This window comes from Perissodus microlepis, chromosome 5 (genome assembly GCF_051167445.1).
Source record: "Perissodus microlepis isolate ML-2025 ecotype Zambia chromosome 5, ASM5116744v1, whole genome shotgun sequence".
NCBI lineage: Eukaryota > Metazoa > Chordata > Actinopteri > Cichliformes > Cichlidae > Perissodus > Perissodus microlepis.
Window position 1 is genome coordinate 6,661,645 of NC_140465.1, and position 144,179 is coordinate 6,805,823.

At 40.3% G+C, this 144,179-nt stretch overlaps 1 protein-coding gene and 1 long non-coding RNA gene across 10 annotated transcripts; both read right to left on the bottom strand.

Annotated features, from left to right (window-relative positions):
* Positions 1-5,307: 5,307 nt before the first annotated feature.
* On the bottom strand, positions 5,308-8,206 carry LOC146386466 (uncharacterized). Its single transcript, XR_014800172.1, has 4 exons — positions 7,703-8,206; positions 7,176-7,328; positions 6,717-6,804; positions 5,308-6,117 (listed from the first exon to the last, which is right to left on the bottom strand). It is a non-coding gene; the product is annotated as an uncharacterized LOC146386466 (long non-coding RNA).
* Positions 8,207-19,796: 11,590 nt separating this feature from the next.
* chl1b (cell adhesion molecule L1-like b) lies at positions 19,797-94,687 on the bottom strand. 9 transcript variants are annotated; one of them, XM_084927538.1, is made up of 31 exons: positions 94,250-94,687; positions 54,833-55,014; positions 52,196-52,213; positions 50,460-50,568; positions 50,091-50,281; positions 49,354-49,476; positions 48,292-48,462; positions 47,954-47,977; positions 47,738-47,849; positions 47,122-47,303; positions 46,100-46,231; positions 44,748-44,888; positions 43,719-43,830; positions 43,305-43,471; positions 43,054-43,219; positions 42,817-42,941; positions 42,358-42,459; positions 41,834-42,031; positions 41,539-41,609; positions 40,543-40,765; positions 38,154-38,269; positions 37,683-37,887; positions 37,340-37,462; positions 31,824-32,003; positions 30,584-30,613; positions 29,724-29,795; positions 27,326-27,433; positions 27,005-27,166; positions 26,493-26,624; positions 25,429-25,501; positions 19,797-21,421 (listed from the first exon to the last, which is right to left on the bottom strand). In XM_084927538.1, exons 2-31 carry the CDS (start codon positions 54,930-54,932, stop codon positions 21,217-21,219), a joined length of 3,873 nt encoding a protein of 1,290 aa, XP_084783664.1. In that variant the 5' UTR covers positions 54,933-55,014; positions 94,250-94,687; the 3' UTR covers positions 19,797-21,216. The 9 variants fall into 9 exon arrangements, with proteins under 9 accessions (XP_084783664.1, XP_084783656.1, XP_084783657.1 ...); XM_084927537.1 differs by lacking the exons at positions 27,005-27,166; positions 27,326-27,433 and adding an exon at positions 25,207-25,286 and having other exon boundaries at positions 21,322-21,421; XM_084927530.1 differs by lacking the exons at positions 27,005-27,166; positions 27,326-27,433 and having other exon boundaries at positions 94,250-94,686.
* Positions 94,688-144,179: the final 49,492 nt, after the last annotated feature.

Here is a 144,179-nt window from a genome sequence, read left to right on the forward strand (position 1 = left end):
AATTGTTTACTAAATGTTTGAGGTGTGAAATAAACCGCAATTGAGCAAAATATGGGTGTGTGTGTGGTTGGAGGATGTGTTTGTGCGTGCGTGTGTGCGCGCGCGCGAGGGGGGGCGCGAACATTTTTCTGTAAAACAAAGGGGGGCCCAGCGAAAAAAGTTTGGGAACCACTGATCTATTTGATGATGATTCTCTATGTTCCAGCTTATTCTGGTTTATTTTTGGTTCTGCCCGTGTTAAGTCTGTGTTGTCTGCGTCCTTGTGTATTGTTTCCTGTTTTATTTTGAAAGATTGTGTCTTATATCAGTGTGTCCAGCTCTGCTCCTCCTGTCTCATTAGCCCCAATTTCTCCCAGCTGTGTCTCCCTCCTGTTACCCATTCCCTGATTACCACCCTGTGTATATTAGCCCTGTGTTTTCCTCAACCCAGTGTCGCGTCGTTCCATCAGATCATGCCTGTGTGTTTCTGGTTCTCAGTGTTCGGTGTTCTGTGTTCTGTTCATGTTTTGTGCTTTGCCAGCAATAAAGCTGTGGTTTTCTGTTGAAATTTGTCGCCACGAGTCCTGCGTTTGGATCCTCACCTCCGCCTGCTGCACACAGAGCCCTGACAGCTCCGTCTCCAGCCTTGGTGGGGTTGTTTTCATATTGTTCTCTTCCTCTAGTGGTCCATTAAGAAGACTTTATAAAAACTTTAGGGAAACCCATTCCTTGTTTATTTTCTTCACAGCAGTAGATTTGTGATAATAATTTATTTAATTTGTAGCCTTGTTGGTTTTTTACCAACTGATTAATACAGTGGAAGTCCAACAGTCACTCTCCTTTGTAGTTCTTTTTTGGTCTCCCATCTGATATTTGTACTATTAAATCCTACATTGTGTCACAACCTTGTTCCATTTTGTTTTCTCTGTCTGGGCTGTACTGGAGCAGACTACCGATACTGAATTTCACATTAAAAACAATTAGGTGCTTCAACAAATCATATTGAATCGCCCTAGATTCCTTATGCTATTATTGCACACTTCCCAGCATGATATACCTAGTGTCCCAATAAAACCTTAGCATTTTGTCTAGAATCTTTATTAAAGCTTTTTTGTAAAGTTAAAACAATTCTCAGTATGTATTTATAATCATGAACATGCTCTCTGGTTTGACAGGAAGAAAGTAGATATCGGTAGAGCCGGTGCCACGCATGACAAATTTTTGGTGAGAGGATGAGAAATAGGACTTTAATGTGAATGCCAGAGATGAACTCTAAAGGTAGACCAGCATGCTAATGTCAGGCTGAGAGGTGCAGTGCCTGTGGACATTTTACTCTAAAACAGACTGTAAAGGACAGATAGTGAGTTTTGACAACCCTGAAAAATAAATACATCTTTAAAAATCTCACCTCCGGAGGTGAATTTGTAGGCTGCGCATCAAATTCCCCACCTTCTCAGCTCCCTGGAGACTTATTACGGCCGGTTTGCACTATGTGTCAGCACAAATAAAATCGTACTTATTATTTCTTTGCTTACTATTTTATCCGCTTTTTCCCCTCTGAAGGTCAGAGGCATCAGATCCTAAATTGCTGTGACTGTAGCGTGCTGAGGCTGATCCTCTCAAAGTAGGAGGGCGTTTGCCATGTTAGGAGCTCGGCTCAGAGCTTATCCTGCGGTAACCGATGTGAAAAATGCAGACCGAGTCTCTGAAAGACCTGCTCCTGCCTCTGCCCCTAGGCGAGGCGGCCCATGCAGGTGGTTGGCGGTGCAGGTGAACTCGCAGCAGATAACACGAGTCCTCTTTTGAATGGATCAGAGTAGCCTTTCTAACAATGCTGTAGCAGCTGGAAGCCCGAGGAAAGGGCCAAAGCGAGCTCCAGGCCACTCAAGACAGGGAGTCATTAGTCTTACCCTGAGCTAAGTCCGGAGCCCAGGGGAAACACTTCGCTTCATACCAAGCACAATGTCAGAAAGAGGCTTTGTCTGATTGATTGCACTACAGCTGTTTTTATAGGATAACATAAATTACTGAAATTAAAAGGGCCATTCTATAACTTACGTACATTTAATGAGGACAGAACTGGCCATGTAGTGGGTCTGCTGACCGCATGTATTAGCGAGGGCATTGGATTCATAGGTTCATAAGCCAATGGCTGCTGCAAAATTAGCTTTATTCATTAGTTTGAGCATTAGTTTTCATCCTGCTTTGCTTGATGCATCACTCTGAGTTATTTCCCCCCTTTTATCTTTTTTTTCTTTGCCCCAAAAATGCAATGTAGAACAGGTAAAATATCATTAGGTCATGCAGTTTTCCCAGAATTCCTAGCTGAGCTGCAATAAAATTTTATTTAAAGGAGAGTTGCTAACACATGCATCAAAAGCCCACAAATTCTAATCTGGGTATCTCCATTACACTCCCCCCAGATGGCCCGTAGATTAAACTGCTACTGCCCTGAAAAGCTTATGACAACAGATACGGTACATTAACATATGTAGCACCGCACGCTTACATTTAGAAGTCTATTTGTCCTTTGCAGAGGACGCTGTATCCAGGGTAATAATTGTCAAACCCAAACAGAGTGAATCAGGACTTTGCAAAGAGCCATTTGGACAATAAAGGAAATTTGTTCAGTGCCCTCAACAGCATTTCAGTAAATAATACAAGCAGCTCTGAAATTGCATTGATATTAAACTCAAGCTCAGGGCAGTTGCTCGATTACCCTTTTTTTTTCTCTCCTCTCTCTCTATCATTTACTTAACATGGTGATATTTACTGTTTCTGAACATCTGCTTGTAATTTAATCATCATTTGAACTGTTGGCTTCTTAATATCATCCATTAATCTGGCTGTTATATGTTATTTGTGTTGTGACTCGTTTTACAGCTTAATGTGGGTCATATTAAATGGGCTAGCCCTTTAAGAACTTAACGTTGTATTTGTCATTTTTCTTTTTAGTTTTGTACTCACACAACTCTGGCAACAGTGCTGCTAACCCTGCATGTCATTAAGTGACTTCCAAAGCCCTTTTTTTAATATGTAAGTGTGTCAAAATCAGGGCAGAGCTGTTAACTCGTGTGTTTGGGGATTTTGTCAATGTTACGAGTGCCTAAAAGTGTTTAATAGTCGCGGCATACAGGAGGCAACAATAAAAGTGAATTTTATCAGTGAGTCGAGAGATGTCTAAACCATTTTATTCTATCAAAAACAAACTCAGAAGCAGAACTTGTATGCTAATGAAAAAAAGATAAGTCAAATAATCAAACACACTCCTTTCCACCAAGTAAACAGCCACACAAACGCTGCTGGCATCTCTCGCTCAGCTACCACTGAGCGGTCCCTGATGACTGAGTAGAGTTAGCTGTGTGCAAACCACCAGCTTCACAGGAAAATGACACAAGAAAGAAAGAGAGAGACCATCGATGCCACCCCCCACCCCCGGAAAAAAAATCCACAGTAGGCCTAACAGGCCTATGAAAATTCACTTATACTCACTGGGATGCATTTGAACCTGTGCGAGACTTTGGAGACCGCTCACATGCAATCTGCCTAGTGGAGGTAATGCTTTGTGTAGCTCAAACACTGATTGGTTGAAAATCTGAACAGAAACGTAGCTGAATTAACCCTAAAACAAGAAAGAAGCCCAAAAATATGCTCATGAGAAACAAAGGCAAGCACAGTTTGTGATGTTTGACAGAGGCTAAACTGAAGGACCTACAAGGGTACGAACATAAGCCAGAGTGGCCACTATTACTAATTGTTCCATGTATTTTTGACATTGTCCACTGCTGGCAGTACACACTAACAACATGTAGGCTGTCCTCGACATGATCACACCTTTAAGTATCTTGGTAGCACCTACAGACTTGGAGCTGTAATCATGAAGTGTATAATGAGCATTTTCACAGTGGAACGGAGCAGCTTGGCTTGGAAGTGACTGCTAGTTGCTGATATAGTTTTAATAGGCTTCATTTCACTCTATTTCATACTTGTTTCATTTACAATAGTGTGTTTGGGAACAGGAGAGAAGTAATCAGTTGTCAAGAGCTGACACTGACTGACACAAGGCATAATGGAAACACAACACAGTGCCACGAATATACTAATTAGTGGATCACATCATCTTTACGCTTTGGGATTTTTCATGCAGGCTTCAGTCATTTTCCACAGACCATAGTTAGCAAAAAATAAAACAGAAGGAAACTTACCTGACAGGTTAGTATTTAATTAATCCAAAGGAACATCCAGACTAGACTTCCCGTAGCTTGTTTTAACTCATAGCTTTGCCATATTAGTCAACATAGTGAATATGCTTTAGTAGGTGAGCCTAATATGCTGCTCAGGAGGTGTTTGAAGGTTCTTAGGGTCCTTTATAGGCATCCAGTGAGATGCCCTGTATATGCTATAGAGAATGTATGCTGGCCATCAGATGGCAGGAAACTGTTGCTGTTGCCATCTGTTGGCTAACTCATTAACAGACCAGTGACTCATGGCAGTTATTACAGTTACCAATCCTTAGCTAGATATTACAATGCTACTCACACTGACATATTTCATGTGTCAGGTTACTTAATTACCCGATGTAGATAGTAATCTGTTACATTACACTGAAAAAAATATGTTGTTGGATTTACTTAATTCAATGGTGGACATTTGTTGCACACAGATGTTTTGCTTTGGCAGCAACTTAAACAATTGAGTTAAATTAACACAATCTATTCATGCTCAATAAACCTGTGCAATTTGTGTTGATAAAATGTGACTTAAACATGTTTTGATGAAGTAATTTGAGCTCTTGGAATATTTTAATCCTTCACAATTTTCTCACTTTATCCCAACACCATTCAATAACTTTTACCCAATACTACTTGGTCACTTAAATACTACATGTTATCTTCAAATTACATTTTGCTATTATATTCTAGTATCAAATACACAATTTTCAAATGGAGGCCTTATAACAGATTGTATTGTTCTCTTCCAAGATGGTTGCTGGCATCCACCAGTAACCTTTCAAAACAACATGTCTAATTTCACTGCATTGACAGTAGGTACAGAATTAAACTGACATTACTCCTCTACTGAATCTATATAAATCAACAGTTAAATAATGTCAGTTCTTCCGTGTTCTCAATCACAGCAAATAAATTAGACTGTATCTTTTGAAAAATGTTGGGAAAGAACAATACAAAACATTCTATTTAAGGCCTCTGGCGTCAAGATTCAGTTAAACAACAATTATAACTAAACAATTTGAGGTAACGTTAGTTTCCATTAACATTAAATTAGGTTACTGAATTGGCAAACACCTTCCTATTAACATTACCCATTTTACCCCAATAACTAAAGAAATTAGCACTTGCAGGTCAAAACCTTTATTCAAGAGACGCAAAAATAACATTGATACAGTGACTGTCAAAAATTCCAGCACTGATCATACTGTGACATCTTGGTTCAAAACAGCACACTTAGAAATAGTCATCGTTCTTTACTTCAACTGAATGAAACTGAAAATACCATTTCACACGACCCATATGGGATATTTAGACTGTATAACTGTTCACGCTACATCTCTTCACTAGTAAAAGAAAGAAAAAATACAAAGAGAAATTTAAAAATGCTGCCAAACAGACAAACAGAGAACTTGTACAGAGCAAAAGGAAAAACAAACAACAACAAAAAAAATGGCCCTGTCCTCATGGCAGTTGCAGAGTATATAAAAATGAACCCTGCGATCTGTTCCTGGAATTGAGCTTCCAAAATGCAGCAGAACAAGTGTGAGATTTAAATGTCCTCTCACCTAGAGCTGATCACCTTGCATGCATAACAGTGAGCTTTCCTTGCAGGAGCAGTTTTGTCTTAGTTGTGAGCTTTTCTTGAGAGCCGAGTTGCATCCAACTCCATTACCACCCTTTGAATCACCTCAAAAGTGTAGCAGAGTTGTGATGGGTAACTCATATTGAAGGAATAAAAAAGGTCCAAACAGCATGGCTACTGCAAAGGTCACGTTATCCAGATCTTGAAGAACTACTATACCCTCGATGATGATGCCAACATCAGAAAAGTCCTTGCCTGGCGCATCCTCTGGAGACAGATGTTCATTGTGGTTTTCTCAATCTGTGCAGTGGCCTCAGTCAAGTCCTGGTTAAACACATAACATTTCTTTAAGATTCCTTTTTAAACTCATCTCTTTTGAATCTACCAGTTCTAATGTTAGAGTAATTTAAACCAATGCAAGCAACATAGTAAATAGCTATATCCAAAGAGTGGCCTGCCATGTTGCCATTCATGGTCTAACAGAGTTTCTAAGAGAGAGTGAAAAACATAATAATTTCAAATGCTTTACATTAGTTTTTGTTAGAAAGACATCAGACATCAGAAATCCAGGTTATGTCACTCAGAAGATGTTAGAATTTAGACTTTCAGCCCCACAATTTGGTTAGCTGTTGGTCAGTTGGTCTTTTTCTTTTTCTTTTTTTCAAACAAAAGCTAATGTAAATATTGGTGGGATTTTCCTTTGTTCACTAGAATGAAAAATTTTAAGTTTTTTCACACTGATGTGACCCCTAATACAGGGGTGGGGCCTCAAGGGCCGGCGGCCGAGTTCACTACCAGGCCTCATGTGAACTTCAAATTATTAAAGAGGACTACTGGTCCTAACCAGTCCAATGAGGATCAAGTGGATAACTAAATGCATTTTTAAATGTTGCAAAGCCACAATCTACTCATAAAACACTCACCATGAACTCCTGCACCAAGATGTTGCAATTGTCTTTCACACAGATGCGGAGCACTTTGATGAGACTCCCTTTGAGCATTAATGTCATCCTAAAGTATTATAACAAAGAAAACAGAGATTTGTGAACTTTTCAGTAGCACGGAAGAAAATGATCCCAGACAAAAACTCTTGACTTTTTAAACCAGTCAACATGCAACACCAGCATCTACGAAGCAATATCAAAAGTTCCTGTTTGACATCAACTTTATGGATATATAGTTTCCAGAACATATATTTTTAAAAAAAGAAAAATTTTTCTCAGTGGGCCAGTAAATGCATGACGAAAATTATGGCATCCTTTCAGTGGAATCAGTACTCACAGGTAATAGTTGACTGTTTCAATGGATGCAGCATAAAAATCTTTTACTGACCTAATGCAATACATATACACTTTGTAGTTAAAGAATTTTAAAGTTCTTACTGTCATCATGGCAGCTACATCCTTTAGCTTTGTGCCCTGTTCCCCCGATTACTTTGCAAACACTTTCAGCAGACTGTCAGAGAGAAACTCAGCTCCGTCAGAAACCTTGACTGTAAACGCTTCGTTGGGATGCACTGGGATGCTGCATTTTATCTGAAATGACATAAAATGATTTTTGAAATAACAGCAGGCACTGTGCTTGGTTAATCAGTAATGTTTTGTTGAATAAAAACTGTGTTTCCAGATCTTATGGGATTAAAAAAATCCAAAGATGTTTGTTTCTGATTTGCAACCCAACAACCCAAAAGTTACAACCTCATTTTAGTTCAAGTGTGCATTAATGTGAGTCCAGTAATCACCTTTCTGACAATATATACAGGTATAAGTTAAACCTATGGCAGATTTTGGATTTCTCAGTTGTATTAATAGGGTGGTCTGTTTGATTATGCATGCACCTAATAATTATAAAAAACCTATTATAATTAAGTTACAGAAACCTTAAGCGAAAATAGAATATACTTTCTTACCATAACACCTTGAACCCACAATCCATTAGCTGACTCCTGGTGAAATGCAGAATAGAGGTGGTCTCTCAATGCGCAGCAAAAAACCCAAAAACAAACAAAAACAAAAGGACAGCAGGTGAGGGCAGGAGGGGTAGGGATGTAAGCTAGCATAATGCCGCTGATGATATTAGCTAAAGCTGTTCAATGTCCAAAATCTCACTAACACCACGGTGCAGTAAATACACAATGTAACTGAAGAGTCAGTTGGCAAATCTATTCCCACAGAAAACCACATTATGTTATGAGTGCCTCGTAATTAGGTTTAATGTGATATTACGGCTCTTGTGCCAAAGACAAATTCAGATGAAAAAGCGCCAATTCTTTGACAACAGATAAAACAGCAAATAAGCTAACGGCTCTGTTTTAGCATGTTACATGGCGACACTCTAGACGTTTAACTACATTTGGCTGAAATATGGTAAATATTAATTCAAAAAATCAAGACATACCAAAAACATAGAGTTGGCTGCTCGACTTGACTGAGATGGATGCCTTTTTTAAACCATGATCCAAAGCCCGCGAGATGAAATCACGCGTGGTTTCACGAGATTTAACGTTGCTATCTTATTGACTTACTTCACCTGAACATGATATGAACAATTTAATACACCCTTTCTGCATATCATGTAGTTTTTACACTATATAGTTACATTTATCTTTAAAACATGAGGCAATTGTGTTAAATACATGCAAGATGCTTACATAAATCCAAGAGATGGCCAGTCCCTTTTTTTCAGTGTACTTCTGTGTTGATGAGTGGCCTGAGATCCACTGCAGAAACTGCAGAAACCTAAGCCCCACTGAAAACACTGAACACTTATTTTGCTGAAGTATGAACACAAAGAGCAAAATTAGTGAAACAGAGGCCAAAGTGAACTTCACAGTGATTCTGCTGTACAATCAGGCAGGTGTGGAAAAACTACAAATGTTGCAATGCTGCAAATCCAACTGCTCATCACTGTTTTAGATACAAAAAAGAGGTTAGCATAAAGTCTGTGCTGTTTAAAACTAACTCTAAAATAAAACTGACCTCTTCCTCTGGAGCACACTTCTCACACCACTGACCTGATTGATGCTTACTGACTACACGCTAAACGTGTTGCATCAGAGACTTTATTAAACTCTGTATTTGAAAACATAGCCGCGGATTTTCTCGCTGCCATTATCTGACCAATCTGAGATGGTGTGAGTGAAACTCAGCTGTCCATGAAAACAACGTCAACATGTGTGGATGCAGCAGTGGATAGCTGTTACTAGCAGTTTGTGGAGTTTGCCATTTGCTGACTTGTCCTTATCCATTCATTCAATAAAAATAATAATGTTCTTAATTTGACTCTTCAAATGTGTTTCCTGTGTCATGGCTGCAACTTCAAGTGAGCTGGTTGTGACCTGCAGTTGAAGTGCAGATAAGTGAGTTGCCTAGTACAGTAATGTGTTGTAGAAAAACATGCAGAAAAATAATCTGATTATGATTACACCTTATAGAGCTTTGTGTTTCATCAAGTACTTGTGCTACTATACTCCAAAATCACTCTGTGTTTTCATTCTTCCAAAATCTAAATAAACACACATCTGAAATGCCATAACAGCCATCTTTTTGAAGAATAAGGTGTCGCCTTGCTTGCAGCACAAAGCAAGGCATGGTAACATGGCTGAAGATAAATGGAGAAGTGAGGTCAAGCATGAGAGCCACCTGGATCCAAAGAGGCCAGTGCTTCACTCCTCTGACCTGGCTGTGTTGGGATGCATCCAGGTAGATGCAGAGCTATCCGAGATGTTCTAATACAAGCCTTCTGCCTGCCTCTCCTGGGTACCCTGCTACCTTTGCCCCGCCACGTGTTCCCCCGTAGCCTACATTTCCAAAACGGTGCCACGCAAGCCCACATTCAGCATCTGTCTGTGCTAGATATGTCAGTCTGCACCGGGCCCTCTCACAGCACCACCGCAAACGCCGAGAGGAAATTCATGCACTTCAGGCTTCCCACACCTCTCCACTAAATTATCACATCCCCAGAAAGACAGTGGCATGCTGCCTGAGAGTTTGGATTACGTATCATCAAGTGCTGGGCCCAGACAGTTGACATTTCTGTGTAATCATCATTACTCTCACAACTGCTTCTCAAGTAGGGTCACAAGGTAGCCAGCGCTGAAGTGTCATACAATAAATGCTATGTAAATGCTTGAATGTTCAAAACGTTTCTTGTCTGAAGAAGTGTATACTCAGATGACTGTATAGTGAAGCTCTAAAGATGTGGAGAAACCTTGGCGATGAAGCAGACGGGCTGAAATGGTGAGGATCGTGTTTATTTTCATTTTTTCATATTTATATCCTGTTCATAGCCTGTACATACTTATAGTTATAGCATATTCATAACATACTTCATACCGTGTACATATTACATACCACAATAGACCCATTTCTGTAATATACTCACATATCTATATTATTGCTAATATATATTGTAATATATCTATATCATGGCTAAAGCACTTCTGGATGGATGCAAACTGCATTTCGTTGCCCTGTACCTGTGACATGTGCAATGACAATAAAGTTGAATTCTATTTTATTCTATTCTATAATTAAAATCCTCATAATGAACAGTGGCTGGAGGTGTTGGAGAAATTCATTCTGGTGTTGCTGTAGCTTTTTTAACATTATAGTTTCATACCCTGCTAAAAACTTTACTGTGCAGTTTCCTGGTGATGTCCACCGTGTTAGCCGCAACAAAACATGTATTCAAGGGTGACTTCACAGATTTTAGATTAAACTTTTGGTTACCCATTTTTATATAATAGATTAAGGTTTCCTGTGCCTGATATCTTTTTAATCAGACATTTATCTCAGACTGCACTGAGTATCTTGTTTTCTTCAAAGGGCCCCTTCCACAGGAGTCAGAGAAAAGCCTTTTCAGTCGTGCCAATTTTGGAAGAAACTGAAATGCATTGAACATCTTTAAATTTTATCAGTGTAACTGAAATCTGTACATGGGGATTGTTCTTCTTTATGTACACTGCTTTTTGTTTCTGTTTTTTTTTTCCAAGATGAAACTAGCTTCTAGAAGTGCTAACACTTAAATTACCTGATCTGAGAAATGTCACAGCCCAACAGGCCCTAATTTAGTTGCACAAATACTTCACAGCCCTGTGTGCATATTCAACTAAGCGAAAAGGACGAATCAGGAATTCAAAAAAAAAAAGAAGTTTTGCTTCATTTCGACTCCCTTTTTTTTTTTCAAAAGTTGCTGCTCTCAGGGTAAAAATGTGTTGATGAATGAAGCTCTCATGCAAAGTGAGTTGCTGACAGTTTTGGAGACCTAAGGGAGCAATTCATTTGCAGCACAAGTGTGATATGTTGAGATCAGTCCCACAAATGTCCCAGACGCCTGAGCACTTTGAAAGAGTAGCAGGCCTGTGCTGGCACTGGAATTTCAACAGCACTCCAAGTAAAATGGTGGTCTACAGAGCAGAGCTCCTCACTGCCACTGCGACGCAGAATTTCTCATCACCTGATTGTATGAATCAGACATCCACTGGTTTAATTTCTACTTCTGATGTATGATGGAGACTGCAGCAGGCCATGAAGAGGCTTTACATTTCTGTCTCTTGAGGAAACAGATCAAGGAATACTGGAATGGCTCGGGGGGAATCATGGCCCAAAAACTGGCAGAGCCATCAAAGGCTGGAATCAAACCAGAGTTATGTGAACAGTTGAAAAGGTGCTTTATTAATGCCACTACAAACTGCTGGAAGAATTAATTCATGAAAGTATATTTTAGGAACACTAGAAACTCTTCAAAAATAGTATGTAGAGCTTCTTAAACTTCATTGTTGATAAAAGACATAACAATGAATAATTGGGTTTAGTGCCGGATTCATACTGGAGACGCATATTAAATACTCCACCCAAACATGCAGAAATCTTCATTATGAGGCCACCTGTCTTTCAAGGAACATATTGATTATTGTGCAAAAGTCTCATGCCACATCCATCCATCCATCCATTCTCTGCCACTTATCCTTTTCAGGGTCGCAGGGGGAGCTGGAGCCTATCCCAGCTGTCTTTGCATCCAAGGAGTCAGACTTTCTTATCATTTTTTTCTTTAATTACTTTGTTACTAGCAGCCTATACTGCAAAAACACATATTTTTTTTTCCCATTTCTTTAGCTGAGACTGTGAAAAATGGAATAAAGAAGGTGTAAGTTGGCACATATATATACACTACGGGTATATATTGAAATGAAAGTATACTACAAATAAGCAATTGGAGTTAAAAAAAAAAAAAAAGAAGAAAGAAATCATGGAATCAATTTATAGATTCTAAACTTTTGACTCATCAAAGTAGCCGCCTTTGGCAGATATAACAGCTGAACACACCCGTGTTCTTTCTACAATAGAAGTCAAATATTCTTCAGACAGTTCTTCCCATATCTGCTGCAGAAGTTCCCATAAATGTGACACTTGTAGGTTGCTTTGCTTTCACTCTTCTGTCCAGTTCATCCCAAACCAGCTTGATGTGGTTTAAGTCTGGAGCCTGTGCTGACCACTCCATGTTTTCAAGCTTAGCATCTTGTTCTTTTTTCCTGAGGTAGTTCTGTCATAGCTTGGACTCGTGTTTTGGGTCATTATCTTGCTGTAGGATGAACCTCTGACCAACTAGGTGCATAGAGGGTACTGCATGGCGCTGCAGAATGCTGTGGTAGCCGCTTTGATTCAGGCTGCCTCTCACTCTGTACAAGTCACCGACCCTGGATCAGGCAAAAAGTCTCAGACCATCACACTGTTGCCACACACTGTGGAACCATCCTTTCACCTACTCGATGGCTTACAAAGATCCTGTGTGATGAACTGAAGATATCAGATTTTGATTCATCCATAACACCTTCTTCCAGTCTTCAGTAGTCCAATGGTGTTGTTTCAAGGACCAGGCAAGCCAAGTCTTATTCTGACATCTTAACAAAGGCTTTCTTGCTGCAACTCGTCCTGTCAAACCTGCAGCTCGAAGGCTTCTCTTCACAGTTGAAACTGAGACTTGCTGCTACGACCACTATGAAGCTGTGCTTGAAGCTCTTGTCCTGTGAGCCGCCTATCACGCAAGCTGTTAACTCTCAGAAACTTGTCCTCTGATTCAGTTGTGGCTTTGGGTCTGCCAGACCTCTTCCTGTCAGAGTTTCCCAGTTTCTGAGTCTTTGATGGTGAAGGAACTGTACTCACTGACACCTTGAATTTCTTTGCAATTTCTCTGTAGAAAAGACCTACATTTTTATGTGTTATGATGGTCTGTCTCGCTTCCACTGTTAATTGATTTTTTTCCAACCATTTTATATCAATACAATTCATTCTGCAATACGATACTGTTCAACTGATGCTCACGAGGGTATGGTACCACAGTGTGTTCAAACTTTTATGTGTTTTTATGCAGACAGAGGGGGTTGTAAGTATTCCAGAAAAGTTGAAGTACCTGTAGGAATTGGTAGCACCAGCTTTCAAGGCTTGATCAACCTTCATTGCTGCAGAACAGTTTTATATTGTCAACCCATTTTGTTTTCCCTGAAAAAGGTCTTTTTGTATAATTCTGAAATGTACATTATGTATCTGCAAGTCATGTCCTTGCAGATACTATTCATATAGGACAAAAATACTATTCAATAGGAATAGTAGTCAGCAAAGACCTGATACAGGAAGAGATCTGGCCCTTTAGCTGATTCATCTATTGTTCACTTCAAAAATCAGAAATGCTTGCAGTTGAAGGGTGGATGTGAAGAAACCGTTCTGATGAAAGGGAAACGAGGAGGGAAATGAATAAAAATTGGAAATTTGTGGTTTAAAACATAAACAATACATATAGAGGAGCAGTGAGTGTCTGCAGCTGTCTGTAAAACACAGTCATGAATTGGGGCTGCATTTTCAGCCAGTGGTGTTGGAGATCTTATCAAATTTAGAGAATTATGAAAACATAAAAGCACCATCAGATTTTGATCCACCATGACTGTACCAGTCAGATGCTTATATCCAAGATCTAATTGGCAAATCTTCATTGTCATTGTGGCAGTAATCCAAAACACACTGCCAAAGCTGTAAAAGCATACCTAGAAAAACACAAGTAGAAAACTGTCAGTCATCAATTGGCCTCCTCAGAAGCCCGGACCTCAACATTAATGAAGCGGCGTGGAATCATCTCAGCAGAGAACAGAACAAAAGTCCACCAGCATCCAAAGAAGAGCTTTTAATATCCTGAAGAAGAAGACGGGAGAAAAAAATGACTAGGAGCATTCAGGCTGCGCGACAGACAAATATTTATTTTAAGCCTTGTTAGAAAAACAGCTTTTGCCTTCTATAGTATATTTGCATGTATATTTACACATTAGGAAAAGTCACCAAACCTGTTTACCATTTCCCAGGCTAAATATAAGAAATGGTGAGTGGCTCGAGACATTAGTAGCTGGCATCAGGCGATACTTTTTCAAATATTGGGTTAGTATAAAACTCCAATTCTGTCCCTACAAGAAAGTACTTCCTATGGCTATTGGATCTCAAGTTAACTATGTACCTTTTCAAGGGCTAAAAAGATACGTATGTATGTTCACAAGCTGTGAAAGGTACCTACTTTAGCAATATTTATAGAGCAACATTTATATTTGTTGATAAACTAAGCTGCAAAACTGCCACCAGAAGATCAACACTGGTCTCTGTAATGTACAAACCACAAGGGTATGAGACAGTATGGTCTTATTTCAGAAAGTATCACCCCACTGACAAGCCATTGTATCCCTAAAGATATAATAAGGTACTTTAATTTCTGAGTGTGTAGCATGTGGCTGTGTTATCACCTCCCCGCTAATTGGAGCCAGTGTTTCCTTTGCTTTGGTGATGTCAGCCTTACAGCATTGTTTCTGGGAACATTGGGGGGAAATTTATATTGAAGGATAAAAGAGTCCATTTTTCCTCTTTACTTAATGCACTTTTTTTTCTAGCACAAGACCTTCGAGGCAATTCTGACGTTCATTTGAGACTTGTATTATTTATAACTTTGATTTAGATAAAACACTGTTGGAGTGCTTTGTCTGGTGAAAAAAAAGTCTCTCTCACATCACTGCAGCTCTTAAAACTCCACCTTGTGGTTTAAGTCATTGACCCTCCCTCTCCTCTATTCATCGTTTAACAAATGGCGATGCCCAGAGAGAGGCTTGCCTCTATTCCCTGCTGCGCTTTCCATTAGAAGTACTGACACACAATAGAGCATTTTTAAGCCTTTGACATTGCCATTGTAATGGACTGGGGTCATGGCATGATATGTAGGATGTAATGCATAAAACGCTGGTTAAGTACACACTGCTGTTCTTTATGGCTTTCAAATTATAGGGAAATCTTTTCACCTTTGTTCAAGGTGCTGCTGCACAGGAGTTCACATGAATTCATTATCCTCGCGTTAATCATGTGACCCCGTGACCCAGCGCACACAGCGCAGGGATACTCATTCATATATAGCAGACCCAAGGTTCCATGACAAAGCAACATTTATTGGAAAAGCAATTAATTGAAAAACACACAGTCAGAGCAACGTCGGCGCTAGTGTCACTGCTGTCACCAAGTGAATTCACTATATGGATTTCAGACTGCTCTGTGACTATTTCATACAACGTGATTTTCACAGGTTGTTTTCAGGAGTTTGACACTTTGACACAGCTTAGCATAAAGACTAGAATTGGACCGGTCTGTTATTGAACTACCGCTTGAAGCTCTGTGCTGGTGCTGGGGACCTTATTTGGTAAGGTTGACCTGTAATTCACTATGATAAAAACTAGAACTCTAATTCTGAGTAGCCTGAAAAAAGAAATGAATATTTACCAGAGAAATGGAATGGCCAATTCTTTAACCACAACTCGAATACAGCTGAATGTTGAACCAGAGAAGGGCACCCATCTGTCACTTATAGCAGTGACTCCCCTCAGCTATGTATAACTTTAAGCTTTCAATAACATATTTGCTGAATGTTCCTCAAAAGTTAAACGAATATGAGCTGTATATGTTTAAAACACACTGATAAATAACATGTTAAATGCACATTCATCATGTCAAAAATGAGAGATATGGATCAGTTGATTAACATATGCTGACTGTATTTCTTTCAGGCTAGGAGGAGAGAGCAGAGGAGAGGAAGAGCACGGCAGATTAATGAGACTCCATAAGAGCAGGAAAGGTGAAGAAGAGGCAGACAGAAGTGACGGAGTTTAAAAGGTGCCAAGATCGTAGAGTAGAAGCAGGAGCTCTGAGACCAGGGTTGGTAAAGCTCAAAACTGAACTAAATCGTTCACGTGTCAGCATACAATCTCACAAATGACTGCTTCACCAACATCTTGCTTTTATTTATTTATTTTCCGAGGTTCTACGGCTGCTGCTTAAAAAAATATCAACAAAGGTGAAGAACACACTTTTTAATTTCAGCATCAACCTGATTTGACCTTAAGGTACAGCCCGGTGTCTGACATTTTCCATAAAAAGAACATTTTGGTAAGGTTCATGGAAAGTTCAGGGTTTTGGATAAAACTTGTAATTTTAATTAAATATTATAAAAAAATCACATAAAAAATGAACACTAAGGGTATGGAATCGACAAGACTAAAATACATTTAAGAGGAAATACTAAATTTTTGGAACCATGATAAGTGGATGTTTATTATAATGTTTCCGGTAATAATATCTTGGGTAACTATGACAACTCTTAGATCTAACGCGTCTAAGCCCAGTGCTCAAGAGAAATGCTGAATTTTAGATAATAGGAGAAAAACCAGTGGGCATTAAGCTGTCGACAGAAGCAATACAGATAAATATAATGTACCTAGATGGAACCGAAAAGTGCTTTTCAAACTTTCCATGATCATTTTGCGTCTTTTCCCCTCAGTGAAACAGTCACAGTTAGAATCTGCTGTGCAGTAATTGATCCAAAGAAGCCTCAGCTGCAGGTTTCTAAGTAGCAATGATGTAAACTATCAAACTGCTGCTTTCAAACAGCAGGGAGAATCCTGACAATTAGAATCAAATTTGTTGATTTTCCAGATTGAGTGTCACAAGAAGGCAGACATCTGAACCATAAATGGACATTTACACAACTCAGTCAAATGTGATTACGTGTAATGTTTCTGTTGCTCTCTTGCCTCACGTATAAATAACAAATAAAGATTAAACATCAGAAGCATCTCCAGCCACAAATTCCAGAGTTATATTTATACTTGCACCATCTATAAAATTCAATTCACTGTGAATGCAAGCATTGTATATGCACAGTTTTCCTGCATATACAATACCTGCATGACTTGCTAATACTCAGAGGAAAACCTCTGAGTATCCTCTATTCACATCTATAAAGGGGATTCATAATGTGTATGGGGCTGGGGCAGAGATATCATCATGCAAATGCACTACTAACATTTAAAAATAGGTGTCTGCTATCTATCATGCAGTGATTGTGAGACTGATGAAATTGACATTTTTCACATGCTCTCCTAGCACATGTCCATTTCCTCATGCAATGGAAAACAAATTCCTAACTGATATCATCAGCACTTGTAGCACACATGGACACGGCAGAGCAGACTTATTCAGACCAATCAGGTGAAAGTGAGAAGTGTCTACAAATTGTAATGTAAAATTACAGTTTCCCACACAGTATAAATAGTACAAAAATAAAGTGTCCCATATTTGTGCTGGTATGTGGGCATATTCTGTTGCCTAGCAATTATGTGCAAGCATCTCAGGTTATGTTGCAATGCAAATTTCTAATAACTACAGGAAATAATTTAGTAACGCAAACGTTAGTCACGGAGTTCCACATGGTTCTGTGCTGGCTCCATTACTCTTTACATTGTACATGCTTCCCTTAGGCAGTGTTTTCAATATATCAATTGAAAACACTGCATACATGATCATTGCTATGCAGATGACAAACACCCTTATTAATCTGTGGAACCATGCAGAAATGCCTTCATTCATTTGTGCCAATATCACTAAAATTAGAAACATCTGGTCTCAGACTGATGCTGAAAAACTACTTCCTGTATTTATTACTTATAGATACTGGACTATTGTAATAAAGCTTATGTGTTAGTTTAATAAGGAATCACTCATGTGCCAGCTAGGTTATTCATTACATCACCACCACTTTCCCATGCTGTCAATGTCAATACAGACATCTTTACTTTAGTCCAATCATCTTCTTGCCTGCCTTCTTTGAGCCAATCAGCCTCCACTCCACATTTTTGTTGTCATTCTCCTTTTTAGACTCTCACTCATGCAACCCACCTCCTCTAATCGCCACCTCACTAGGAGCTCCATCCAAGCCTGAATCTTCATCTTCACCAGCACTAGTGTCCAGACACCAGTGGGTCCTGCTGTAAATCCTATCACCGCTGGGACTTCGTATAGGTATGATGGGTCATCGTCAAGTATGTTGATTAACTGCTCTATCTCAATAAACCATGTTCAGTTTTTCTGAGTGACCTCTACTTATTGAAATTCATAATTAAGAGGTTGTTCTCAAAGCTCTTTGAAAAGCTTTCATTTGATCCAAAATGGTGCAGCGAGAGCATTAACTGGCGTGCAAAAAGAGACCAGATTTAGCATTGCTTTATTGTCTCCTTGTTAAATCCAGAACTACATTTAAAATCTGCCTTCTCACATGCAAAATCTTAAATAATACGGGCGTGTCATATCTTGAAGTACTTAATTATCCAAACAGAGAGTTTTGCTCTCAGACTGCAAACTTAGTTTTCAAAAGTGGACTGGGAGGTCTGGTATGGAACCTGTCGTAATAGCTGTGTGGCTGACATGCATCCAGTCTGGATTCAGGAGATAGAAACCCTCTCTAGACTCAAACTTTACTTTTAGATTAAGCTTATAGTTGGATCAGGCAATCCTGAAACATCCCATAGTTATGCTGCAACCTGTTGTGGCAGACTGGTTCTGCTGGAGGTTTCTCTATGTTAAGAGGGAGTTTTTCTTTCCCACTGTTGCCAAGAACCAACCTACTCATTGGAGGGTTGCATGATTGTTGGGGTTTCCTTCTAATATTGTAGCTTGTGCAAGTTACCTTAGAATATAAAGCCCCCTGGAGGTGGCTGTTGTTGTAAATTAGTGCCATATAACTATAATGGAACTGCACTGAATTGAAATTGAATTCTCTTAGTCATGTCCCCACCAGTGAATGAGTAAATTAGCATTTGTGTGTCGCATAAACTTGTGAAAAACCTTCAATGTTGCACCAAGCTGATAGATTCCAAGTGTTTGTAGCCTACAGTGTTTTGGTAAGTAATTTCTTTAATAGGAATTTCTGTTTTTCACTAGCTGTGATGCAATTCGCCTTTCTCTCCAGAGAGCAGTGTTCTTCTGTTGCACAATTAAGCTCTGTAAATAGCTCACCCAACATTGATTGCGTGTGTACAGACACATCCAGCTGTTCATATTGTTTCCAGAGTCGAGGACCTTCAGGATGGCTACCAAAGGGTCCATTACCAACACCTGAAGGTTGCACGTGTGAAAACCGCAGCCGCTCAGCGCCGCAGTTAAAGCAAACCTGGCTGAGTGATGACAGAGTATTTGAGGCAGATGCGAGCCACGCAGTGAGAGTCCTCACACTCACACTCTCCACTCCCTGCTATCAACCATCAGACATGATTACAGCTCCCGCTTCTTGATCCAGTGCCTGGCTGAGCCCACTGCTTTGATTTCTCGAGATTCTCTCCCACAGCCAAAGTAATCTAACAAGATGCTCGACTCAGACAGAGACTTGACCCTGGCGTGGTATTTGTTAAAGTCATGCTACAAATGGGAACAATTTGTCAGACATCTTTTACTTTATTCAGATTGAATGAGGACATTTCACAAGGTAGTGCTTTCTCTCAGCTCATATTTTACTGATGGCTGGAGGTAAAGGCAGAGACTTCAGTCAGGAATTCGTCAGCAGGGACCTACAAATAGTACCGCGGGTAGCGAAAACATTAATAATCTCCTGGCAGTGATGGCTGCGACCAGACAGACAGTCAGACTATTACCCAGATGTAGGAAAGTAAAGCAATTTAATAACATTGAAAAACACCAATTAACATTTATAACATGCAATGCAATGAGTGAACTTTTACGAAACACTGCAGTTTTCCCGATCAGGTTGCTAATGTTAATGAACAACAGAAGTGATTCTGTTTTGGAGTGGCAGCATACTCAAAGTAGGTCTTAACAAAACCAATATAACACTTCACTATAGCACACTGAATTAGCGGTGCAGGTGGATGGCAAATATTAAAACCAGACTGAGTAATCTGATTGACAAAAAAGAAGCCTGTAATCCATTGCAGGTACTTCTGACAGTGACATAGCGATGCCACAGCTTCGATTTGCAGGCTACAAATTAAAAAAAACAAAACCTTAGCTTTTGTTGATATTTTTTCATCATCTCTAAAAAATAATTGACATTGTATTACTAATTTAATAAAGTAGCAATGTAAAAAGGAACAGGCCCTCACTAATGAAAAGATCAACACATCCTTCATGTTTGTACCTTATTGCATTCCTAAGTTTTTCTTTGTATGCTAGGGCTACTTCTTTCCCCTATCTCAGCTTTATTTTTAACAAACTGACAATAAATTGTATTGATCTGCTCATTCTTGGTTTGTAAAACTCAAAACACTGGTGGTTAAATCCAATTTAATCAAGACTGGGTTATGCGTATAGTTATTTAATGATATCAACCTGTAATAGATTACATTTCTGAAACTTTTTACCCCAAATCTGCTGACGCACCGCTTGGCTGTTACAGTAAATATGTGATTTAAACTAACAGCGCAAATGTTTCTAAACAAGGTACAACTAAATAATATATCCTAACATCACAAGGAGATTCAGGAGCAGGGAGTGGTCTTTATAATATGCAATGATATGTGAACTGTCTTATTATTCTGTCAGGTATAAAACCACTGGAAAAAAATAAGTTAATAAGCAAACCTTTATACACATCTTACATCATATTCAATGAATCCATTTCAAATATAAAAGGTCAGTAATATACGTTCCAATTGAAAAAATATCAACTTGATATCCCCACTTTGTCTGTGGCCTGCTACAAGGTGACACCAGAGGCGAAGCTGCATATAACGATGCACGGCGGAGAGGGGAGTACAAACAGTACTGCAGCTGAAGGAAAGGAAATAAAAACAAAGCCCTCTAAATTTTTGAGTAATAATAATTATAAAAAAAGACACTCCACACATACAATATACACTATATATACACTGTATTTAGTAATGGTCATTCTGTTGCAACTTAACAAAACAGAGCTGTATAAAATGAGAATGGCAGTGTGCACTTGGCAACGACACATTACGTTTGACACAGAACTTGCGCTCCGCATGAATAATGTCTGTTTCCTGTTTTTCTTTTTTTGTTCCGACAGCTTTCGTGGAAACTGGATGGCCCGCTCTGCTCCTCATGCCGGGGTCTGAATGGTGGCTTTGATCTCAGCGGACACCCTCTTCTCCTTCCGGCCGGCGTACTCGCCGATAAAGGAGCCGTCTTCGTTGAACTGCGCGTCCTCATCGCCGTAGTCCACCAGGCTGTCCCCGCTTTCCACCGCTTTGATCTCCCTGCTCAGCGAGTGTTGGCTGCCCTTCAGTGGCTTCTCGTCGTTGTCGCTGCGAGAGAAGCACAGTGGATTTAGAAGCACCTCATTTCACCCATGGCTTCACCCCCTTAGCTTGTTGGAGAGGACGGGGCTGCTGCCTCTACAGTGAGCCTCTGTGATTGACATTATCCTTTACCTCTGGTTGACCAATGGGTTATAATCACAAAGATGCACATGTTGAAACAAAATTAAAACACGAGCATACGCGCCTCATTTGATCAAGTGCCAACTGGAGAGCAAATGAGATATTAAGAGGTGCATTAAACTGGTGCTGGTGAGGTTACACACACATGCTGTGGTCTTGTAATGCAAGACAACAGTGAAACGATTACAAAGGATGTACTGTGTAATACAGGGAGTGCAGAATTATTAGGCAAGTTGTATTTTTGAGGAATAATTTTATTATTGAACAACAACCATGTTCTCAAAGAACCCAAAAAACTCATTAATATCAAAGCTGAATGTTTTTGGAAGTAGTTTTTAGTTTGTTTTTAGTTTGAGCTATTTTAGGGGGATATCTGTGTGTGCAGGTGACTATTACGGTGCATAATTATTAGGCAACTTAACAAAAAACAAATATATACCCATTTCAATTATTTATTTTTACCAGTGAAACCAATATAACATCTCCACATTCACAAATATACATTTCTGACATTCAAAGACAAAACAAAAACAAATCAGCGACCAATATAGCCACCTTTCTTTGCAAGGACACTCAAAAGCCTGCCATCCATGGATTCTGTCAGTGTTTTGATCTGTTCACCATCAACATTGCGTGCAGCAGCAACCACAGCCTCCCAGACACTGTTCAGAGAGGTGTACTGTTTCCCCTCCTTGTAAATCTCACATTTGATGATGGACCACAGGTTCTCAATGGGGTTCAGATCAGGTGAACAAGGAGGCCATGTCATTAGTTTTTCTTCTTTTATACCCTTTCTTGCCAGCCACGCTGTGGAGTACTTGGACGCGTGTGATGGAGCATTGTCCTGCATGAAAATCATGTTTTTCTTGAAGGATGCAGACTTCTTCCTGTACCACTGCTTGAAGAAGGTGTCTTCCAGAAACTGGCAGTAGGACTGGGAGTTGAGCTTGACTCCATCCTCAACCCGAAAAGGCCCCACAAGCTCATCTTTGATGATACCAGCCCAAACCAGTACTCCACCTCCACCTGCTGAGTCGGACTGGAGCTCTCTGCCCTTTACCAATCCAGCCACGGGCCCATCCATCTGGCCCATCAAGACTCACTCTCATTTCATCAGTCCATAAAACCTTAGAAAAATCAGTCTTGAGATATTTCTAGGCCCAGTCTTGACGTTTCAGCTTTTGTGTCTTGTTCAGTGGTGGTCGTCTTTCAGCCTTTCTTACCTTGGCCATGTCTCTGAGTATTGCACACCTTGTGCTTTTGGGCACCCCAGTGATGTTGCAGCTCTGAAATATGGCCAAACTGGTGGCAAGTGGCATCTTGGCAGCTGCACGCTTGACTTTTCTCAGTTCATGGGCAGTTATTTTGCGCCTTGGTTTTTCCACACGCTTCTTGCGACCCTGTTGACTATTTTGAATGAAACGCTTGATTGTTCGATGATCACGCTTCAGAAGCTTTGCAATTTTGAGACTGCTGCATCCCTCTGCAAGATATCTCACTATTTTTGACTTTTCTGAGCCCGTCAAGTCCTTCTTTTGACCCATTTTGCCAAAGGAAAGGACGTTGCCTAATAATTATGCACACCTGATATAGGGTGTTGATGTCATTAGACCACACCCCTTCTCATTACAGAGATGCACATCACCTAATATGCTTAATTGGTAGTAGGCTTTTGAGCCTATACAGCTTGGAGTAAGACAACATGCATGAAGAGGATGATGTGGACAAAATACTCATTTGCCTAATAATTCTGCACTCCCTGTATTGTCATGGGAATTCTGCTGACAGAGCTTTTGACATCAACTACAGGAGCACGGTGGACCAGCTAGCTTTTCATAAATTCAACCATAGCCTGATTCTAAGGAGATTATGGAAGCAACTCCTTAACCAAACTTCATGAAACGTGATTGGCCAAATGAAGAAGCCATTACATTTTTGGGACAGGACAGAGCATTCGATTTAGCAGAGGATGTGAATAGTTTCTGAGAGCAGAAAATGATAGATATGCTCGATAAATATAGATGTCGAGACAAAAACCGATGACTTTTAGCTCAGTAAAGTGAATAGCAGCCACCTTATTAAAACACTTGAAACTTTGGTTGGGGCCATTTTCTGTCTGTCCTAGATTACAGTGACGTGATTTACAGCAGAGAGCAGACTTGGCACTCAGTGACTGTTGAGTAGAAATCAATGGGAGCATTCTAAAATGCCTCTGCCATCAAAGAGCCAATCACCAGCCAAACTGGGAAACATTAGAGTCATGCTGCTGCACTGTTGCATACGCTCAGCTGAAGTACAGTTCAGTGGTGCCAGGGAGATTTAATCTTTATCATCCAAGTTTGTTTTTTATCATTGAACGGATCCAGGTTAGGTTTACTTCATCAATCAAGTTTGGGCTCTTTCTCCATTTATTTAGATGGACCTCCAAAATAATTGTCCACATAACAGGCATTGCCAATACATGCTTTTACAGAAGAGTTGCTTATAGACATGCTCAACTTGAGTCCCTCTTTATCCTTTATTATTTATAGTCTTCATCATTGCATCTTCCATGAAAACGTTGGGTAATCAAAGATGGTACGGACGTGTTACTGTTTATCTGTAAGATTCTCACTGCTTCTGTGCTAAACCGGCACACTGGGCCACTCAGCTGCTTTCAGCGTCTGCTCTGACCACCTGGGACACACTGCACTCTAAAAATGAATTTATCACAAATCACAAATTAATAATCACAAACCACCAAATGTTTGCACCTGTATCATTCGTGTCCTTGTTTCCTTCACTCATAGAGTTTTGTTTTGTTGGGTTATTTTTTTTTTTAATCATTTGTACCCGTTCCATTTAAACTGCTGTTCAGCACCAATCTTTCCATAATGAAATAAATTAATATCTCATTATTAACACTCACCCACATCTGAGATTATATATTGTGGTTACTGACCTCATTATTTCCTGCCTGAGGCCAGTGCCTTTCTGTAGTCTTGTGGTCACTGTGAGGTTGAAGGTTAACTAGCACTTAATTTAGCTGAGCAGTACCAGCTTCAGCTTTGACTCAAACTGTGTGCTAAGCTAACAGTTTCTTTATTTTTCACTCCAAACTGTTGTATTAATCTTCTCATCTAAGTCCCTGCAAGAAAGTAAACTAGCACATTTCTAGTTTATTCTTTGGACTAGTTAAGTAAACACAGCCAATCAGTGAAAAGCCGGGCCACCTAGCTCCTGAAGCGAACATGACAAAGTCTAAATGCTGTCACACTGAGCCACTTTTGACTTCATCATATCAGCATTTGTTGTGCTGTGCAGATCCCACTGATTGGAGAATTACACTGGGACTCATACTGCGTTAGACTGTTATGAATTGGACCACTAAAGGATTAATGAAACGTGCCCCGATATTACTGCCCTGGAGATGAGCTGCTTTCAATTACACTGATTGGTTTTAGTGTCCTGCTGTGTGCTGGGCAGCTCGCATTTAACTCCATCCGGACAGAAAATGGCAACTTGTGAACGGTGCCGTGGCTCCCTTTATGATGCAATCTGTCACAACACACCAACACAACACCGTATCTATGATCACAACCTCCTATGAAGGGATGCTACTACTCTGACAACATTGACGTGTAAACAGCTTACTGCTGTTTATCACATACTTTCCAGTTACTCAGTCCATCAAATTTCTTCAGCTGAAGAAGTGTGAGGCTCCATGGGAACCTCACGCGTGCTGGGGTGTCTTTTCAGTGAGAGGAAAAGTGCAAAAAAAACATTACTGAGAGGAGAAGATGGATAAGACCGCTAATACAGGAGAAATTCGTTGGCAGTTGCGCGTGAATTGCAGCGAGGTGATGAAACGGCGCTCTGAGGGTGACGCTTACCTGTATTCACAGAATGTGTCGTCATTCATGCCCTGAGACTCCACGTCTGGGTGAAGGTCTTCTTTTTCTTTTACTGCTCACAAAATAAAGAGGAGATATCAGCCATTTCCTCAAGAGATGACTGCCAGTGAAGATCACTGCGTCCCCCGACTGTTAACACTATCTGAATAAGTTTGAGTCAGTCCCTAATTCCCCACACTTACTCTCCAATGATCAATGCAAGCTTTAGATAAGCTTACGAAATTTTGCTTTTATATGTGTATACATACATGCTCACAAATATATATATATATATATATATATATATATATATATATATATATATATATATATATATATATATATATGTATATATATATATATATATATTTATTTATTGGGGGTCTTTTTTTCCTTAAAGAGGAAAAGATGAAGCTTTGGTTTATGTTTTTAAATCTAAATGTTTTCCTTTTGCGAAGGAAGGGAGAAGGGAAAAAAAGCACATGGCTCAGGCAAATGAAAGAAAAGGTTGTCGCTAATGAGAACTTAATGAGGAAACAAAGGACAGAGCTGCATCTCGCTCTTTATTTCTGCTGACGAGTGAAACGATCGCTGGCCAGACGACAAACCTGAAGGCCATTAGCCGTGAATAATAAAGCTGATAAGGACTCTCGTGTCCCCAGTAGGAGGACTAGTGCTGAGATACCACAGAGCTTCTGTCACTATTCACTATGCAGCCTGCTCATGTGCAGCATTTGCATTTTGTCTTGCTGTGGGCTCTGCACTTTGTTTAGATTGTTGGCTGGAAAAATAATGCAAAATTCAAATGCTGGTCATACAGTACAAATGCTTATTTTCCTTTCAATTCAGCAGCCTATTTTATGTATAAATTTGCATTATAATGGCCGAGGAAGCAAAAAAAAGGGGAAAACGATCATCATACATATTCTGGTAATGGCTTCTGGGATGATTGATCATTTTTTTCATGTCAACAAACAACAAAATGGAACTATAATGATGCTCTGAGCAGCAATTAGTATTCAAGCAAGGTGATGAGCGTGTGTGCTTGTAAAGTGAGGACCTACCGGAATACTTCCCTCCTTTATTTCTGTTGACAAAGCAGGCGATCAACACAATGAGTGTGAGGAGAGCAATGGCGCACATCAGCCCGATAAACCAGCCCTTGGTAGATATTCCTCCGTGAATGCTGGCCAGACCTGAGGAGAACAATATTGGGTGACTTTGACTCGCCTTGGCCTTTTCATCAGGACACTTGATTGAATGTTTACATCGACGGAGCCTATCTGATGCAAAGGCAGGAGGCAGCAGGGCGCGCCGCTGATGGAAACGCTCCAATATTAATATTAAACAGCTAATCCTGCTTGTCTAATTAATCAAGTAAGGAACGCTGTACAAATGTAATTCCTTCTTAGTGAGCCAAATTAAATCCTCGTGACACCGTAAACGACCACACATCGCAGCCTGAGTCACCGTTCAAGGACACGCGCGTTGCACCTGTTCTTTTTTTCTTTAAAAAGGAGGTAAATTAGTTCTGCTTTTTTTTATACTTTAAGCCATTTTTTGTCCCCTTCCTCACCTGTTGGACCTGTCGTGATAACATCTTCAAATATACTAGAATTATAAACCCGGCTGTTAGGAATAAGGCGCACAGTGTACTCAGTCTCAGGTTCAAGGCCGTCAATGATGTGGAAAGTCTTAGAGGTGTTTAAGGCCTCTGTTATCTTCCAGTGACCCTCACCTGTGCAGAGGGGTGAATAATCAACAGTGTGTCAGTACACATGAAAACACACAACCACCTTTATCTAATGTAGAAATGGTTGAAAAGACACAAAGATGCAGATGTGTCACCTACTGTTTCATTCTACTCTACTCATAAACCAACAGAGACTGAGCTTACGGTTGTTCATATATGTGATATAAAACTCAGCATGCTCTCCTCCAGATCTCCAGCTGATATTTGCAGATCTGTCGCTTACAGCAGAGCTAACATTAAACAGGGTCGGGACTGACAGGGGGATAAGACGAGATGAGGAAAAGAAATGGAGAAATGGCAGAGAAGGGTTAGTAGAGGACAAAGCAGATCAAAGTGTTAGCAATCGTGTGTGTTTACAGGATAAAGGATGCTTTCTAAGGAAGAGGCAAGCATGCTCCTTCCTAACACTAGGCATCAATTACGTCTGACAGAAGGGGACGTTGGGTCACTCTCACAACAGGACAAGAGTAATGTGGATAGGGAAATGAAACCACAGGTGGAGCCTGCAAAGCTGAATGGCAATCTACTAAAACCTGAAGAGCGATTTAACACCAAAGACTGCTGCATGATGGACATTTCACACAAGCAGAAATGAATGAAACATGGGAATGAAGTCAAGTTACCCCTACAACATGTTAATAAGACACTTTTTCCCCTGTGATTTATTATGGTTATTTCACAGTCCTGAAAGTTTTAAACTGTTAAAACAGTTTTTGGCCAAACCGGTGTCACTGCCTTTCTGTATTTCATCAATGAACAAACAAAACAAATGTAATCCCAGCAGCTGAAGCCAGTCAATGTTGGGCATTTTTCTAGGTAACTCAAGGTAAAGTGCAAATTATTAGAAACTCAACAAGCAGAAAAGCTTTTTCAGCTTTAATGTTGAATGAAAAAAATATTTCAGTGTTTAATTTAATTTAGTGAATTAATCAATTCACAAAATTTTCAGATTAATAATTAGCTTAAACAAATCCAGTTTTTATTGCTCTCTTCCTGTTAAAGGGGAGTTCTTCCTCTCCACAGTCACCAAGTGCGTGCACATAGAGCAGCGGTCCCCAACCCCCGGTCCGTGAGTCGTTTGGTACCGGGCCGAAAGTTGAGGCTCGGGTGTGAAATTTTCAGGGTTTTTATCATTAACTCGGTTTCCGAGTCTGGGTCTTTTCCCGCGTTGTAGTTGTGTGTCTTATTTTGAAAGAAATGTTTATGCATTACCATAGTGACCAGAGAGCATTAAGGCGCAGAGAGGAAATGCTCCCCTGAAATGTGCCAACTCAATGTTGTTGGCACATTTCAGGAGGACGCTGCTAATAAAGTTACACAATTACACAGTGAATTTGCGTTTATTATTTACAAAATATCACAGTTTTTGTCTTGGTCGTATCATTTTATTTTGTTGTAATTATCCGCGACACCTTAAAGGCTGGTCCGTGAAAATATTTAGTGTGTTCTAGCTTCATCTACCTCAGACATACCTATCAAGGTGATTTTATCCTTCTTATCCTCAAACAGAGAAAGATGGAAAAACAGTAATTGATGAGCATGATTAGTATGGGAAACGTGTGCTTTGACAGCAGCTGTCTAAGCTAGTCAACAAAGCACAATCCACTTCATTTCACCACAGCAAACATGCAAATCTTCATCTGTGCCTCAGGCTCAGGTGCTTTATTTGCTCAGGTGATAATTCAGTTCACAAGAACACCTGTGTCTGGGCTGTCCATCCCAACAACTGCAAATGACACTCTCTGACTAATGTTGATGGATTAGTCACCAGCTATAGCAATTCTAGTCATTGCAAGTGTGTGATGACTTCGACTGACATAGACAATCTGAGTTAAAAATATCCAGAGGCTTGCTGCCGTGTTTTGTCACCATGTTCCTCAGCTTGCTATTACCTTCTGCAGAAAGCAGCTGTTCACCCAGCAGGGAACGAATGCCCTGGAAGATACCCCTTCAAAGTCAGAAATCTTTTTTTTTTTTAATAAGGAGAGACCAGAAAATATTCTGATACAGGAGCTTTCAACAGCTTCCACTTATCTCAGTGTCCTGTAAATATCACCCTCCCAGTATGAGCTCATACTTCTCTGCATGGCTCAGGAGGATGTTTCTCCTTGCTGTTTTCTCTCTGTCCCCGGACCTCTTCTTGTCCCAGAGCTGTGTTGCTGTTTACCCAGTTGAAGATTACATGGAAATGTCAGGTGACTGCTGGGTCAATACACTGCCACACAGAGGGCTGAATGGGGCCCAACAAATCAATCACTTACAATTAGACATATCTGTCCTGTTCAAGTGACTGCACTCCACTGCCACACTGTGGGATCGGGATATAGATCTAGTATGCTAGATTTCCCGGTGGTGTAGCAGAGAAATGAAAGCTTACAGTACAATATGGCTGCCATTTTGCATTATAAACTAGTTGAAAAAAAATTCCTGAAGATGCTATCACATTATAATAGTCAATGCTCCTCTGCATTTATTCCTCAGCCTTTGCTGTCGATGCTGTACGGTTAAGGCTTTGCTGTGTCAGAAAGTGCTGTGGCTCTACCTATGGTGGAACGAGTGGGTTTGGTCACAGGGGACTTTGGAGTGCTTGGAGGTGAGGGGGAAGCTGACTTGCCTGAAAAGAAAAGACAGACCTTGTGGTTATCAATTGGGGCAAGGGCTTGAGGTGCTATCGTCTACTGTTAGCATGCATGCTGTTGTTAAGTACACTCTAAAATTAGTGACTATGCAATCTGAAACACGATCTAGAGTTTCAAAACTGTATTTCACACTTCTGAGATGTGCCTTTTCATTTTTACTCCAATCCAAAAAAAGAAAGAAAAAGGGACAAGCTTATGGCGTGTCTGATGCTCTTAGTGCGGTTGGCTCTTAAGGCATCATTTATTACCCCAGCTTGTTGCACCGAGCCTGCCGTTGCTAGGAGAAAAGTCAATATTCGTTTACAGCTGCTAATGAGCCAAGATTAATATGAATTTATAATTAGGTTACTCATTACCAATTGTTATTAGAGAGGAAGCTGCGAAACTTTATCTAAGAAGAAGTTGACGTTTTTCTAATGAAAGGAGGCATCAGAGTGCTCTCTGCTGATGGCAAGGGCAAACAGCAGACAAGGTCAATTATGTGCAGAGAGGCTGAGTGTTTAGGGCTGCTAACTTCTGCATAGGACAAATAAAAAGTGTCCAAATGTTTGACAGTCAAGTCCCAATGATTTATTCAGCCCTACAGCAGCTACACACATCCATATTTCTAAACCTAAAAGCATGCAAGCACTACTAAAAAACAAAATGGTGAGCATGTCATACTAACATGAAAGTTATTCTATCACTATTTCAGAGCAGTTTGACGCTCTCTATATGTGTACATATGACATGCCACAGTTGCTGCATAAACAGATCTACATACTGAGGCCAACAGCAGGAGCCAAAATGGAAGCTGCAGAAAAGAAAAAAAAGAAAAAAGACAGAAGGGACAAGCATTGCATGGCTAAGCAGACGTCCACATTCACAGGCACATTTATAATACACACTGCATGATCAAAGCTACATCTCAAAGCAATGCACTATTTTAGTGGCATATGTGAAAGCAAGCAGAGGACCATTAAGACAAATCCCCACACACACACGTATGCACACAGTGATGGAGGTGTTACCACAAATAGCTTTCATGCGCAGACCTTGAACCTCTCCCCCGCACATGTAATAGTCTGACAAAATTGCAACTCAATACATATAAAATGAGCCATTCTTCCTGTAATCATCTCTCCGGCGTTTTTTTCCCCACCATGCAAATAAACAACCCCTAAGAGCCAATTAAGTGTCTTTCTGTGATTGGGAGGATTCTTACAGTAAACAATAAGTAATCGCTTGCATATTAAGCACCTGTGCTGCACTTCAAAGTTGAGAGTTCTGCTTTTACATAACACAGCCTGAGTGACATACTACATTCATTTTCTTGTCCATTTGTATTGAAAGAGCCACCTGCTCATTTCTTATGACTACAGCGCATTTAGTGATACTTGCAAAAAGCTTCCTGCTTCAATCACTCGTACCACCGACCACAATCACAGGAGCTTGGCTTGAGTTTGAGCCAGATGAAGTATGGTGTGTGGACCTCGACTAATGATATGTAATTAAAAGGCAAAGATTACATGTTACAAGCTGGCTTATTATGATGACTTACCCGGCAACTCTTTCATGATTGCAGAATTCAGTAATAAAAGCTTGAGTTTCCTTTCTGCTCAAAGCAATTTTCTTTCTCAGCTGATTGTTTCATAGCTCACGCTCTCTGTCCAATCAATAAGCACTTGCTCTCTCATGACAGTGACAAATGAAAACCTCCACTGCAGCCATATGAAATTGTTTATCCACAAAAATTACTTACATGGAGATATGAAAAGCTTGGCTGCTCAGGCTTATATCATATTGCACTAGTTCAATGCCACATCGAAATGGTAAAATGACTCTGTCACCTGCTTTGCTTAGCCTCGGTTCACCAGAGCAAATTGCGCTCCTCAGAGCTCGTCCGCATTCCCAATGTTCCCCCACTGAGAAAGCGCCACGCTCTACCAGCCACACGTCCACGCAAGCTTATCCGGACACATAAAGCCCGATCGGCTCGGCTTTCCGGACCTTCAATCACTCACTTGTTTCCAGGGTGGTGGTGCACTCGTCGCTGACGTCAGGCCCGCAGCCCACCGTGGTACAGGAGCACAGGTAGAACTTGTATTTACTCAAAGGCTCCAAGTCACGCAGGATCCACGTGGTGGTCTCAGGTTTGCTAATATCTACTGTCTGCAGTGGTCCCACTTCTTCTGTGTCATTGACTAGAAGTAAGGCAAGGGAAAAAAAATACGTAAATGTAAGTATTTTGTCACAGTCACCTAACAGAAGGCAAAGGAACAACAAGGGAAAAACTCTTATACTTACACTGCATTACATACAGTGTAAAATATCAGGATTGTCTGCAAAAACAGTGTATTAAGCATAGCCTCTATATAACATACAGACTTAGCCACTGTGACTTCACCCACTGGCTAGAGAAGTCCTGTTGTGAAGCCTCACATTGCTGTGTCTTGCTGCTGATGATCATGTGGATATTCTCAACGAGAAACCGCTCCTGTGGTAGTTATTTTAGGGTATTTTCACACCTGTGGTGCTCAAGTTCATTTAACTTGGATTCTGGTTCGTTTTACATCTTGGTGTGGTTCATTTGTGCAGATGTGAACACAGTAATCAAGACACTTTGGACGGGTTGGTCCAGAGCGGTTTGTTTATGACGTGACTGTGATCTGACCTCAATCCGACCCAATTACCAGGAGTGCATTGCAGGTTCAAGGTAAAAAACTTGCCGTAGCTATCCACGCTTTATATTCAGGAATGCAGCACAGATGTACAAAGGTCAGTACAGACTAGCAACTAGCCGTGACAGAAACGTAAATTCTCCATGTTCTCCAATAGTCCAGAACACAGCACGTTCTTCCTGTATGCTGCTTCAGGCAAACCCGCCACTCCTCATTGCATCTGGTTCATCCACCTTTAATATACAGCTTGTGGTCGCAAGAGGAATTTACTCACTCATTTTAAATTCATACACAGTAAGGATCATACAATGTAACTATGCAGAATCTTCATATTCAATACATGTACCATAGTAAGAACACTTGTTTCACAGATTTCAGTCCCTTGAAAACACAGCTTCCTTACCTAGTTTGTTTTTACATTTGAAGAGGTGTTTTTGCCTGACAGGCAGCATACTTTATATTAGTACTACACTCCCACATTGTTTTTTCCCATCTCCAAAAGGTGTCAGCAATTAGTTCTGCTGGAAGTACTTGTGCACGCTGTATACAGCCTGATGAAACTCAAAGAAGTTTGTGTCTTAGTGACAACATATTTGTTTAACTGCTTTACTTTTCTGATCTACTGATGTGACCACACATGAACATGCATCTAAGCCTCCACATTAGAAAACCATTCTTTCCAGCTTTTCTTAAAATATAATGTCTATACTAAAATAATTCTGGTCATGATAGTTTATCCATACATATAGAGTTTTGATTTCTTTAATTTTGACATGATTGATATCATAATGTCATTACCCTCTTATCCCATACTCTGCTCTTCCTTGTATCCGATGCCTTTTTGTTCTTCTATTTTTTTTTTTTAACTTTTGTCTGAATGACTCCAGTATTTTGACACACAGTGAAATGTTTGACTGTGCCTTGTTTTTGGGGAACTCTCTAGTGGCCTTTCAAAATACTTCCAACTGACAATCACGGGACATTTCAGCTCTGCCAAAAAAAGAAAAGAAAAAGCAAATGTCACTTGTCATTTTGGCTTGTACATTTCCTGTTTGGGCTTTAAAAAAAGAGGCAACTTGTTCTTTGCTTTTTCAGGATTAATCCCTCTATAATGTCTCCATTAACAAAAAAAAACCCCTGAAACAAAACAAAAAAGCAAATTGTGCTCCACTAATTTATGGTTGCAATTTGTTTGAGTTTTGGGTGTGTGCTCTCTGCCTACATTGTGATGGGATCTCATTTTTCACTACGTAAAGCAGCCCAGTAGGTAGGGAGGTGGCATTTATGTTCTTTGTGACAAAAACAAACACAGCAGGTGTTGAGGTGACCTTTGCTGTGAAAGAGGTGCCACGTCACTCAGGTAGAAGGCAACAGAAACAATGACAAGAATGTATTGGTCTGCTTCTCTTATTTGCCTGGATGCTACCCGCTGTTATCAGACATCCTGATTTGCTTTTTTGTTTTTTGTTTTTTTGCTCAGTTTTATTTCCAGGGACAAAACCACTCGATTTTTAATATATTATGCAATCAACTCTGGTACAAAAAAGAGGCCACAAGCATCATGTTTCCACCCTGCGGTGGCATTACTTTCTCACTTTTACGGCAAAACTCGGACCTGACAGCTGGTCCGTATGATCTTATGGAGTGAACTGGCTGAAGGCTTCAGACTTTGGCGCTTCCACTAATGACAAACAACAATATTTCCAAATATTCTTCAGCCTAGCGGGCCAAACGCAGTTGGCCTTGAGGAGCGTGAAGCAAACCAAGACTCTCCAGCACTGAAATGTGACCTGACAGCAAGTGTGAGTTTAGCTCAAATGGGAGAAAAACAGACTGTGTTATAGCCAAGGTCATTTTTAACTCCCACTCGTGTCGATATAGCAGTTCAACGCAGTACAAACTTCACTGGAGCGGTCTTAAGTGCTCAAAAATATGTGCCTATCTCAATCTGCATCACATATAATTGGAAATACAGTGGATATTTTATGAAGCCTTGAGTGGATTTTCAGTGCATAACAGTGAAATGATCTGTGTACTCAGGATTAAAGACTTCAATATGACAAAACAGGTTGAGTATGAGCCCCCATCGGTACTTTTATGACAATCTTATCTTTGCCTTGTCAAGCTCCCTGAGAGACAGTCAGACAGGTGTTTAGCCTGTACTGACATATGATGCCCCGGGCTTTAGAGCGGGTTAACAGCTCTTTAAGGCAATGTGACTATATGCCACCCACTCAAGTTATGAGGGTGACTTTACATTCATACAATCTTTAAGTGATTCAGAAAATAACTTGATAAAAACTTGGTACTGACTGCAGGTAGAGGGAAAATGTTTGATTTCCACATCTCCTGGTGTGTGTCCCACACAACTAGATCTTATGTTTTTCCCCTGCCGACAGTTTATTTTTTCCATTTCAAATTTGCCAGTGGTACTGCAGTGGATCCAAGTAAGTGCAGAGCAGAGTTTGAGGTTGTTTGGCTGTGCAGTTTTCAGATTGGGTATTTTAACAAAAAATTGTTATCAGTGTTTCCCCTAGAGTGGCAGCTGTCCAATCTGTGAGGGGGGGAGGAGGGGATCACGCACACACATAGACACACCTGCGGCCACGTAGTGAACAGGTACACACACACGGACACATTCAGTGAGTATCCTTCAGGCTCTCCTCTTTTCATATCAGCAGCTTCATGATTATGTACGCGTGAAAGATTTAAGGGACATCTGTAAATTTGGGTTACTCTCCCTCTAAAGGGGAACTGCACTAGTTAAAGATACAGTCACGAGCTGATATCACCATCGAAAGGCTTTATCCTAAAAACGTGTTATTTCAAAGCAGGTTAGTTTAAGTGTTTTAAACCCAGCGTCGATCCGGCTTGCGTTAAACAGTGTGTTACAACGGGGCCACTTGTGAAACCGGTGAAATGTGAAGCTATTAAAGGCTGCTGTGAAGACGAGCATAGTCTTAAACAGCTGCGCTGTAGCTTGAGATGACTTGTGTCACTGATGATACACTGACAGCTGGCTGCATTATCCTCAACGTTTCACACATGACTTCCTTCAAGGGGACTTCAAAAAAAGAAAAAAGTCACACTTCAAAGAGTCCATCAGCTTTATTGCTGTGGCACAATGAAAACGTCCTCTCCTGAAATACTGCGTGACGCCGGGTCCTTTTTTGTGCTGCCGCCAAATCAAACTCAATTAGCCGGGAAATGCAGCACTAAGACGTTGTTGGAAGTTAGTCATTAGCTTCGTTATGACTTTTATTTAAGGACAGCACAGTGTGTGCACACGTGGGATGTGTTCAGGGATGATGTCCCCTGGGACAGAGCTACGCTGAGGACGTTTCCTGCAGACAGGATGGGGTCAGTAAAACCGGACCTTAACAGACTGTGACTCAGAGGCCTTGTTCAGCACTAGCCGAGCCGCGATCATGACACAGGCCAGTAGACACCACCCTGACATGGTTCCTATACACACACTCTGACCCCAGCCTTATTAGAGCAGAGCAGCGATTCTTCTTTCTGTGTAAAGGATCATGGGTTAGACAATCACCACTTTCTTCTTTTCCCAAGAAACTGTTCAGGTACTGCACATACTTGTCTGCAGTGCAGTATTGTGTACAGAGATGGGCAGTAACGCGTTACTTGTAACGCGTTACTGTAATCCGATTACTTTTTTCAAGTAACGAGTAAAGTAAGGGATTACTATTGCAAAAACGGTAATTAGATTACCGTTACTTTCCTGTAGGAACGCTGCGTTACTGCGTTACTAAAACCGTGATTTTTTTGCGAGAATGTCTCATGACAGTGACGTAAGCGAGTGCCACGTTAGTGACAACAGCTGTGTGCAGATCAACGGTGGATCGAGTGCGGGAGAGAGTATGAGCGTGCAGCGTTTAAAGCGTGGAAGTACTGACCTTACTTTGAGTTTGATTCCATAAAAAGTGACAAAAACATTAGTGTCTGTTGTGCGTGGGAGGAAAACTTCTTTTTACAGCGAAAAACCCCTAAACTTCCAAGCAAGCACCGAGTGCGCTATGACGTAATGGGAAACTCACAGAGAAACTCGCGGATTCTTCCACTGACCGCTGCGGCACACCTGCACCAGGGTAAACCTCGGCCTACCCCACTCCTGCTTTACAGGTGAAAATAGAGCAACAGGACCGCTAGTCTTTGACTTTATTTATTTTCTGCTGTGTTTTACTTGCATCTATTTGAAAGAGTGAGTGTAAACACACAAAAAAAAAAAAATTATGTGCTGGAATGTGCAGAAAATAGGTTTAAATGTTAAACTAATTTCTTCCAGTCAGAGAATGTTGCAGATAATTAAATTTTTTCTTGATGCATAAAGTTAAAAGATTAAAACTAATAAAACAAGTTTTAAAAAGGGACTTTTCCATTTGATTACATTTATATGATGGATTATGTAGAAAAAGTAGAATTGGGCTGAAAGATCTATCGCTTTATCACCTATTCAGGTTGTAAATCGTGTTTTTAAAAAGTAACTAAATAACTAAGTAATTAATTACTTTTGAAAATAAGTAATCAGTAAAGTAACGGGATTACTTTTTGGGGAAGTAATCAGTAATTAGTTACTGATTACTTTTTTCAAGTAACTTGACCAACACTGATTGTGTAGAGGAAAAGGTTTGAAAGCCGATAAGCATACCGTTAAGCCGATATGCAGTCAGTGTTTTCAAATTGAAATAGATGGCCTGTTTGTTTTCTTTACAGAGTACAAGCTGAGGGTAAACTCTATTAAACACAAGGTGAAAAACACATCATCTTCTCACAGCAATACAGAAACATCACCATTATATGTGTGTTGATTAAGTGTAAGGATGAGGAATAGGGATACGTACTGAGATGGTACTTAAGGAGGTAGCCAATGAGAATCCCATTAGGCTCCAACGGCGGCTTCCAGGCCAGAGAGACAGTGTGCCTCTGTACATCTGTGACCCTGAAATCATGATTTTTCTCGGGGACTGCAAAGGCATGCACACACACACACACACACACACACACACACACACACACACACACACACACACACACACACACACACACACACACACACACACACACACACACACACACACACAGCAAGCAGTCAAATTCTGCAACCCAGTTTACTTGGCTATTATTAGATTTTCCCTTCAGTAGTTGTGAATCAATACACTCCATGCTGTTTTTCCACAATCTTACCTCCCTCTGGGGTTTTGAAGTTGACGGGATGACTGCCTGGGCCGTTGCCCCGCCCGTTGAAGGTCATGACAATGAGGCTGTACTCGGAGAAGGGCATCAGAATTGGTACCGTGGCGTGGTTCTTATCCCCGGGGACTGCCAGCGTGTGTTTATCTCCGGGACTTTTCTTTGAGTCCACCAGACTGCGCAGACGCCACCAACTTATCTACATCAGGAAGGAGGCACACAGAGACATCCTCAGCAGTGCCTACAAGATATCAAACTTTGAACATCATACATATGTACATGTGTGAGGGAATGCTGACTGAGTTAGTGTGATGTTTTTTTTCTGGTGCTGTAAGCAAGAAAACATTGAGCTGGACACCAGTAAAGGAGACAGAGTGAGGTGAGAGAAGCAAATGTTTAGAGCAAGGTCAGTGCCATTCCTTTTAAACTGTGTCTAAAAGCAAAGGTCTGGTTTTGAGGTATTACCCTGTAGCCTCCCAGATGTCCATGTAACTTGTCCTTGTGTACTCGTGTCCAGCTAACCTTGACCACGGAGCTGTTCATCACCTCCACAGCTACATCATCAGGTGCAGCAGAGGGAACTGCAAAGGCAAACACACATTATAATCTACAATAGGCTGCAAGTGAGGGAAGGAAAAACAAACCCAAACAACACAAAAATACAAAGTACTACTCGGCTTGCTTACATTTAGGGATCACTGATTTACTGGAATACCTACGAGGAGGGAACTCTACTTGGAGTCACAAAAAAATGAAAAAACAAACAAAAAACAAAAACAAGTGCTACATTTCCTTAAATCCCATTTTACTCAGGACACAGCAGTGAGAAAGTGTCATGACCTGAGGTGACCTCCTGAGGACAAATCCAAAAGAAAGCTAAACAAAAGAAAAAGAGTAAAAAGTACAGTACATGGTGCTTTCTTCTTCTAGCACACTGCAAAAAATGATTTTCAAGAAAATAAAAAACCCTTGTTTATGAACATGTTTTCTTATTTTTGTCTAAAAAGAAAACATTCTTAACAAGCAAGTTTTGCACAACTGCACAAAATTAAACTTATTCTAGGAAAATATGTCCAATGTTTTCTTAAGATATTTCAGCTCATCTTGAGCTTTCAGTTACAGGGTATGACAATGGTTTGGCTGAAATTCCAGAAAGAGAATAAGATTATTTTTCTCTTATTTCAAGAGTAAGGGCACTCAAAACAACTTTTCAATTTTACGAATTTAAAGACGCCAGGTTAGCTCAATGCGTTCAGCATGCGCTCACATGCCGCATGGCTGAGAGTGGCAAGCCTGGGTCTGACCCTCGGCCCTCTCTCTCTCTGCTTTCTGTCAATTCTTCACTGTAGCTATCAATAAAGGCCAAAAAAAGAACTATATTTAATGACACTAAAATTTGTCCTATAGTAACCTCTTTTTGTTTACGTGAAAATCTAAATTAAGGTGTGAAATCTTAAATTAAGTAAATAATTCTTGAAAACATCTTGAAAACAAAGAAAGGCCAATACTCATTTTCTAAATATCAGAGTGTCTTTCCTTGTAATAAGTCAAATTTTCTTCAATTAATTTTCTTCATTTTAGTCAGTTTTCTCTAGTTAAAAGGCATACAGCAGTTAGATTGTCTTGATGTATGCTCAATCATCCGGGTAAGTAAATCCCAAATTCTTGATTCTGTTCACCTGGACGTAGCGTTTTCAGTGGGAGAAACGTTTCGTCACTCATCCAAGTGACTTCTTCAGTCTCAGCTGACTGCAGGTTTCCCCAATCTTATAAACAGGACATTTGCACAATAACTGAAACTAGCATCACTGAATGAATGAACAATGGGCTGTGAGGTCAGTTCCTCGATCATTAATATGCAAATTGTCATGACCATTGATTAACAACCACTGATCAATGGGTTGTTAACCAAACAATATTTGCTTAACCCACTGACAGATTTTTTTTCTCAAAACAAAACAATTTTGTCAGATTTAAGAATATTTGGCTTATTTCAAGTAGAGCTGTTTTTTCAGTGTACTACAGACAACCCTGAAACTCCAAGTGCAAGTCTAAACGTGAGTCCAAAACCCTACAACAGAAGTACAACAGAATGCATCTTCACAAGTTCACTCAAACATTGAATCTGAAAATACCAGAAGTACAAACAACTGCAAATGAATTAAATTAACTGCTAATTTACACTAACCAGTGGGACCATTATCACCCTCCTATTGAAAACGGTGAAACTAAATTACACATGTACACATTTTAACGCTTACATACATCAATTACTGCATGTTTTGTTAAGAAACTCCTGTAACTGCATGTCTAAAAGAAACAAATATTATATTAAAGTTACACAAATGCCCCAAAGGGCTAACTAGCACAACTTATGATATGATGCTGCTATAGCTAATGTACCAACCTCCTATATGGTTGGATGATAAATCAAAAAATATGCTAATAAATATGAAACTGGTTAGGTGGCTAGAAAACCTAGCAAAAATTTCTTTACACGTTTAGCATAAAGCTAACAAAGGCCAAAAAAGTGAAAGTTTTTGCCAAAGGTCATGTGGGCACAAGAGGTTTAGAACATTTAAACATGTTCATTTTTTCTTTTCTGTTTAGCTTTGAACAAACCGCAGCAAAAGCCAGCTTATTTTTCCCAACTTTTCTTTTTAGAAGGGCATTTTTAGCCATGCCATGTGTTTTGTATTTACCAAAACAAAAACTTTAAAAAAAACTGCTTCACAGAGAGGAGGACGGCTGCAGTAATATTTATTTGCTAGGATGTAACTTCAAACTCCCCTTTCCCACAATGTATTCTCATTTTATTGTGAATACTGAAAAAAAAAAATTAACTTATACTCACAGTCCTCTCCTGAATAGCCAGTCACTAACTTGGGCTCAGGTCCAAAGCCCTGACGATTCTTGGCTTGGATCTTTATTTCGTAGGGAACAAAAGTTGGGGTGTTCTTCACCACGAATGAGTGTCTCTTCACTGTGTGTTCCTTCCAGTCTTCTTCCACATCTTGTCGTCTGTAACTCACCTTGTACTCCAAGCCAGGACCATTGTGCTCAATGGGTAACAGGGGCTGTATCGTAGCAGGAAAAGAAAGAATGGAGTGGGTTTCACTGAGACTTTCATAGTTGCGTAAGATACTTGTTATATTTCACCACGCTATGTCACTCCTTCCATAGGGGAAAAAAATGACTTGTCCGGTGAACATTGCTTGGAACAATGCTTTATCCCACCATCTAGTAAAACAACGGAACAATTGACCTGGTCTAGCAGCAAGGCTTTTCTTTGATATAGTGCTTGCTGAGACTTTATAGATGAAAAGATTCATCTCGTCACAGAAGTCAGACCGTGAGAAATAGAATGAGACACCATTATCCACAAAAGCAAATCATTAACAGTAGGAGAGCTCATAAATCCAGGATTCAGGGGCTACATTACCATGACGGGGCAACCGGATAATAAGTGAAGGAGAGATTCATCTTTCTACAATAAAGGCCAATATATGACTGTGAGTGTTAAAAAGAAATTTTTTATCTTCATAGCTTTCCTTTCTCTTTCTAATCAAAGACAGAGAGCAGCCTTGAATGAGGAACTCATTCATGGACATTCCAGAAAAGGGCTTCTTTAAAGATCTCTAGAGTGAAATATCATAAATGGGCCATTTCTGTTTCTTTAATTCCTATTGGTAATAGCCTATGAAACATTGATAAAACTTTATCTCTGTTCTCAGAAATTCTTTGACTGCTCAAAACTATAACGATGGGAATAATATGCTACGTAAAGGTAGGCCACGTCGCAGAACTTGCAGAAAGAAGATAATAAAAAAGACCAAAGTCTATTTCTTACCTCCCATTTGATATCCATTTCATGTGGCAAATGACCTTCGATTCTGATATTTTCAGGGTTCCTGTCAGGGGCTGTGGAGGAAAAGGAGTATAGATTTTGTCAGCATTGTTAGTGGAAGAAATCTCCAGTGAACGAGGCACATGAGAAAGCAGAGTTTCAACAAGAATGGAATCAATTATGTAGCAGGTCTGAGTGTTTTAAAGTTCACAGAGCAGCAGCATATCAAGTGAGCTGGAAGACCCTAACAAAAGGTACTGCTGGTAAATACTGAGCGATGAAAGGAGGAAACTCAGACCTTCTGGAGGAGTTTTGTATCTCTCTGTGGCCTCGCTAGGACGCCCGGTTCCCACAGCGTTCACGGCGGACACTCGGAAGCAATAGTCGACATTGCCGTTGAGCTTGAGCTCAGCAGAGTTGCGGTTCCCAGGTACTCGGAGCAGCTCCTTCCAGTTGCTTGGTTCCCAGTGGCTCTCCTCGTACTCGATAATAAACTCTGTTGACAGGCATAGAGACAATCAGAGGTCTCCCTCACCGCTATGAATCCTGCCAAAGGATTACTTATCTAACCACCAGCTGTGCAGAAAACGCCTCAAACCCTGCTCTGGGCTTGTACATTCCTCAGGGAGACTAATCATGATTCATGCTTGGATGAACCAATAATGGATTCATATTGTACAAGACGGTATCAAACAAATCTATTTACATGCAGGATGCTGCTCAGGAATGTGTCTGTCATATTAATGGCATTCGCTGCGAGATGCACTGATCCTCTCTGCGCTGTATGTCCTGACACCTGCACACATGGATGCTCCTTTTTACCTGTGGTTGAGCTGTTGTGGTCGTCCCCGGGGACCCATTTCAGCGTCACATTTCTGCCCTTGCGGTTAGACAGTACCAAGTTCTCCGGCGCATCGGGGGCATCTGAAAATCATTGTAACGGCACGGCTTTTAGAAAAAGAAAAAGAAAATCACAGGGACACAAGATCTCTGCAGCAAGAAAAAGACCCGGGGAGCAAATGTTCAATCGTTCCCGGGAGTCAGAGGATGTGGAACCAGCTGCATCGCTGTGCTGCCCATCACTGTTTTCTTTAGACTTTAACATGTCGACAACATCTTCAAAGAAGCTGTGCTAATAAAGCCACGGTCTGCACCTTCATGCTCTGCGCTTGGCTTCCTGACATTTTGTGGCCTTCTCGAATTTGCTGCGCATTAATGTAGCATCAGGGTGCTCTGAACTTTTGACCCCGAAGCAGAAACAGCACTCACACGTAAGCTCACCTAACACCATGAGCAGGGCTGAGGCCACGTCTTGGTCCGCTGGAGTTTTTGCCACACATGTGTACACACCCTGGTCGCTGTGGCTCACATTCATGATGTGAAAAACACCGTTCTCCACAAAGTATCTGTCAGTAGAAACATGGAGACGGGGTATTGATTTACCAAAGGAAAAGGGCTTTTCAGCTGGGATTAGGTCTGCAGTGCTGTTTCACCAAATAAATAAAAAAAAAAATCTACCTTGAATTCTCAGTGTAGTTGAGGGCTATCTCCATATCATCTTTTTCCCACAGGAGCTCAAAGTCATTGCTGAAGGACTTGTCGTACTCCGCCAGGCATGAGAGCTGGGCCGTGGTACCTATTAGGATCCGCTGGTCCTCCGGGACCACTACTATTCGAGTGGGATCTTCCAAAGGAAGGACCAAGTTACTTACATTTTGAGGCCCGTGTGAGGCTGAATACAATTCTTTTAAATGACTAAAACTGTTTACCTTTTACATAAAGCATGGCATTGATAGCAGATGATCCCTCTGTGTTTTTGGCCAAACACGTGTACTGTCCTGTGTCACTCCTCTCCACATTGTAGATCCTCAGTGACCCGTTTTCATGAACAGTAAACCTGGGTCCATGAACAGATTCAGGGGAGTCGTCTTTGCTCCTGGAGAACATGCAAAAGTTGTCAGAGGGGAGAAAAATAAATACAAATACAGGTGGCCTACACTACCACACTATGGCAGCAGTGAAGCGATAAAAGCAGGACATCAGAGCTGAGTGACAGGGCTACTTCAGCTTGATTTGAAGAAATAGCAGGTCGTGGGTACTGAAACAGCCAGTATACTGAGGGAGTGCACGCATCGACCAGCTGAGATCTACTGCCCTCTGCTGGTGAAAAAAGCTACACTTACCAAGTGATTGTAGAAGGAGGAGAGCTGAAGACCTTGCAGTGCATCGTCACTCCCTTCCTCTCCACAACAGAGTATTCCTCCCCCTCACTTGTTAAAATCATGGGCTGCAGATCTGCAAAGACCAGCAGGAGACTCTCATCATAACATCGTAACAGTGCTGTTAGAAAAGCACAATATATTTTTTTCACCGTGGAGGAAATGGCTTCGACAAAAAAAACCAAAAAAAAACAAAGCCAGATTAGGTTTTAAAAGCTGATAAAACAGGAATGGAAATAGGCAGATAACTGTAGGTTAAATGAGGTGACAACAGTGTTGCTTTACCTGTGCATTAACTGTGAGTTTGTTGGGTTTTTAAAAAGGAAAAAACAGAAGAAAATAAAAAAAACGATTGAGCTGTCAGGTTGTCAGAAATGAGCAAATGTGAGAAAGAAATCAAAGCTGAAAACAATGGAATAATGAGTTCGCTGAGTGTGTGCACCTTATCAGTTGTAGCCAAAGCCTCCCATTAAAACGCTCTGTCTCTACTAATTGTTTACAAAGGCAGCAACTGGGACTCAGCATTCAGAGACTGTCCAGCTTTATTAACTCCTGTGTCACCAAGAAGCAACTCCCCACATTTGAGCTGCACAACAGATTTTTTTTTTTTTTTTTAAATCGCTCTTGTAAAGCAGCACATGTTTGTCTTGTGGCACTCGAATTGGTATGGAATTGAGAAGGGACTTGTTAGCATATAAATGGTAGGAGACAGGGCTTGTTGCTCCACAGGGAGAACGGCTATCCTGAATGAAGGAATACAGCTTGCAGACAGCTCTCCTTCCCTGGGCTCCTCACTGTTTTATGGGCATATGCCAGCATCAGCAGCAGCTCTCGAGCTTGACACATCAGTCAGCGATCTCTCTGTGTCTCACAGGGAAGTCTGAACCTTATTCATGTACGCTGCGACACAAATACTTTGTATGGATGGTATTTTCATAGACCTCGGATGGTGAAGCAGAATTTAATAAAACTGTGGCTCGCTGATATACTTACTCATGATCATGATGTTTGCATTGGACAGAATGGTTCCGTGTCTATTGGAGGCCTCACACTGATAGACGGCACTGTCAGAAACTTGGGCATTATGTATAACTATGGTGTCACCAATTACCCTCCTGTTTCGTGCTGGGGACTCTGGAATAATACAAAGGTACACTCAGTGAACACAAAGTTTTAAACCAGCACAATTAAAAAAAATCTATATGCTAAGCTGAAATTCCCAAATTAACTAACATCAAAAGAATATGAAGCAACAATCACTTTGATTTTAAGTCTAAAACATCTATGTGCTTGTTATGTTAAAGTGATGTCGGCTGAAGTTGACCTAGGACCTGGCCACACTTTGGTGTACTACCAGTCTGTACCAAAAGATGGAGCAGCAAACCAACGTAAACTTCTGTTTCAACCAGTTTTAACCTGGAAATCGAGCACATGCAATCATACAAACTCAGATGTTGGAGTTGAGTTGTGGTATCTTTAGTGCGTTACAGAAAAAGTGAGAAAAAACAGGAATTTTTTGGGTTCTTAAGCTAATTAATCACTAAAATCTTTAATCAAAACAGATCTCAACAGATCACATTCATCATCCTTGTAGTATATATAAATATTTAATCATAAATATATGTTCTCTCTATTTTCAATTTTTAAATGACAAATTTAAATCCTTTTATAATTTCATTGAAAAATACTTTGTTACGCATCCATGCAGTACCTTGACGCCCCCACCAGGGGCCTTTTACACCATTGTGTAAATCCCAGTGAACTAACTGGGTACTACAATTGGTTTTATTGGTTGTTTGCTTTTTTGGATGGTTTTTAGGGGGGTTGTATTGCAATGTTTAAAGTACCTGTGCACAATTTGAACAGAGACTAGAGGCTTCACACTAACAGTTAACACTGCAGCTAACATAGCCCTAAGCCTCTAACTAGATTTGTTATAATAAACTTTCCCCAGTTGTCATGGATTTAAGTGACCTCGTATTTTGGTTTTTGAAGCCATAGAAGGTCTCATATCCCTCATATTCTCAAACATGCAGTGCACATTACCTTTAATGTACAAACTTAATTAATAGTATTCACGTCAGCGTTTTACTTGTCTCTGTTTGCCTTTTCTTAGATTCTATGGTTGTGTCTCAACAGATACTACACAATTATGTTCACATCCATCATCCTTGGAGTACTTTCCCACTTCTGGATACTTCCTCCTCATGTTCTACGTTGTAACACTGAACAAAGCAGCATCAACCTTTAGCCTTTCTGTGGGGTTCAACATGTCTAGCAATCACAAGGAGCTCGCAGTAGAAAGAAGTGAAGTGAGCTTTAAGTGAGACTGCTGTGGGACTGACCCTGCAGAGGTCCACCGTTCACCCTCCATGTAGTCGTCGGCTGAGGAATCCCACTGGCAGAGCACTTGATGTGCACGTCTGAGCCGATCATACTGAGCTGACTCTCAGGCTCAAACACCCACTCTGGAGGCTCTGAGAACACACAGTCAGCGTGATGTTATCAGTATAAAGAAGACACTGAGCACTTACAGAGGAGAACACAATCACAGGAATAGTTACGCAATATGTATTATTCAGTAAAAATGAATGCTACATTTACTACCCATTACACACAGAAATGGACCCACAAAAGGCTCTTCAGCTGCCTTCAGCCTCACCACCTGCCACCATGATATAGAGATTATACTATTATGCATTACTTGGATTTATTCTTAACACCGTCTTTCACACACACAACCATGTTTAACATAGCAATCAAAAGAAAGGAAGCTGACAGTGAAAAAAATAACAAAGCTGCTGTTTTAAGGTGTAATCTGTCAGTAAACAATGGGCATGCATCAAAAGCTATCATTCATTTAGTGAGCTTTTGCTTTAAAACCAGTATGTAGTTGGATTTCAGATGTTTATGCAATCAGATCTTCATCTTTCAATGATATTTAAAGCTTTTTTTCCATTTGAGGCTTTAGAAAATAAGAATAAAAATGTATCAGCCATCAGAGCCTTTTCTTAATCTTTCCTGTACCTGATAATCATTTGGCAGATGTGGGAACAGAGTATAATAACTAAATAAAAACTAGCTCTATTTCCACTAATCATAGAATCTAATTTACAGATTAAAGCATTAGAGTTAGGTGATCATTTGATATACAATAACAGAAGAATCATACTTTTATCTAAGCAAATTTCTTAAAGCAGAACTTTTACTTGTGAGGATTTTAACATAATGTATCATCACAGCAGCTGGTCTTTAAACCCCTTTTTATCAATGATTAGACTAATTTGTCAAACAGAAATAATGAAATCAATGTCGACAAACCAGATGTGACAACATTGCAGTGTGTTGCACTGTACACTGTTTTTACCTTCGACTGTCACGGTGAAGGTATGTTGAACTTCTCCCAGTGGATTCTTTGCCTTGCACATGTACTTCCCACTGTCTTCCTGCTCAGCTCTTGGCACAATCACCAATTTTCCATGATTCTCAAATCTCACTTTACTAGGAAATTTGTGGCCCATTTTCATCCATTCAACCTGTGGAGTTGGACTGACAGAAAATGGGAACAAATGGTGAGCCTAAAAATAGTGACATACTGCCTTTACATGGCTAAAATTAAAGGTCCTGGAAGGGCTAGAGCTTATCCCAGCAGTCATAGGGCAAGAAAGATAGCCACACCCTGGACTGGTCACCTGTCTGTCACAGGGAAAACACAGACAACCATTCACACCTACAACCAACCAAACTAATTAAGTGTCTTTGGACTGTGCAAGCAAGCCAGAGTACCTGAAGAGAATCCATGCAAACACATGGAAAACATGCTAATTCCCAACAGAAAGCCCAAAGCCACACTGTGGATTTGAACCCAGAACCTTCTTGCTTTGAGGGGACAGTGCTAACTACCACACCACCATGCTACTCTAACATAGCAATATAACTGCTAATATAGTAACTCTAAAACATTAAGGTAAATTATTACTCACAATCCTTCAGCAATACACTCCAGGTTCAGGTCCTCTCCTTTGACCAGCTGTATCTCTGATTTGCCACCAGGGGGCGTCAGAAGAGAGGGTTTTCTCTCCAGAATTGCATTAGCTGAAAAGAACAGAATACACAGTAAGACAGAACAGCATATTCACACACCTTTCTTGTGCATAAAGCAGTTCATACACATGCAGAAATACACTAATATAACTTACCATTTTCAGAACTGTCACTTTTTCCTAAAATCATGACGGATGAGACCAAAAAAACAAACAAACAAGAAAAAAAAAAAAAACACACAATGAACATGTGAAAAATGTGGATGATGCACATCACCAACATCTGAGTCACATCATAAAATCATAGAAACAAAAAGATGCGCACAAACAAAACAGTGTGACACTGGGATGGCTTTTGAAGTGTTTCCTTTCAACAACGGTATCGGCGAATGTGCTGGTAAATGAACAGTGCTCCAAAATCAAAGTACACGTCACGCTGGTTTGAGAGGCAAACAATAATCGAGTGGAGACAAAGAAAACAACGAGACACCTACTTGTCTTGACAATGACAGACATGGCGGTCTTCTGAACGATCGTTCGTATTCTGGGGAAGGAGGCGAAGCAGCAGTAGTCTCTCCTGCTGTCCTTCTCCACTGCATGGGAGAAGTAAAGGTCTCCGTTCAGGCCCACGGACACCCTCTGATCCTGCTCAATGTGCTGGAGATCTGAGCACAGTAAGACGGTGGCAATGATTCCATGTAGATGTAAACAATCTTTAATTGAACAACTGCTGATTTAAAACCATGTACTTCATCTTAACCCAGCTAAACGACATTGGAACATAATGAAGTAATTTTCCTAATACTTCACTGAGACAGTTACTAAGACCTTCACAAAAAAATATATGTTTACAGATTGACTACAAGTTTCTGAAATTTTATGGCTTGGGAATAGTAAAAATCAACTACCATCATCTAATTTGGATCACTTGTTATATGTTTCATAAACACAGCTACACACAATAATGAATTCCCCTCTCATTTTTAAATAACTGTGGCACAAAGAGAATGAATGTTTCACTGTTTTACAAAGACCTAGAAGAACAGTCTTTATTTTGGTCTTCTGTACCTTATTTATCTCTGGTATAAACTTCCAAACTGCCTACGAAGCAGAGAAAGCTCATCACTCTAATAACCCCACCAGCTGAAGCAGTCATTTCTGCACTGATATAATGGATAACACTTCTATAACACTTCTGCCACCACGGCTGTGAAGTGTCTTTATACATGGAAAAAAAATCTTTTAAACTGTTCAAAAACACTCCATACCATAATTTTACTACTGGCTTCTTCCAACTCTTCAGTAAAGCTAAACATAACAAACATTTTACCGGATATATTTCATGTATGTGGGAATGTGAATATAAAGAAGTTCTGTGGCTTTGAAAAGAGAGTCTGCAATGACTTACCCACCTTCTGAGTAGGATGTGATTCAAAACACATTTTTATAAGCCTAATATATCTTATGAAATTTACCGTCTAAACTATTTTTTAATTAACCAAGTTAGAAAGTCAATACCAAACTGTGCACACATCACAACATGAGATATTACTTACTAATAGTCATCCAGTAGATCTGCAGTGGAGGTATACCGTTAGGTGGGTCACATTTTAAAGTAAATGGCTGGCCTTCTTCTACCACGACAGGATCGAGTGTCTCTTTAGGGAATTTAGGAACATCTGAAAACAAGATAAACTAGAATTGAAAAAAATAATAAATAGTGTGGTGCAGTTTTTCTTTTCAACAGAAGGTGGCAGTAATATCATTCTTCAATTCTACGTGTAGCACGTGTACCTGTGCTGCGAATCATTCAATAGATTGAATCCTAGTGTGCTCTGTTTATTTATTTATTTATTTATTTATTATCTTCAGTTCTGGCCCTCAGAAACAAAACAGACATCCCTACCGCTATTGTTCATGGCCCTGTCACCAGTGCTGAGCGGTTGAAGCCCAGCCAAATTTAGTCAAAGTCCCCTGTGGAGTGGATTTTCTTGGAGAATTTATGTAGTGTTCTTTGGAACAAAATGAAAAATGAGGCAAAGGAAATGATGGAGAGGCTAGATCACACCCGATGCTTTTTCTGGTGCAGACCTATAGATGAGACGCTGCGAGGGGTGGAGCGCTCGGGAACCTCAATGACTTTCTGCCACGTCCAATACAATGAAAAGCTCACAACAGAGAGGTGCAGTCATTACAGGGAGCTGCTGGCCCTGAATCACTTTGAAAGCTCTGTAACAGAGCACCTCACACACACACACATCTGCACGCACACTCAAAGATGCAGGTTACTCACTGGGCACAATGAACTCAATCTCCTTCGATATGGCGATGCCTAGTTTGTTTGAGGCGTAACAGCGATAGGTTCCCTGGTACTCTGTAAGGTTCCCATTATTGGGTATCACAAAGGTCCCAGAATTCTCTTCTTTCATCAGGCGGGGGTCTAGAAAGGGGTCGAATTCCTGGTCATTCTTTGTCCATCTGAATCTACATAAAGAAAGCCAGTGTTAAAATGTCAAGTCTTAAAGCTGAGACTGTAGCATACTCAGTACCCAAAGTTACAAATCAAAGCATCGAAGTGCAACATGTTGATGCTAAAGTGTTGTTTGGTATTTAGTGCCTGTTTGACTGCTAATAACAAGCTCCCGTCCTTTGAAGTACTCACTCTGGCTCGGGATTCCCTTTGGCTTCACAAATCACGGGGAAGCTTTCGTCAAAGGGAAAGGCGATGAGAGTGCTGGGCGACTGAGCTGTGATGGTGGGCAGCTGCTCAACTGGGCAACAAACAGACAGGCAAGCTTGAAAATTAAAGAAACAACACAGGCCTCAAGAAAGCTATTAAGAAATGTGTCATACTCATCATGATACTAGGACAGTGGTTCCCAACATTTTAGATTTGTGAATGCCAATTTCCTGAGGAATATGCTTTTGACTTACCTCAACACATCTTCAATATAGTCTGCTTTTGAGGTTTTAAGAAGTCTGGCATGGAAAAGTGCCATCTTGTTGTATTTTGGAAGACAAAAATGACCATATTTCAACAAGTGCTATCAGTCAGTTACAGGCTAATTCTAGCAAGTTTACTTAGCATCCATAAGCTGAATGGATGTAATACACAGTCACAGATACTTGCTAATTAGTGCATGTAACATATTCATAATATAAAATCATATAATACTAGAATTTTACTCAGCAAAATTGGCTGGTCTGTACCTCACAGGAGGTCATATCATTTGTCAAATAATGGGATTAAAATGCTGCAAAAGGCACCAACACCTTAAACATGTTACAACATGGTCCAGTTCAATGACTTTAATTGGTGGATGCCAAGCAGACACTGATCAGGGGTGTGACTGCTGTAACTGTTAATATAAAGATTGAGGCCTCAGTAGAGGCCCAAACCATTTTTGTGTACAAGGCTCCAAACATGGTCTTTAACCCTCTGCGGTCTAACCCAGTAGATGTGCCCACAGTGGGAAGGTGTGTGGGTGAACTGTGGGGGTTGTGGGCAAACACAAACTTATCCCACACTGGTCATAAGCGGGTGTGCCCACACGGAGCCCACAGCAGGTTTTCCCTTTGGGGACCTTCTATGGGTTTTATTAGCAAACCCATAGTTGGCTTGCCCAAAAAAAACCCCATGTGGGACCCATGTAGGCTAGTTCATGTAGGGCCCACAATAGTTTTACTCCCTGCGGCTCCCAAGACCCCTTATTAAGAATGATTTAGTTCTCTTCCTGATTGCAAACAATGTATTTAAAACATTATTGCATATTTTAGTTGCCTCAGGTTGGGATTTCGGGTTAGGGTTGTGGTTTTCACCACTTACAAATTAGATCTCAGAGGGTTAATAATCAAACATTGGGCACTGTAGAATGGAAATGTATGGGTTTAACTCATTTCTGTAGCAACCTTCAAATGGCTAATTGAGGAACTGCAGTTTTGGCACTTTCAACTTAGCTTCATTGCTGCTTGGTTGGGAACCACTGCACTACTATGACAATTACATGTCCAAAAACAAAGAAAACAAATGTATCTATTAAGGTGACAGTGTGCTAATGCAATGAATCACTTTGTTAGACTTGCTTTATTCTGGAATAAAAGCTCTTCATTTAGTCTCTGATGGCCTTGATGATAAAGTAGTGACATGTGGTGTGGATGGAAAACGCACAACACTGCATTAATGATTGGATTTGGTGTAAAGGGAAAAGCACATGCCACGAGTCCTAGAAGTGTAAGTACCAGTATTATGGAGTCATGACTGATGACACATGGTATTCAGATCCAACACATATGGCTGTAAGTAAAGCTAGTGCTAAGCTTAATTGAAAGCCAGGAGATGAAAAGGAGAGAGCAGAAGACTTCACTAATACTAGCTACAGTATGGCAGGGTAAACTTACTGTTTATGTGACCTAAAACTATATAATCCATGGCAGCAGGGGGAAATAAACCAGAAACAGTCAGCAGTTTGGGAATAATCCTTTCTTGTCAAGTATTCTCTAAACACAAGCCCTTTGTAACATACACCCGTGTAATGGAAAACACAAGGCAGAATTAAAAAGACTTCTCTGACAATGAGCCCCAAAATGCAGCTGCCTTTTTCACAAAACCTGTTTGAACTGTTCTTTATCAAGCCCTTAAGAGATATTTTTTAACTGAATAATTTAGAGGAAGAGGGTTGATGCGCGTTACCAAGGAAACTGGGATACACGCATACAGCTAACACAAAAGGAAAGAAAAAGCTGATTCAAACAAGATAATAACTGTAAATATATTCAATTCACAAAATGCTTGACGATTGTAACAGTTCTCTACAGTGTGATGTATTCCCCTCTAAATTATTCAGCGCCTTTCTTTTTCTGATAAAAAACACTTCAAGGAGAAGTGCTCTCTGTGGATGAGCACAAACAACAAAACAGCCCTTTATACATTTAACCTTTCTTTCATTCATGAATCGTTTTCTTGGAGTAGCTCTGAATGTGTGTTTATGTGCCAGTCTGTCAGTCTGTTGTCAGAATTCAACCAATTTGTGCAGAACTGTAACTCATCACAGAGAAATTTGGAAACCCCACCATAACTTTTATGATTTATTTGTTTACAGATGAATTTACACGTGAATTACCTCTTGCAGATTTTTTTTGTCATTAAAAGAAGATTGTTATTTCAGTCATCATCTCTTCTGGGACTGTCCTGCGCTTCCACTCACATACTTCGAAAGCAAGCAAGTGGTGGAGCAGAGAGCAGCAGCAAGACCCCCAGACAGAACAGAGCAGATATCAATGTGACACTGATTAAGCCAGACATAACATAAAAGGGGTGGGCATGGGTTGTTAAGTGGCTTGCAGACGCCAAATGATTGTGAAGAAATGAATCAGCAGAGCAATCATCTGATGTAGACTGGCAGAGATTATCTGATCTACTGGAATTAGAGCTGAGCTCACTTTTGTGGTGTGCCTGAACTAAAGCTGGAGTTTGGAAACTACATTGTTTTTATTAAACCAGATGTTTTGAGCTTGAAACTAGTGACTGAGACAATAAAGTCATCAGGAAAGATTTCACCTAAGCATTAAATCAGAAGTTAGACTGTACTTCCTCAAAGTACACTCTAACTTCTACTTGCAACTACAGGGTTCACCCCCTGTAGGCCATCAGACAGAGGGCAGGTTTAAGACACTTCAGCCCTAGTTTCCCTTTTCTGACCTGGAGGCTGCATTCATCTTTAAACACTCATCAGCCACTTTGTCAGCTGCTACAGTCAGATGGCAGCCACTCAGTGCATTTAGGCATGTAGTCATGGTCAAGTCGACCTGCTGAAGATCAGCCCGAGCATCAGGATGGAGGAGGAAGGTGATTTAAGTTACTTTGAAGGTAGGGTAGCTGCCAGATGGAGTGGTCTGAGTACTTCAGAAACTGCTGATCTACTGGGATTTTTCTGCACTACTATCTCTAGGGTTTAAAGAGAATGGTCCAAAAGAGAGAAAATATCCCTATTTCTGCTACAACATGTGGATGGTAGGATCAGACACAGTTCAGGCTTCTGCTGCTGGTGTAATAATGCGGTTTTCTTGGCACAACTTGAGGCAACTGAGCATCATTTAAACAACACAGCCCACCTGAGTGTTGTTGCCCACCACATTCATCCCTTTATGACCAGAATGTACCCATCTTCAGTTGGCTGCTTCCAGCAGGATAACACACCTTGTCACAAAGCTCAAATCTTCTCAAACTGGTCCCTTGAACATGACACTGAATTCACTGTACTCAAATGGCCTCCACAGTCACCACATGTCAATCTAATAGAGCACCTTTGCAATGTGGTGGAATGAGAGTCACTACATGGATGTGCAGCAGACAAATCTGCAGCAATTGAGGGATATGTGAATATGGACCAAAAGTGGATCCAACCCAGTGCGAGCAAGGTATACCTAATAAAATGTCTGGTTAATGCATATGGACTCTGTCTTCTTTAGCTGCTAATCCTTCACTATGCTTGCACTGAGCATGTGCTGTATTGTTAGATTTTAAAGCTTTCTGAAAACAGCTACTTCCTGCAAATGAAGACAAAAACAGTGATGCATACCTGGGCAGCTAAGAATTTAGTTAAAGCATTTGTTTTCACATTATTATTTTGACAAGAGCATAACCGCTTTAATAGTGTCTTTTATTCTTAGAAGTTTGGTTTTATTTGCCAAATTTCCGGTATGCATTTCTCTGATAATTCCTGTAATTCCCAAAAAAAAAACACAGTGGAAATGAGGTTTTTAGGGGATTTTGTCTTTTTCTTTTGTGGTGTTAACATAATACAAAAATTACATTCAAACTTGAAAGCAGAGTTATGTTGTTAGACATAATGTATCTTTTTATCTGGATAATCCACATGATGTCATGGTTTTTTCAGTAGAGGTTTTCTTTGATACAAAAGAAAAGGCTCTAAGAAAACTCTTTTCTATTTCCTTTGTCATCCCACTGAACCCCCTCCTAAATCATCCTGCATCCTTTGTTGTGAATGTGTGACTTGTGAAAGAGTCATGACTTACCTTCCAGCGGGATGTCAATGGCTGAGGTCGTATGAAAGGCACAAATACAGATAACCACCAACAGCACGGTGGCCAGTCTGGGGCTCCTCAGCAACCTCATAGTGTCGAGATCTCGGACAGTCACAGGAAATTAACGCTCTCCACTTTGTTTTCAGTTCATGACTATGGTGAAGATGCAGTACCTGTAAAGTAGCACAGATGTAGAAGACCCCATGAATCCACCCACGCGCTGGCAGACAGAAAGGCAAAAAACCCCAAACAAAACAAATCCCCCGTGACTCCAAGCCCGACTGCTCTCTGCTCAGCCAGGCATAACCAGGCACACATTTTCATTCCCATCAACGGGGACTCAGTTCTGAACTAGTTCATATTTTGGTGTGACAAAGAGAAGAAATATTCACATTAAAGCCTCCTATCATCCCATTTCCCCATGGGGCTCACATTGTTTTGTAGTCTGCGGAAGTGTGCTGCACAAAGCATATTTCTCAAGCGACAATGGAAAGAAATAAACAAATGAGGGAGCCTGTGGATTTATTAATGCGTAGCAGATGTTCAGCATTACTTTTGGAAAAAGCCAAGATTGAAATCAACATCAAAATTACCATCAAAGTTTGGCCGATTTAATCATCGTGCTGTTTTGATCTGTGCCTGCATGTTTCTGATAACAATGACTCAAAGAGATTACGAATGCGGACCATTTTATCTTTTATTGCAGCAAATACTGTTGCCTGAGGGGTGGGAGACATAAAAAGCATACATAGTTAACAGTCAGACTGAGTAAGCTGTCTGCACTTGCACACCGACAGAGCTGCAAGAGGACAGAGTGCTGAATAATTTTCCATCCAATAGACGAGAGTCTGGACCATAATGAGCGCATGATCGGTCCAGAGCAATGTATAGGAATTCTAATGTCTTGGAGCAGTACTATAAGAAACCTCTGGGGTGTCACTTCATTAGTCGTCCCCATGTTGGCTGTGACCCAGCTCAGCAGGTCATGCTGGAGTAATTAGCTCAGCAGCTAACAACAAAACAGAAGACTAATACAGAAACATTAGAGTTTTAGAGAAATCTTAAAGCTGCTGGCCTACAGGGAACTCGTGACAGTCATGTAAAACTGAAATGTAGTAAAGAGCATCACAAAGGATAAAATCCAGTAATTGCAATTACTGTATTATTAATGTTGCTAAGCAAACCAATTAATGTCAAGGAAAGTATCTGAGTATATGAGCGGCACAGTAACTACCACTCAACCAACTGAGCAGTATCTTTAAAAGAGCTTCCTCTTTACAACAGCGCTCAAATCCAGCTCACTCTTTTCTTAATCTTCTGGCTGCTTTCTCCAGTTCAATAGGCAACACTGAGGTCAAACTCCTGTTCAAGGAGTGTAATTGAATAATTGACCAGAGGAGGGGAAAAAAAGAGTCGATTTCATTCATTGGATGCTGGCGTGCTGTCAGATGGATGTGCACTCTGAACTCTTCAACCATACCTCATGGTAATGGTATTAAGTCTGCCTGAACCAATGTGTGACCTATGCCCCACCCACAAACAGCATCACCAACAAGGTGCTACGTGCTGTATGTCACATACATCAACCCACTCGATCACAATTTATGTCTATTGGCTATATTTCCAACTGAAGATTAGTGTGTCAAACTCATCCAGGAAACTGCCTCAGGCTTTTCTTTATTTTAGCCTTCCCACACATGGTGTTTTATGATAATCAAACAGATCCTAATTAAAAGCTAGGGGTTTTGTGCTAATTACCTTGTGCATTGTTGGTAAGCCCCACCTGGTTAAGGAGCGAGGGCCAAGGTTACAATCCCCAGAAGAGAATGTGCTTTCATTGTCTTATTGTGCCGGCCAAAATCCTTTACCAACCTAACAACACCTTCGATGGATTACACTTGGTTCAAACTGTGCCTGATCATTTGCCTTCTGATTTAATTTGTTCCCCCCTCGTTAAACATTTATTGAGAACTCACTTGGCCATCTGGCTGAGGGAGGTCCGCTAAGAGCTTAACTGCTGCGAGTGATGAAGTCTGCATTGAACTCACAGGGTATGGTGCCTATTGGAACTATATGATGCACAGGAGAGAGGGCACCACTCTCTCTCAAGCTTGCCTGATTTACAGACCGTGGGCTGCTCTTAATCCCCGCCTCTTTCAAGAGCAATCACACCAGCCAGAGATTGATGAAGCTGGCAGAAGGTTAAAAGCTGCTCGCTGTGGGAAGGCCAGTATGAACCCTAACCTTCCTCGGCCAAGGCTCAGACGAGACAGAAGCTCCGCTGTGGAGGGGGGGGGGGCAAATGGAGGGAAATGGGCCAAGTGGAATCTGCCTGTGCAACTTTAAGGCTCTCTCCGAGTGACAGATTCAGTGCACTTTTCGACAGACTTCCTTGTTGTCAACAAGACCAAATCATTTTTGATTACTTATCCATTTAAAACAAAAGCACTTGTGATAGCATCATTAATGTCTTGCCATTCCCTTACTTTTTCAAATTATGCCACTGATGTATTAGGGCTAAAAAAGGCGGGGGAGAGTGTCCTGTTTTCACATTCTCAAAAAAAAAAAAAAAAAGGAAACCACTGTGTTTTCATAATAACACAAGTTAATAATCTTTGGGTTTAGGGATTTAGTTAATGGAGAACTTAGAGAAATTAACTTGGGCAGTGGAGAGAGAGAATTTTCCACTATCTGTTGACATTACATTGACTACAAGAATAAATCAAAGTATAACTGGAACATTAATCAATTAAAAATAAATCAGCCTTTTTTATTAGCAAAGAAAAGTGGGGATAAGGCCTGTGACTTCCAAGTGATCTACTAATTATATTCTTGATTTATATTGTGATGTACAAAACAGCAACTTGTAAGAGTCTAAAATAAAGTCTACAAATTCCTGAACAACTGTCCACAGCCAAACCCTGCGAGTCTAATTGCTGGTGCCTGGGACTGTGCTTTGTCTCTCTGTGCAGTGCTTGGTGGTAATGTTCCAGGTTATAAATTTAGGTTCCTGTCTTTGTAAGCCCCATTTTTAAACAGTCTGATTCACTGAGCATGCAAACCGGGCCATAAATAGCCACAGTAGCTTCATCCGTTTTATCCCAGACACCTTATTTACCTTATTTCTCCCAGACAGTCCTTTCCACTTAAGGTAACCGTGAACCTGAGAGACTCTGCAAAAAGAAAAAGTTTTCCTGGAAAAAGCTCTCGTCTCTCCTTTCTCTTTGACTACAAGGACGTGTGTTCTGTCAGTTGATTAAACCTTTGTTGTTTTGAGGGAAGTGTTCTATCAGCTCATACTGTGAAAAGAGAAATAGATTTTTTTAGAGATGTGCTTTTCTGTTATATGCTCTATCTAATGTGCTGTGTTCTTTCTTTTTTAATGCCACTCAGAATTAAATGTAAGACCAACTTCACAACAACAAAAACAGAAAACAAAAACTACATCATTTATTCTGTGTTAGGTTCACCCATTTGCATTTGTTGAGCTAGTTGATGCTTGTGTTTTAAAGGTGTTGTCAGTCACTTTTGCGGTTATTTAATAGAAAAAAATATCCATCTTCCTCACCTCAAGCGTCACCTCCCAGATTAAAGTAAAGGCTCTAACACACATGCATAAATGTGCTTATTTATTCCAAATAATATGGCGGTTATTGTATGCAGATTAGACATGTGCTAATATTAACATCGTGCCAGCTAATTGTAGGCTTGAGTGTCCTAAAAATCATATATTCTCTCTGATAAAAAGTTTGATTACACCATCACATTGTAATGGAATATATTAACTGACACTATGTCTGTGAAGGTTCTCAGTCATCCAGGTCATCGTAGTCAAAGGAGCTTGCAAAGAAAAGCGTCTGGACTTCTTTAAGTTACTTGAAGACGTTTCACCTCTCATCCGAGAAGCTTCTTCAGTTCTAAGGTCAAATGGTGGAGAGTCCCAGATATAAACCTAGTGGGAGTATCCCCCCACAGAGGGACAAAAGGACCCCCTGATGATCCTCTAATCGCCTGAGCCAAGGTGTGAAAGCGGGTGTGGGTCCCAATCAGCCAGAGTTTCGGGTGTGTTCATTGTGAAACCTGGCCCCACCTTATCATGCGAATTCCTGAGGTCAGATGGCCCAGGATGTGAGTGGGCGTTAAGGCGTCTGGGAAGGGATCTCAAAACTGGATTATAGATGGCAGAGACACTATTAACTAAGTGTCAGTACAACAATGTTAGATCAAACACACTTACACTAACACCAGTTAACAGCAGCTAACAGAAGCAGCGCTTACTGACAGAAATGTTCCTCAACGACTCACCTCAGTATAGCTTTCATCACACGACAGTGAGCTTCACTGGTTTGTGTCAGGCTCCTTTCAAAAGGTTTTACAGCCTTGTCCAGAGTAAATAGGTGTGAACACAAACTGAGGTAACAGCTGACTGCACTCACTACAGATGAACGGCAGCCAGAGTTATTTGTCCTACAGGATTATGCAGTTGACTATTGACATCTAGTGGTGAGATTTTACATACTCTAACAACAGATGTATCCTTATTCGTGAGCTAATTTAATTTTGCTGATATAGGCTTTCATGTAAAAATGTGTTCACATGTGGGGACTGCGATATTTTCCACTGTACCCAATTTTACACTTCACACAAAATACAGCATACTTCATAAACACCTTGATTGAATTTGTGCTTCTTCACATCATTGTGAGTACACCCACAGCACGTGTTCTCAGCTAAAATAAATGCACATCATTTTCATCACATTCAAAGATACCAACAGGCTCTTAAGCAGCAGTTTAAGGCTAAGTACCTTCAAGATGCAGAGTGGAGCAGGCAGGGATTTAACTGCTTTTTGCCATCATTACTGAAGAAATCATGATGAAAAAAGATTTTAAAATTCTGAATCGCTACATCTAATAAAATCCTAAAATCCTACTGCCCACGTTTTAGCATTTTTAAGACTTTTGAAAGACTGACTTACAAATTAACTGTCAGTTCAAATTAAGGCCTTATTTTTACATGAATAAATTCAGTGCCTTTTAACTTCTTGGCGTTGATTCCAAGAGCTTTACTGCTTTTCTTCACACTCTAGTGCTGTTTACTGTATCACTACGCAGCCTTTTACTTAAGGAAACAATTCTGGCACGCCTTCACAGTACAACTGGCAGGATCTGTCTATCGGTTTCTTGACTCCTATAGTTTAGCCATCTGCTCTAGCTTAACACCCAAACTTTAAGCCATAAACATGTACTAACAGGTCATATAAAAGGATCAGACAATGTAAGGAAGTATTTCAAGGAAAAATACCACACTAGCAAGTTGTTTCGGGAGCATTCTTCACACTTGCGAACACGTTGTTTGGTAACAGGGTGGGGTCCAAGCAGGGCCATACAAAGTTCACTACAGTAGGCCCTTGAGCTGGCACCATCTGCTCCTTTCACACACAAAGACAACAGGCAGAGAAGTGTGGGTCTACTGTAGTCTAATGTGCAAGCATGTAATAGGATTAAGCAGATCCTCGTCTTGTCAGACTGGATTAAAATATCCTGCGTGCTAAAGACTTGCGATGTGAAGACAGCAGCTCCGCACGCCCCTCTCATGGTCTTGATAATGCCTCCACTCTGATTCCCATTTGATCATTCAAGAACAATTAAAACAATGGACCAGCTGATTAACACTAAGCTGCAGTTGACTTGCTTTGCTTCTGATGTGTGTAATGAGTTGTTTTTCAGCCATTTTGTTCCTCTTTTCTCCGATCAGTTGCTCATTTGGCATGCGATTCACACACGCTGCCTGGATCAGGGTGGAAAAATAAAACTGTTTTTTTTTTTATGTCAAAATTAATTTTCCTGTGTTTAGACATTTTGTCTTTCCCATTTACTCCTCTGAATTTAGATAGGATTCTAACCTTTTGGCAATTATAATCCTTATCAGTAGTTTTCTACAAGCTTGACCATGCAATTCATCTGATATTAAAATATTAGAAAAAAGAAAACAGAAACAAGATGATAAATGAGTATAGGAAGCAATAAGCGATAACATGCTTGACTAATTGAGATCTGGCTTTACAGCACTTCAGAAAGCAAGACTGTTCAATTACCACACCATTAATATTTCAGGGATCTCTAGCCTTCGGATGCTGCGAGCACTGGGAGCGCTGTGGTGACAGGATGAGGATGGAAGAGGCTGTGGATGAGAAATGAGAAGAGATCCTCAGGTGTAAAGGAAATAGAGAGGGTGTACGGATGAGCTGAGGGGTTTGTGACCTCTGTGTTGTGTATGAACTAATGAGGAAAGGCCTTCGTAACCCTGCATGAACTCTCACTACCTGAGAGAGGCAGATATACTACACACTGCAGTGAATCTGCAACTGCAGCAAGACGATCATGAGACCAGCTGGAAGTATGAGCATGTATGTTGTAGTTCATTAAACAAAAGAGAGCATAAACAACTGAAGAGCTCTTCAATCACTAGAAGTTGTCATCTTGTCAGTAATGTCTCTGCTCTATTCTTTATAAATACAAGCATACAACATCTTTCCCTTCAGCAGTGTGTCTCAGTAAAGTCTACGTGTAATATTAAGAAACAGGACTGAAACATGTCCAGACAAACCCTCGTCATATATGGTAGCCACTAACTCTTATTTCTGCTCTGAATTATGAGTTTTAATTATCGTCTGTTGCATAATTCATATGCCTAATGAAAACACTTGGATGGATCGCCAAAGCATGTCACATGACATGGTAATAAATCATCCAGGATGTATGTGCCATGCTTTCAGAGTCCTCACTCTGAACCTGTTAATATGTTTAAAGCTAAAGGAAGGTTTGCACTGCACCTGTCTGCATCACAGCTTACAGCTTTTTTCATTTTCTCTCTGATCTGCTCTCTTTGAAGTCCCACAGGAGTGGCCCTTGCCCAGGACAATAATCACATTAGCGTGTGATCCTCGCTGAGTATCCCGGCAAAGAGATGAAATTCGCAAGTTGGACTGCAGGCACTGGAGTATTATTTTGTGCTCCACTCCACATTCATTCATGTAGTCTGACTGATGCTGGCAATTTCCCCAGATGAAACTGTGCCACAGCAGGACATGATCGATGGCTCTCATATCCCAAATCCTTACCTCCATCAGACCCTGTGAGCAATTTATTTCTGCCAACAACCAAGAAATTCGGATGTCCCTACAGGTGTTGGGAAAACCTGTTTTTTCCAGAAATATCTTTTCGCACTCGGTCCATTTTTAATCCCTTCAGGTGTCTCATACACATGCAGTCCAAGTGATCATTTCAGCCTGTGAAATGAGAGGCTCTCTGCTTGCTGAAATTCCTCATTTGAATTTCCTGTTTCGTGCTAGAGCTGAGCATCTGGACAGTGTTACCCTGGCTAAGCTTTTTGACACATCTGTCGGATGTGTGGCCCCACTCCCTCGCCCCTCTGTCGCTTATTAGGGTCGAACAGAGTTTATCTTGTGACAAATGGAACGGTGAAAACTACAGTCTAAAGATTTACAGTGTTTAAACACAACACGGCAAAATCTCAGTGTTTATATTAGCTGCTCTCCAGCTACAAATGCAAATCAAAAAGTAATCTAATCTGTCAGCTATCAACAGCAATTTTCAAACAGCTACATGAGGGATTGGCTAAAACATGTTTCCAGTTGTTTAAAGAAATGCTTCCAGGTTTTTTTTTTACTCAATGTACAAATTCAACAACCTCAAAACATCTAGACATGAAGCAAGACACAGGAAGCTTCTTCTTTAAAGGGAACAGTTCCAAACATTCAGTGCAGTTTCATTACAGCCTGCTTTTGGCACACTTCTTTTAAACCACTTAACCGATGAAATCGAGATGCTTCCAAGAACGCTATCTTTGAGTAGATGAGTGGATGAGTACATAAAACTAATGTGAGGTCTGCAGTGATGCACCTTGAGGTCAGCTGAAAAGTCAACACCTTAATTGCTTCGTGCAAGTTTGATGTAAATTTATCTTGGCAAGAAGCAAAGGACAGGAACAAGAACGAATGTGGATAGAGTCTGGATTTGTTTAGCGAGTTCCTTGGAAATTATCCTGACAGAGTGTACTGCATGCTGCTGCTTTAAATCCATACGTCGGAGAGAAATGTCAAAGAAAAATGGCAATAGCCTAATTACGCTGTCAGTGGTGCTGTGCAGTGCATGTACCCATACACCTGTTAGAAGTTCAAGAATGACATAAATGCCCATTTGGAGTTTATTTCAAAGCCACTGTGAAAACATTAATTATAACAAGTCATAAAACGACTGCTTAAAAACAGGGATAGATGAGCACTGACAGAAGGATCGTCTGTTGTAAACATATTAAGCCGCTACCACTGTGAAAACACCTATATGTAGGCGAGAGCCTTCCACCTTAAGAACATGGACTTGTTAGCCACTGTGGTCTTCATGACCACAACAAGGAGTGACAGTTAATTTACTGAAATCAGTCAAACACTGAGACCGGCCCAGGATTCAGTTTAACGGTGATCCAAATGTACCATCCACGCTGCTCCAAGAGACAAAATAAAGTCCCAGTTCATGCCAAATCATTATGATGTCTCTCTGCCTCTTCTCATCACTGCAGAGTAGATCCAGACTGTCAAAATGCAATCTAGTTTCCAACTGTGAGTCAGACTAAATACACTTAGCGAGGATCTGGAAAGACAGTATGTGTTTGCACACTAATTTGTGAGTGTGTGTGAGAGAAAAGAGGGAGATGTACTCTTCTAAAGTCAATTTAAGCATCCAAACATTGAGTAAATACGGATATGGTTATTTCTTACATCTTCTATTTAACAGAATCAAATATATCAATATCTTTGTTGTTCCAGTCAGCAGAGTAAATCCTGAGCATTCTTCTATGAACTGTGAACACCAGAAAAACATGACCTTTAAGGAAAGTCATCCTAATCGCCTTGATTCATTCAGTGGGGTAAAATGACTGTTTTATTCCACATTATTTTTATTTTTACTTTTTATGTCGAGTCTCATAGTCCTATTTTGTTGTTTCATTTAGTCAACATAAGGTCAAGTTAGATTTATAGTAAAAACACAAAGACATAAAGTGCCAAATTCACACATATCTAGACAATACTTTTAATTTGTCACGTAATATGTCTCCAATTACTTAAACTATGGGCACTTAGTGCCATAATAAATATCAGGGCTCGCAAAATCGCTAGCCCGACGTCCCGGGGCTAGCGATTTTTCCAGTCGGGCTACCAAAATCTGTCTCTGCCCTGCCCGTCGGGCTATCATAGGAAAATATATTTCAATGCTTTTGCATTCTTTCGGAAATGTAGCTGGGTAATTATGTCATTGGCATCGGTGAGCCACTGTCAATATGTGACATATTGAAATCGTGTTTGAATTTGTGCTTGTTTTTTGCTTTCACTTTGCAATCGCGCAAACTGTTTTATAGAGAGCGACAGCACTGATTGGTGAGTGATGATAATTTGCGCACCAATTCCTCTGACATCGTCTTATCAATCGTTAGCTTACTACGCAAACATGACAAGTGAAATCTCCCGCAGCAAGCTTAAACATGTGAGAGGTTGATCGCGCAGAGAATCGCTGAGCGTTATGTGAGTCCGTGTGTAAAAGCAGCAGGATATATATTTTAGTTCTGCTGAGCCAAATAAGACAGGTCAGGGTGAAGAAGTGACAGCCAAAGAAAAGCTTACCACAAAACGGAAAGGTTATGACAAATCAGACTATAAGGCAAAAAGAAAGTGCAGCTTTATGGTTTCATGGACAAAAGAATTTCTGTGGCTGCGATATGATGAGCTATATAACCAGGGCTGCACATAAGTGGTCCGCAGGTGCGCATTCGCTGTCAAAATAAAAAACGCGCACAAGATAAGAAGTTGCACCGCGTGTTTGCGTACATAAGATTTTCTGGAGGAGGACAGACATTTGTTTAGAACTCTTAAAGATGTCGAAGAAGCAAGCTCCTTTAAGCAATTACTTTGGTTTTCCTCCACATCCAAAGAAATGTCAGAAGGAGTCCAAACCACAAAAGAAGCGCGTATTCTCGGAAAAGTGTTTGCAGGAGGTGAGCTGGCTTCAAACAAATGATGAACGCACAGAGGTGTGGTGCAGAATGTGCCGTGAAAATCCCACTCTAGCGGACAAAAACAGTGCCTTTTATATGGACGCAAACGCGCGTTGCAACTTCTTATCTGGTGCGCGTCTTTTATTTTGACAGCGAATGCGCACATGCGGACCATTTATGTGCACCCGTGTAAATAACATAATGTTCTGCCGGGTGTGTTGTTGCTTTTCCCTCGATTTCTGAGTCGACAAGCGCCTTTGTTACTGGGACCAGTCATTTTAAGAAAGGCCCCCATTAGAACCCATGAGAAAGGCAAGAAATGCATTATTGCTCAGTCTGCAATATCTTTCCCAGAACAAACACCAATTGCAAATAACATACTAAAAATAAACCTGAAAATCTGTTTAGAACAGCGTACTATGTTGCAAAGAGTGAACTACCACTGGCGCAATTTAGCAGTCTTTGCAAACTTCAAAAAGCAAATGGCCTCGATCTTGGTTCCACTTGCCTCTTTCCCGTGACTTCAGTGGAAATTTCAAATTCAGGATCTGACACAGACTGATTCATGTCCTACACAGTTCTTACAAGTTCATAGAAATTTCTGTTCAATTAGAACCAAGTATTTGAGTTGATGATTGTAATTTTTATACAATGTTGTAATTTGTGTTTAAACAATTTTTTGATTAATGTTTTGTTTCCGTTACAATATTATACTTTAATGTATAATATTGTAACGGAAACAAAACATTAATCAAAAAATTGCTCTCTTTTTTATTCGGGCTACTTAAATTTATTTTGGGCTACCAAAAACTGAAGAGTCCCTGCCCGAAGGGCTACCAGGGATTTTGAAATTTTGCGAGCCCTGAATATGATAATAATCATTAATGTATTAGACATCTGACTAAATGAGACCAGAAGGAACAATTACTTACTCTTTAACATTTCATTTTTCTTGTGACTGTTGTAGCACAACGTAATTAGTCACAGAGAAGATTTGACATTGGTTTAGTATTTCAAAATCTATTGCATAAAAAACAAGGGAAAATCTTTTGGAAGCAAATGATTGTGACTTATTATTGCAGGGATTTTACTATACAATATAAAGCACCTTTAGGCGACTGTTTGGTGAATTGGTGCTATATAAATAGAACTGAATTGAAATGAAAAGTAACTGTAATGATTGGTTTTCCTCTATACAATACATCGCCTGCTCTTTATCTAAAGTGTATTATATGTAGAAAACGCAAGAAGGCAACCAAAGGCACCAGCGTCTGTTTTATCCTTTAAATATTTTAAAACGTGAATTAAAAAGCAGTTGTTTTTTCTTTATGGCCTTTGCTTTTGTAGAAGCCTGCACACTGAAAGGCCAGAATATGAACCTGAATGTGCTGCAACAGCTTTACTGACATCCTTATATTATCTAGGGTACTTACAAGCTTTCACTTGATTTTCGGCACCGGTGCCCATGGGAAGGGTAACAATTCCGTTATAGGTAATAACATTCCCAATAAAAAGAAAGCATGACAGGAAAACTCTGAGTCTGGCAGAAAAAGAAGAACGAAAACACAGAGGGTGCTGAGCCCAGTCCACTGTTGTGTCACAGAAGCCGGTGGTGAACACGCACAGAGCCGCCGCAGTCATACATGTTGCCAAAGCCTCCAGCTTGGCAAATGCACTCATTAAGCCACTGACAATCATTCCCACAAAGCCTGATCTAAAGGCTATTCAGAGGAGAGTTGAGGAATGCAAGTTCCATCTCGCCCCTCCACCTCCCTTCAGCATGAGCAGAGACGTGTGCACCTGAAGGCTCGATAAAATGTGTTAATTTGCAATGGCCAGCTGAAGAACAAAATATGAACAGTAAGCAGGGTGGGAGTGCCGATCACCCGCTGTGTGAAAATCTGTTGAGCTTTGCTCTTGCTCCAATCTTCTTCTGTCAGCCAACGACAATCTACTTAATTGTTAATGCCGCTGAAGATTGTCGCCCAGCATTAGCCATTGTTGGAGCTTTTAAAGCATGCTCCCATGGCTTATCTCCCCACAGTAAGCAGTGGAAAAGCCACTGGTTTCTTTTTTTTTTTAATTTGTCTTTAATTCAAGTGGACCTGATTGTTTCACACTGGTGAACAGGAACTTCACGACCATACAGATAGACTTGAGTGGAGGGTGGGTGACACGTCTGGGGAAATCATAGTGTGCAGAGAGTGCTGAGACTGTTGATAAGAGTCCTCCACCAAACCATTCTCTCTCTCTCTCATAACACATGAAGGGGGAAGGGAGGACTCCCAGTCTGGATGATGTATGGTGTGGACCTTAGTCAAAGACTTGAAAATGAAAGGGGGGAGGAGGGTCATGCTTGAATTATGCTGATGCAGGTCGTAACCACGGTAAAGGCATTGCTGCTTGACAGAACTTGATGACGCTAATGACAAGGTTGTTATCACTCGTGAGGATTGTATACAAGTATAAGGTGGAGCAGATACAGCAGGGGTTTGTGCATGTGTATTACTAGTCCAGTGGCCTGCCTGGCCTAAACTGACCCCCCACCAGGCTTTAAGGCCAGGGGATTTTTTTTGTACATAAAAGCTAGAAACTAGCTAATGTATCTTATTGGCCTGTTGCAATTTAAAAAAGACATAAATAAATAAGAAATAAATTACGCACATGTCAAATGAATGTTATACATAAAGTACTTGGACACAGAAAGAAATGCATGGGTGAATGAGACATGTTGTGTAGAGTGAATAGAATAGAACCAGTCCATTTACCATTCACTTACATCCATTAGTTACTGAATATTTTAGTCCAGAGCGTTCTTTGCTTTGTGGCAGAGGTGGCAGAGGTATTTTTTGTTTGGTTGTTTGGTTTTTTTAAAACTAGTTTGAGGTCTTTATTCAGCAAACTGCTTTTAAAATGCAAACCTGATGAAGGAAATGCTTATGCTGGAGCTTGAGATTCAGAACTACCACTTGGAGGGGGGGTTACAGGGGGACACTAGTCTTTTCATAATGAGTGCAGCCAGCCAAAGTCAGTAACTGAGAACACTCACACGCCTTTGCAACGCCAGCTCCAGGCCCTCAGAGCCCCTTAACACTCTTTGAGCTACAACAGGATGGAGCTTCCATTATGGCCACACAAACAGAGGGAAGCCTTATGAACTTTGCACAAATGCTTAGTGCTCCGGGGCTGGGCAGCTCTGGAAGCTGTGTGAGATGGGTAGGTACCGGGGCGAGCTGCCAGTTCCGAAAAGCTTAGTGTTCATGCACTCGGGCCAGACAAACCTGACATTGTCCCGGGCACTGCCCCGGGGAAAGCCTCTTCCCCTTTCTCTCTGCCGCTCATTCACACTTTGAGCTCAGTTGATTCACTGATTTGGACGGAGGCGAGAAGGCAAACATTTATTCACATTGTGAACCAAGCCGAGGAGAAAGTGTAAGCACATCAGTCACTCAGTAAACTCTCATAAATATAGCTGGCTTATTTTCTGCCTTCACCGTGCTGATGTGTCGCTTGTCAATCGCTCTCACTTCACAAGGGAGGGACTCATTCACAAATTGAATTTAAAATTAGATAAACCGCTGTTTTCTAGCAGTTAGCGTTTACCAGTGCTTTAATCTATGACTCATCTCTTATCTGCTTCAAACAGCAATCGCTAAATGCTATCTGACCAGTACATGATGGAAGACTACAGCCGTGTCATGTCTCCAGATTTAAAATGCAGCTCTCTTTACATGCTGCCTGATGAGCAAGGTTGAAAGAGAGGAAAGCAGGAACATTTAAAACCAGAACCACATCGCTCCCCCATTAGCTGCTCTGAGAGCAGGAGAAAAATGCAGGTGGTCACACTTACCGTTCATAGCCCCGCTAAAACCTCAAAATGTAGCTATGGGTTTGCAAAGCAGGTGCTTATTGGTACCTAGAAATTACCTTTGAACTGACTGGATATGATAAATGCTGAAGCGCTAAATGGAGTTTTGAAAAAAATGAGTTAAGGCAGAGACATCAATATCCCTGAAGGACAAGCAGATTGCTGAGAAAGCACGAAGACCGATTTGCACTTTTCTCACCATTTGGCAAATGTGCTTGCGTCACACGGAGCGGGACTTTTAATTGAACTTTGGGCCCACAGCCCATTTTACCAAAAACTCGTCTGTTAGTCAGTCTGTCAAAAACGGTCAATAAGCCTCTAACCTGGCACTCCCAGATAGACGCAGGCCAGCCTGCCTTTGGCTGATACCAACTTCTGTATTCTCGGCAGATTCTCTGAATCAATGTGACAGCCAGCGCATCTTTTTGTATGGGTTTTCGTATAGGTTGTCATGGCAACGGGTGTCCCTATCTTCATACTGATCACTTATGCATTGAAAGTTTTCCTGGGTTGATGCATTGTGTAGCGGCTTACTGCAGCAGGCTACATGCTTGTGTGCTTATCTCAGGTCACAGTCTGGGAATGGCGTCACAAACAAGTTGCGACTCTATTTGAACTCAGCAAGACGCCGTGCATTATTGCCAGAGATGTGACTGGTACTGTTTACGACCTGTGACTGCAAATGGAAAACAGACAAAATTCCAGCAATGAAATTACCCACATTTATTTATTATTCCCCATTATCTGTGGCACTTTAATAGGCCCCACTCAATTATTTCCAGATCTGTGGTGACAGCGGATTTATTTGGAGCGGTGCACTACAGAGACACTGATCAAGAAATATCTTCTCTTTTTTTTCTTTTTTTTTCTTTTTTTTAAATAGCAGAGGTGGGGCCTCACTTATACTGTGACTTTTGTTGTTTTTTTAATTGCACTACATTTTTTATATTGTAATAGCTTAAGAAGTGTCTGCAAGCCAGTGATAAGTGGTTCCAGGTCATTCCAGTTAAGTAAAACAGAAAAGTCATACAGCAGGAGATTTAAGGCAGAGCAGAGAGCAGGCCAGAGAGGACAGGAGAGAGAGGGGCAGTACCAGACTGTTATCCAGCTCTCTCAGCCAGACTGCCGGCCATCAGAGCATCACAGATGGTGCGCTCTGCGATTGTGGCAGTGATCAGGGGATCTCTACTCCTGATTAGCACACCTACTGAACACAATGTGCACAACGTCTGTTCCATCTCTAGCTGCATGAGACAGTAAGGAAGGAAGCACAACAAACAGTGCAAAACATAATGTTCGATATTCTTGAACATTATGTTTCAAGAATATCGAACAGTTTCAATTAATTCAAATAATTAATTAAACAGTCATTAGTATTTGCAGAACAACTTCATTCCGGTGAACCCACGCCTTTTGACAGTGCCTGGAAATAATCATAAATATTTATTGGAGTTGCACAGGTAGATTATTATCTACTGTATCTGTAGTATCAATCCAATATTGGCATTATAGCAAATAAAAACATTCCTGATGCCAGAGGCTGATATTTATCTATTGTGTTATGTCAGTTTTTGATAAGAAAGATTTATTTGATTCACCAGAAGACTAAAAGTAACTATGCAAAGAAAAGATTTGTCTGCTATCAGCCAATGTTGATACCAACACTGTGTATTTCAAAGTCATAACAATCAACATGTTTAACTAATAATACAGTAGGTAGCCCCAAATTAACTGTTGAGCTTATTATATTGGGGCTGGGTGGTTAATTGCATTTTAATTTCAGTTACAAATTTGGCTTCCAGCAATTATGAAAACAAGATAACAGACATAAAATAATTCATTCTTTTCTGTTGCAAAGCACTTGTTTGGTACGCCCTTCTTTACAGCAGTGCACTTTTGCTCCTCCCAAAAAGCCCAAAATATAATTCAGCTGGAGCCACGATGATGAAAGGAGAACCTTTATTCAACAAGATCTATCTAAAAGAAGTCAAAAGTTTCAGTTGGTGACTGAGTGAGAGATCGTTAACAGCTCTGGCTCTGCGCTTGTCTTCAGTGATGTGCAACCAAGGTGTTGGAAACCAAAATGTTTGTTTGCTGTAGGCTCCCCATCGCTTACCCTGCAGATATCATCCAAGTCAAGCTTGCTGCTGTGTGTACCTCTCATTGCTCTGTCTGCACCCGCAGACATCCTGCAGCTGAGGCAGTGAGCAGTTACACGGTGTGACAAGCTTTATGGTCAAAAACACCCAAAAGTCTGGGCCTATCGTCCTACTACATGACCCCATGTCCCTTACATCCAAATCTTTTTTTATCCACATTTATTTATGGATTTTTTAATAGTCCATGAAATTGTCCACCCATCCACCTGTTATTTTAAATAGTCTATATGAAAATGTTGAGGAATTGCCTGTAAAAAGACACATTTGTAAAGTGAATATATATAATAATAATTATTATATATCAAATCAAATCAAAATTTATTTATATAGCACATATTAAAACAACAGTGTTGACCATAGTGCTTCACAGTCAATAAAAACATGTATATTCACTAATAATTAATTCACTAATAATTAATTCAAGCACAACAAAAGCAGACCGAACTCTGGACAAAAGCAGCCAGTCTCTTCTAGATTCCTATCTTCTTTCCTGTAGACAAGTTCAGATGAAGCGCCCACTTGGAACTCAATTTAATCATGTTTCCCCCCCACAGAATCAATAAGCTATTTCCTCCCCAGGTCACATTTAGCAATGGAGAAGGCCTCTGTGCCACAACTATGTAGAGTGTGTACACAGCTGACAGAGAATGCAGCGGCACACAGAAGCTTGAAAATGAATTCATTAAGATAAACGCGGTGTCTCTCAGTGAAATGTGTAGGCATGGTAACCAGGCTTGGATCTGCTTTGAGATACACCCTAGACATAGAGCCTTCCAAACACTTGAAGGTATCAGCACACACACACACACACACCGTGCACAAAATTACACAAGTGCACAGACTAGCCTGAATCAAATCCTCTTCCCAAGAGAGGGTGGATAAGCTGTAATTTAATGGAAAGATCCTGCAGCCAGGAAGTTAAATGAGAAGATGATCATCTCCATCACCAGCAGCCCACCTGTCAGCAGAAACACTCAAAGCACCGGCAATGTCTACTCCTCAAAATTATTATGCCAACAAGTAGGATTAATTATTTCCAGAAAACAGGCTTTTTTCCGCCTATAGTCCTATGACAAGAGAAAGGGGGGCAGATAACTTAGTCACATGCCCCTTCATAATAAGCAGCAAGGATCTAATAGCCCTTTAAGGAGTGTCCTGCTGGTCTCCTCTTCATACACACACCTCGGGGTCAGCCCTTCAGGACTGCTGAGGCAGAGCGACCCGTCACGCTACACAGCTAATCCCGCAGTGGAAAATGTCGGTGGGCTCCGTCTCCCATGGACGCGCAGCGAGAGAGAGACGAGGAGGCAGGACCAATATTTGAGACGAATTAAAGATGTGTCTGTGGAGGGCTGATGGGGTTTAAAGGGCGAGGCCTCATCCGTGTGTGTTGTTGGACAGACATGCTCGTCAATAGGCCGTCTGCACAACATTTCAAGCCTCATCCTCGCGGCCATTCACAGAGGAGAATAAGGAGCACCACTTCAGTGTGTGTGTGGGCTGACAGTATTGTCTAGATGTTACTCGCCTTAGCAACAGCAGGAAATCCTTGGATATTTATTCGAGATATGTCACCCAAAAGACCACATATTTCTTAGCTTTTTCTTTCTTTTTTCAAACGTTTTAGACCACAGGAAGCCTACAGTGGTGGGAAACTAGCATGCCCATTCTTCTCAGAGCCTCTCCTGATAGCCAATTAGCCAACGTCAGGTGTAGTAGCCCACGGGCACAATTCTACAAAGTACACCAGAAACAGTATTACCATGCAAATATCCCCGCTGGCTCCATTTGATAAATTGTTCTTATCAGTGTCTAGTTATACTTTTTTATGCTTTATGTGTTCCAGGCATATCGAGCACAGCACAATAAATAAATCCACGGCCAATAAAAATATCAGGTTTGGGTCCTTGTGTTACCATTTAAGTGCACCGCTGGTAAAGTGGAATGACATCACTGTGGAGAAACCCATAGAATAGGAACTGTAACAGTACAATGTGTGTACGCAGCAATATCTACCAGACATCAAACAGCCATGACAGATATAGAGTGTGTCTCCAAATCAAGAGCTTAAAGCTCTCAGTGGTTCTAAGAGCTGCTGCCACATGAAAAGGATGCTTGAACAAATGAAACAAATGCCTGTTTCAAACTGAAACATGAGGCACACCCAGAAAGTTATCTTTTCACAACTTGAAAGGACACACGGGGCATTTAAAAAATCCAGTGAAAGGGGCTTTTGGAATTGGTGCCTTTGTCAGGCTAACATCAAAAGCTATGCCTGAAGACAGAATATCCTTTTGTGTTTTTGCGCATGTGGGTGGAGGTCTTCTGTTTGTTGTAGTAAAAGTCATACAGAGGAGACTGTGCTGTTTTTTGTTTTGTTTTTTTTTCCACACAGGCCTTTAACGTGTTGTAATATTAGGCCAATTTTTAACTCTACAGTTATAAAAATTTTAATTTTCCACTAGAATGGCAAAATAAAGATTGCTGGTTTGATTTACTCGCACATCTGTAAGTAAATCAGATGGTGCCACCTGTTTTTTTATATAATTAATAAAAAAAACTTTATTTTTGCTGAATAAAAAAAAACACTGTTTACTCACTATTACACAGAATTGTCCATGTAATTACATTTTCTTAAGTTAAACTGTATTATAAGTTTTTTACTGTATGTCATATAAAGGCAAAAACCTGTATGTATTCTAAAACACTGATACTGATTTTTTTAAACTGTTTAGCCAATAGAAAATAAGGACACATCCATTTTCTCAGTGTTTTGGTTTCGTTTATTTTTTGCTGTTTTTTTACAGAGTGATGCTGAACTTTGTGGGAGAACCATCCGCAGGTCAATCAAAACCTTCATTAAATCTTTAAAAGGTAGCTTAAATACAACTTCGGATCAACTACAAAACAAGCTCTATAAGTTTCTATAAAATTTGAGGTTTTCATAGTTTGCTGGTCTGGAGCATTCAAGTGTGTGTTAGCAAAATGCTAAGCATGAACGACACAGGCAAAGATCTTAAAGAAACAACTGTGGCTGCCTCTCAATTTGGGAAGGGTTATAAGCTGATGTCCAACCAATGTGAAGTTCCTCATTCTACAGTTAGAAAGATTATTCACAAATGTAAAAATAATGTCAACACAGTTGCCAGCCTTCCCAGGAGTGGACATCCCAGCAAATTCACGTCAAGGTCAGACCATGTAGACTCTACGGGCTTCAGTTAGCATCTTCAAGTTAAAGTTCATCACACAACAGTTAGAAAAAGACTGAAAAAGTATGGACAAGTACATGGTTAGCACTGCTGTCTCACAGCAAGAAGGTCCTGGCCAGCAACTGGCCTTTTCTGTGTGTAGTTAGTGGGGTTAGGTAAATTAGTGACTCTATATTGCCCAGATGTGTGAAAGTGATTGTCAATCACTGGCGACTGCCCAGGGTGTACCCGCCTGTCCCTCTATGGTAGCTGGGATAAGCTCCAGCCATAATGAGCAGCACCATGAAACCCACACACAGCATATTAGCACAAACACCTCAAACAAACTGTCATGCATGGTGGTGGTGGGATGATGATTTGGGCTTGTGTTGCAACTAGAGATGGACCGATCCGATATTACGTATCGGTCCGATACTGACGTAAATTACTGGATCGGATATCGGAGAGAAATAAAAAATGTAATCCGATCCATTAAATATAAAAAAAAGCACCCTCACAAAACTCGCGACACGGCGTAACACGGGTCATAACCGTAGCACGTCGGAGCAGTGTGCTCACGTGATAGAACGGCTGTGTGTATTTGTAGCCTCGCTACCAAACCAGCATTTCATCTCCGAGGAAGTTATCCCAGAGAGAAGTAAAGCAACTGTGTAAGTTCATCTCTGAATGTTTGTAAAGCGTTCCCGCGTTAAGCTTAACAACCGATATATGGAGCGACTGCCTCTTCTCTCCCCCTCCCTCTCCTGCTGCTACTTCAATCATGAAACTGATCAATGATCAGCTGATCGGCTTTTCTGTCGCCAGTCCGTCTCTTTTGTTTGTTTACCGCCCACTTCGCGCCAGAAAGAGGAAACCAGCGGCTGAACAACAGCAGCACGTTTAAGCTTGATAAGATGTTGTTAGAATGTATTTACATTCTACACCAGGATCCTTTTCTACGTAGCTGACGGCTGCTAACTGTGCAGGGGCGGATCTAGCAAAGTTTAGCCAGGGGGGCCGATAGGGCATTAACAGGGAAAAGGGGGCACAAAGACATACTTTTCTTTCTTATTCTCATTTAAAATGTCTAGCTTTTAATAACTGATTATCTGAATCTTACACCCAAAGTTTTAATCTGATGTAAAATGTATAGAAGTCCATTACTGTATATAGTAACTATTAAGTCTAATATACCCTAGTAAGCTATCCGGTCGTTAAGTGATGACGTGACGAATCCTACTTCCGGGCCTAAAGTAGTCTGCATTTAATGTGGCTTTTGTGTTGTTAACATGTTTAATGTTTTGTATTTTCTTCTATTTCATCTCAAAAAGCTCCTAAAACAGTCAGTGATCACTGTTGACCTCCCTCGGCTTTTATTACCGCTAATCATTTATTTAAGCTCAGTTTTTAAAACCTTAGGATGTAACTACAGCCCAGCCCATGCAGCAGTATATGAATGACTAACCTCGTATTGTGGATGGATTATCTCAGTTGTTCTCCTGGCTGAAGTTTGGTCCTTTTACAGCATCCTGTCATGCAATTACATTTGTTCCTGACCACCGAGAACACTCACGTTAACTTTTATCGAGTGGAAAAAAAGTTAGCTTGTTTATATTATGCTAACATAGCTGTGTCGCTAGTGGTCACGTAGCATATCATTATATACCAGCTAGCCAAACTTCAGTAACCCTACAAACGTCACTGCTGTTTAGTTTTCTGTCTTCATTTATGTTGGAAGTGATAACAGAGCTGTACGTTTTAATTTGTTTCCAAAACCCCGCAGTCAGGACATGCTATATTGTATTTAGATAGAAGCTAGCGAGCTAACTTCCTGCCAGCTTCTAACTCCGTTAAATGTCATAAATTCCGTTTTCATGGATGCCTGGATGTTAAACTCAATTGTTACACCTGGTACAGCAGAACGCTGATCATTTTATTAAAGATGAAAGACTTTAGACAGTTTTTCAACTCTCAGTAATGCCATAGTGATCGTTTGATATATGGACCTGCAGCGGAGTTTAGGCCCAGACACTTAACGACCGGATGGTACTTTTTCCTTTGGGAAGGGACGATCTGTGCAGTCTGCAATTCTGTTGAAGAAAGATGTTGAATCTATTTAATTATTCTTGAAAAATAATTGATTTCTGTCCATTTTTTTTCACACTGCATCAAATTAAAGTTGATTACGTCAATTAAGCATCATGAGGTGGAGGGTGGATGGTTCCCTATTTTTTTTTTTTTTTTTTTATTTTGCTGGGAGTTTTAGAACCCTATTAGTTAGGTTGCTTACTCTTTAAAATACCAGAATAGGGAGGATGGAGTAGGTTTAAGTTTATTAGATTGATCAGTATTGCTGAACTATGAAATATTTTGGGTGCAGTGTATTTTTTGCGCACAGGTATAACAGAATAGCTTTAGTGTTTTTTGTTGTTTTTTTAACTTGAGTATGAACTTATACAAAAAGCAGCAAGATATTAAAAAAACAGTTTTATTGATTAAAAAACACACTATATCGGATTCATATCGGTATCGGATAGGGCTGCCACAAACGATTATTTTGATAGTCGACTAGTCACCGATTATTTTTGCGATTAGTCGACTAATCAGATCATACATCCATTGAACGTAAAACATACAGCTTATTGCACCAGCATGCATCTGCTCTTATATAACTATCATTAGCTTACAGCTTTAAGTGTTTAAGGTATGTGCTAACTAAAAATAAAGACAAGATGATAGTTTATTAAATTTTAATGAAGTTTGCAGATTGTTTCGGTGAAGTTTAATAAACTCAGCCGTCTGCTCCTTGCTATCTAAAATATAACGGGACACCGGAGTATATTCTCGAGCATCTCACACTTCTGATAATCAGTTGTCTGCTTGACGTTTATTCAGCTGTGTAAAAACTATAACTTTAATCTCAGCCAAACCGATTTACTCAGGAACAAATAAAATACTGAAAAAAGCCAAACAATAACATTTTTAAGTTCTCTAAGTGACTTATATATATTTAACCTGAGTAGCGAAAGACGGCGGTGGGTTTGAAAACGATTTGCCGGGAGTCCGGTGCTCTCACCGGCTCTAGTGAGCCTGTAACCCCGGCTAGCTAACGAGCTAGTGGGTAACAGACGTCTCCGAAAACATCAGAGCGCTTTTGAAAATATGTGGTGTCTTGATAAACAGAGCAGATGTATGAAGTTTACACAGCTACATTCTCGCCTGAAAATATGTTAAACGTTTATTTTGTGACCCAGAAAGAATAATAAGAGTAACATTAAAACTAACTAGCTGCCGCCATTGTTGGAAACTGAGCAGGGCCGCGCTATGAATTCTGGGACACAGTTTCTTCTTCTTCGGGGTTTAACGGCAGCTGGCATCCTTGTACATGCAGTGCTGCCATCTTCTGTTTCAGTCTGTTATTACACTCTTAAATCCTACTACTTATCCCTGCGTCTTTTGGGATCTTACAAAGCTTCAAACGACGCGTCGACTATTAAATTGGTCGTCGACGATTTTGATAGTCGATGTAATCGTGACTAGTCGACTAATCGTGGCAGCCCTAGAATCGGACATAAAAAAGTGGTATCGTGCCATCCCTAGTTGCAACCACAGGAACTGGACAAGTGTACTCAACGAGTCAACAGTGAACTCTTCTACATACAAAAGTATTCTAGAGTCAAATGTGAGCCTGTAAAGAACATTATAAAGACAAGTGGGCTAAAAGTCCTCCAGAACAATGTCAGAGATTGATCATCTTATAGTGTTTCTTATACTGCTTTTGTAGAGGTTGCATTTTCTTTTTACTATGACTTCATGTGGAATTGTTCTTCTCTAATTAATTGCTGCTGCTGATTATTTGGGAAAAGTGCTGATATAGATTTCTAGGGAGCAAAAAAAAATTACTATCACATATATCTATTGAGAGATCTTCTAAATATTTTTTTTTATTTATACATGTATATGAAGGAAATAACAATAATTTCCTCTTATACATGTATAGGAGGAAATTATTAACCATTTACACAATTCAAAATATGCATTTAGTTTTCATTGACACGTGTGAAGGGTTTAAAGAGTGGGAGGCTGAGAGGTAAGGCAGTAAAAAAGCTCTACATTTCAAATGAGCAAACAGAGAGTTCATTGAGGTCTCAAGAGGCATCAAGTGGTTAGAGCAAAAGGAGCCTGGCTTTCTCAGACTGTTAATGTATGTCCAAATGCTGAAGGAGCAGCATCATTTAGCTGCTATGCTGTGGTCTGCACAGAGGGGGATAAAATCCAATTTGCTTAATCATAAAATCGAACCAACAACAAGGCAAGGGAAGGGAAGGAAATGAAGATAAAAATCATTAGTGCTGGCATGCCATCTGTATCCATAGACTCAGTCATAGAAACAAGAGGTGTATTATAATCACACAAGCTGCTGCAAACACTGGCGCATTATAGATTTGTTTGGTGGCTTGGAAAACATCCCAGTAACAGGTTGACCGACGGAGAGCTGGGCACTGAGCTGATCTCTCGGTAGCTCCATGTGGTGGCTGGATAATCAGGTGATTGAACACAAAGCATTGTGAGCTCCGTGACACACCATCCAAAGACAAACAACATAAGAGCGCTCTTGTTGATTGAAAGGTACCAGTGAACTCAAGCTCAGTATTTCCTTTGATGCCTTTAGTAATGTCAACAAATTAAAAGCAGCATCGATGATGGAATGGCAGCAGAGAGAGAAAAGAGAGCCAATGAAAACAGAGGTAGTTCATCTGGAAAGGATGCATCACTGACTAAATAATAGAAAGGTAAACGTGACTTTTTTGTCACGGTGTACACAGTCTCAATGCTCTCAGTAGAGTGAGCAAATATTTGACTGACCAAAGGTAATCTGATTGGCTGCCTTTAGACTGGGTGAGAGCCATTCAGGGTGCTGACTTATATTCCCAACTTGAAGCACTTCATTCTTAATTTTAGAAAATATAGACATTATATAGATACATTCTCTGCCTCATGCCAGTGAGCTCTCATTACATTACTATAATGAAGTTAAAGAAAAGCAAGGCAGTCTGGTGAAAGGTCTGATATTTAAAGATTGTGTATATTGAAAAAACAACAAATGAATGTAGTTTATTTTCTGTGTGTGACTTACTGCTGATCAAGTGATCAGGTCTGAAAAAAAACATAAGAACCAACATCGGGGCAGTACAAATTAAGAGAATCATCACATCCCTAATCAATATCTATTTAGCAGGTAAAATGATCCAAAACAATAAGGAAGCATTTTCGTTCACCATTTTTCTTTTTACTTTCATCACCAAAACACTCTGACCATAGAGGGCTAAATTAAATAAGAACAAACATTAAACAGTGAAGTGCAATCCATTTTAAAATCAGATTTTTACACAGGAAAAACCTCAAACGATGTTAATAAGGGCTTAACAAAAATCACACTACAGCAAAGTAAGAAGACCGGCTCCCCCACAAGGAGTAATTGAGTCCTGTTTGAAATTAATGGCAGGTTATTAATCTGAGCACTGCTCAGTCTACCACCTCACTAGCAGTGTACACAAGAGTATATCATGTCCGTGCTATCTAAACATCAATAGGACCACTTGGAGTGAAGTCTTACGAGATTTCACCTCAGTTCAATTATTTCAGTCTGCTGCTTATGTTGTCTGTTTGAAACAGGTGTTTTCTTCGGTTTGTAAAACGGCATACTGAAAATGGAATTAGGAGGCGAGAGAGTAGTTTGATGCACTGAGTTGTCCGATCGTTTCAACCGGTCGATACGGCATTGGACCTGCTCGACAGGTTGACAGGAATGTCGCTCGAGAAACACGGTTTGAGCAAATGACATAATATCAATTGAAAAAACCTGTAGGCTGGTGCAAGGCTCTTCAGACTTCTTTCCAGAAGCCATACTGATAAGAGGTAATTACTTTCCCAAGCAATCACTAAACCCTGCCTACCCCTCATTTATTTGCCTGCAGAAAGTTTCCCCTATTGAGAAACTTGAGCTGCCATCATTTGCACACAAAAGGACATAGTTACCATAATTCGATATAATCCAGGGAAAAAGCCAACTGTTCAATGAGAGCACCTGCACTATCAATCGAGTGCCTTTTTCCCCCTCGTTTTCTCCTTTAAAACAGCCAGCAAAGTTGTTACATAACAAAAACATAGTTGCTTTTTATAGATATATTAAATGTCATGGTCTGTGCTTCACACAGAGGTTTCAGTGACTGTGTGGACAAGAAGAGAAAGCTCAGTGTGACATAACATGCTGGTGTGCATTTTTGTTCATGAGGAAAACATGGGGTTCAAGCCTCCCGTTTCCCAGGAAACCAGCAGTCTTGTTGTCATATTTCTCGCGATTCTGCAGTGCGTCTGGCTTTTTCATGCAGTCCCCAGCCACAGCCACCATTAGGGATGGACCATGCCATGTCGTGACATGGGAACCCTTATAAACGTGTTAAGAGCTGGAGGCATTAGCATTTTGGACACCACTGAATAGAGGCATTTGTTCCTCTTCCTGTGCCTCCCTGAAAGACTCTATTAAAAGGAGGTTTAGGAATTGCTGTGTTTTGGTACTGAAGTTGGGACAGCATGGAGGGAACATTTGACAGTAGATTTCCTAGAAAACGTTTTGTTTGTTAGTATTTCTCCTTTGTAATTATTTGCGTATAACAACTGATAAAACTATAATTGCATAATAAACATTTTCACGCTTGTCTTTTAAATCTACCAAAGTTTGATGAATCACTGCTGCTCTTTTGTTTGTCCTACTACCAGTGACTGAAGGGGCTTTAGGTGAAACAGAAAAACTTAAAATGGATAAAATGTGGTTCATTTATGAACCTTGAGGATAAAACAACCCCCATGCACATCTTCAACAGATGCCAAAAAGTTAATATTTATACCTCAGCTGGCACTCCATTTTTTCCAGATGCCTATAGATGTAAGATGTCTTTAAGAGTGCTTAATGGCTTCCACCATGTTGCGTTTAAGGAAGCTGGTAATAGGCTGAGCAGAATTCGTCTCCACATTAACGAAAGGCTTTGATTGATCTCTGATTCAACCTCATGCTGTGGTCACAGCAGGATCTCTGGTCAGTGTCAGGCAGACTTTTCACTGTCTGGCATTCAAGCTTTCATCTTCAAACCTTCAACAGTTGATATGTTACATGTGGAATGACTATCTCATCCATAATGCATATTCCTCAGCTGTGTCTGATGATGAACAATGGTCGGTACACTGCAACTTAGCAACATGAGCGCACTTCTCGGTCGACAGCTTTGATTCTCTATCGCCTGTTGTCTGCTGTGCCTGAGCGCTCAGCTGCTAATCCAGAATGAGGTTATTGAAAAACATGATTGATCAAAATGCAAGTGAACTAGATACAGTAAACCTCTGAAAGAGGCAGCAGTAATACTATTGATGCATTTAGCTTTGGAGTTTCCCTGCTGCATTGGACTGAACCTGTGACATTTTATTACATTTAAGAAAAATATTTAAAACTGATATATGTCTAACAACTTGCTAGCTGTCTAGACTTGGGCTCCTTTAGTCTTTCTTACAGTAACTTAAAAATATGAGTGAAAAACTAAGGAGTACAGGATTTGTAAAATTACATATCGGACAACTGACTGCAGCCAATCAATCAGGCTCAATCGTGTGTTTTTGTTTTTCCAATTCAAAGCCCAGATATATCTGGATAAGACTAATTAGACTTCCGTTCTTGGTCAGTAATCAAAATAATATAATTTTTAAAAAAAATAGAGACAGGCTGACATTAGTGGCGGATTTTGTAACAAAGACAGATTGATATCAAAGTGTGTTAGATGGCAGATCAGCATATTACAGAAAAGAACACTAAGATTATTGTTCAGCTGTAAAACACACTCATTCTACCACTGTGACTACTCTGACAACTGATGATTCAGCTGATATAGTTTTATACTGAAAATCATTATTAAAATTGGCCTCAGTGGTTTGTGGATGGGTTCCATAGCAGCAATGGGGTCCCCAGCCTGTGCACCATATAAGGGAATTGATCTCCCACACTATGAGTATTGATTACCATCAAGTAGGGACAGAGTGTAGCCAATGAGCTAATCAGAATCAGTAATGCCCTATTTTCCAGAATCACATTGGATTTAGAGTTCAAAGCATAAATCATGAACTATTTGCAGGGGAATAGTGATCAATCCCACACCATCAATCTGCAGTTTATTTAGCTGAAGAGAAAACAAATAAGTATCTATGTCTCTAACTAAGCACACCCATTGATTCACAAAGCTTTAAGTGGTGAGGACATCAGAGAACTGCACCAATTCTATGGTTTACAGTGAATTTACCACAAGCTGTCAGGGCCTCACAAAGGTAAATTACTATGAAAGCCTATTGATTTGTAAAGTGTAGATCAGGAGGAGGGAACAATTGTGCCAAAAATCAGGAAACTGGCTCAACACAATGACCGCAGGCACTAAAGAGTCCATTCAGATGGCTGAAAATCTATACGGTCGCGATCTATATGGTCGCAGCAGAAAGAGGGGGTTAGGCTGCCTCCGCCCGCCTTTGCATGTAATTGAAAAAAGATACCCACGTGAAGCTTTTGACTGAAGAAATAAACAAAACTGATGAATGTGCCTTGTCATGACCCTGTATTGATTCTCAAATATTGCATTTAACGCTTTCTTGAGAAATAAAGGTAATAAATCTTCATTCCACTGAAACATGCATACGTCACCTTCTGCGACTAGAGCACTTTCCATTTAAAGATGCAGATTTTGTTCATTTAAATCTTAAACCTCAATCACGAGTCCAGGGACAAAAAATTCACAGCACATCAGTTTTACCAGCCCCATCCCCCAGTTTCACACTGCCAACACTGTTTGTCCCTCCTCTCCGCTCCCCCTCTTCTCAATATTGAAACAAGTAAACAGCACCATCTTTTCCAGCCTTTGGATGAATATAAATGAGGACAAACTCCCCAATTAGCCCCCTTTGATGATTCAAGGGTGGCAGAAAGAGGACGTCACCACTAATGCACTCATGGTGGCTCTTGGCTATATTAAGGTTTCTACATCTTAGACTTTAAAGTGGGAACAGGCATGGTGAATTCCTCCCTGGGAAAATAATTCATGTGTTCACACCCTCAAATCTCAGAAGAGCCCCGTGAATGTGCAGAGGCAGCAGAATGGAGACAGCCATTAGTGTCCGCAGCAGTGTAGCTCTAATGATGATGGCTGTGGACTTGCTGTGCTCTGCATTCTGGGCACCAGAGCTCCTACCTCTGATCAGAATGGAAAGGAATACCCCCAACGTGCTCTTGTGTATGTAGTAGGTGGATCAAGACAGGACATGGCTCAGGACAAAACCTTTTTGGTCCGCTGAAGTACATACACCTTTGATCAAACTATTTTTATTGTCCATCTTTCTCTTCATTCAAATGCAAAGAGCTCTTTTTATAAAGGTAAACACACATGTAGAAATGAAGAAACCCAAAGAAGGGTCTCCATGACCAACCCCAGCCCTCATCCTTAATATTGACAGTGACAAAGAAGCAATGTTAGATCATCAGTTTAATAGTCTGACGTTCTGCTTTAACACAGCAGCAGGAAACTGGAGACATGCAGTCTTATAAATCAACTACTGTGCAGGGGAAAAGCATTTTGAACCATTTTCACCACAAACAACCCCCCTCCCCTCTCGGGTTTCTTTCAAAGCCAGTGTGGGGTCAGAGCACAGTAATGGAATCCCCCCCACCTACAGCTGGACTGGACACCATTTAACAATTTACAAGAAAAAAGGAAAAACAAGAAGACAGAAAGACACGATATTACTGGCAACAGTCACACTTCCAGTAATGTATGCTCTTCCACCTACATATAATATGAATCACCACACACTAGATGCATATCCATTACTCACACCACATATTCAGAGTTTTTCCTCTCTGGGGTACTAAGCATGCAGTCACAAAATGATGCAGTCCAGGCCCGGGCAATTATTTTATCTACTTTTTTTAACTAATTCATTCAATCGCAGCTGTTCTTCCATCTGTGTTATAGTACCACATTGAGAATTTAAATTACCTCCAATGCCAGCAACATTAAGTGTGTACAATGTGCAGACAAATATTGTAATAAGTAATTAAGCACAAGTGAAGAAGAAGATACATTTGTAACATTTTTAAAGGGGACTTTTTATGTTTCCTTCAAATTCAATATTTTGTTTTTGGACAAGAGTAGCTTTGCATGATTCACACTTCAAAATAATGCTTGTTTACTTCACACCGAATCTCAGTTCATACACTGTGTGAAGCATGCAATTTTGGTAAATTACCCCACTGCCTCTGGGCCTCTTCTGACTGGCTGCCCCCCGGAAACAAAAGATATGAACAAAAGGTGGGTGGGGTTTCTGTGATCAGAGCTATGTGCCTGAGACGGCCACACAGAGCCAGAGAGAGTATAAAAGCTGTCTGAAACCAAAATCAGTCTGAAGCCCGAGCTTTAAACATCCACCACTGTACCATTTTATATCTAAGAGAAAATAAGAAAAAATAGGTTCGAATAATGGTGAATTCCTCAAAACGTGTTGATATCATCATCAGATTCACCATACTGCTACTTCACATCTCTAGGAACAAAACAGCACCACTGTGATTACTAAAAAATCCTCTTCTCTTCGCTTTTATGTTAACACGCCTCTGTGAAGTTAGAGACTCACTCTTTCTTTGTGATGTTAAGACACACTCCCACACACACAGGGTAAGACTCGTTGTTGTTTTTTTTCTCTCTTTTCTTGAATAGCTCTTTACAGTCTGGTTGTCTAGTGAATGAGGGGAGAGAGCTTGTTTACTTCATGATGGAGATAGCTGAACCAATCTCAAGGAGGAGCAGCGTCAGCCTAAACATTGTCCAAAAACAAATATCGTGCAAATGGGAAGAAAAGAGCGTCCACTGTTCGAAAATCTGCCTGAAGGTTCTTTGAAAGCCAGCAAACTATGTCCGTCCTCACCAGAAGGAGTGAAGTCTGTTCTATTATGATGAGGGGAAGAGTCTGCCAGTAGACTGCCCTTCATAGAAAGACACAATACACAGGGTTAATAGCAGTGCTTCTGGCACACTTTGGACCCCTGCTAAAACCCCATCTCACTGCAGGTGGTGGAGGAAAAGAGCGGCTCAAGTTTTAAAGAGACCTCAGTGTGTCAGTAATGACATTTGAACAGCAGAGAAAGACCTGACTGCAACCTTCAAATTCTCCACACCTCAGCCACTGGCGAACCACAGGAAGCAGCGCAGCCATCTGTAACTTTGGTTTGGCTGCAAATGGGGAACTGAGGGCTGCTCATTGCCCAGGGACATGATCCAAATGTTCCAATGGCAGGTGAGTAACACCACGCAGGAGAACCCAGGGGCCTTATATAGCATTGGTTCAACAAGAAGACATGAACACGCACCTTGGGAGAATCTGACTCGTGGATCCTCTTTCACAAGGGTGTGTTTGCACCTATGATTCACACTTTGGAAAAGGATAATCGCAAATCCGTGACACGGGGCACAAACTGTGGCTCAGCTGGGCAAAGCAGCTTTTAGAAAGGGATTACTGAGGTGTAAAATGGTTTAAGAACAGGAGCTATTAATTTGCTCTGGATAGTGGAAGGAAAGACGCACGTGGACTCATCAACTGTCAAAAAACTGACAGACCTCAAGGCTAATAGTGTCAATTATACTCGCTTTCTTGTGTCAAGCTGTCACTCTGTGAGCAACGTGGGCCTGTGAATTATCATGACCCCTGCAGAGCTGGCAATTTCTTGTTGGACTATTTTTACAAGGTGGATAAATCATAGAGGTGACAACATGCTTTGAAAGAGCTTGAGAGTCATAAAATGTATTTTTAAAGGCGGGACGTGCTAAACAGGTGTTATTCCCTTTTAGTGACAGCGGTAATAACAGGGGATAAAAAAAAAACATTTTAGCACAGACACGCATGTAAAATATTGGCACGAACATCCTGTCACTCTGCTAAGTTGAGCCAAGCAAGACCTGTATAGCTGCAAAGCTCTATCCAACAGAGTTTTACATTACTTTTAGAGATCTAACAAATTCATAGAAACGTTCCAAGTTCAATTTTCACAGCAATGTGAAGAAATGTTTTTTTCTTCACTACAATTAATTCATGAGAAAAACCGTCAAGCATGGCTGGCTAGAATTTAATCTGCAGTTTTAAAAGAATTTGTGAGATGCAAGTGGTCTGTGGCTGGTGTGTGGCTATGCTACACTACGAAACAAAGTTATGACCGCAATTCCTTTCAATAATAATCCCACCTCGGTTATCATGCTTTTGGCAGATGCGAGGGAATTAGAGGCAAAGCCGTCGACAAAACTCGGTCACTCTCTCAAGGAAATAAATCACGGCCGCATGAAGTCAATTTAAATGCAAATGTAAATGTTTAAGACAACAAAGTGCCAGCAGTAGTGTGCCTTAAGGAGTTGTGGTGGTAGTGAATCTTACAACTGAAGACCACCCAGATGTTCTCACCGGCAAAGCTGACATGCTGCCTGCGGCTACAAAGCAAAGGGGTCAGCTGAAAGCCGGAGGAAAGACATAAAAAGAAAAACCTGTGTTGCATGTCGCATGAAGACTGATGGGAGCATTTCCAGGCTGAAGCCAAGGATATCAAAGCAAGGTTTCTCAAGGATCACCTCTATTGATCTGTTTTTGTTTCTCTAAGCCAATCTTTCAAGCCTTTAAGCCATTTCAAATTGGCAAAGCACTCACAGTGAAAAGACATGCGGTTTGCTCATACACAGAATTTTGATAGAGCTGAAAAACCTGACAGAAGGCAATAAAAACTAAGCAGATTTTGCCCAGATTGCTAGTGTTGCACTGACATTTTTGTCACCTCTTTTTAATCTCTTCTAATCAAGGTTAGGATTAAAGTCTACCTATAACTATTTGGTAGGTAGAGTGATACAAGTGCAACCCTAGATAAGGGATTCTGCATTGATGAATGTAGGCAGGCAAGCAATAAGAGCTAATTACTAGACTGCAGGGCAACGTTTTTATCTGTAAAGTATTTGTTCCTCTCAACATCAGCATTAATCTGAGGCAAACATCTGCTTCCTTTTCAAATACATCTGCAGTTCATCACTGTGAATTACCATGTGGCTGTTAATCATATATTTCCTCTGTGACAGAAGGATGTAATTCGAATTTTCCTTCTTCTGTTGTGCATTTTGCTTTTAATGTAAAAGTTCCATACCGATATTTTATGTTTGCCTTTCTGTGTTTGAAAAAGTGCAGTTCGCACAACAGCCAGTGCACAAAAGTAAAATATTTTCTCCCTTATGGGATCATGGCCAATAGAAAGATCCTGCAGCTGCATTTCTATGAACCATGGATGCTATGTGAAGAAAAAGACCTGAAAGCCTTGTATGGAGCGTTTTGGATACAACTAACTGTGGAAAATGTAATATTTGTGAATATTTTCAACTATGGCGCAAATAAGAAATAAAGGTTCAAATAAACAATGTCCAACATTCCCTAAAAACTCACTCTGATCCTAAAGTTACCCAATAGTCTTATCTACCACCTCTACTGTCTACAAAGAGATCCCAACTTCAACATTAAAGTGTTTGCATACCATTTTCTAAAAAGAAAACACTTCCAATTATAGTGGCTGCTAATCTGGTTGGCATTTCATAATGAGCGCTACACTCTTGTTGCTGTGTTTAGGAAAGTCTGCATAACACTGATTAGCTAATGCAATTAAACTGTACTTACCCCTACCACTGCCCTCTTATGTCTCCAAATGAGTCAATTTGTGACTAAAATGTTTAGTAATTTAGCACCAAGCTATTTTCTTTATGTCTAAACATTCTAATAGCTACACCTAAACAGAACGAGTCCCAGTGACTGGTCTTACTTTATCAGCAAAAAACCTCCCCTTGATACTCATTAGAACTCCACTGTAAGCTACAGAAAACGTTATAAAGTGAGATCGTTTGCAATCCAATACGCGGCCATAAAAATGTGCTCTGTAAGAAGCACATTTGGTTTCTACCCTCAACAATCTGGAGCTTTAAAAATAATGAGGTCAAGGAGGTCTGCAGTTCGTAGCTTGAGGTCTGTGGGTCACACTTGTAAAAGTGGAGTTCGGAGCTCCCCCAAGCTGATGAATTAATTTGGACCCGTACCAGCTTGGCAAGATTCTTTCACTCATCATTTGCTCTATCTGTGGGGAGAGTGCATTAAGAAATAGACATGCTGAGTTTTGGCTCTCTGTGGAATACCCTGAAGGGCAACTGCAAAGACTTTTAGAAATATCACAACCTTCAAAAACGGCAGAAAACATGAATTAGTATTAAGAAGTCAACACAAAAAGAACCACCACAGCATATGCCTCATCAGATTTTTAAAACATGTGAAAATATATATGAAATATTGTATCCATGTCAGTATGAAACAGCTGGGACATTCCCCACCTTTGAACCGACCCAAATGGCAATTTGGAAAAACAGACCAAATTAAATGGTGCAACAGAAAACAGAAAAGGATTAAAGTCTTTGCTCGTGTGTTAGCCCACTTAGAAAATTGACCACGCAGCCCTGCCTCTTTATTCCACAATTCTAATCGTGCCTGATCTGCTCTCTAATCTTCCATTTGGATGATACTACTGTGCTTGACTCCAGCCCCCAATGGGCCAGTAAATAGGCTCTTAATATGCAGAGCAGACACTGAGTTGTATGTTCACACCAAATCATCATACATGGGGCTGCATCGGCTTGGGACTCCCAAAAGTCCACTTACAGTACCCAACAGAGCCCCACACAATGTAATGAGGTCCCAGGGGAAGCATCTGGAAATACAGCACTGCTGCCCTCACAGTACACCCTGTCAAACAAACACATACTTTTAGAGAGACCTCCTTTACAATTTCTACAGTACTACATGAAATATTGGATTTTTCCTGAATATGCAGACAGAATTTGGGGCACTGCAAAAGAAATTGACCCTCTATTTGTTTAAAGATACGGCTTAATTAAACAAAGCAAACTAGGCTGTGCTGAATGACTTTGATTGCCATTCATATTTTTCTCTAAAATATTTTCCAAATAGGTGAAAATTCCATAAAAATGTGTGGGCATTAGCCAAATCCTCAACCTACCCTAACCCCAGATGTATTAGCATATGGTGACCTTGAAAGGTCAAATGTACTGAAGAAAACACAGGCGAATAGAGAAAAGCTGCAACAGTAGACAAAACATTGGCTACAACTCAAAGGAAGTAGAAAAAATCGAAATCTCACTAAATAGAACATAAGTGTTATGGAAGGATTACATGGGGAGGATGCTTCAGTATTGTGATGGAGAAAAATATGAAAGTAATATTCGTCTTAATTGCATGATTCATATAATACTGTAGGGTTTTTGTTTTCATAATCCTTCATTATAGTTTTATTATGGATTTTTACTGTCAGCGTATCAAAACGTGAGGATCTGTTGCTTTGTTTTATATGACTATAAACCGAATAAGCGAAGTTCTGGTGACTTTTCTTTAGACAACACAAGCAATTTTGAGAGATAACCCCAACAAATTTACTGACACGAGTCACAGAATCATAGTCTGAGGTGTGTTTCATATCGAGCCCAGTATGCCCTCTGTGTCCCCTGCTTGTCAAACGTGTCCTTCCTCATCGTTGGTGCCCTTCACTTTCATGTCCCAAGGGTCCCCTTGTAACCTTATCCACACAATACCCTTCATGGGACACAAAGCCAATGATACCAGGCTCTTCTGTTCCATTCTCTTCATTTGTCACTTTTATTCCTAAGCTCTTTGTTCGTCTTACCTCTGTATGCATGACTTATCCCAAATTGAGACTGCAATTGAAATGGAAATCATCCCTGACTCTCACTGACTTAAGGGCAATAACTTCTTGCTATTTGAGGCATATCTGTCATGTTCGTTGTCCCTTGGAGAATCTTATGGTTGTGTTGCCCTTTTCGCCAAGGTTTTTAACATAAACATTGAATTTGGATGGATATGTACCCCGTGATCCAGAGGCGACACTAAAATTCTGAGCAGGCATGCAAAAAAAACAGGACAATGAGATTGGAAAAATTAGTTTAGAGCTGACGGCAATGCACATTAGGATTAGAATTCCTCTCGTAAAACATCCCCTTTACTGGTTCTCATTACTGGCCATGGTTTTCATGTGAGCCTAATCTAAGTTGATTAATTCAACATAAAAATTACAATTGTGAAGCCAGACGACACAGAAGAAAACTACAGCAGAGAAGGAAAAGAAATTCCCATGAAAAGCACACTGACAAACAGCCTGGAGGTGAGGATAATAACAATACAAACGAAAAATGCGTGTAAACGCTTGTACATAACAATGATGGGACATTTTTTCTGAATTATGGCATGTAAACAGAAAACACTATGAAAGATATGAAAGCACTGCAAGCTCTGGAGCTGGCAGCAAATAACAATGTCTGGGTAAAATGTTCCATTTGTGAGAAAACAGCCTCGGCAGCACAGAAAAAAGGAGCAATGACGGGCCAAACTGAACCTCCAGACAGGGATGAGCCTGAAGCACATCGCCTGCTCCCGCCCTCTTATTCGCTTCTTTTGCACAAAAAAAAGAAAAAAGTAGAACTGAACATTCAAGATAACATTGACCTCTCTACGGGTTTGTCCTTCAGTGTTTCCTGATTAATTGTCCGTGCAGTGCGAGAAGCCATTGATCATGTTCGCCCACTGGTCCTGATGATGCAGTGGCCTGTTAAATAAGAAATAAACCTTGATTCTGATGATCAGCACCTCTTATCTTTACACCTTCATCCCCCATCGGAGGCTGCATGGAGGGGGAAAAATAATAAGAATTCAAACCCTCCTCCCCCCTACATCTCCTCTCTGAGCCAATCATTGGAATCATAAAAAAAGAAAATCTGGTAAATAAATACGCACATTGCTGGAGAGCAGGAAAAGGAAATGAATATTTCATGTAACCAGACACATTTCCAGAACTTACTGGCTGGAACGTGCCTTTCTGGCTGTCATTGGTGACAAACATGAAAGAGCAGGGCTCAGGTACGGCTATGCCGCAGCACTCTCAACTCTGCCTGAAGCACAGGGAGCACAAGTCGTCAGTGTAATTGCTTGTAGTGGTGGAGCCTGAGCTGAACCTCAATTAGGGCCTGGGTACTTGCTAGGCTCCACACCTTCTCTACACGTCTGCCAGCCTCTTCCGGGAAAACATATTTGAACATCTTAACGCCGCCAGGTATATCACTGTTGGATATGTTGTTTGTTGCTTGTTGTTATCAGACTTTGGGTTTTCCCTTTGCATCGTACTTGTTCCAACAGGCACTTTTTTTTTTTGGCATCTCGACTAGCAACACATTCTAGATAGGGTGATAAAAGGGCAGCTAAAATGGACAATTAGTCTGATATAGCTATTCACTCCTGCTCGCTGCTGTCAGGCTGCTTTCGTTAATCTCTTACAGCCATCTGATACTCCAGATTCCATCCGACAGGACTGAATTACAGCCCAAAATTACAGCTCTGATGCTGGTGAAATGCATCTACTGCAGACTGCATGGATGAGACACAGGTAAACACTTCAGAGTGCTTAAAAAGCAAAGATTATGTGAAAGAATGTATCAGAGTCAAAACTCTTTTTGGATCAAATATTTGAAATAAAGGCTGATTCGCCTCAGTCACACACAGCATCTCGGCTTGTTTCAGACTGCTCTATAAAGGCCAGGTGAATACGGCCTGGGTACAAAAGAAAGGGCTCTCTGTTTCTTTCCCCTTTTAACTCTCAGCCCCCTCATTTCCCTCCCGCTGTACACAGGACGATACAACATGCATACACACAGACACACACATGCCATCAGTGCAAACATTTCAGCTCCAAGGCAAACACACACCTGTATGAACAGGTAAAGACAAAAATCATAGCTTGTCTCTTGTCTTTCATGTTTTCAATGCACTTCCTGCCTTTAATGGCACTGCCAGTTTGAGCAAAATCCGATGACAAACACAACAAAGTTGGAAGCTCAGGTGTTCCTGTGCAATACCAAGCACTGATGTGCAGGTGGAAGTTTTATTTAAACAGTTTTGCAGAAACTGCATTGTAAACACTCAGTCAGCTGAGCTTGCAAGGCCGTTTTAAGAATGAGCCCGTCTGCGGACACAAAGGATGTTCTGTTTGCTGCATTTAGCAATCAAAATGATTAAAAGGATGAAAAAGCTCCATGAAATGTGCCAGGTTGGAGCTGAATATTAAGTGGTGCGGAGACAGGATGGCGGGGGCTGGTGGGGGGCGCTGGCTGACATGGACCGGCTGGGAGATGGTCGACACTTTGCTTGTCCAATTACTGGCGATCGTTCAAATTGTTTGGTGAGAAGCATTCGACCTACTTCTGGACACAAAGCACCACTGCCCTGAATACAGAGAAGCTGAGGGGGGAAACCACGTGTGATGACAAGTGCCATTAGAGCCTCTTGTCTTTGGCCTAGAAATGAAATTTAGACAACTTACCTGATGTGTGAGAACACTGGAGAAGCTATGTGCTGGGATGAAGGGGGGTGGGCAGCATGAATAGGATCTGCAGCTGGATTTGATTAAACTCACTAATGGCAGTTTGACCTTCACAAGGTCTTTGCGTTGAACACTAAGCAACGGGACCAGGATAAGAAGTAGCAGCACCCCAAAAACAAACAAAAGTGGCAGTGTTTAGTGTGTGCATGGTTTTTTTTTTTCCTTTTCTCATTAAAACTGTGCAGACAATATGTGTCGCATCGACTGTTCTGCGAACAATAATACAAGACAACGATCAAAAGGAATTAAAAATATCAAATTATGGGCAAGCTACGGAAGAGTTCTGTTTCTTGGGATTCCCTCAAAGGCATCATCTACAAGGGTGGGGGGGGACCCAGAAAACAACACTACATTTGAAATCGCTGCACTTCCACACAGGAGTTTAGTACATTTGCATACCTCGTAAATATTCACACTGAGGGAATCCTCATACCCGCCACGTGAGACACAGTCAGTTCATACGTGCAGCAAACACAATGAGGCACACAAGCAACAACTGCCCTTGGTTTAAAATGTGACTGTAATGTGATTTTAGTCGCACAGATTAAAGTCTAATCAGTTATGCCAATCACGCATCACATATCTAACGCACGTAATGAGGAGCCACTTCCCTTAAGAGCGAAACGAGATTAGAGAAACCTAGGGTGTTTTATTTTATTTTGTTTTCTACAGCCTTTTACAGAGTTTGAATGTCCAATGTGACACCAGTTAACCTTCTGTACAGGTCCTCTGCATTCAAGTCTACACTTCAGAACACATGCACCTTTATTCCTACTCCACATACCTGGCAAATGACTCTCATATCACATGCAAAAGCGCTTTTTTGCCCTCTAAGAATGAGATTCACCATGCTGGGTGACAAGGTGTGATTCCCTTCTGCAGTTCAGCACTCAGCATGCAAGCCAGTGATATGCAGGCTCAGATCAGCCCTGTGTTATGGCCAGTGTAGTGGTAAATAAGAAGGATGGTGTGTGTGTGTGTGTGTGTGTGTGTGTGTGTGTGTGATCTCCAGTGAGTATTTTTTTTTTTTTACCTCAGGCTGTCATACAAATAAGAAAGGCATTAATTCACAAGCAGTAACTCTCTCTCTCTCTCTCTCTCTCTTCGCATACAACGAACATGATTTAAAAAGGGGCTGAAGCAAAGGTAGCTAGCAACATCATTTCTATTATTCTAAACTGCACCTGTAGTTATTATTCCACTCATGAAACATTCTCCCAAAGCAGTCGTGACAACACTTCCCAATTCCATCTTTTCCTACATTTGCCTTCTTTCTTTATTTCCTTCCTCTACTTCTTCTTCTTCTTTAAACTGGCATTTCCAACCACCTGCCATATAGAGCCCGTGCAGGTATCTGCTGTATATCACTATAACAACCGGGGAGCTCCGCGTGCGCAAGCTAGCAAACATTTCTAACAAGTGTCACAACTAAAAAGTCAAAGGAGGGGAAAAACGCGACTTGCTTTTCGAAGCAAAGTGAAAAAAGAAGAAAATAAAATTTTAAACAGAACTCACCTTCAGGTGCTACTCATGTCCAGACAGCCGTTCACAAAGTTGAATTGTGTCCACCGCTGGAGGAAGAAGGCAGAGGGAGTGTTAACTGTCAACGTAACGCTGCCGCCGTGCCTCGCAGTTGGTGTGTAGCGGAGTACCACCCCTCCTCCTCCTCTTCTCCTCTTCCTCGTCCTCCTCCCTTGGATGCTACTATTGCTCCCCTCTCCTCTTCTTCCTCCTCCTCCTCCTCTCTTCGCCTCTGTAAAAAGGGGGAAAAAGTAATAGCGGTTTCCTCCTCCTTCTCCTCCACCTCCACAATGACAGACTCAAAGAAAAGAAGGGACCCTATCGTAGTCAATAGGTTTCACAAAAAACCCTTGGCAACGCAGAAGAACCCGTGCGCAACTTCCCCACGTTGTGACCGGGTTAAAGCTCTCCCCAGCCCCCCAAACGGTGACAGACATTATTCCCAAGACTAGGAGTGAGCAGGTTTTATAATGGGAGAAGGAGGAGGAGGAGAGAGGGACACTGAACTCTTCTGGTGGGGATGCTGTTCAAATATGAATGAGAAGGAAACATTTAAATTGTCCTTCATTGGATGTAAATCCCTGTTTGTGCCTGTCCTGTTTATGGAGTTCCTTGCAGGTGTTATTTATTTGAAAATGTATTTTTGTAATTTCACAGGAATTCTGTTTGTCTTGCTGAGCCTGAATGGTCTAAACACACGAGATTTACAAAATTGCAATAATTTAAATTGTTTTTATTTTAATTTATTTGAAAAAAGTACATTGCATTTAATAACATTATCATTTTTATGATATCAAATACTGAAAATAATAATAATTACAATTAAAATATAAATTTTTTTCACTGGAAAAAATACCATCAAACTGAGTTCTGACTATATGATACATCACCTATGCTAAGAGGAAGTCTGAAATTTTAATACCTATAACGTAATATGTGAGACTCAGCTGTGCTCTGTTATACTGTGCCTGTGTGAAATTGAAAAATAACTCTGGGTAAAAAGGGAAAAGGTCTGAAAATCATCTTCCACTGACTTCGCCCAGCGATAAGTCATCTTTGTTGTAGCTTGGTTTCATTTTCCTCGTAGTCGCATCTGTGCAGTTCTGCTAAAATCTGCATGCTTTATGATTTTGTGGTGTCTTGCAATATTTGGGACAGCACAAAGTGGTGATCAGTTAACCTGCATAGCCACAGGTAAAAAAAAAAATAAAAAAAAATTGATTACATTGCCTCAGTATGTGGAAGAAGAAATGAGGAATTGAAATGCTCTGTAGTCCCATATATAGTGGGACACCTGGTCATCCTAATACTACTGAGACTAGAGCCCATCCCCACCACTATCTATCAAAAACCAGGGTACACCCTGTCTTCCAGACCCAGCACAGGAGAGACAGATATACTGATATACATATACTGATAAGGACAGGCTAATGTGTTAGGAACAAAAGGATACCATGCTGTTTGATGAAAATAAAAACTATCAGGGTGGAATTTAAAGAAAAAGTGGAACAATGATGCGATTTATTTTGTCAAAATTTTATTGCAGCAACAGAGTAGTTTGTATGGCCTCCATATGCTTGTATGTACATCCTATTGGACTTATGTGAGGCGCGCATGGGGTTCAGTCAATGGTATCAATTCCTTCATCCTCCAGGAACTGCCAGCATACTCTCATCACATGAGGCTAGGCATTACCATGCACCAGGAAGAACCCAGGACCCACTGCGCCAGAGAAGGGTCTGACAATGGGTCCAAGGATTTCCTCCTAATAAATAATGGCAGTCATGGTGCCATTGCCTATACATGGAGGTCTGTGTGTCCCTCCAAGGATCTCCATGGCTTCTCCAGACCTTTTCACATCTGTTACATGTGCTCAGGGTGAACCTGCTCTCATTTGTAAAAAGCAAAGGGTGCCAGTGATGGACCTCAGTCTCCACAGTGCTAGGCAGTGAGCACAGTGCCCACTAATGGACGATGGGCCCATTCTCATGAAGCCTGTGTCTAATTGTTTGGTCAGAGGCATTCACACCAGTCTCCTGCTGGAGGTCTTTTTGTAGCTCTGGCAGTGCTCATCCTGTTCCTCCTTGCACAAAGGAGCAGATACTGGTCCTGTTGATGAGTTAAGGACCTTCTACGGCCAGCTCTCCTAGAGTAACTGTCTGCCTTCTGAAATCTCCCCCACGCCCTTGAAACTGTGTCGAAAGACACAGCAAACCTTCTGGCTATGACATGTATTGATGTGCCATCCGGGAGGAGTTGGAGTACCTCCACAACCACTGTGGGGTCCAGAAATCACCTCGTGTTAGTACTGACACTGATCCTAGCCAAATTCAAATCCAGTGAAAACACAATCAGAAAAGATGTCAATCAGGGAAAATGTCAGAGGTTTGGGGGGTTGTCTCATTGCTGCCAGTGCACCTGTTAATAATAATAATAATAACAATAATAATAATAATAATAATAATAATAGTCAAAGGAGCTTGCAAAGAAAAGCGTCTGGACTTCTTTAAGTTTACTTGAAGACGTTTCACCTCTCATCCGAGAAGCTTCTTCAGTTCTAAGGTCAAATGGTGGAGAGTCCCAGATATAAACCTAGTGGGAGTATCCCCCCACAGAGGGACAAAAGGACCCCCTGATGATCTTCTAATCGCCTGAGCCAAGGTGTGAAAAGAAGACCAGACACCAACGAGGGAGGATAAGAAGGACAGACGCAACAACATTGTCATCCCCTATGTAGCCGGTGTATCAGAAAAACTTAGGAGAGTTTTCTCCAAGCATGACATCCCGGTGCATTTCAGACCCAGCAACACGCTCAGACAAAAACTGGTTCACCCGAAAGACAAAACGCCAAAACACAGACTTAACAATGTGGTGTATGCTGTACAGTGCAGCGAGGAATGCCCAGACCTCTACATTGGAGAGACCAAACAGCCACTTCACAAGCGCATGGCACAACACAGAAGAGCCACCTCCACAGGACAAGACTCAGCAGTCCATCTGCATCTTAAGGATAAAGGACACTCTTTCGAGGATGCCAATGTTCACATTTTGGACAGAGAGGACAGATGGTTTGAAAGAGGAGTGAAAGAAGCCATCTATGTCCACTGTGAGCGACCATCTTTGAACAGAGGCGGGGGTTTACGACACCAACTCTCTGCCATCTATAATCCAGTTTTGAGATCCCTTCCCAGACGCCTTAACGCCCACTCACATCCTGGGCCATCTGACCTCAGGAATTCGCATGATAAGGTGGGGCCAGGTTTCACAATGAACACACCCGAAACTCTGGCTGATTGGGACCCACACCCAGTTTCACACCTTGGCTCAGGCGATTAGAAGATCATCAGGGGGTCCTTTTGTCCCTCTGTGGGGGGATACTCCCACTAGGTTTATATCTGGGACTCTCCACCATTTGACCTTAGAACTGAAGAAGCTTCTCGGATGAGAGGTGAAACGTCTTCAAGTAAACTTAAAGAAGTCCAGACGCTTTTCTTTGCAAGCTCCTTTGACTACGATGACCTGGATGACTGAGAACCTTCACAGACAATAATAATAATACATTTTCTTTGAGGGTGCCTTTTCAAAAACCCAAGGTCACCTTACAAAAGAACAAAAGAACAAAATTAATTAAAGGTTGTTGTTCATTTTATTAACACCAAAGCAGCTGAAACTGATTAACAACCCCCCTTTGCTACTTAACTGACCAAATCAATACCTGAGCTGTTTCACTGACTTGATGCAATACTCTGATTAACAAATGTTCCTTTCATTTTCTTGAGCAGTGTACATGATTCACATTGTCTTGCATGACTCCAAGGGGGCATGTCAAAGAAGTTCTGGGTTTGCAGCACCAAAGTTTATATTTGTTGGAACAGCTCACAGTGACGTGCAGAAGATCTGAGTTATATTTGTTCTACTATGTTTACAGTTTTCTCATATTGTGTTTTATGTAGCTTCATGTCAGATTAGTGAAACAGCATAGCTGGTCATTTCCATGTTAGCACAGATAAGTAAAAGAGGAGTGTTTTTTTTGCTCAGCTTTAAAAATAAAGCACATGTGGAGAATGTCAAGCCATCTTATTTAAATTAAGGCGTAATGCATTTTTTCCACTATATTTATTGATAACTTTCATTTCTTTACTCATGAACATACCTTAAATGAATAAGGCCTATAAAATGTAAACATGCAGGTAAAATTATAACAGCAGACGATACTACTAGCTATGATGCAGTTACTCCATTTAACTAGCAGCCTGAATAATTAGCATAACATAACCCTGCATCAGCAGAACAGTACACACTTACAATACTATAACAGTAACACGCAGAGAGAAATTACAGTGAATGTGTATCCATTCTAATTACCCACACTGTGAGAAACACAATGTCGGCCCTTCTCTCTCTCTGTTTGAGTGAGAGGAACATTCAGTGTCATGGTTATTCCAGTTTCATTACCTGCTGTTTTTTACGCTTCACTAATTAGAAAAAGAAATGCACGAGTATGGCCGCTGGCTTCTTGAAGCAGCCCTTTAGCCATTCAACCATTTTCTGTTTCCAGTTAGATGTTCACCGCCTCACTCAAGGGCACCTAAATAATACAGCAATAACAGGGGGTATAGTTCTCATTTCTCATTCATTCTTATTTCCCACGAATTCTCCCCAGCCAGTTTCAGTCTTGGCTAGAGCCCTGTTGTGTATTATTCGTGACTTCATTGAGCCATCCAGGCAGGGGTCTGGGTCTATGCATCGATTCAATTATAGTCTGAAGAATACTTGAGTACCGAGGCTGTCAACAGTATCCAAATAGTTAAAGAATCTCTGAGATGTAAATTTTGTCAGTTTGTTTATTTCAGTTTAATTTTTTTGTGTTTTTGCACTTAAAGTATATTTTTTATCCTATCCTAATGGTGTTAATATCAATAAAAACAAAACAAATGCAACAGAAGAATCAAATCAAGTGTGACAAAAACAGAAAAAATTATTTTAATAATGACAATTCTACCCATATTATGGAGTTTAACTTATTTTAACATGTAGATTTTCCCAAAATGTAATTTTATTACATAAATATAATGTAAAATATTTTAACTCCATCTAAGGGAATCTGGTCAAATGAAATGTACTTAATTGAAATGGTAAATGGCCTGTATTTGTATAGCGCTTTTTACTAGTCCCCCCTTGGGACCCCAAAGCGCTTTACACACCCAGTCATCCACCCATACACACACACTGGTGGAGGCAAGCTACAGTTGTAGCCACAGCTGCCCTGGGGCAGACTGACAGAGGCGAGGCTGCCATATCGCGCCATCAGCCCTTCTGGCCAACACCAGTAGGCGGTAGGTGAAGTGTCTTGCCCAAGGACACAACGACCAAGACTGTCTGAGCCGGGGCTCGAACCGGCAACCTTCCGATTACAAGGCAAACTCCCAACTCTTGAGCCATGATCGCCCCACTGAAGGTTTATTTATTGAAAAATAAACCTTCAGTGTTATATATTCAGGTGGATTTTACTCAACGTTGTGGCTTCATGTTTATTGAGGGTGAAGAATCTTTTTTTGTTGTTTTTAGTGTAAAAATATCTGATATTTCAGGGTGCTGCTATTTCAACGTAGGCTCACGAAACACTGCGGGTGCAAACCCCCAAACAAGAAAGCTTACTTACATTTTCTATTTTAGTGATTTTGGTATCTTTGTTCTTTTTAAACATACTTTCAGAAGTTTGCAGGGCAGTAAAAACAAGTGCAGGCTTTTGTTATTTACCTTATTAAAGCCCATTTTTATATACTTGAGTATAATTGAGTATCATTTATTTATTTTTTATGTATATGTAGTACATGTGTAACATTCATTCAATTATTTAGAAAAACAGTTTAAATGTTTAGTAAGTTCAAAAAGTTTTTGATCACAAGTTTATCTTGTTTTCCAAAAGAAAAACCATATTCAGTAACATTGTGCATGTATAGAATTTGTTATTTATTTAAATAGTTATAGTCTGTTACTGTAATGTGCATGAAAAAGTCACAATAAAAGAAATCAACTATACTCAAAATGTGTCCAGCATGTACATGGCAACATGTACTCGTCAGTCTGAAAACCTTCTGTTATTTCAAATAGCTCTATGTAGCATTAATATCAGATCAATTTATTAACCTTAAAGAAGAGGTTAGAGGTCAAATGCTACATGATATTTTAAATCCTATGGTATTTTCTATATGTTGACGATACATACCACACTTGTAAGGATCATAGTTTTTATGTTATAAGGCTTTTTGTCAATTTTCAATCAATAAATCATTAAGTCGACCTTGAAGACCTTTGTGGATGTAAGGCAAATGTTTATGGATCATTAACATGACCCCACTCTACACCCCTGCAAATGTTTATCAGAATTCAAAACTTCACACAAACTTCACACAAACACACACACACACACACACACACGCACGCGCGCACACACACACACACACACACACACACACACACACACACACACACACACAAAAGCAATTCCAAAAATTACAGTCCAAAAAAATCTAAATAATTACAAAAATATCAAAAGCTAGCACAAGGTTGAATCAGCACTCCTGTGAAGTCTCATTTCATGCTTCACAAATGGAGTATTCAGAGCATGGCTTTTGTATCGGATTGCATTGCAGTAACAGGTGTTCATATTGTTGTGTCAACCTGGTGCATATCAACTGCCTTCACTGCTTTCATCATAATGTCAGCCCGTGTACTGGAGACTAATGGTGTCTGCAGGGATCTGGGATTTCAGCACCTTTGACAGCACAAGATCATTAAGAACTCTTTGCATCAGCGGAGCAGCTAGCAAAGGTCAGCTAGAAATCAATTTATCCAATAACCTCAGACCCACAGACAGAAATGGAGCAGATTCCTAACCTGTAAATGACAAAGTGGGAGGAGCCTCATCCCATTGCTGGTAATGTGTCGGAGCTCACTTTTGGTTGCATCTGACCATCTGGGTTGGTTAGTAATGTAGACCAGTTCGTTTCCAGATGGTATGAGTTGTTTAAAAAAAAAGAAAAAAAGGATTTTTTTTCCCCCTTTTAATGACAGAAACAAGGAAGTGGGACTCAAATAGAACCAGCCTATATTGTTTCATTGACCTCTAGGGAGTGTCTCCTTTCTCCTTCTTCACATCCATCTTCTGCACTCCTATGAATGTCAGCCTGTCACGTGCTCTGTGATGAATTGTTGTATATAGCAAACATACAAACCCTGTCCAGATTTTTCCTGCTGTTCAGAGTCTCCAGAGTACGCTGTGGTTTGTGGGACTTGGCTCATAGCAAGCACCCGCATGTTGGTGTTTGCACAAGCTGGTATAAAAACCTATAATTGCAATTTAAAGTTAAGCAACACCTGGTGGCTGTGTGAATACGTGCATGTCAAATTTGAGCTGGTTTCATCACCATCGTTTGGAGTGAAACTCTTAAAAAATGGAGCCCTTAAACCATAAACTGTAACCTTTTCCTACCATAAGCATCAAGCTGTTTTCTTCCTTAAATGCTTAACTGCCAGTGAAAACGAAAAACAGTAAGTGAAAACAGAACTTAGAAGTGGCCCAATGTGAAAGCTGAACTCCAGTCTCTAAAAACTGTATGTGCTTGTGGCACCTTCAACCTCCTGGGAATAAACAGTCACTACATGTCATTTTGTGTGAAAATACTTGTTTCACATGGTAGAAGCAAACAACAGATGTAGGTTACGGGCCATATGGTTGGCAGGTTTATTTGGCTATTATGGTCTGTTTTACTCTTTTCTGTCACTGGGACTTTTGGCAGGTCCACATCGATACTCAAGCTCTATTTCAGTAAAGTTGTCACAATTATTCTGATCACATTAAAATCCAAAAAAGCATTTTCAGGATACTTTAAAGCAGGAAAGTTATTTTACATCATAGCTGCATATATTCCACATTTACCTTAAAAACTTGACATTTTTATAGGAGTGAAATAGTAAAAAAACAGGAACAGTGCTGTCATTTAATTGTTTATCTATTACTTCACTACTGTAGTATGAATGGGTGTGTGGAAGATCTTTATAAACAGGACAAACTGTAAAATGTGTAAAAAATACAGTTAATAGCCCAACATTTATGCTCTCTTTTGTATTTTCCAAAGATGTCCATTGGGCCAGTTTTGAGTCTTTCCCAGGATGGTTTTGAACCCCAGCCCTTATGTTTGACACCCCTGCACTAAAGGAAGACTTCTGCAGTGACACTGGACTCTCGGGTTATGTAGCGGGGCGTGGTCTGCGGTGCCGCTGCAGGGGAGGTGGACGCACCTGCACGGCATCGGCAATCACGCCTCACCAGCATGTGTTTATTGTTACGTGTCACAAGAGAAAAGGCATTTCTTTGTGCAATGAAATTCTTTCTTTGCTGTACACCCATAGATGCCGATTAATATATACAATAGAAATAGAACATATAAATACAAATAGTACAAATGAATAGCTGAAGACAGAAAAGGAGACAAGGAGACAAAATAGAGAGATTTGTCTGTGTTGTTGTTGTTGGTGGTATGTGTCCAGCAGTGAGCTGCAGAGCTTTAGCCGTGTTGAGTGTGTAACAGCAACCATAGTGAATAAAAGTATGCTGAAAAGCATTAAAATGTGGACCGGTTTTCCATGGAGTTATTACAGGGTATAAGTGAAAGTGAACACTGGAACAGGGACTTTTCTGTGGAAAACTACTTCACATATGGCAACACTTGAACAGGGAATGGTCACAATAGGGCTACAGGTGATTGCAGTCATCCAGGCCAGGTCATCTCAATATCCTTTTTCACAATGCATTCATCTTCATCCAACTGGCACCAAAGAAGCAGGACTGAGACCTCTCTGTTACACAAAGGAGGGAAATGAACAGATTGACTTGAATCCAAATAACCTGATTTAGGGTATCACAATCGCAGTGAATGGATTACACAATGGCTTGACTGAGCAATAAATGTAACAAGATACCTTTGTGAGGTGCTCCGTGTTACACTGAGTGCTCTTATTAAATCAAATTAGATTTGGTGGGAACATCTGCTTCCTATTTTTCAGCAAGAGTTGCCGAGACATCTATAAGTGGTAAATCTCTTACAGTAGTAGAGGCCTAGTTCTCACCTGACCTATAGGAGGTCCAGTTTAAAAGCTGGAATTGTGCTGTATTATGCTATGAATGTGCTTCTATGTTTTCAGATCCTACTTTTTTCTCCCTAAAACATCTATTTTCACCTTCTCATTATGAACCATGTGGTTTTAGTTCTGTCACATGAGTGATTTCTGTCTGTAACTGGACTCCAAACACTGACTTCACGAGCTCCTATAAACAGATGCTCACCTAAATTTACATTTGTTTGTGTTGTTTGATCAAATACAGTGAAAAACTGTGACGTTATACGTGGACCTATTGTGCTTTTTTCATCACTATACTTCTATTAATGTCTATTTATCCTCTGTTTAAGTTTTTCTGTCCCTTGTTGCCTACCTTTCAGTTTTCTGCCTGAAACAAGTTTTAGCCTCCTTCCCCTCCCTTTTTTCCTGATTGGTTGCCTCAAAGGTTGAGCAATGTCGCTTCGATGACCATATTAAGGAAGATATCCACACTTACTGATGTTTACAGCAGTCTGAAGCCTGAGTTTTTGGCTCACAGCGATTATTTGTACACAGCCTGACCTCATTATTTGAAACTTTGGCCATGTTTAGAATGAACATGCATCACTGTAACAGCATGAAGATATATGACAGAAAACAGAAAAAGCACTATTTATGTTTGACATTTTCACCAATAACATTAAAATATATTTACATCCTGCAATTACCTCTGTATATAATAAGGACCAGTATAAACTGTGCAGTCTGCCATTCCTGCAGTGGTTTTAAATTGCTTCCATCACATGTAAGATTAACAGGAAGCCAGGAATGCAGGCAGTCTGGTGTTATTTGGTCTCACTGTTTAGCATTAAGTCTCTACACCCAGTCTAGAAGTGTAATATAGCTAAAACAACCTATGGTCAACTGTTTCATATTAAAACCATTCATCTGGAAACAAAGAGTGGATTTTTTTCTGAAGCAGTCACAGGAAACACAAGGTATTTCTCACAGCGGGTAGCAGTGACTGTAGGTATTTATCTTAAATGCATTTTACCAGTTTTTTTGTTAGGGGATTGTTTGTCTCACGCTAGAGTAAAAATGAACATGTCTATGTGGAAAAGGACATGTTAAAAGTTAGAGTTAAGAGACTGAAATTCTTAAAGAGTTCTTAAGAAGCTGGCCACAATGACTTTATCTTGCACTGTAACAAGATGCACCGGTCATTCTTAAAGAAGAGTATATAGACAAATATATTGGTCAACATCTCTTAGGCTATGTTCACACTGCAGGCGAAAGCGCATCAAATCTGACCTTTTTGACCCTCTGCGACCCATATCCGATCATGCTATGACAGTGTGAACAGCACAAATCCGATATTTTCAAATCCGATCTGGGTCACTTTCGTATGTGGCACTGAATCCGATACATATCTGATGTTTTAGAAAGGGACTACTGTTTGAATGGTCATTAAATGAAATCTTTTATGTCACTGACACAAGACAGATGCCAATTATCAGCGCCGGAGAAGACAAACGTGAAAGGAATATGGAGACGGAGCGAATCAGTGGACAGAAACGGAGGTTTTGGACTTGATTAGCATATGGGGAGAAATTGATAGACTGCTGCAACAACACCTACTAGCTCTGTAGCCGGCATTTTTACTTCCGTAAACAGAGCGCGTTTTGTGTGACGTCTTCTTTTGTGCATGCGGGCCGCTTTGAGGGCTGTGAACTGTTCACACTAGAGCGTGTTTGCTGTCACATTTTATTTTTAGTGTGAACAACTAGACAAAAAAAATCGGATTTGATCAAAAAATCGGAATTGAGTATTAAGACCTACAGTGTGAACGTAGCCTTAGTCTTTAAATTCAGGTGTTTTCAGTCCCATTGCCACAAGTGAATAAAATATAGCACCATAGAAACATCTGTGAAAGAATGGGTTGTTTGAAAGAGCTCACTGAAATCATGTGTGGTGCTGTAATAGGACGCCACCATTGTGAGAACTTAGACTTTCCATGATGTAAGTGGTATTCTTGCAAAGTGGAAACATTCACTTGTGTATGTGTATGGTGCATATGTCACCAATGCTCTGCTGACTCAGTAACTGCAGAGTCAAAAACCTGTTCTGATATTAACATCAGCATAAAAACTGTGTGCAGGGAGCTTCACACTGTGGTCGAGCATATTCTGTAGGTGTGTGGCTCAGTACTTTTGGTCATATAATGTAGCTGTTAAAAGCGTTTACTGTAATATTAATTTCATACTACTACATTCAACTACATTTCATGGTGTTAGTTCCTTGAGGCAGCTACCTAGTAGCTAGCTATAATCCTAGCAGATCAGGCAATCTTCATGCTAACCAACATTAGTGGGTGGGTCAGCTGATGCCTTGCACATATCACATCTAGGGCACACTATTTAGGCTGTTTCAGCCTGCCACATGTTTTGCATACATCCAAGCCCCTTTGGAACCCACCTCCCAGCTCCTTCTCGATGTTGTATTATCAGTATCAATCAACCTCTGTTGTCATTGCGCTCTTTAAGAGGGGCTTGCTCTTGTTCATGTATGCATATGGAAGAACGGGGAGGTCTCTCACATAGAGCCATGCAGACATGTAAATTACTGCAGATGGAAATAACAATCTTTTGACAAAAGTACCCACTCTAACTACAAATTAGTCAGGATTTAAACATTAAGGACAATTAAAAATGTGAAAAGAAATTCTCAGAAAAGCAAAATAATTTAATCAAAACACCAATTATTTTTTCAACCCAGACAAAGATCTGATCATTGTAACCACGGTAATGATTATCACTCAGAATATGCTCCTACACCAGAAATAATGTGTTGAGACTGCACCATTTCTCAAGTGGCATTTGGCTGGCATTATTAACCATAATTACTAAAGGGAAGCAAACCCAAGATATAAAATTATAGCTCCTCCCCAGCTAGACAGGGCTGGGCCTCATTATGTGACAGCGAATGTGAAATTTCCAATGGAGACTGAGCGAGGCCAAAAGAATGAGCTGGTGCCGTCAACGTAGGCTCTGAAAACAGAGGGTACCTCTGTCAAAGGTGTCAAAGTTCAGAGCAGGAATGAATGCACCCCCCCATCGCCTTGCTTCCGCCTTGTTTTTCCTGATGTGTCCCCCCATCTCTCTCTCTCTCTCTCTCTCTGCTTCTGTATCACAGAGCATCACTGTGGGGCAGAAATCCCCTCATTGACGTCTGCAGGACTGCATAATGAGAATAAATGAGCTGGAAGTAAATATGCAGGCTGTGTGCTGCTTTGCTGCTCTATACCAGACAGCCCATAGGCTTTCATCAAAAATGAAGATGGATTGTGTTGCCAAAAACCCATAACAATGCTGTGCAGTGTTTTATTTATCTAACGTGGAATTCAAAGGCCATTTTACAGGATTTAACACGGTCCTTCAATCCAATTTGGGATATTTTGTTTGCATGCTTTATCCTTTTTGAGGACATTTATTTTAAGTGAATAGGATGGCGGTGTTTCAAAATGCTCAATTTCATTTCACACTTACATAAATAAATAGTTAACATGTGTGTTTTACCACAGTGGGGGAAGAAGGGCACTGAACATTGTGTAGCAATGGTGGTCCCCCAACCCCTTTAGCTGCTCCTCCCTCTCCCTCACTCCCTCCCTCATGTTTCAAGTCAGTTAGATCTACAGTTTCTTCTTATATTGTAGGGCATGCTGGGTAAATATGCAGTAAATGTAACTCAAGAGTCCAGACTTGGAATACTCATGAATATCATCAAGAGTTAAGACGCTCTGTGAGTTCATCTCACTAAAACATGCAATAAATTCTTTGCTTCTTCCATAAAAATGAAAAACGGAACAATATGGTCCAGGGTAAAACTCACACACTGAATATGTTGACAAACAGTTTGTTGTCGGGATGGATTAAAGTGTCAGCTGCGAAGCGACCAGAGAGAAAATCTCCTTTTGAATAAGCGTGTTATCAAATGCATGTTCTGGGAGCTGCAAGTTGTTCAGCCTCAGCCGCTGCTTCCACAAATACTAACCTATCACTGCAGCAAATTCAACTCTTCAATCCACAAGCAAACCACACAAAGATTAAGGTTTTCAAAAAGGTTAATTAGAAGATGTGATTTTGCTCAGCCTCTGTCAGGTTTACAGAGATTCATTCAGGTTGTTTTTTTGCTTTCTTTTACTTCATTGGATGGAAATTTGTTATTTTTAGGAAGGAAAAGGTGCCTCATGCCTAGGCTTTTGTGTTTCAAATACAAAACCTGAATAATCCATGCTGAATACCATTTAGCTGCTTCTGTTTCAGGATCCTCATGCATGCTGACTCACTGTCACACTGTCACACTGTCAAGGACTTGAATATAATAGAGCTATTGTTAATGTTATTAGCAGTAGTCATTTCTCAGTCAAAATGTCTGCTGTGACTCTTTTGTATGGACGAGAATATTAATTTTACTCTTACGAACTAAAGTCAGAACTATCCTCAATGTGTTTAAATGTAAAAATAATAAATTATATAATATCTGTAAGTCTAAATATGCTACAAATTGGATGCTGTAAGGCATCACTTCAGCAGTGAGTGATTTTATCTCGTATAGTGTGTTATAGTGGACGACAGCTGACACTTTCCCTTATAATAAGACATCTTACCATGTCTAAACACCGAGTTTATGCTTCCCATTGTCACACTAGCGAAAATGGTAACACACCCATAGACTGTATATAAAAGATGGACATGGATAGCATCCATGTAGCAATTGGCGGAGTTATTATAGATTTATTTATTTATTTATTTATTTTTTTTTGGGGGGGGGGGGGGGGGGGGGGTAATTATTTGTTACATTTATTTGATTTTGTCTCACAATTTTTCTAGACATTCAGAGTCTCAATAAACACACATATCAAAGTATTAATTGTGATGACATTACCTGTTAAATAGAAAACTATTAAAACCAGATATTTACTCTATAATTTTATTTTATTTTCAATATTTCTCTTTAGTTTTAATGAACTATAATAACCTTAGTTTGGTTGGTTCTGAACTCAGCATTTTGAAGCCTCAACATCAATGTTTTGGCCACCAGTGTGCTGGATTTTTGGAGTCAGTGTCAAACCACATCTGGATGAGTAGGTGGAGCGCTACAGTAAGATATCAGTTAATGCTCACTAGCTTGATCAGCAAACTGCTTCTGCAAACTGTGAACTTTTAAATACAAAGACACACATACCTCCTTATTAGTGGTAAGGAATAGAATAGAACAGATTCAAATAGAATAGAATAGAATAGTCCTTTACTGTAATTGTACATTGTAACGTTGGGTTGTGTTGCGTGGTTGAGAGGAGGCGGCAAAACACCTAGCAGGCTAGTCGGAAGAACACACGCCCACGCTGGTATCGGTAATCCACGGTGGTTCTTTAATACGCCTTCTTCAACAACCATATAAAAGCCCGGCTGAACGGCTGCGGCTCAACAACATAACGCCCAGCGTTCATACAACCCAAGCGTTGCAAACAAAACAAAAAAAAGGTCTGGAGAAGAAAACTTTTGTATCACATTTCCCCAAAGGGACAACAGCACAAACATGGCAGAGCGGTCCAGTTTAGTCTCAAACTTACAGGGATGAGATGGAGCAGACAGCTTTTGGCTACAGCAGTTAAAGATAAACATGTTTCGTGGGTGTTTAACCTGGAAGTTATTGGCACTGGCTTACATTTGGAACCTTAAGCTTCAAGTGGCCATCCTGTCAACTGCAGTTTTTCATGTTACGTGTTACATAACATGTTACATTCTTGTTTACAGTCATTTACACAAAACCAAAGCCTGTTAGAAGGCTATCTGTATTGCCACAGACCTGCTATTTATTAGTGGAATATCTCTGAAGAACCATTTCTCTATGGTAGATTAAAAAAAAAAAAAAAGTTGCATGAAACAAAAAAAAAAAATGGCTTCATGACAGTCATGCCTGGAAATGTGTTTATATCCCACACTGCTGTGTGCAGTGGCTTCACAGTCACAGTGAGGTTAGCAGGTTCTGCATCATATCCATGACTGCCTCTGGCAAAACCATGCTGGAATAATCTGGACCAGACCACAAGCTGACGTTTCATGTGTCATTTCGTTAATTGCTCACCTTTAAAAAAGGTTGCTGAGCTGTTAAAGATGGTAAAGTCTTTCTCTCTTTATGCTAAGATAGGCTAAGTGCGAATGCCGTAAAACTTATGTCGACATTTTCCAAGATGTTCATTTCTGTCTTCGTGTGCCTCAGAGCCCAGGAGCTGTTTCAGAATACAGACTGCGGAGACTTGGCGAATAATCTTGCAAACATAGTGTTTTATTTATGAATGTATGAGTGTATCATTTCCAACCTTGTATAAATTTGACTGTTGAATAAAATAGTGCTGTTGCAAATATAAAGAGCTTCCTACAAGAACTGGACAGGCAATCGACAAGGTTTCTAGTAAAAAAAAAAGAGGAAAAAATTATTATTTACTATATGCTACAGGCAATATTGGAGGGATACATCAAGGGAGTCAGCACACAAGCATCTCTGGCTGAGCACATGCTGTATTACCATCAAGGGCAGCTGCTATTGTGTGAGAATTTTCTGCTCCTGCTCAGACACCCGGCTCTTACCAAAGCACCTGCAGCAAAGAGATGTGAATAAAGCAGGAGCCTCTCCCAGTTTTTACTATAAGAATGCGTGAATAACATCTGTAGTTTCCCCCCACGGCTCCTCGTAGCCCCTCCCATTTCTGCACAGGAAGCGCTGGAGGCACAGTCGTAGCTTGCGGTTCGTAATTAATATCAGCAGCATGTTGGGAGAGGGTGTTTTCCTGTGGCAGATTGCTTTGCACATAGGCGCTTTCCCCAGAGACTACGCGTTGTTCTGCTAGTAGACCTGCTTCATCTGCCTTCGTGGAATCATTTGCTCTTTATGAGAGCGACAAGGAGCATCCTCTCACCCCAATAAAGGCTGGGAGATACCGTGGTGTCTGGATGAAAACGGGAGGGGAGGGTGAGGTGTTGTGCTCGCAGTATAAAAGCTGTTACCATAGCAATCCAAATATTGCTCCTATGAAATCTGAACTAAAATGGGAGGCTGGTGCCAAACAGCCGTCAATCATTTAACAAAGGAGGAAATGGGGAATGAGTTTCCCCCTCTCTCCCTACAGTAATATAACTGATGGGTCCCCAGATAAAGATGGAGTGTTATCATTAGATGTGAGCACGTGTGGGTTTTTTTAAGAGCATGCATGACTGTGGCTGTGTGTTGCAGCTCAGCATTTTAGTGGCCACTTAGGTGATGCAATTGATTCCACTATAGTCAAGGATCCAGACGCCTGGATTTTTTTTTTTTAATCAAATGGATTATCTTTAAAAAAAATCAATCAAAAGGCAAGTCAGCACACTTAGCACATATTAACTTAAAAGGTGATTTTTCAGCCCAAGTTGCGTGTGTGGAATTGATTATCTTCATTCACGAGACTATGCTGTGCAGTGAAGAAAGGTGAATCTCTACAGCCAGCAAAGACGGGCCCAATCGCTACTCTTCTCCTGTGAAAGTGTTTATCATTAGATAATTAAATTTCACTGTGGTTGGATGCAACACAATGCCTGTGTGACCATGCAAATAATTACCTTTCCTCTTGTACTCAGGCAGACGGATCAACAGGCACGGCCATATCTGATCTCCAGGAAAGCGGGAGCTCACATTTTCACATTTGATGTTTGTATATTAATTCATTATTGCATGAATGGATGCTGTGGATAAACATCGTCTGCACTCTGATAAGGAAGATGTCATACAGCAGCTTTATTTGGTAAACATCTCGGGCTCCTGACCAGCTCTGCAGGCAGCGTGATCGTTCTGGGATGAGATTTGAAGGTGTGGATGATGTGCCGGTGGTACATTCGCTTTGTGGCCGCACAACTCCCTCAGGGGAGGTGCCTAAGAAGCTAATAGAATTGGGCCACTGGGATAACAGGGGTGTTATTTTGTCTGTTTCAATTAAATGTCTCGGGGAGCCATCCAAGGGGGCAACTACATGTTTGGTAGCAGGGCAAAGCCTATACACATGGGAGCAGGAGGGATTGGTAATAACCAGCAGAGGCTTTAAAGGAATCTAGCAAAAAAAAGAGAAAGAAAGAAAAGAAAAAAAAAAAATCAATAACTTTAGATCCAGAACCCCTCTAATCAAGTCTTAAGCCCTGGGGCTAATTAAGAAGAAACAATGGAAATCGATCTTCACACTTTTCCCTTAATATCCAAAGCACATCACCAGATAAACAATCATGTGCTCTCCTATTATCTGTTAATGTAATAACAAAAAAGTTAGAAAAAGTATATAATGATACACTTAATGTCTGCTAAAGTATTTTTAATTTTAGTCAGAAGCAGCTGCATGTATGAGACATTCACAACATAGCGTTCCCTGTGTTGCAATTACATTTTAACGTGACATTTTCAGTAGCTGAATTTAGCAGTTAGATGACACGCTATTAGGCTTTCTCAGGTTTGTAAAAAACAAAACAGCAAAAAAACAAAGAGCACAGCGTGCCAGTACTTTCTTTTTTATTTAAATGGTGATGGTGAACCTACTTAATGATCGCCTGCGCTCTCAGGAGACGCCCCCGGCTGTTCATTTTGTCACTTTATTATGTTTTTGTTTTGCTCTTTCATCATTTTAGTCACATAACTATTAGTTTTAGAGACATTTCAGTTTAGTTTCGAACTGCTACATTTGAGTCTAATATATGCACGTATCACTTTCACGACAAGCCTCAGTGCTTTGAGTATGTGTACAGCTAGTGTGGTTGCAAGTGCTGTTCTTTATCATTTGTGCATTACAGTTCCATGTCAGCTGAGTATTATGAAATAGTCATTTTCGTTTTTGCTTACATATATCGTAGTGACACCTTAGACTTTTACCCTTACCATAATCTATTAATGCAGCTGTCAGCCATATTTGTTTTCTTCTCATTTCCACTATCACTGTAATCATATTAGCAGATAGCCATCTAAGTAAGCTCTTCATTCATAGTTCTCATTAGGATGGTTCTTTATTGGCAGAATCACACATGCCTATATTCCAGCTTTTGTATCGCTGTTGTCACTGTTATCTAACGTTAAGTAATATAATTCTGAGTCATGTTCTTTTCCAACATGGGCATATAATGTGGCATTCTCTAACAGTAGAGACTGCTAAATACAACTTTTAATAATAATATTTTTCTATCGTGATCTTTTAATATTTTCTAATTATTTGTTGTTGACACTTAATTGTATTAATTTGCCAACTGTGCAGCACATAAAAAAGCAGCTAAAGGCAACAGACCGGGAATTCAAGCTGTGTCAACAAATGATGAAATCAGCAATCTGAATTTCCAAGTTTCTAATGTTTGCTATCTTAACATCACTGTCTGCAATATCTCTCAAACCTATGTAAAATAAATAGAGTTTACTGGTGCTGGTGCTGCAAATAATGCTCCATTTTGCCCCAAATTCTAGTCTGGCAAACCTCTCCGCTGTGAAGGGAAAATGCAGCAGTTAGCTGTTTCTTATAAACCTGGTGAGGTTTTTAACCAAATGTACAAACATACTGTAGTTTGACATCTTCAAGTTAAAAATTCACAGGAAATGGAAAAAGAAGACTGAATTTAAATATATTTCAATTCAATTTTACTTATATAGCACCAAATTACAACAGCACTTGGCGACAGTGGGAAGGAAAAACTCCCTTAACAGGGAGAAACCTCCAGCAGAACCAGGCTCAGAGAGGAGCAGCATCTGCTGTGACCAGTTGGAGTTAAGACAGGACTTGACTCCTTCTTTAATGTCATATGTTCTTTATTTTATCTGTCACAACAACATCAGAGTAAAGCAGTAAACTGCCAGTGGATCTGGTTAATATAAAAACGATTAACATATGGATCTCCAACAAGTCCAGCTGCTTCCTCGTCCACTCTGAGTGAGGTAGGGCTTAGGAACCGAAACTCTGTATGAAATATAATTATGTTGATGTCGACAACACAGACGTGAGCAGAGGAAACAAGGTGCACATCTACACTACCGAGCTTAGAGAGATCCAAACAAAATCAAGAGTTTGTTTGGAGGAGCTGGTGTCCGTTGCACGTTCTTGCACAATTTGCTGCATGTTTCTGTGTGGCTCACTTCCTGTGTCCCTGTAGCAGGATGAGACATTCTGGATCTCGTTACCCGTCTGATTTTGGACACACAATCTGATCTATGTGCGGGAGGGGTCAGTGTGTCAGGAAGGGAAACGGATTCACAGAGGAGGCCGGTGGTAGTGATTCAGGACTGGTTTATGTCACTTTGACAGAGAACAGTGAGGGCCATGTTGGTGTCAGTGGGGAGTCAGACACTCCGACAAGCCCAGCCCCTCCTCCTTCTCCCCCCACTACAGTGTCTCTTTTAATGGCCTCTCCTCACACTGCCTTTCCCCCAATCCTGCCTAGTACATCTGACTCATTAATATTTATGCTCCTCCTAACAGATATAATCTGTGTAATCATGTGTTGCCCTTGATTAGACCTCATTATTCCTTTAATAACATTAGCGGTTAACAGTTTGAGAGCAGAGTTGAAATGTAATCACCGATGTATTATTCATAAAAGACAACAGAACAGAAGTGAATGGAGGCTTTAAAAAACTTTGTTCTTTTTACTACCAACGTGGAAGGAGGTGACTGGTTTAGTTGCCATGGAAAAAGGGGCTACGTGGAATTCAGGAAGTCAATTAGCAATCTGGCTGCATCTCATTAAATGGGATCTGGCAGCAGCGAGTGGTTGAGGATTTATGTTTTATCTGGGACGTTTAGTCTTATAAACATTCATGGGTGTCTTATCCCCCCTCCTGCCTCGACAGCCAGTGGTCAGTAACAATCCGTGCATATGTGGCCTGTCACCGCTGTGACGGTTGAAGAGTCAGGGCTCCATTTAAATGCTCTAATGCGGTCCATTGTAGGTCTTCAATGAGGTATAATCTGGAAAGACAACATGTGTTTGTCTAAGCTCCCTGTGCTGGAGGCAAAGGTGTAAGAGGCTGGGGACGGTCACAAAAGAGGCCCTGCTGATAAATCCGCCTGTGCAAGTCCTAAAAGACGCACACGCACACACATAATAGCATAGTTAGCCTGCAATGATTTGCATGAGCCTCTAAAAATACTCTGAAGAAATATCTTGCTTTTCTGTGTTTTGCAGCTCAATTGTGCCTCTGAGGATCAAAGGCGGAGCGCGAGCGGCAAACAGCACCACCTTCCCATGGATGTACCGAGCAGCTCCCGGTTTTGCAGTGAATCCCAAGAATCATCACGCAGCACGAATGAAAAGCAGAATTCATTAAAGACAGCTCATCATCAGCAGGATCATATGTAGCATATATCAGATCACTAGCATCCGGGAAAAAATGCTAATGCAGTCTCTGTCCATTATCACTGGCTTGACCAGCTTCATTCCAGGACCTGATGAATCTGCTAGTAGACTCCATTCATTCACTCATTCACTCACTCACTCATTTACGTGCACCGGCAACAGCAGGCTTCCTGTCATCGTGTCTGACAGGCAGATGACATCAGCGTGCCCTCAGGCAGCTCTGGGGATGTGGCATCTCTTCCTCATCAAGCAAAATAAAGGAGGACTTTGATGGTATCGTGTCTGAGTCGTAACCCCGCCCCGCAACACCCACCACCCCCACTGTACTGTCACAGTCACACGACAGCAGACTTCCATTTCCTAGTAATCGAGTTTCTGTCTCGCCTCTTTGTGTTCAGATGAAGCTTTGATGAAGTCACCCCTCCGCAAAACCCCGTCCCCTTCCCCTTATAGAATACCGCCTCCCCTAACCATGTTTGAGTCTACTTATTTCCCTCTTCACTAGGCATAATGAATATTTATCCCCAAACTTAGCAGTCAGCGGAACGGTTTTCACTCTAACAGCATGATTGTTTTTTATTTTTTTAATTAATTAATTGAGAATATACTTATTTCATTCACTGTTGGTTTCAGTGCATGGCCTCTTTATATCAGCACATCATCTCCTCCCTCATGAGCATTCAGATCCCACAGCTGGTAAAGCCAGTCAGCCCCAGCATGTTCAACAAACTCCGAGTTCAGAAATAAACTCTTTGCTGAAGTCTGAGATCGGCCACTCTGAGCTTTCCAGAACAGCTGATCCAAGTTTGCTCAAAAAACTCTAAATATGTTCACCTGGAGAAAGAAAGCCATCATTAATGGAGCTCTGATACCAGGATTCACCATGGAAACATGTAAATAAAGAGCAGAACCTTCCTTTTAATCCAGTGAATCTAGGACCATGATGTTTATCGTCAAAAGCAGGTACCCAGTTAAGCCCCAGTGCCACCATGTCCTTAAATCATTTCTGCTGTTTAATACCTAAAAAATTCAACTTACATATGGCGTTCAATGTGTGCCAAAACTGGACAGAGCTAGAAACGCCTGAATATTTATTTATTAAAAGTGCTGTATTTTCTCACTGTTTTACTTTAGAAGCATAAATCTCAGCATAGATGATGTTTATATGTTGATTACTGAATTTCTGGATTAAAAGGTGAACTAAAGCATATTTTTAAAAGGGTTATATGCTAAAAAATAAAAATAAATAAATTAGGCGAGGAAGAAATCTACTTACTTTTTCTGTGTCCCAGCCTCAGTAACTTAGACACAGTAACATCTGCTGCAATATTTACACCTCTGATGAAATCTCACAGGTGTTTGCTTTATTTTGATACCAAGATTGTTTACACAGAGTTTGTAATTGCAGAGAAATACTCCATTTATTTTGGGCATGTCATTTTCGAGCAGGAAGCTCAGAAAGCCCTTTGGGACCTAGCTGGTTAAGAGAAAAGGGTTGTTTTAATTAATGGGCGTTATCATGTACCCAACCTGAACTTTCATTAGATGAAGCTGGAACCCTAATTTTACATTTGATTTGATACATCTAATCATTCAGCTGTAACCTGACAGCACCAACATGTAAGTGACAGAATCTAGAGATAAAAATATGCAGAAGCAGACAAGACGCAGTTCACTGATGGAGCTGTCATATTGATTGTTTACCAAGATATCAAGAGAGAGCTCTGTCCTCAAATAAAAAAAAACCAAAACAACTTTTTTTGCCACAGTTTATGACCATTTAATCTTTTCAATATTTGATCGGTGAACATTTAATGTACTGATGGGCTGTCACAAATTTATTTTGAGATTTACAGAAAATAAATATATTCTTTAATGTCCCCCAGTGTAACAATTTATAATTCGATCTAACATCAGCCTTCAAGGATGGCTCTGTTACAGCTGTGGCAGAGACGTTCTAGTGAGAGTTTGATCATAGGATTCAAAAAGCTTTCCAAGTCTTTACTGAATATAATTTTTTCTATCAGTAAAGACAAACACATTATAAATTATAAGCTATTATAGAGCTGTCCACATCTTGGTCAGCTAAATTTAAAATTTGAGATATTTCTACATAGTTTTATTATGCTAACCCTGAGCTCGATGTCTGTGGTGCACACTGGGATATTTAGCTTAGCAGTGTGCTAAAGGAAGAGACAGTCCTTCCTCAGAAAATGTCCAGGTAAGTTTTTCTGTAACCTGTAAGTAAATTGTAAGTAAAGTGTGTGCAGTAAACCTAGACTGATACATGGAAGTGTTTCTGTAATGTCGTAAAACCCCTAATCATGCTGTTTCCTAGCATTAGCTAAGCAGTTGCATAACCTAGCCAGAGTTTGAGTCTAAACCAAAGTATTAAGCAATTACATAGTTACCCACTTCAAAGTTGTGTGTTTGTGCTGCCTCCACCTTACACCCCGTCAGCCCCTGAGTGTCAGTTTTGTTCATCCTTTTAAATGGAAACAGTCCAAAATGTCAGGTGAGCGAGTGTAATATTAGCAGCTACCATAAGCGCTGTCAGATAGAAGACTGAGCCCCACACTGAAACTCAAAGCACTTGTAAACACAGAGCTTGTCAAACATTCAGTCATTAAACAGCCATTCATGTGCAGTATCAGTGCAAGCCGCCTGACCTTAAATCTGATGTTTATATATTGATTTCATAACTGCCCACAGCTTTCATAAAATCCACCGTGTGTTTGTTGATGCTAACAGCCAATTATTAACAGACACGTATTCTTCTCGGCATAGCAGACATTTACACTCAGCGCTTTCTTTCTTTTTCCCTTTTTTTCTTTTTTTCCTTAAAGTTGGGACTTCAGGATACAAAAAATATTTTCATACTGATAAAGAAAAACAAAACCAAACTTTAAGGGTTGGTGAGGTGATCTGTAGTCATTGTCACCTCTTGAAAGCCTACTAGGTAACCCAAATAACTTTCCCTCATATTTCAGGCCTGCTTATAGAACAAAATGACTGGATGTGCATCAGGACTTTCTGGGGGTGGTCTCTGCATCGACTCTTGGAAAAACCAAGAAACTAACGGCTATCAAACCACATCTTCATTGACATAATACTAGGTGTCAAAACTCATCATTAATGAGTAGAGGGGAGGTCGTCATATGTCTTAATGGGGGAAGCTTTAGAATTACTGTTATGAAGCGTTACATTATAAAACTCTGGACATGCTCAACAGACGGTGGGTGAGGTGGGGAAGTAATTAAAAAAATTAAGCACTAACAGTAAATCAAACAAAAGGGCAGGTGCAGAATTCTTGTGACTACTTATTATTTCATATATTTTAGACAGCTCATTGACACACACACTTATTTTCTTCAAAATAAACTTCCGGCTTCCTTTGCAGGTGTCACTGAAAAGACACTTTGATCATTTTACAGCCTTTACTTTGTAGGTTGAAGGACTGCTTAGCTGTCCTAGTAAGTGCATTCACATTTGCCAGAAGTTAATATTTGTGTCACACCTTATGACATTGATAAGTAGTATAGGAATATTGTTAGGCGGCAGCATCTTAATCCTTAAAAGATACTGATGGTTTGAGGGATGTCTTCTTATATCGTTAATGACCAAATTAATACTCAGAATGCATTCTCATTTCTCCCCCAAGTCCATAAGCCTGCTTTTAAAAACAGTCCTCTGGCTCCCTCTGTTGGCAGAAGAAAAGTACTAGTTTTGCATAAAAGCTTGTTGTCTCTGTCGCCCTCTTCTGGCTGTGTTTGCTCCTGCACACTTCACTTCTGCCCCCCCTCTATATTCAGCGACCTTTAAGTGTGTTTTGGCTCATTTTATTTCACATGTGCTCACAGTGTTACAGTGTTGAACAGACTTTTATTTGTTACAGTACTCCTTTAACACACAGACCTGGAGCGACATGGTGCTTCCTTGTGTCGGCGTGGTCAAACGGCTGAAAATGATCAAGCATCATGATTTATTAACACCTGCCACAGAGGGAAATCAGGGGACCCATCAAAGAGACGTGATTTTTTTTTATTTTCTATAATTCAATATTCTTTTCAAGCTCCTCTTGACTTTGAGCTCCCCTTGCCACTGGGGTATCCCATTATTTCGCCCACCATTTTCTCTTGAATATATAATTAAAGCCCTTTTTTCTACTGTGTCAGCAGCGGGTATTACACAGGGTCAATAGCCTGGTGATTTAACACCACGGCGATGAATCCAAAGAGCCACTTGTATTTATGCCCTTGAGCAAGGTTCTTGTCCTTAATTACAAAAATACACTTGTTCCAATGTGCTCCAGTATGTGTAAAATGCATCATATTTTTAAAGAGTTATGGGCTTGAATTGTTATTAATGAACTCCAGCAGCATTAACATCCCACTTTATGGTAGCAATAACATAAAGAAGTCTATTTTTCCCAGCACAGCCATATGCAAAGTAGGGCTGGTCAGTGATTACTTAGTAATTCATCCTGTTATATATAAACTTCTGGCACATAGTCCAGAGGGAAAAACACGGAGCATAAAAAGCACACACAGCTCTCTGCTGACTGTTTGGATTATTTTAAGAGGGAAAAAAAATGTTGCATTTAAGATTCTTCCCCCGAGGTGCTGGAGGAACTCTCCGTCTGAAGCCGAGCTGGAGATGCACACACGTATGTAAATCTACTCCTCCTCAACACCAGAGCCAATTCCCACGGAGAAGATCTCCGACTTCCACTCTCACCCACAGCAGCTTCACACCAGCGCAACCTCCTGCCATGTGTCAATGCCTAGTCTAATCTCACACCCCACACCATCTGCCGCCAGCCCCCCAATTTGGCATCCGCTGCTCAGCGGGGAGAGGGCGAACATGCAATTCATGCCTCTGCACATATTGACCACTTTTACAGATGCTGGCTGGAGCACGGAGCTTTTCAACCAAAACACAGACAGCTCTGCTTCCAGCCGAACTCAAAACTGGCGCTCCACTGATAAACATTTCATAAAACCCGTGTGTGTCCATTTTGACTGTGTAGGATGGCGGTTGTAATGCTCGTAGTGCTTGCCTTTTTAAGCAGCTTTTTGCAGATTTCTTTGCTCCTTTTTTTTCTCTCCCCCCTCTTTGTGCTTCCTCAAAATGAAGAGTCACACTGGCTTCACTATCAGCTCCACAGACTGTGTCACTCTTTACACCCCTTGTTGCAAAAGTGCTTTGAACAGTCTACCAGACCATGCTGTCCTCGCTCTCGCACTGTGTTTGTGAACTATCTAACACTTGCTTGAATAGTCATTGGTACTGCGCTTTTAGTGTGAATGTTATACTTTGCCTCGCTGGTATTTTCTAGTTTTTTAAACCCAGTCCAACTGTCAGCCTGATATATTTTTGAAAGTATGGCCTCCAAATAAAAAAGAAGCCATACAATGCCCTATGAGCTGCTGCTTTAATGATCTGAGTTCTTAGAGCCCCCGGGCCTGAAAAGTCAAGCCAACATGGAAGTGCATCTGCATTCTATTCAGAGACCACCAGGGGGCGACTCTTTGGGTTGCAATGTGAGGAAGGGCATCGTAAAACTTTTGCGGATCATGAAGAAGATTTCCATATTAGATTGACTGCCACTGGCACTGTTGAGTAGCAGGGCTCTTGTGGAAACTGTGCTAATGTTGGCTTAAGACGGAACAGGAGGAGAAGGAAAGGCATGTTTGGAGACAGAAAAAAGAGAGAAAGGAAGACCTCTGAGATTTTTTTTATGAAGAACATGCCGAGCGCTGGTGTGATAGATGTGGTTACTAAGGATGGGCTGATCTTCTATGGACACTTTTTAAAAGAGCAGCCAAAAGATGAAGAAGAAGACGAGAATAAATCAGGGTGTGATTTAGGGAGTGATTAATTTGTAACTGACAATTTCACATCGCATGAGTTGTATAGTCCTTGTCGGTCAGATGCACCCCTTCTTTGTCACATCTCAATGCTCAACATGCTCAATTCCAAAAGGCTCCAAATCTAGAGTCCACAGAACGATTCATGTAGTCGTAGTGGCTAGGTTTGTCTTATATATGCAACGAGTGAGCACGAGGAAAGTTTTATTTGACCAGATTCAATTAAATTGAATATTTTAAACTGTGCTCATGTAACAAAATGACCTGAAAAATGAACATGTAATCAAATGACTCAAAGTCAGCATTTTGGGTGTAAATATCTCTGGAGTGCAGATGACTGTGATGTCTAGTTTGCTTGGCCGTGCTGCCTTTCTTTGGATCAGTGCAGCCAGAAGCCTGATCCTACAACTTTGTTTTTGTTTGTTTGTTTTGAATAATAAATATGATGGCTTTTAACTCATTAACTTTTTATTGCCACTGCACAGTCCTAATTTGTACAAAAGCACAATGTAATTGGAGTAGCGCTCCACATCCACGCTAAAAGATAGGCCAGCAGTAATCACCATATACACAGTATAACATAAAAAATGTACAATATGTGCAGAAATTAAATTTGAAGCTTTCTTTAATTCTTGGGGCTCAGACATCATGCAGGATGTTTTATTAATATACAAAAACAGCAAACGAAACAACATGCTAGACAGATAATGGCTACGGCTATTGGCTGTCAGAGGAATGCTCAGTAAAACATATACCACTGTCAAAATATAATGTTTAAAAAAATGATCCTGTTTTCAAAGTATTATAAAAGCTGAATTGGCTAGAAATGAAATGGAACAGGCTCCAAATGATAATGATAATGATAATATAGTGGTTTTTCTAGTCTTTTGTAGTCTGTTTTTCCAGTAAACTAGTTCACAGTTTCTGGGATTGAATGACTAGTGAATACTTGAAGATATATCTACAAACAAGGACATTTATTTTAATCCTTTCTGAAGGAAAGAGATTAGGTTGTGGATTACGTAGAAAGAGCTCCAGAGTTGACATATTATCATCGTCTTTAAAAAACCCATCCTGCAGGTACAGAGCAATTATCGCTCATTTGATAATAAAGGATGGAAATGCAGTTTGTGCTGTAATGTCTTCCTTTTTTAATTTGTGTTTTTTCCACGGTGCCAGTTACAAATAAACTGCAAAGAAAACCACAAACACTCCAGGTGTTAGAAAAGGCACATGGAGAACTTTTTTAATGAACTAGACTGAAGCATAATTGTGTGAAATCAGTCATTATTTGTGGACCAAAGAAAAAAAAGAAAAAATTGCAAGCCTGTGATATTTAATCTTTACAAGAGTGACTTAACTTGCTGCCCAGGCGGTGTGTGAAATAGAGCATCTGCTCGTTTGGACTAATTGAAAACAGGTTGTTTGGCTGGAAGGTTACTTGTAAAATCTGTGGTGATTGGCAGCTAAAACGCTGCTTCTGCTGTAACCGCATTCTCGAAATTATTTGAAAAACTGAACAGTTTGTTACTCGCTTAGTGCTTTAGGCACACATGGAAGCGATTTAATGCATCCTCCCAGAGAAGTCGACTAAATACGAACTTATTTTAGTCTTTAGGGATCATTTTAAGTCAAAGGACTGCTTTGTAGGAATCTATTCAAATCTATTTACTCAGCATGCCTAAAGTAGAAGTTGTTTTGGGGTGCTCTCTTCATATTGGAGCAAACATTAAAATCCAATAAAAAAAAACTTAAAAAAGGCAGCATGGAGCACACACACTCATAGATGCTGCAGATAGTTCAATAAATCATTAAAAAGCGTGCACGAGCACTGCTGCTGCTGCAAATATTTAATTACAGCGCGGAAACACAATCACCATCCTAGTTTAGCCTTGCTAATAAAGTCGGCAGAGTTCCCAATTATTACTGTGTCAAGCGCACTTCTCAAGGGCCGCAATCTTTAAAAAAAATGCTAAAGTGAGCAGCAGAAGGTCTTATTAGATTAATCGGTGCAGCCAGTGTAAAGTGTGTGGCAGACCCACAGGGAGCAGGGCCGTGGGTTGGGAGCAAGCACCCCGGCAGGCTGAAGAAGCACCGAGGAAGGCTGTTGACAGTCCCCAACCTCATTAGAGGACTAGTCAGAGGCGGCGTGTTGCAGTGCAGTCTGCTGGAATGTGCTTCCACCAAAACACTGGAAGGGCTCTGAAGCCTGCTGGTGCGTTGTAGCCATGTCAGGCCGAGAGCAGAGCCAAAGTATGTTTGTACCACTGCACTGTTTTGACATTAATTATCCTCCCACAGCCTGCAGGCTGGAGCTCATGGTCCGGCCATCGAGAACTCGCTCTGTAGTGGTGTCTAATTTCTGATGTTAGTCTTAAAACGCTCTTTGGCACAGATTCACATGCATTAGCATTTGTGTCCACATAAAATTTTCTCATCCTAACCTCTTTTTTTATTGCTCAAACACCCCTCTGTCTTTGGCTTGAAGAACGCTTTTTTTATATTCGTCAAAGCGTGTCTTTTCCACTGCATAGTGCAGATCCCGCAAGTATTTATTCGTTCTGCAATGCAGACTGAAACAAACGAAAAGAAAAAAAGAAAGAAGTGAATGTGTCTGAACAAAGGAGCAGTTAGCATCTGTTCTGTAACACTCTGGCCTGGTTCCAGTGTCCCCGAACTGGGTTGAGAATCTGCACCACTGGTGACATCCTGCAACTCAGGTAATGTCAAATAAAACTGACAGAGCAATAACATTTCGGCTGTCCCCGAACGGCTGCGATGGGAGTAGGGCATATCCAGAGGAGCAGACGGGGTGGTGAAAGCAGCACCTGGGTACTTATTTATCGCAATAAAATGGGTTGGAATCAGCCATGCCTTCCTAATATCCTCAGTTTAACTGCAGGAAAACAAATGAATGCAGCTCTACCTGAGAGAAGACACATCGCCAGTGAATAACCTGTTGCAGGATAAAAGCACTGTGAAGCAACAAAAACCAGGAATTTCTTTTTCCTTTTTTTTTAATACTACATGTGACAAATAGTGTTGTGATGCTCCCAGATTGTAAGAGTGAATACTACAATGCTTCAGCAGTCCCTGGAGAAAGAAACATTGCACTATTTACAGCCCTGCTCGGTCCCGAGAAGCAGCCTGAAAAACAGCTCGTGTCACTTGCCGATGGGAACTGGGGCCAAAGTAAATGCAATGCAAAGTGCAATTATCAGCACAGGGCAACAGGCGCAGGCAGCGTGGCAGTTACTGCAAACTGCTTTCCACGGCCTCCTCGCAGCTCCACAGGCAGTGATGTAGTGGTGTTCACAAAACTCCAGATGAAGTATAGCACGGCATAAACATGACTATAAACCTCGCAGAGGCTCCGCGGCTTACTTGATGAATGCTGTCGTTGTGTTGTCCATAACGCCATGTAAACCAGGCTTATGAAATAAAAAAGATATTCAAGAAACAGTAAAAAGGCATATTTATATGGATCAAGTTCCCCATGAATGAAGATGGAAATAGGAAGGGGGCGATGTGTGGTGTGTTTTCAGCTAAGTGGTTCATGTAATAGACTTTGAGTTATGGGTCTTTGTGCTAATGTATTAGAGGTGCGGACAGCTAAATTTGTCAGAACATATAAATATCTGTAAAGCTGTGCTAATCAATATTTCTTTTCATTTAAAATGGATGAAATGGCTATGTAATGTGAAAGCAGTCGCTTCTACTAAAAAATAAAAGCCAACAGAAATTTATCGTCTAAATTTGCAGCAACTTTTGCTTTTATTGAAATCAAATTGATAGTAAATGTTGCTACATATGAACTGTCTGTCTTTGAAGACTTATTAGTCCCACGCTGCAATTTACTCCTGAAAGTGGCCTCTTTGACAGCATAAAGCAATGGATTAAATATATCTGAAGTGATATTGTCATTTCACTGTCATTTAAATCAAAGTATGAGCTTTCTGCAGGCTTTAAGACGTGGAATATAAGTAAATGCACTACGGTAAAGTTTTATGAATGTCTATACTGTTTAGCCTTTCGGTTCCACTTCCACGTCTTTAAGTATTGACTGTGACTTTCGGTAATTTACTCTTCAGTTGGCACTGAGACAAAATTTCAAACACTTCATTAAAACTTATGTCAGTAATGTGAGGTAATCTATGAGAACTACTTTTGATTCCACAACATGTGATTCATCAGCATTGCCATACAAATGCATATTAGTCCAGACTTCATTTCTGATATCCAGAGAAAACAGAGCCACGTTTCCCTGGGTGCGACTGGACACACTCTGGGGAATCACCGATTCCAAAAAACAAAAACAAAAGTAAAGCAGACTATATCAAAAGAAACCTGAATACATGCACTCAAAATAAATCTGCTCACAATGTAAACTTCAGTGTACCTTTGTTACATAGAACAATTTGAAATGTTACATTTAATGAAACCTGTTCAAATTAATTTTACTTGATTACTATACATTAAATTTATACTAGTCAAATTACCTTTATGATTACTTATTTAAATAAAATGTTTGAAGTAGTGCTGTCAGCGTTAATCTCGTTAAAATTAGGTTAGCGCCATAACCACATTAACGCAGCAAATCTCCAATAGCAAGTTAACGCGGATTGCCCTGTGTGTGGGGCTGGACGGCGTTTACACGTTAACGAGCTAACCTTGCTAACGGAGATTTGCTGCGTTAATGCGGTTATGGCGTTAACGTCATTTTAACGAGATTAACGCTGACAGCACTAGTTTGAAGTTGTACATTTCAACTGCATTTTACTCAGAATTATTGCATCAAGTTTATTGACTATCGCTACTATTAGCATTTATTTTGTCCCATCCTTTATTGCAGCGGTCCCCAACCTTTTTTGCGCCACAGACCGGTTTATGCCCAACAATATTTTCATGGACCGGCCTTTAAGGTGTCGCGGATAAATATAACAAAATAAAACTAGTACCGGTACCGAAAAAAAGAAGATTTATTCATAACACACGTGAAAAGACCAAGGAAAACCAAGTTAACGATAAAAACGATAACAAAATAACACTGAAAACCGATAAAAACCCTGAAAACCATACATTTCACACCTGAGCCTCAACTCTCGCGGCCCGGTACCAAACGACTCACGGACCTGTACCCGGGGGTTGGGGACCGCTGCTTTATTGGATCATTGAGGGAATATGCTTGAAACTACTTATGTGGCAGTTCTTTGCACATTATGCTCACTACATTAATTCTTATATCCCTACTATCCCCCTATTCTAATGACTGTTTTCCAGTCTGCGTTGTTATTTAAGTCTTCCATGTCCTTGACCTGAATATATCTCATTCAGCTGCTTTCCTGTTTTGTTCATAATAATAATAATAAAAACAAAACAAACAACCCCAGCCGAGTGGTGACTACCTTGGTGGCCATGTGGAAGTCTGTAATATATATAAATATTTATTTATTGTGAAGCATGTTTAAGGGATAGAAAATTAGATTTAGCGTGTGGAGGTGCCCCACTTACCTGTGAAGCATGTTTTGGCTAATACTGTACACTGAAAGTCAGAGGTACAGGAAATTGTGGCATGGGCTGTATCAAAGCTAGATTACCATCTTCTATTAGATTTACCACATTTCTTTGTGCTAATTTAATAGAAAACATGTTAGGATATATGATATGACTGATATGATAAGGGCATCTAGCTTTCAGGTTCAAGTTCCTAGACAAATCAAATTAACACGCCAGTTGTATTTTAACATACGAAAACCATACACACTGAGCATGACTACGGGATTTAAAGTCATGTGAGAGAGAGGACTTCCCATCCAGTGTTGGAAAAAACATTTACTGTACATCAGGAAACTGACCCTCGTTGAAACCTTAGGTACTCGCTGCAGTCCTTCTCGTTGCCATGTTAGCTGATATTCTGGCACATCTCACGTATTCTTGAAAGCCACAACACTTGAACCTCTGGTGTATTCCTACTTTATGCTGGTACAGCAGTTAAAGAATATATATGCACTTATAATAGGAATAACCATAAATTAATGAGAAATAAAGAAGTTAAAAAAAGAAGAAGAAGAAAGATTTGTGTCTGCAGAATCACAATGGATCCTGACACATTTGGTGAAAGAGGATTTCTTTTAGAAGTCTAGTGGAAGTGTGCTCTTGGTTTCACAGTCTGTCCTTGTCCGGCAGCCCCTTCCTGTGTTTCACCGGTCCAGGAAACACAAAGAGAATAGGCAAAGATAGGAGGGTTCCTGGAGACTTGATGCTGCCCATTGATGTTTGAACCAAGTTTTTCAGCCATTTCTGTAGAAGGCAAGTTTTGAGTGTGAAAGTGCACCTACATCATGGCACTGCACTGGCATGAACAAAGAGACTGAGGTATGAGACTTACTGCAGAGATGTTGCTCTGGAGCAATATAAGTATCTCACCGTGCCCTTGGCGTGGGTCTCCTAATTTCCTTTTGATGTGAACAGAATTATTAGCCTCCTATGTTACAAACCCACAGGGTAAAAGGAGAGCTATAATGAACAATGCACATATAGCAAAGTCACACTGAAATGGAAAACACATGCACCTCAGGATCATTAGAAGTGTATTATCCCAACAGAATATCATCAGCCAGCGATTCCCTTTAACAGCAGCACTCAACGTTCCCCAGACTTTGCTCACACAGCAACTTATCATGGTTGTGTGCACATATCAATGTGTCAAGCCCTTTGTCCTTGAGTTGCAACATGGAAGTAATTTGCAGCTGGTGAGGAGTGTGCGGCGGGAGCTGCAAACGCACCAATTATACTGACATTCGCTTTTCTGCTCACTTGTCTTTCACAACACACAAGGGCTAGTGCTCCAATGTGCAATGAAAGGAAGTGCACAAGTGAAATCCCTCGATCCCTGAGAGAGAGCAGAGGCAATAATTACGGGCCAGCACATTTGATTTATGGTAGAGCTACATTCCTTTAGCATGGTTATAAAATACTCCCAAGACCTGCCTGAGTGTGATACAGAGAGCATCAACATGTCACATGTTTACTTTGTGGTGCAATGAATTTCTGGCTTGATATGAGAAAGTCCAGCAGTGAAAAAAAATACTTGTGTTATCCTTTTTTTAGTCGATTCAGTGAATTATTGCAACCTTCTGCCATTGTTCAAACTGAAAACAAGTAGAAGGGGACATTTTGACACAGACAGTCTGATGACATTATAGACGAGAAGGAAAAAGACTGGAGACAAACCTGATATTCCCTTGAAATCTGTGATTGAGTCCTTTCTTGGGATATGCCGATGGCTCAGCTACTCACAAGTTTTAAATATCAGCCAGTCAATATAGTGTTGAAATAATGAAATAAACCAGCAACAGAATATGTATTAACATGAAGCACAGCAATGTCATTTTGAAAATATGATCCTGACAGCGCTGATGCCTGACTCAGTCAAATTTGAGATCACCATAAAAATCCTTTTACCGCAGATCAATGCCGAGCCATAAGGTCACATCATTTCTCTTTTAGAGCTTTGTGCTTGGTAGCTTAGTGCCTCCCTAACTAAGCTTGAATACATACAGTGTTTCAGCGTACAGCCTACACACTATCAGTAAATGGCATTTATAAAACCAGCGTTTGTAGAAACTGTGGTTTATGAGGGTTAACAGGCTGTTATGGGTAATGCATACTGTAATCATGTAAAGGTTGCAAAAGACATTATCTATCATGTATCCTTGGTGTTCTGGTGCCGCAGCAGCCACAGCTGCTTCAAGATTTGGGCTAAGAGCTTACAGATTTAATGTGATTCACGCTAAATATTACAACTTTAATGCACAGAATAAAAGCTCAGACCTTGTTTTCTATCATTAAGAATGTGTACTAGGCTCCATTATGAGTAAGTAGTGCACTTTTTAAATAAAAAGGAACATGTCTGATTGCTATATGTCCCTCATGTCTGAGCACATGCTTGCATTTTAAAGCGTGAAAGCTCCAGAGAACATGTGTTACATACTAGGTATGTGATATAAAAAGGTTTCTCCTGTTTGAGCCCTGTGATCACATTGTAGACTACAGCAGTGGAATATCCATTTATTATGACAAAAATCATCTTTTTTTAAATCAAAAAACATTAAAAACAATAACAATATACAAACTTTATTTGTCATTAGGCCATTACTTTAGTTCTTTTTAACTATTCTTTTTATTTTCATCTATCTATCTATCTATCTATCTATCTATCTATCTATCTATCTATCTATCTATCTATCTATCTATCTATCTATCTATCTATCTATCTATCTATCTATCTATCTATCTATCTGACATGCAGGTTGGTGGTTTATAGAGCAAAAGTACTCAAAAAAGTATTAAATATCATTTTTACACATATCAGAAATGGTTGAAAAATTGATATTTAAACATTTCTACAACCTACACCAAAGTTTAAACCCAGATTTTATATTTCAAATGACAACTTTACTGTCACCTTTATGCATAAAACATATATTTAACTTTCTTGCTTTGACAACAACATGCTGTTATCAAGAGAAAGCCATCAAAAGTTGTGATTTTTAAACACGACATATTTCTTTGATGATGAAATACTTTTGTCTTAGTAATGAGAATACAATAACATGAAAGTACTGTACTCTCTTTTTCATGATTAGGGGAAAGATCCTGATCTGAAAAGATTTCCTTCTTCTTCTTCTTTTTTTTGAGGTTTTATGACAATATCTTCTAGAAGAAAATGACAGGGATTAAAAGGGAGTGTCACTGCTGTGTCTTCTGTTATCACAAAAGGCATATTCTGTGTTTACATCTACAGAGTTTTAAACATTACAAAGTGTCCTAGAAGATTAATAAATCTGTGGTCACCGTAGGGGCTTGAGCCATTCCTAAGGAACAACAAAGAGGCATCCACAGTCATAGTGCACTGATATGAATCCTGTTGGCTCCACAACTAAAGCTACTGTAATTAGGCTCTCATGCTGACTTACTATGATGTAATGAAATACGTAAGTTTCTGGCAAAGCTCATGAGAGGTTGTTAAGTTTCTCTTTTGTTTGTTTTACTGCCAGAACAAACAGTTCTGTCACTTTCTCCCTATTTATTCTCAAATCAAGGCTTCATATTATAGATGATAAATTCTCTGCTACCTATTAACTTTTGTAATGTGTCACGTTTAGAATAATAACAGCTGCCATCCTTTTCAGCAGAACTATATCAGCTCCGCATCTTGAGACAGTGTCTGTCCTAGATTGAGGCTCCAAGGATACTGAGATGCATTAAATGTCCTATGTAAGGCTACCATGTATGCTGTGAAGTCAGGCAAATGTTCCATAAATGAATGTTATGTCATAATCTAGCCCTGATTATTGTCTCATTTTTATTACCATCATCAAATGGAAGGTCCTTAGAACAGGCTTCCCTAGACCTATTCTTTTCACAAGATGAATCTATTGTGCAATTTTTTACTCAGCTCGCCCACTGATGGCCTCCCCACCAACGAACTCAATCTTTTCTATGTGCCTGTCTTCAGTGCTCTCTATCCTGATAAAGTCTGGATGACATCTTAATAAAGGCTGGATGACCTTTCCCTGGCAGTGCAGAATGTATCATCTGGGCTCCACACACCTGACCACACAGTGCTTTGGTCCAGTGCCTATGTCATAATGTGCAAGATGTTTCTGTCTCTAATTAGGCAGGAAAACAATTGGACTGTTTTGACATAGGCATACAGAATGAATAGATATATAAAATTACAATTCCTTCTATGATTAGTATCTGCCACGCCCAAGATCAAAGGGAGTTTTCTGTAATCTGGTTAGGTGCATATGTCTGTCTGTGTTTAAATGTGAAGCTTCTGTTAAAATATGGATGTGGTTTATTTATACACTTTGTATTTGTAGATCTCAAGAGTGAAGCCCCATTGTGAAAACGGGTATACCCCAACCAGTTGTGAGTGGATCCAGTGGAGGTGAAATCCAGTCCTAATACCCAGTCTTGAAGGCCTTGAGAGCAGTCAGCGACTCCATGGTAACCACTGGTTGCTAGACAAAAATGTGTTGGTGAGTGGTTGCGGGAGGTTGCTGAGTGTCACTAGGTAAAATCGGTCACAAAGAGATTGCTGCACCAAAAACCTTGTTTTAAATGTTTGCTTCCTAGCAGATTGTGATGGTTGCCCATAATCTTCTATGGAAACTAGAGACTTGTCTGCAAACACTTGGCAACTTCTCACTGAGTGATCATGAAAGAGTTTGATGCAAACCAGAAACAAACACTATTCACCATCAACACAACTTATTTAGAAGGCAAACTTTCACTAATTCCAATATTACTCAACAACAATCAACAACTTCCTGCAACCAGTCTAATGCCTATTGGTGGACAACTTTCTCGTTGTAGAGAGACACCGGAGTGCATAGAAGTCCATGATGAAACAACCCTTTAGCTTACCTGATCTAGGACCACAGAAAAAATTCCCTGACATTTTTTTAGTCTTATTATTGGTTTCAAGGCTTAACTAATCTAACCTTTTATGATCATTTAAAAAAATAAGGGTCCCGATTAGAGGCAAAAAGGATGAGCAGGGTTTTGTTGTTATGTCTATTTCAAAAAGCGAAATGCTGCTGCTGAAATGTGCAAACTGTTAATTTAAAGACTTGGAACATTTAGTTCAGTCTAAAATATTTGTTTTTGTTAGTAATTTCATAACAGTTAGTAATGTGATAGTGAGACTTTAAATATAGATTTCACAAGCTATATAGCTAACAGACTAACTCTAATCATATTGCATTATTTTCAACCATATCTAAACTGTTACTGTGAAACTATAAATGTTCAGAATTCATTTTCTTCTGTGTGCTTTTATCACTGGAGTAAAGTTGAAAGCACATTCTTAACCTTGGAAAGAAAAAAAAGCTACAAGCTTTTACACTTAATTTTGAACTCTTCTGGCCATACACTTAATGGACCTTGGAGCAAATTTACATTTTAAATGTCTCTTTATGAGTCAACAAAAGGCTTGACATTTGCTTTACATTTTTGATGTCTAATTTTTAAAGCAAATGTTCTTTGCTGTGACATTGTCAATTTTTTTTTCTCAAATAAACGTTACAATCAGTACTTACTGAGGTCAACACAGCAGCTAGAAGTCAATGCAAAACAACCAGACATGATCATTCAGAGAATGTACCACATCTTTATACAAATCGTGAAAAGCAAAAGCTATTTAACACTCAGTGCATACTGTTTTGAATCTGTTCTGCTGCTTTTTCTTATTTTCTTTCTTTTTTTACATCATGACTAATAGACTTAATAAAGTAACATGGTAAATATTCACCTTTTGAATCACTAAAAACCCAAGTTTTGAATGCAATGAAAAGCCATATGATCTAGAAGATCTAATTGTAATATATATGGATAACTACCATTTAGTTACATTCACACATGATTAAACATTTGTAAAATCAAGTTCAGATTCAGACTGGCGTGAGGTTAATGTTAAAGTTTCAGTGATGGAATTGTTGAATTTGTACCACTGCCTCATTTGTTGTTTGTATATTATCCACCGTAATTAAAAGGACAAAAACTATTCTTGTTTTTATTATTGGAGCTGTTACTTTATTTCTTTTGTCATGAAAATTGCCCGCACTCAAATTCATGTTGAAAGGTCCAGCGCAATCAGGCAATATACAGCCCGATATTATTGTTGTCTGACAAAGTGCAGTAATAAAACAACCCTGCTTATCATTTCTAAAGCGATTTATTAATTTCCCGTTTTAATGTACAAGTGAAGTGAACAACAGCATCACTGTCTCACCTTTTTCAGATGAACAAAGGCCAGGCAATTAACCAAACTGGTCAGGGTTAAAATGATTTGCTCCCCTACCAGTATAGCATCTGCAGGATCAACACCCGTCACGCCAAACATGCATAAATGGCAATAATTATTATATTTGAAAGTGTTTGTGGAGATTGTAGTTGATTATTTTTTCCAGACTAACTAAGCATTTCTCCAAAGTTTCAATTCCAGAAATCTTTGCTTGAAAAAAGATAGGTCGGTTAAAAGTTTACATACAGTCAGAGTCTTTTTTCATGGACTGAATGCACAATATTTATTTTATTAAATAACTAAAAAGTGGTTCTATGGTGAAGTGGCTCTTGCAAATAAGTTAGTAGCTGAAAGAAATTCCTAAAAGTAGCACAACTGCTGCTAATCATCAATGTGGGGAGCATTTTAAAGCAATTTCTAAACATTCTGAAGTCCTTCATTCTGCAGTGAGAATGACTGTAAGTGGAAAACATTGAAGACAGCAGCCAGAAGTGGAAACAAATTCACCTCAAAGTCAGACCGTGCAATGCTCAGAGAAAGTGTAAAACATGACTCTAAAGGCCTTTGTTAGCATCTTAAATATTAAAGTTCATGTTATTAGAAAAGAAAAACTGAATAATAAATAGCTTGTTTGGAATGATTCCCAGGAAGAAAGTATCTTCTCTTGAAGAAGAACACGGTAGCCTGACTTCAGTTTGCAAAGTTGGAGCTGAACAACATACGAGACTTCTGTAATAATATCCTTTGGATAGATGAGACCAAAGTAGACATATCTTTGATGATATGGTGTCTTTGGTTTTTGTCGAAGGTGGAGCCAAACACCTCATAAAAATCACCAAGCACTGTGTGGAACTTGTCTCTCAGCCATAGGATTTAGGCATCTTGCTGTTGTTGACTTGACCATGAAATCCTTTGTATTCTAGAGTAAATTGTGAGGCCATCTGTCAGACAGCTAAAGCTCTACCATCATGCAACAAGCTACTGATCCAAAGTACAGCAGCAAATCTGAAATAGTTCAATCAAAGTCCGGACCTCAACCTGATTGAAATGCTGTGGCAGGACCTTAAAGAGGTCTGTGAATAAATGTATGGCTGCAAACCTCAATGAATTGAAGCAATGTTGTAAAGAAGAGTAGACCAAATTTTTCCTGAGTCATACAAAAAGCAATTACTTTAAGTTATTGCTGCTAAACGTGGTTTTACAAACCTTTGAAACATCTTCTTTTGCACACTCATTTGTGATTCTATTTAAGTAATTTTAAAGCTGGTGAATTTTTATGATGTCCTCATATGTAAAACTTTAAAACTCAAACAGGGTGTACTGTGTTTTTACCCCTGACTATATAAATTAATATTAATGTAGACTAATAGATTCATAATCTGGTGGAGCTGATAGTTTGAATTTGACATTTAAGGTACTGTAGGACCTCTTCACTTTCATTTAGTGATCATGAATGACTACAGCTGATAGCTTCTCTGAGCCAACATGACCAGCACACAGTAAAATGAAAAGTGTCCAGAGGGCTCAGGAGAGATTTGAGAATGAGATCACAGATTTACACAAGACTCAATCTCGGAGTATTTCTAGAGAAATGCATATTTCAATATAATCAGCTCAAACAACTGTGTAAGTTATTGCAGAGTGAAGTCGCCTTTTCAAAAATACCCAAGCTGTCACCAGCAGATGAAAGACAGATGATGTTCAGATGGCCAAAAACAACAAAGAAACCACCCAGACACAGACCTGCTATGAACTGGAAGCTGCTGTAACATTGGTGTCACTGACTACTCTCAAAAGGTGGCCAACATGAGAAAGATAAGTTTGCTAAGAAGTCTTTGAGCTTGACTAAAATTGGCAGTTGACCTCTTCAAAAAATGCGCATGTCAGACGAGACAAACATTTTGTTTTTTGGTTACACTAAACACAGTTATGTTGGAGGAGCAAAGGTGAGGCAAAGGTGAGCTATCCATAACTCAAATTTTCAGTTATGTATATAAAAATGTTTGCTACAGGGTAACAAGGAAATAACATCTTTCACAGAGCTTCCTGATTAGCAGAGCTAACTGTCTTCTCTGAAAAAAACTTTCTTGGAGTTCTCAGTTGACCACACTGGCTCCAGGGGCCTTTTGATCCATTTTGCTTCAGCACCCCCAAAATGATTCAAAGCGCCCCCAAAGATTTCTAACTTTTCTGACAATATTTGCTGTTTGTGTGACACACTACTAAAAATATAAAAAGCACACTGTACTTGGTTGAGACGTAACATTTTAACAACAAAAGTATAGATATCCCCCCCCCCTCCCAAAATGGTTTGTTCCAACTCTCCCCTACTCTGGCTCTAGCGCTCTTGCTGCCAGAGCGATAGTGGCTCAGCCGAGCGGAGGTGTAAGTGCCTGGCTTAAAACAGGACATATTAGCTGCATTTAACCTTCAGTTACTCTTTATATAGTTAGGTAGGAGTTAGACCATGTTTCTATTTAACTGAAAAGCATTACACCAGGTAACCTGCAGTGTTAAACATGTGTTTTCCGACGATATTTGCTACCCTACAATCCGTCCTGCTCTGTAGTAAAATCAGCGACATCTGACCGCCCTGTTCCTCCCATTGAAATTTATACAGCCTATCTAAAATCTAAAACTTAAAATTGTTTTAGCCTACTGTTGTTGCCACTGTCCTGTTTGAAATGGAATGAGAGAAGCTGCTTATTTTGTCATATGTGCCGATATTAAACCCAGGAGCCACATTCAGGTAAAAGTGTAAGAACAAATGATCCGTCAATCAAGAATAATGTTGGATCAGTGTTTCAGTATTTATATATTTTATTAGATGTACATGTGGTTTGGTTATTTGCCTTTTGGTTGAAAGTACACTGAGAGAGGACTTTTTGTTAGTGATCTTAATAATATATTTTTTTCATATTAATGTAATTTTTTTTTATCTAATTGAATACAATCTATTTGTGTATGACTGTCAGTCCAAAGAGGGAGAGAGAGGAAAGAGGGGAACGTGAGGAGAAAGCACAAGGTCAGGAAGAACCAGGTAAGGAAACAGACAGGGAATAGTGACAGGCACAACAGAAACGGTTAAACTGCTTGAGAGAGTTGACCACCAAAAGTGATAGACAGATTTGCCAACCTCAAGGTGAGGCCACATAAGTTAAAATAAAAGAAAAAAATCTGCAGAGCCATAGTAGCATCTGCAGTAAAGATCTTTTCATACATTGTATACATTGTACCATAGGCAAAGTTGCCTCCATTTTTATAATTTTTTTATCAATATTTTGTACATTTGTACATTTCAAGGACTCTATTTTTGGAGTGTATTTTTATATATCTGTATTGTATTATACATACACATTAAAAGTGAACCTCTGTCCAAAAAACGCATTCAGTTTACTTCTCATTTACTACGAGCATCATTTTCCCCCAGTAATTAAGGATAGGATATGTTTTTTTTTATTCCAATCCATTCTTCATTTGCAGCATTTAAATAACCTTTATCTGATTTGATGGTTTTGTTAAAGACTTAAAAAAAATGTTTTGCTTTTCTTTTACAAATGTGGGGATTCAATTGTGTTAAAATGTAGAAAACAGTGATGTCATGTTTCGTGACGAGGACCCAGGCACAGAGAGACTTGATGAATTTAAGAATCTTATGATTTAATAAAGAAATTTACAGACTTGCACAGAGATGGTAAAATTATGATGACTGATAACGGAAACGAAGACAACAGAGGACGAGGACAGAGAGGAACAGGGGTTTAAATGCACCAAGGAGACAGTCAGAGAGAACTCAGGACAACTGGAGACATTTAAGGATGCCTGGACTGACAGAGACAGGGAAGAAGTCTCATCGTGACGAGTAAAGTTTATCTTGCCTGGCTGGGCAGCTCTCTGGGTGCTCAGCACCCCCAAAGCTCTGATCCTAGAATCGCCCCTGACTGGCTCCATATTTCAATTTAGTCTGTGGATATGTTGGACAATCAACACTGCATGGCCTTGTTTAAAAAGCCAAATTAAAATGGGAGATGCTGTTGGTGACTCATTTGCCTTTTTAATAGAAGCAAAGCCTTAACCCTTGGATGCACAACCTACCAATACCTACACTCTTCCACGAGTGGGGTCAAAAATGACCCCAAATAAAATCAATGCATTTTGCTATAAACTCGGTGTTATTCTTCAAAATCTTTAAAACGAAGAGTTGTAATATTTTCATATTTGAGGTATTCCTCATAAAACATGTTTGTGGCATGAGGCCCTTTGCATTTTTATTTATTTTTTCATTAATTTTAAGAAATTGGAGATTTTGTATCACTTCTATCACTTTTGTATGCTTGCTCGGCATATACTGCAGAAGCTGGGTCTTCCCTCTGAAAGGCACAAGTTGTTCATTGTAACACAATCACTGAGCATGAATTTCTGCCTGTAGTTGACCAGGAACAGGCCCCATATGTAGCGGAAAGCTGCCACGTGGTTTGTTTTCAGTCGGTAGGCTCTGGTCCTCTTGTCATCAAAGTGCAAGACGGGCAAATATCTTCAAATCTTTGAATTGACATAGTGGCCTTGAACAATGGGTTATGCAGAGGACTCCCAAAAAGCACACCGACTGGTACATCCCAGTTCTTCTCACTTCCTGCAAGAATGGTCAATCAAATGAAGGCTAGCTTATGTTTGATTACATTTTTCCACTCTTTTCCCCTGTCTGTGGCTACTCTTTGTGCCTCCATGTTTGTGCATGTCAGCACCTCTTCTATTATATTATCAGACATGAACATCTTCCATGCATCTATTGGGGAGACAGTACTAAACCCGGGTGCAAGCCATGGCTGACTAATTCAGAATATTGTGGCTAGAGCAGTAAGAGGGGCTCATTCTGTTGGACTCAATATCCATTTCCTTTTTAGAGGACCCATCAGAGGACTCCTCTGTGTCTGACTGGCCTTGTTAAGTGGGGGGGACAATAGTCTGGGTCCTCTATATCTGAGATGTCCGATGTCCGAGTCAATGCCTCCGATGGGCTCTTCATCCCATCCATCCTGGATCATTTGTAGGGCAGGGTCCACAGGGATCCTAGCTGGCCTCATAGCAGCCATGTTACTTTAGATATTTTAAAAAAAACATCAATGTTTGAAATGCACAGAAAACTATAAACAGGGCTGCACATAAATGGTTCGCAGGTGCGCATTCGCTGTCAAAATAAAAGACACGCACAAGATAAGAAGTTGGAACGCTCGTTTGCGTACATAAGATGTTCTGGAGGAGGACAGACATTTGTTCAGAACTCTTAAAGATGTTGAAGAAGCAAGCTCTGTAAGCAATTACTTTGGTGTTCCTCCACCGCAAAAGAAGCGCGTATTCTCAGAATTTCTGGGAATACTTTTTTTTTGACAGCCAATGCGCACCTGCAGACCACTTATGTGCAGCCCTGGCTATAAATCATATATGTTACTGTGTAAAAATAAATTCCTGATCCTTTAGAAGTGTAAGTGGGACGGTCGGAGTTGCTAAGAATTAACGTTTCATAGAAGATTCCATAGGAACTGCTTGGGGTCATTTCTGACCCCACTTGTGGAAGAGTGGGGTAGTGATACAAAAACAGCATTTTCTTTAAATTAATGAAAAAATAAATAAAAATGCAAATGGCATCATGTTACAAACATATTTTATGAGGAATACCTGGAATATGAATATATTACAACTTTTCATTTTAAAGATTTTGAAGAAAAACAACCCGTGGGGTCATTTTTGACCCCACGTGTGCATCTAAGGGTTAAACTAGCTGACTAAACTAAAAGACGGAAACCCCTCAGAAATCATTTAAAACTGAGCACACTTTAAATGGGTGAAGCTAAGCATTGTAGCCAAACAAATATTTAATGTATTATTAATTAGCGATGTGAAACTTTTTTGTCACATTCCTCGCTGGTTAAATCATGTTTTAAATGTCAGTGAAATTTAGACTGCATAAAACATTGCAAACACAAACAATGTGGGATTAGTTTAGTTTAGCAGAATTTGGCTAACCTTAGCAGTGACAGCAGCAGTAGCATTGTTTCCATGCTAGCATCCACACGCTAGTGCGGAACACTACAGCTAGCTTTGGTTGCTCCATTATAATCCAGCCTTTTCTGACAAAGTCAAGATTCAGCTGCTCTCATTCTCTATCTGTCTTGTTTAAATATAGAAGTGCTGCACAACAGTGCTAGTTTGCTCGGCTGTCAGCTGTTTACTTTCCTCCCCACTCGTTTACAATTTCCATTCACAGAGGACGAGAGGATGAGGGCACAGCTCTCTGTTAATGGTGCAACCAAAGTTAGTGGCCAGTGGTATTGTAACATCTTTGAATCAGTAACTCATAGTGCACATTAATAAAATGCAAATAATAGTTTTAACCGATTAGCAAGTGCAGGCAACATTAATGTGTAGTGAAATAGGGTCATTTAATTAATTAAAATATGTAGGATGTATTAACACATCAAACAACATTCAGTCATAACCAAAAGCTTTAGGCCATTCTATGCATCATTAATGCACTCTGGGCCAGATTTCCTTAGACACATGCATATAAAATACTCTCCAATACCTAAGACCCGATGTATATATAAAACAGGAACAAGCATAATTTCTTTGAGAGTTACTGCACTCCTTATTCTACATTTAATGGCAACAGCACATATAAAAAAATGATGACCATAACACTTGTGCATGCATTGCACTGATTTGCTAATATTATGTAATTAGCAGTAGTTATGTGTACGAGCAGGCAAAACACGGGGCAAATGGGATTTATGAGAACTGCAAGGTAGATTGTAGCAATGTGGCTTGTTAAGTTAAAACAAATCAAAAAAATATACATTCTAACTAATTCTTATAAGAAAACAAGAACAATAATTGTGAGCGTACCTATGTGATTATTTTATTTTGCAAACAGAAGGTGGAGAATTATGCTTTGTTCTCATTAAATGAATGAATTTTCTTTGTGACTGCAACTACTATTCTTATCTTTTACTGCGTTTAACTCAGTGTCTTAGTACAATGTCAGCTGTATAATGAAGCAGAGATGCTGGCTACCAGAATTTGTATTGTTTTAAATAATCATTTTGCCTGCATGCACAAGTAAAATGAAAGGATGGGCACACACTGATTTTTATCATATGATTCACGTAATGCAGGATTTCTTTTTATTCCCACACCTTAATTTTCCATCATGATCATCTTTTAAGTAAGAATTTATGAGCATGTTGCCTTTAATCACAATCTAAATTGATCTAATTAAGCATAAGGGTCTAATTTAAAATAAAGATTTTAAAACTCATGTAACATCAAACTGCAGTACATATAATGAAGACACTCTGTGCATCAGTCTCAGGCTTTTTACTGAATTTGGGAACATTTTTCTGTGTATCATTTGCTAGGATTGTCACTTATGAATATTATGAATAGTGCAGTTTTAAAGCCGCCTCAACACAAGTGCACGAACACAGGAATACAGCACCGGACTGAGAGAGCAAGGAGCTGTTCTCTATCATCTGCTTCCCCTTTGCAGATACAGGTTACCTCAGTAGAACAGCTGCTGTTTCAAGAGAGACAGCTCATCAAGATGAGTGAAGTGTCGGGGCAGGATCCTGTCTGTTCACAGGACTGAGGGAGGATAACAGCACAACACCTGTCTCAAATAAAAGGTACTGTAGCAGTGCTAGTATCAGGAAATGCAATGTATAGACTAAAAATGTACTTATTGCAGAATTCTTGGTGAGTGCTTATGTCTTTAAAAAAAGGGTTGATAGCTGAAACTTTTTTCAATGTCTTTATTAAGTTTTTGTTATTTAATACCCCTTGATCCCTCTGACGATCGATCTATCAACACAACCATCGATTGATCCATTTGTTGATCCGTTTCCTTAATCACTATTCAGGGATGTGTGTAGCTGTAGCCTATCACAGCTGTCCTACGGTGAAAAACAGGGTAGACCCAGGACAGGTTGCAGGACTTCCTCTATTCCACTGAAACAAATAAATAAATAAAAATAACAGACCTTCATTAAAAATAACTGACTTGTTTTGAAGTCTTTCAGCTTTTCATCAGACTATCTTTGCATATTTATAGCCAGCACAGAATTAATGTGACACAACAAATATCAGTCAACATAAACTATATTACCAAAAATATTCACACGGATATGAACTTGATTGGCATCCCATTCTTAATCCCTAGGGTTTACTATGTTGGCCCACCCTTTGCAGCTATAACAGCTGGGAAGACTTTCCACAAGGTTTAGGAGAGTGTTTTTACGGGAATTTTGATCATTCTTCCAAAAGTGCATTTGTGCGGCTAGACACTGAAGTTGGATGAAAAAGCCTGGTTCTCATCCCTGCTCTAATTCATCCCAAAGATGCTCTCTCAGGTGGAATTCAGGACTCTGTGCAGGCCAGTCAGCTTCTTCCACACCAAACTCGCTCATACACATCTTTACACATCTTGCGTTGTGCACTGGTAAAGTCATGCAGAAACGGGAAGAGACCATCCGCAAACTGTTCTCACAAAGTTAACAGAATAAAATTGTCCAAACTCTCTTGGTATGCAGTAGCATTAAGAGCTACTTTCACTGGAACTAAAGCCCCTTTTCCATTAGTACCTGCTTGGATCGAGTCGCCATGGTTTGCCACGGTTCACCATGGTTTTCAGAGTTTTCCATTAGGTCATAGTACCTGATGCCATAGTACCTGCTTGGCTGGGGTTCCAAGAAACCCGAGCAAGTACTAAAATGTGACGTTATCAGACTGCACACAACCGTTTGGCTGGTCAATGGCATTACTCGATGAGTCGTAAGAGGGTCTCGTCAACGAAAATCAAACCCGCTATTTTTGAAAAATATATGTGTGTGTGTGTGTGTGTGTGTGTGTGTGTACATACGAACTTTATGAAGGCTATGAATCTTTGCTGTTTTTTGCAAGTAGTAATTTTTCAGTAACCATCAAATTCCAGCAAACTGTCCATGCTTGCTTTGTGCTCGACCTTTATTAAAACTGAATGCACTTGACAGAACTGTGATAATGACTAACTTGGGTTTTGTGGAATCTCTGGAAAATGTTTAACTGCAACAGTTTCTTAAATACATAATTGAATATGTGTTTATACAACTAAGCACATATTAATGAAACGTAACCATTACAAATTGTGCTACATTCAGCTGCAACATCAGGGGTCATTTGTTTCTGATATTTCTCTGTTTTCTATTTGCCATTTAAACAAAATAGCAGTCATGCTTCACTCAAAAAGGCTTCAACGATCTAATGGGTATAGACACACTGGAAACTCCAAAATGTATTAAGGAGACTGTTACGTGTCTGCAGGCTGCCTGGAGTTGTTGTGTTACCCTGTCCTGCCCGCGAGAAGGTGTAACAGAGACTGTCAGTACTGAAAGTTATGTATATAATCCTTATGTATCAAATATTACACTGCGCCAGAAAGAACATGTTGCTGCCCGAGGCTTCCCTCAGCATTATTCTAATGTAAATGTGGATGTAATGATGACAATCATTAATTAATCAGGTTAGGTATGACTTTCACTGGTAATCAGCACCAGTGAAATATCATATCAGAATCAAAAATACTGATGGATGCCAGTGCTACCCCTGAGCGTCCTAGAAGATGCACCTATGGTATAAATTTGAAAACTCCTACGTCGCCTCATTGTCGAGTTATCATATTCCCAGTCCTGGGTGTCTACACCAGCTATACCATTAATTCAATTCAATTCAATTCAATTTTATTTATATAGCGCCAAATCACAACAAAAGTCGCCTCAAGGCGCTTCATAGATACAGAGAAAAACCCAACAATCATATGACCCCCTATGAGCAAGCACTTTGGCGACAGTGGGAAGGAAAAACTCCCTTTTAACAGGAAGAAACCTCCGGCAGAACCAGGCTCAGGGAGGGGCGGCCATCTGCTGCGACCGGTTGGGGTGAGAGAAGGAAGACAGGATAAAAGACTTAGATAAAAGATAAAAGTTACTAGATTTGACATGTTTATCTTTACAAAATTATCTCTTAAATGACTCAATTGCTTTAGTTATTTCCAGGGGAAAAGGATTAACAAGCACTTTGCTAGCAATAAGATTACTGGACAAGATGTGTCAGTGTTGTGGCCGTATTGGGAAAGGATTGGGAAATGGGTGAAAAAGCAGAGGTCAACCCCCCCCCCCCCCCGCCCCCCCGTTCCAATCTGTTCTGAGTAGAGTGACTGAGCGCTAAAAGATTACATCCATGAGTTTGTCTCTCATTAAATCGCTTTAATCAGAACTTTATTTCTTGAAAATGGGTTTGAAATCATTGACCTGTTTCTCCAGAGCTTCCTTAGAACTACTTTTTTTTATTCGCAACAGCTGTCTGTATGACAAACATCGTTTTAGGCTATGTGAATCATCAACTTGAATGACAAAAAAAAGTTATTTCTGTCTTTTTTCTGTATTACTGTTGTTTGTCACAACTCCTGACTTATTTATTCTCAGGGTGGAAAAAAGAAACAGAACAACAGGCACCGTCTCTGTGAGCCTGATTACCTCTGTGCTACAATGGGAGCTTTGTGAAGTGAGGTCTCGGAAGGGCCCTAATCAGAGTACCAAAAAATCCTGATGAGTTACTGATGATGCAGGCAGTCTGTGACTAAGTGGAGCAGAAGGAGCAACAGCTGCAGACTGGGGTCAAGCTGCAGTCTGAGAGGTCTGAAAAGTTGGGCTGTTTTGTTTCTGGCTGAGCAATTCTTAGAGCCAGACCTTGAACTTAAGCTCTGACCCCGCTCAGGTACAACCCATCACCGAGGCTGCAGTGATTTATCTGTTAATTACAACCACCAGCATCTACTGATGCTGCTGCTTTTAAGCGTGGCCTCGAATAACGGCATTACTGAAACTGTCAGTGGTCTCTTTGGGTCACTCTGAAACAGATTTCAAAATTAAGAGAAGTGCCTATGCAGCAAAAGCACTGCTGGCAAGCAACTGTGATGAATTGGTGGGCTATTTTCAGCTCTGATCCCAGAAGCAGGGCTGGCGTCATGCCACGGAGAGGTCGGCCTTACAACTTCAGATGAGGCCCTGGGGCGCGAGGGACGGACCGGGCAGGGCACTGGGCCTAAGCCAGCTCTCTGAAGTGGTCCCTCCAGGACAGCAGATGGAGGGCTATGCAGGCGGCAGCCGTGTTCCCCCGACTCAGTCAGTCGCTCCAGTGGAATCAACCAACTGGGCTTTGATTCATCCCAAATCATCTGGCTTCTGTCGCTGCCGGTCCCACCAGTGAAATCAAAACTTGCTCTTCCAGATGGAGCGACAGACAATGTACAATATGTCCCATTGCACTCCACGTGACAGACTGGAGCCTGCCATAAAATGAGGCAGGAGGAGTGTGGTGTGGTGTGGTGTGGTGTGGTGAGCGTTGTCCCTTAACTTTCTTGGTATCTAATGCACTGTAATTACTTTACTGTAATGTGTCAGCTGAACAGCATAATTTATTTGACAATGTTTCCTCACTGCAGCCTCGCCGGGACCAAACTGGCCTCTTAAAGTGCGCAGTTAGAGAACAGCAATAATTAATGTCCCTAAATGAAACTTCATCTTGACGTTTTAATAGTGAGAGAGTAGAGTGACAGTCCTGATGTTAGGAATTCCATCGAGTCCTCTCCCTGCTGCTCTCTCAGTACCTGTCACCAACCAGTCAAGGGCAGCACACAC

Coding starts and splice junctions, on each gene's coding strand:
- chl1b (XM_084927538.1), bottom strand. CDS start 54,932: ATGAGGTTGCTGAGGAGCCCCAGACTGGCCACCGTGCTGTTGGTGGTT. Junction 49,477..50,090: donor GATTGAGTTCATTGTGCCCA/GTGAGTAACCTG, acceptor TCTTGTTTTCAG/ATGTTCCTAAATTCCCTAAA. Junction 41,610..41,833: donor ATACAAAACTCCTCCAGAAG/GTCTGAGTTTCC, acceptor TTTCCTCCACAG/CCCCTGACAGGAACCCTGAA.